Genomic DNA, 144,179 nt, shown 5'->3' on the forward strand with positions numbered 1-144,179 from the left:
GATAGAGGAGCTCAAGTAAAAGAAGAACGTTGATAATGCTAAACCTGCTTTCATTGTGCCGGAAAATGACGACGGGTTTGGAAGAGTTGAAGTTTGTTCAACTGACTCGGAGGATGATGAAGTTCGCAGACCAACACATGGCAATTGCTTCGTTGCGAAAGCTGGTGCTTCGGAGTACGAGGGAAAATGCTTCATGGTCAACAATGATATTTCGGAGCAAAGGGGATATACTTCTGACAGTTGCTTCGATGCGAAACCCGTCACAGAGCAGATCAGCGAATGCGAGAAGATGATAAGCAAGGTAAATTCTATTCTTGAATCCTTAAATATTCCTGTCTCTCGGTATGAAATTGAATTAGAAGACTTAAAATTTATAGTTTCTAGTTTAAGTGTTAGTTTAAAGAGAACCCGTTTAAGTAATACTAACTTAACTGATCAAATCAGCTGGGTAACATCAAAAAGTGAGGAAAGGCGGATGTGGATTGAGAAGTTAGATTTGGAGTTATCTAGGTCTGGAGATGATTTAATTTATTCGCAACGAGACAATCTAGGGCTTTTGAAACAACGAAATATTTTTTGTTTGATTGTTAAACGTTTTTATTCTAATATCACTCAGCTGCATATTGATTGTGAAATAGGGAAGAAAATCCATAAAATGATTTTGCCCTTTCTAGAAATGAAAGAGGACAAAATCGATGCAGAATGTTTCAAATGTGAATCCATCGTATCATCTGACGAAGTCTCTGATGCTTATAAAATTAGACTGGACAAAACTAAATCTTATATATAGTCCAAAGAGCATAAGAACATGCTAAAATAGATTTTGAGCGAAAAAGATAAAGTGCAAATTAAATCTGATACTTTACAGAAATTTGACTCTTTATGCACTAAATTGAGTTCAGATAATACACTTAAGGTTAAAATGTATCTGAATTTGATGATGAAAGTGACATGAGTGAGATCTCTGTGGAGGATGAGGTTGATTGCTCGGAATTTGTTAAAAGCGAACCTAAACCTGTGAAGAATTTAATTTCTGAAAATTCAATTAAGTACTTCGCATGTCTGAAAATGGTACAAAAATTTTAAAGGAAAAAGCAACTGTTTTCCCAAAGGTTCAAACTGTTCCAAACAAGGTCTTTGCAACCTCGGGACATAACAAAAATCAGACCAAAGAACTATCGTCCCTTGTAGAAGAAGACGATGCTAATGGGTGCGATGAATTTTTCTGGTCTGCCCCTATTGACAATGCAGGTGAAACCAAAGGTCTTTCAGAAATGACCTCTTGGAAGGCGAAGGGAAGATATGTGGCAGAACCTTTGAACAAGGTCAATTCTAGCCACGAAACAGGAAGTCCGAGTGGAACCAAAAACGTTCCCACTTATATGTCAACTGAAAAGTCTGAAACGCCTGTTAGAAAGCCAAAACCTAGGGCTAATCTTCACAAGTCTGCTGAGCAATTCGCTGCTCAGAAACGTCAAAGAAATAATAGATATAATAAAAAACTAAAAGAAAGAAAGCATTTCTGGCAATTCAAAAATCCTAACTTTGTTCATCAAGAAAAATCACCAAATCTGAGTGCAAAAGTATCTTCAAATCCGAATCCTAAAAGTGTTTCAAAAACTCAGTCATCTTTTTCTCCGATTTCAAAATCAAAAGTTTCTCAAAAACCCCAGTTTTTCAAAACATGCAAAATATTTTGAGCAAACAAAACCTAAGTTTTCACAATCTGCTAAAATATCGAAAGATACAAAGGGCAAAGGAAAGATTGGTTCGGAGTCAAAAATTCAGTCCAAAAATTTCGAATCAAACTTGAAAAAGGAAAAGATAGTTGAGAAAAGGATTGTCAAACAACAAATTAAAGATAATAAAATAAATACGTCTTTTCAAAAGAATCCTAAAGATGAAAGGATCGTTGTTTTTAAAACCACTAAGAAAGATAATTCCACTCTGATTAAACGATCTTACTTGGTTGATGAAGCAATAACATTTCCTGTGTCTGTGAAATCCTCACGTGGACCCAAACAACTTTGGGTTCCTAAATCTCTTTGATTTTTTTAGGTGATGCGTGACGAGCAGTTTGACTCCGAATGGTACATTGATAATGGCTGCTCGCATCACATGACAGGAAGGAATGAAGAATTAAGAGAGTTCAGACCTTTGGAGGATGGAGGGAGAGTCAAATACGGAAATAACTCTCTTGGGGAAATTAAAGGCTATGGAATGATTACGAATGGAGAATTCTCTATTCGAAAGGTAGCCTATGTGGAAGGCCTACAACACAACCTAATCAGCGTGTCATAATTGGTTGTAGCTACAGGTTTAAAAGTGCCATTCGACGATGAGGGATCTGAGATAATTGAGAAGAAATCCAACACAGTGTTGTTGAAGTCCAAACGCAAAGGCGAGATGTATCCACTTAATCTGAATCCCATCAAAGGAAAGCCAGCCATATGCCTTCTTACAAAAGCACCTTCGGATGATAGTTGGCTTTGGCACCGAAGGCTCTCACATCTCAACTTCAAAGACATCAATAAACTCGTGCTTGATGATCATGTGTGAGGGCTACCATTGCTGAAGTTTGAGAAGGATCATCTTTGTGCGTCCTGCAAACTTGGGAAACAAAGCAGGAAGAGTCATCCAACAATCATAAACACCAAAGTGATCGAGCCACTTGAGCTTTTACATGTTGATCTCTATGGTCCATCTGCCATCGAGAGCATTGATGGTAACAACTACATTTTAGTTATTGTTGACGATTTTTCCAAATTTACGTGGGTGTATTTTCTTAAGCAGAAATCAGAAGCCACTCCTAAGCTCAATGACTTTATAAAGCAGATCGAGCTTCAACTACGAAAGCTGGTTCGTAACATTCGCAGTGATAATGGGTTAGAATTTAAAAATCAAGCGTTTGAAGAGTTCCTGACTGAAAAAGGAGTAGCTCACAACTTTTAAGCTCCTTACACTCCTCAATAGAACGGGGTTGTTGAAAGACGAAACTGGTCTCTATGCGAAGCTGAGAGAACTATGCTATCATTTGCGAATCTGCCACTTTACTTCTTAGTTGATGCTATTGGAACATCTTGCTTTACACAAAACCGATATCTTCTCAATAAGCGATTTTATGTTACTCCCTATGAGGTTTTAAATAATCGTAAACCTAATGTCAAGTTCTTTCATGTATTTGGTTCCAGGTGCTTCATTTTTAATAAGAAAGAGTAAAGGAACAAATTCGATGTGAAGGCTAATGAAGGTATTTTCTTGGGGTATTCTTTGACTTCGAAGGCATATAGGGTTCCAAATAAAAAGTCCTAAAAGATAGAAGAAACCTATTATTTCATGTTCGATGACAATTAGATAAAGAAGTTACAGAAGACTGACAGTCAATCAAAGGAGATATTTCCAAAGCCGAATCCAACAATGATTCCTCTTTCCACTCTCTACAAAGAGTTCATGAATATATTTGACGAGCCAAAGAAAGCAATCTCTTCGGAATCTAAAGCAGCTGATAATAAGGAAGATGAATTAAAGAAAATTATTGATGATGCTGCAAAGGATCTAGAACAAGAACCACTAAGTCCGAAAGATCCACAAGTTGCGAATGTTCCACCGTAGGGGGGAGGGTTTCACTTCAACCTCCTCATCTAATACACCTGTTCAGGGGGAGAATGAAACCCCTGAAATCGGCTTAGAACCACCACTCTAGGGGGAGGATTCAACTCCGAATGAAGAGCCAAATCCATCATTCGAGGAGGAGAATGAGAATACGAATGATGATTAGGATGCTCAATCTGAATTTGAAGAAATAAATGATGAAATGGATCCATATTATGATCCAAACTATCCTCCTCTAACCAAATGGACCAGGGATCATCCCAAAACACAAGTAATAGAAGAAGCCTCTGTCGGAGTTCTTAGGAGAGCACAACAAAAGGCAAATCAGACTGCATTATTATCCAAAATGAAATTTTGCATGTTCAACTCGTTTATCTCCAAAATTGAGCCTAAAAACGTTACGATTACTCTTGATCATTCAGATTGGGTGCAAGTAATGTAGGAGGAGCTCAATGAGTTTGAACGAAACAAGGTTTGTAGGTTAATTGAACTTTGAAGGATGCTTCCGTCGTTTGTCTTTTATGGGTGTTCAGAAATAAGCTCGACAAAGAGGGGAATGTGATTTGAAACAAGGCACAGTTAGTCGTCAAACGGTATTGACAAGAAGAAGGGATTGACTTCGAGGAAACTTTCGCACCTGTAGCAAGGCTGGAGTCAGTTCGCATCTTTCTGGCATATGCAACACATAAGAACTTTGAAGTCTATCAAATGGACGTCAAGTGTGCCTTTCTGAACGAAGAATTAGAAGAAACTGTGTATTTGGAATAACCACCTGGATTCGTAAATGAAAAATATTCGGACCACTGTTACATTCTTGACAAAGCATTCTATGGTCTGAAGCAAGCTCCACGAGCCTGGTATGAAACTCTAACTAGATTTTTAAAACAGTCTAAATTTAAACAAGGCTCGGTCGACCCAACCTTCTTTCGCAAGAAAGATGGTGACCATTTGATGATCGTCCAAATTTATGTTGATGACATCATTTTCGGATCTACTAATCCTAGATTAACTGTTGAGTTCCGAAAGTTGATGGAAACTAAGTTTGAAATGAGCTCAATGGGTCCGATTAACTTTTTCCTTGGTTTGAATATAAGACAGAGTCAGGAAGGAATCTTTATCAACCAGTCTTATACTAAGACCTTACTTGCGAAGTTTGGAATGGTGGGAGATTCAAAGGTGAAGGTTCCAATGGCATTCGGAACAAAGCTAACACCGTCTTTGGACAAACCAGCCGCGGATATAACACTCTATCGTTAAATGATAAGGTCATTGATGTATTTAACTGCTAGTCGTCCAGACATTATGTTTTCAGTCTGCTATTGTGCTAGGTTTCAAGCAAATCCTCGCGAACCCCACATGATCGCTGTAAAGAACATCTTCAGATATCCAAAACAAACAACCTCGCTCGGTATTTGGTACCCATCTAGTTCAAGGTTCTTTGTGCATGCATTCTCTGATGCTGATCTCGAAGGTTGCGGTCTTGATCGCAAAAGTACAACCGGAGGATGTCAATTTATTGACGGCAAACTCGTCAGTTGGCAATCAAAGAAACAGACATGCGTCTCGCTATCGACTACCGAAGCTGAATATATTGTAGCTGCATCCTGTACCTCGCAGGTGATATGGATTCAAAGCCAGTTAAGGGACTATGGCATCAACATGAAAAGAATACCCTTATATTGTGATTCCGAAAGCGCCATTTGCATCTGTCACAACCCAGTGCAGCACTCTAAGACCAAACACATCGCATTGAGGTATCACTTTATTAAAGATTACGTGGAAGATGGAAATGTCGAGATTCATTTTGTTAGAATTGCTGATCAAATGGCCGACATCTTTAATAAAGCCTTACCATAACAAACCTTTAATCGCATTCTTCAAGGCTTAGGAATGATTGAAGCTGAATCAGTTCCAAAACTACCTTCGCTCTAGGAATGTATTGATTGAACTGCGAATCGGTGCGAACGCTCGTAGTAATTCGCAGTCAACTGGTCATCTATGAAAGTTCATAGTGATTCGTAGTTCACTGTTCATCCACGAACGTTCGTAGTGGCTCGCAGTCCACTGTTCATTGGGAGAATACTCAAAAATCCAAAAATATTTTCTCTATTTTATATATATATATATATATATATATATATATATATATATATATATATATATATATATATATATATATATATATATATAATTCAAAAATAATAGATAATTGAGCAGGACTGTCAAAACATATCATGAAACGCTCAAATACGAATGATGGGGCAGGTATTTAATTTCTGATCTTTACACTAGTTAAATATCCCTAGAAGTATGTTGTTGCATGTAGTCTGAAGCCTCTGAGGCTCTATGTTTGAAGCCTTAATGAATTGATAATACCAATCATTTCTTCCCAATCACGCTGATATTCACATAAGTCATTGAGCTACCTTACTCTTCTCAGATTGAGTTAAGAGCTGACTGCTCGGTCACTTTCATATAGCAGAGGTACATTTCTCTTCTCATCATCTCCAATATTTCTCCATCACATTCGTTTTGCACACTAGTAACCCTTGAGACCCTCATACATTACCACTGAGGTTTATGGTTGCACAATTTCTGTGTTTATGATCTTAAATTCGTTATCACCACGAATAGAGTGAAACCCAAAATCCAACACATATTTACGCATTAAAGGTGACCAATTTAAATGTTCTAGACTAATCACCATGGAATTGACAAAACAACACTTTTGTGGTTCGTACCTTGAAATCTCTTTTTATTTTTGTGAGATCTTAATGAAATGTTCTAGACCTAAGACTTTTCTACACATAAGATCCAGTTTTTTATTTTTCTTGATATTTATAAATTATCCAAGCACTCAATATTTTTCCAAAGCATACTTATTCTTATGGCTACACTGGTCAGACAAGTACTTCATACGAACGTTCGGACTTATATTGAGTTTCGGGCTTAGTTGAAGAGGAAGCCACCCTTTTCACCTTATTAAAAGAAGTCTTTCACTGTTTCTCCACAAACAGATGATCGTAATTCAACGGGACACCACACAAGCACTTCAAAGTCTCTCTTTACTGCGTAGGAAGAGATCCTTGCCCAGGATCCATCTGCTTTATGTCTCTATTGACATCACTAGAATCCCTTAGAGAACTTGTTTTATTTCTTTATCTTTGGCACACTCTTGCACGAAGATCCTTGTGATTTTCAAAAATCTAGTTCGTTGTCCTAATGGTTACTTTTAGGTTCGGAGTATAGTGGTGCTCAACTGTGAAAGTAAGAAACTGCGAAAGTTAGCAACTGAAACGACGTTATTAATGGATAAGATTTGAATTTAGGTGCATGAAGTTTGAAACGACGCCTGATGTCACGCCGCCTGACACGCGCCATCTGACATCACAGCTGTCACTCACGTCTTTTTAGGCGACTTTTCAGTGACTTGACATAACCAACCGCCGGATTTCTCTCACTTATCAAACGGTATATAAAGATTTCGACGCTTTATTATTTCTTTACCACTTTCAAAAAGCAATCGAAATTCTCCGTCGATTTCTCTCGAAACTATTTATCTTCTTCTTTACCAAGCAACAATGGCAGCCTCATCTAAAACCTCTTCAGTCGCTGAACAAATGGAACAATCAACACTGCTCAACATCAAGCCTAACCAGAATCTCATTCTGGACCTTGAACCTTCCAAGTACGATGCCTTTCTCCAACCGCTCATTCAATGTCTACGCTATTCTCCACTGGTTATCGCTCTAACCAAGACTGAGAATGTACCCTTGGTTCATCTGTCGAAGCCGTACTCAACTGCAAGCTACCAAGCGGGGGAAGAGATGATTATTTTCGAAATCAATAAATAGAAAATCCACATCACTAAGTCCAGGTTCTGTAGCCTATTGGGGCTTCCTCAAGGCCGTGACTTGGTTGATCCAGAATCCATCTCCAACTCTACAATTCTGGAAATGTTCTACAATATGGGATATTGTGAAAACCTTACCGATGTCTCCAAAATCAAGAAGCCTAACCTACCGCCGGTGTGGAATGGTTTGTTTACCCTTATTTTCAAAAGCTTTTCTGAAAGGGTAACTGGATCCGATTGTTCCAGTAAACTGTTCATGACCATCATGTATGGTATTTACTTTGGATTTAATCTCAACTACGGGACTGTGCTTTGGGCTCAACTTGTCCAGAGTACCCTCTCTACATGAAGGCACAATGAGATCTCCTGTGCAAGTTTCTGGGCAATCATCGTTCAGAGGGCAATTGAACGCCACAATGTTCCAGAGATTGATGGTTCAATAATTGTTGTTATTCCGGTTTTCCACACCACCAACATCATTCTGTAAGATGCTTCCAAATTCAACTTCATTGGATCTATTCCGAAGTCGATGCTTCGCAATGTACTAGCTGCGAGTGAAGTTATTCAAGCTTATCGCACTCTACTGGCTTTTGGCCCACGAACAATGACCTCTGAAGTGCGAAAAGTTCTTGAATAAGCTGATAAGCCAAAGAAGGGAGGTAAAAGAAAGCCAAAGGGCGGACCCTCCGAACCTGTTCAAGCTTCAAAGAAGAAGAAAATCAAGCGAGCCGCTCGCAGGCCAAGGACTCCAACTCCAAGTGTTCGGGAGGATTCGCAGTCCAACACCATCTCAGACATTCGCAGTCCAGGGCGAGTCCAGCACGAACACGACGATACAGCTGCGACTTCGCATCCTATGGTTTCGGAGGCTACAACTATGAATCCTAAGGTAACCTTCACTATGCCAACTTCAGTTCCTATTTCTGATGATTTCTTTCAAGATTTTACTCCACCATCATCCACTACTACAACAACACCAGTCACCATTGCTCCTTGCCCGAATGTCTCTATGGGTGTTTCACAACCACAAGTAACCATTGCACAGTCCACTCCCTGGTTCACTGAATCTACAGCAACCATAACCACAGCTACTAGTGCACCTCCAGTTTCTGTCAATGTATCTAATACGAGGGCAGGTGCTTCAGGTTTCACTCTTGGTCATGACTCTACTCCCATCTCTCCTCTCCGACAAGGTGATCCTAATACTGTTTTTTGGGAATGATGTCGACGAATTCAAGGCTTTTACTTATAGTCCTTTCATTGTACAATATGAAAGTGATGATGATGCTCCGGTCACCAAAGGGCAACTCAAATCTCTGAATGAAAAGATGGAATCCTTGCTTGAGTCCACCAAAGCATCCTCTCACAGTGACTATTATTAGGAGGCCGTCAAGACATTCTTTAAAACACTCACAAAGGAGCATTATGCAAATCTTGACAAAACGAACCAAGTTGTTGATAATACTGGATCTGTCTGCAAGGAAACGACCGAAAAAGTCGCAAAACTAATTTATGATGCTCAAGCCTTTATGGGTACCTTTCAGACATCCTTTGAGTAAAACACAGCGAAAGCGAATAAGGTGATTTCCAGTCTTGGAACTTCTCTTCACATTGAGAAGGATGCTCTTGAGAAGGTTCGCATGGCCATACAATCAGATAATGTAGAGTTTCACACTTCCATCTCTTCAAAAATCGACAAACTTCAGGTTGATCAGGCTCGTGAGAATAAGATCATGGATGAGATTGCTGTAAAAATTGAGCGTGTGTAGGTTCTTTCAGTGTAGTTAACAAATGCCAATAACCAGATTACTGATCTCAAGTCAAAGAATGATGTCATTCGCAGTTGTGTTGCTGAAGCGAATGCTGATTTGCACAATCTGATAGAGACTCGCAACTCTCTCCTTACTGTTTCCGTTCGTCAACATCTCGCAGAGAAATTACAACCTATCTTTTCTATGTTAGACAGGATTCAGGGTGTTTCGGAATCTTCCATTCCAAAACAAGGGGGAGAAGCAACGAAAGAAGCACAAAAAGTAACAACCGAAGGTGTCAAGAAACCAGTTGGTGGGGGTGATGATCATCAAGAAAAAAAGCCCAAAATAAATGAACCGAAAGTTAATGCAGCTTCGAGTTCGAGAGGCAAAGATAAACTTATCGATGACAGTGAAGAGGAAGAACCTGATGAAAATGAATTGAAACGAAGGAAGGTTCGTGAAGCTGAAATTGATGAAAATAATTGTATAGTCAGAGAAGCTGAAGAGAAAGTAAGGATTGCTTGTGAAGTAGAGGAAACATTTAAAGCTAAGAAAACTATCTTTCCTCTGTGGAAACTTGAGCGAATTCTGAAAGAAGCCGTCGAAAATCCGAACCAATACTGGCTAGAGCCTATTGGGTCATTTGACTTGGAAAATTCCTCTGCCCTACAGCTTGATATGCCTATTACTCCAAAGGCTTTTCTCTTTCGTAGATTTGATCTGATTGTGAACGTATCTCCGGCTGATGAAAGTGATGATCAGGCTCTATGTTCGTTTTATCTAACGCACATGAGGCCACAATACGTAACGTGGATCTCAAAGAAGATCACTGTTGTTAAGGTGTTCGGACCAATTGAAACTGAGAGCTTCGTCAATGCTCGTTTCAAGGTTGCTCGTGGGGCAGTGAGTTCAACTCACGAATTTACTCTTGCAGATCTGCCCTGCCTCAACACATTCGATTGGATTTCTTTGTTACTTCTACTGCTGAGGGATCAACATAAATTCGAGCCTATCATTGTACACCTAAAACGAATGTTGGTCTGTTACATCTAAGAGATTGCGAAGATGGATGTGGGGATTGCCACTGTTCTACACAAGAAACCCACTGTTCATCCCAAGGAGCCTCCGAAGGATCTCAATACGATGAAGTTGGGAAAGATACGAAAGAAGGATTGGAGCGTAGCATTTCAGATGAAAGAGAAACCAGATGTGAACTATCACAGAGTCTGTTTCTACTTACCAGACAAGCATCCGTACTCCACCTCCTGTCTCGGATACATCGTGGATTTCGTATGTCAGAACAAAGCGAACAATGTTGCGGACAAGAAGTGTTTTTCGGACATGATCAATTCGTATGTCTTGGTTCGCAAGTCCTTGCTGGGAATAATGCCAAATCTGTTCAAAGTGCAAAAGCTTCAACAACAATAAAGAATTTGCCTTCCTAATTGACACAAAGGGGGAGATTGTTGGGGCTATATTGTGTTGTGTCAATTTTGTATATTATTATTATAGTCCATTAGTAATGGGTTGGGCATGTCCACCCGATTTATTTATTGTCCTAGGGTTAGGGTATTTATAGTGCATGCATGCATCGTGTATTGTGATTGACCTACTTGTAACCCTACTCCGCATTTCCAGTTGCAGTTCTTAATCGAGCTCTTCTAAGGCGGTGCTTATTAATCATTCAGCATAACTTTGATTTCCATTTTATGTTTGATTACTTTACATGTTTAAATCTATCGATCTTATTAAGTTTTATTCTCATCAGGTTGCCTAAGGACCCTATTTATAGCTGATAGGAAAACCTTAGTAACCCTAATTTGAAATAAAATAATATTATCTCAAATCCGGAATTATCTAGTTTCCTAATTATTTATATTATCTATATGAAATATTCTAGAAACCCTAGGGAGCCTCCAATTTTCGGCCAACCCTAGGAATATTCTAGAGTTCCTCTTTTGTTCAACTATTGAACATTTACAACTTTAGTCCTTGCACTTTTAATTAATCCAATTAATCTCAAAATTAATTTCAATTAATTTCTGATTAATTTTTAATTAAATAATAATATTTCTAAATTAATATATTAATCTCATAATATATTAATAGATCATTTATTGCTATTTATAAATCTTATAAAATATCAATAAACCAATCTCTCTCTCCAAAAGTCATTCTAGTTAATTGCTAGGTTTGAGGGCAACCCAAAAGGACTTTACTTTTAATTCAAGTATATGCCAATTTAGTTATTGGCTTAGACACCTAATCCAATAGTCTCCCACTTATATAAGTCTATAACTACAATTTCAAGTATGACTTTTAAATCAAACAGCAAAGTGTGCTTCCTAAAGCAACTCTAGTCTCTACTGTAATCAGACATCAGTTTTAAGATAAGTAATAAAATATTCCTTCATTCTACAAGATATCGTATAGACATGAGACATGAATTAGAATCAATCTCATTGTCCTATATTATGTTTCCTGATTTTTGATTTGTGATGACGCATAAGACTTCTAACTGAACACATCAATTTAGTCCTAGTTGGGCCCAACACTATAAGTCAACACCAAATCACCGAGAGGCCCAAAGATATTGCTCTTCTTGTTGGGGCAAAAGGAATGAAAAAATTTGGACTCATATACTTGTATCCTTTACTGTAAGTCCCTAATCTGCTTGTGTATCAATCAGATCCAATTGATGGTGCGGAATCCCAATCAAACGGATGATGTCAGATCAAATAGAAGAGAATGAAAGAAGAAGATGATGAATCTTGTATGTATTGATATGAATGAAGATCCGGATACAAGATTCACACACACTAACACACACTCTCTTTTCTCTCTCTCTAGAACACCTTCAAATGCACACACTTAAGCTCTTCTAGTCTATGGCAATTATGCACTCCTCACCCTATATATAATAGACATAGGCCGTGAATGGCTTTACGGCCGTAAACACTGACCTGTTTACGGTCCTAGACATAAAAATACATTTTCCTAGAAAAGCAAAGTATAAACCATATTTTTTGACCCAACAATCTCCCCCTTGGTTTATAGCTTTCTTTTCTTAATTGACCCAACAAGCTACCGCTAAAAAGTAGCTGGCTTTTCTTGTTAATCTTCATTGGGAGCTTTGGCTTCAGCTTTACTCTTCGATATCTTCATGACTTCAAGATGAACTAGATGAATCTTCAATGAATGACTTCATCATGAGCAGTTGGGCTTTTCTTCAGAATTTGGCATTGAACGCACATTGGGTGAGGAGGCTTCGTGTACTGATTCTTGAAAGATAGTGCTTTCAGCTTGAGAATCTTCAGAGAGAATATCAGAGAGAACAAATCTTCTGGATCACTTCAGCAGGTTCAAGATAGCAGCAGACTGATTGAGGAGGCTTCAATGCAATCCGTCACATAGTCTTCAAGTCAGCTTCACCTTGCTTCTGGAGTTGAAAGATTGAATGTCAAAAGAATAATCTTCATTTCTTGCTCCTTCGAATGAGAATTCTTCGATGATCACGGATGAAGCCTTGGCTCAGAAATCTTTGACACAAACTCCATGAGTCTCATCTACACCTGAATTCACTTTTCAAGACAAAACAAAACTAAAAGAAAATTTAGCACACAATATTTTTGGGTTTTTCATATTTTCTGAAAAAATAAAACATAAACAAAAATATTTTTGGATTTTTGATTTTTTTTTTAAACAGAAAAATAAAAACAAAAATAACACTATTTTTGGATTTTTAATTTTCTAATTTTTTGTTTGATTTTTTTAATTTTTTTAATTCTCCCCCTAAATTTGTGCATAGAGGAAAACTATGAACAAATTTAACAAAAACAAAAATATTTGGGATCAAAGTTGTCAAGCAATCCAATATCGTTTATCAGCACACGCTTGCATGTCTAGATCTGGTCAATCACCGGTATTGTGGTCCACATAAACACAAAGGATGTTGACAATTTGGACATATTATAGGTGACAAGTCATTGTGATATATATTCCTAAATGGACATTTAGCTGACGACGACCAAGGATATTGTTGTCCACTTAAATTAAGCAGCAAGATCTACAGACAACCTATTAAATGGTTCAATTTTAGATGTACTAGAACATGTTTCCCACTTCCTGATATACCCCGGTAATCAAGAACTTCCAAAGAACTCCTTACTTTAGGTGAGTATTCAATCATTAAGAAAGAAGTCAGATATAGAAGTGCATATGTTGTATCCCAGGTCGGATGTCTTCCAATCACACAGAAGGAACAACATATGACTAACAGAGATAGAGGGATTGAGAGGTAGAATGTTGCATATGTTGTGTCCCAGGTCGGATCTTCCGATCACGCAGAGGGGACAGCATATGGCTAACAGATAGAAAGAATTTCATAGATAAGGAGATGCGTAGAATTAGAGTTGCATATGTTGCAATCCAGGGCGGATATGTTCCAATCACACAAAGGAAGCAACATATGACTGACAGATAGAAAGCAAGAAAATAATTTCCTACAGACCTACTTTATCAGAACCCCCCAGTTGCCCTATCAATACCGGAATTAAGGACATGAGTCCATATATCAAGGAAATGTTGAGCCACGGTTCTAGATAATTAACTTTTAGTGTATCTCGCAGGTTCCCATGTTTATCTCACTGCTCAATCTACCCGAGCGTCGTATAGTCAGTCCAAATGAAACTATCTAAGTCTACATTGTCTAGTACTTTCATGGTCAATCAATGTCTAGTCCATTTGAATCCTTTGTGCCTACCAGCACATTGAATACAGAGTCTAGACAATTCGACTTTAGTGCATTACACGAATTGCATATTGCCCTTTAGCACTAGACTTCATATCACTTCCCAATAATAACTACAAACAAAAAACTATAAGAAAATGAAAAATTGTCTTTGAAACGAATCAGAGTAAGATGAACTCAGGACTATAGAGAACAAAATGCAAACCATAATTCACCGATTGAATTTGCATCCAGAAGGTCTGAGAGCAGCACGCATAATCTCATAACAGATCCGAAAATTCTTCATGTCATTAAGCACTAACCCTATGTGTGATCCCTTCTTTTCTTCCTTTCTCGCAAAAGGACACATACTCTCAAACAAAGATCTGAATGTTGTACAGTTGAGAGATGTCCCCTATCATGTGCCTGGAACAGCCACTACCAACAAACCGAAGTCTGATGATATGCCTCCATAGCTGCTCCGACACAGAGCGGGATCAGTTGGTCTTTGGAACCCAGACCATTTTGAAACTGGGTTGACCTTTTTCATCCTTGCACGGTACTCTCTCCCATGACATATCCTGTTTATCACAAACATAAGATGAAGAAATATTAGAGTCATTAGTTGATTTGGGAGATTGAGCCTTTGGAACCCATTTGTAGTTGGGTTTAACCCATTTCTTTTTCGATCTGATGGGTGGCTCAGTACTTGCTTTTGATCTTGATGTCGGCCGTTCAGATGACTTTGACCTAATCGGTCTTTGTTTCACTGGAGCATCTCTTGGATTGGGCTTCTTGGCCGACATTCCCTTCTTGCCCTTGGGATTCAGATTCTTGGCCTTGTGGGTTTGATTCTTGGCCTTCTGCGCGTTCCAGTCACCATGGTCTGAACGTGACCTTGAGGGGTTTCTTTTGGAGTATCTCCCTCTTGGCGCGTTCTGCCACCCTTGTGCATAGTAGGTAACGTATGCGCGATTAGGACAATTTCTGGCAATGTGTCCAGGTGTTCCACAGTGAAAACATGTCTTTTTCTTCACTGTGAAGTTGTTTCTTCCTGCCACTGGTGGCGTATCCTTGCCTTGTCGCTTGTTGTTTCCACAAGCACACTTGCAACAGGCACTCTGATTTGCTTGTTTTGGTGGCCTGTATTTACCAACAGCAGGTTGTGTGACTGGTGAGGGTGGAGGTGAAGTGGATGTGCTTGAATCGGGAACATCAGAATTGTCAAACAAAAAATCAAACACATCAAAGAAATTTGAGTTATCAGTCTTTGAAACATAATCATCAGAATTTGCAGAACTAGAATTGGTTATGTTCTCCTTATCCTCATCCTTTACTACTTTACCTGCACATGAAGTAGATGTGCTAGAAACAGGAACATCAGTATTTTCAAACAAATCATCAAATATGTCAAAAAAATTTAACTCAACATGATCCGATGCAGAAGCATCACAAGATGTATCATCAATTTTAACATCAGAAACAATAGAGTTTTCATTCGAAACAGAAACATTAGGTTCAGACTCAGTTTTGTTATCAGAAACAGATCCTTCAACTTCGTGCTTTGACTGATCTAAGGATTGCTCTGCAGGGGAAGTAGAAGGGTTAGAACTTTCAACATTAATAAATCCTCCTGAAACAAAACCAGATGGCTTGCCATAAACCATGAATGGTTCGTTGGCAATCTCTTCTTTAGACAAGGGTTGATACTGATATGTATGATTAAAAGGAGGAGGTACATTATCGTATCCTACACCCTTTTGCTGGTTTCGTTTGAACTGCAGGCAATGGTCAATTATGTTGGCAACTACCTCGCTTGATCCATCAAATTTTCTAAAATCAAAATTTGCAGTTTCAAATTGTCTCTTTAATGTATCAAGCTCAGTAATTAACTCATCATTCTGTCTCTTAATATAATCATAAAGTTCACATTTTTCACTGTATTCTGTCTGAATTCTCTTAAAGTTCTTTATTTTTGTCTCTAACTGGGCCTTTAGGGGTTTTTGTCCTTTGCTGAGTTGATATTCTTCATATCTCAGGTCCTCAACTTCTCTTTTTAATAAATCAATTTGTTCCCGAAGAAACTTAATCGTAGTTTTACAAGATGGATTACATGAAACTTCATTGATTGGAACGTTTGAAGAACTAATTTTTTTTTTAAATATGCCCTTTGACTAAAAACTCAAAAGTCAAATTTAAAAAGTCAAACTTAAAAGTCAAACCGAAAAGCTAAATTTGAAAATTTAAAAGTTAAACGAGAAAGTCAAAGTTTAAAGTCAAAGGTCAAGTTTTAAAAGTCAAAGTCAAAATTTTAAGTAAAAAAAATCAAAAATAAAAGTCAAAATTTAAAAACTAAAATTTTTCGTTGAAAAAGGAATTTTAAAATAAAAGAAATTGAATTTTTGGACTAAAAGTGTCAATTTGCGAAATTAGGAACCGAAGGGGAGTCTTTAAGAATTAAAAACGGGAGTTAAGGAACAACACGGATGCTAGAGGAGTTGGTAAGGCGCTGAGTTGATTTGGGAGGAGACCCGGGTTCGATCCCCGGCACCCCCAAATTCCGTTTCCCCTTTTTTAATATGCGAAGCGAAGATGCTGCTGCGAAGCTGCTGCGAGGACGAAGTGCGAGGCGCGAGACCGAGGCTGCTGAACGAGGCGAGGTGCGAACCGTAAATGCTGTTGGACCGCAAACTCCGAGGACCGCAAACTCGGACCGTACACGTGCGAGCCGTAAACTCCGAGGGCCGTAATCTCGGACCGCAAACTCCGAAAACCCTAGCTGCTGGCCGTAAACGCCGCCACCCCCTCGTTGGTTACGACCAAAAACAACGATTTTTGCCCATTTTTGCTCCAAAACTCGATCAAAAACCCGTTTTATGAAGAACGCGAAGAACAAACCCCCCTAATTTTCAGAGATCTATCCAAAAACGTATGAATTTTTCAAAATGAAGATCAAATATGCTCCAGATCTGACAAAATTGACTGATAAAACCAAGCTATGATACCAAGTGTAAGTCCCTAATCTGCTTGTGTATCAATCAGATCCAATTGATGGTGCGGAATCCCAATCAAACAGATGATGTCAGATCAAATAGAAGAGAAGGAGAAGAAGAAGATGATGAATCTTGTATGTATTGATATGAATGAAGATCCAGATACAAGATTCACACACACTAACACACACTCTCTTTTCTCTCTCTCTAGAACACCTTCAAATGCACACACTTAAGCTCTTCTAGTCTATGGCAATTATGCACTCCTCACCCTATATATAGTAGACATGGGCCGTGAATGGGTTTACGGCCGTAAACCTGTTTACGGCCGTAAACACTAACCTGTTTACGGTCCTAGACATAAAAATACATTTTCCTAGAGAAGCAAAGTATAAACCATATTTTTTGACCCAACATTTACTCACCAAATCATGCATGACACGATGTTTTATATCATCAAGGTACTGATGCGTTTAAATAAAACCAATGCACACCCGACTTGTAAATGACAACTCATATATCTCCATTTTAAGAATATAAGATATTATCATCTCATAATTACGCATGATAGAATCCAAGAAGTAGTTCTTTAAGCGTGGGTTTATCCAATACTATAAATCTCCATTCTCTAAGTACTCATGAATATTGTAGCAACCATTGCAATGTCTAATCTCCATAATCAATCTACAATTCAATTCATGACAGTCTTAGTTCACTACTTACTTCCAAAAGTATGAGCGACTGCGAAATTTGAATAATCAAATCATTCAGGAAGTAAAACATGCAAAGGGAAAACAATAATAAACTAATTAACTATGGTCTCAAATCTATTGAATATAAATAATCTATATTATTTAATCACCATAACAATTACGACTTTATTCATTGTATAATGTTTCGAGTAATAAACTAACTACTCGAATTAAACATCAGTCATGCCCTGTTATGAACAAGCATATTATGCCTCTCTATGGTCCTTCTTTATAAATAGATCACCTGGACATTCTTTCAATGATGCTCATTTCATAATTCTAAATTCTTATTACAATCCAAGATGTGATGGAATTTCAACTTAACATGCATTAATCTCTTGTGATATCAATATTTTAAAGTCTTAAAGACTAATCCTTTGATATTACAGAATATCCCAGTGGAACTTTGTTACTAGAAACAATTCCATGGTAATTTCTAATTCAAGGTACACTCCTTGAACACTTTTCTTTGCATTAAAGTTTCCAACTCACATGTAGATTTTTTTTCAAGTATCTTCCATTATGGAAAAATTTCCATATTTCCATATGACCATCAATTCTGATCAAGAACCATCTTAGTCCAGAATCATGTCAGTATGGTCCATCCAAATTAATATCATACTTCAAACTTTCCACAAGCAACTAGTCTTTTGGTATAACCTTAGAATTATATTGATAGTTGTTTAACAAATTTAGTCACACAAAATTCTTGTCTTTTTCCTCATAATTCACTGAGCATTTGAAAAACTAGAATAGGTGAAATTATAGCATATGTAATCGATCATATATTAGAAGCATATATGACTCGATTTATTATGTCTCACATAAGGATTTGATACCTGTTTTGTCTCTTGCTATAATATTTTCATATATCAAATCTCCTATGTTGAACCATTTCAATATGATATCCATATATGTCTATGACTAAGTTCTATTAAACTACATAATCTAAACCTTTAGATTCGAAAAGAGTATGAGTTCCCTCTCCCTTAAGTCTACTATAGTGATACAATTCCCAAACTTTACAATGTGCAAATTGCAAACTATGTTCCCTATGAACAGTATTGTCAATCGTGCAGTACTAATATAACAATTATGCTCCCACTAGCTTTGACATGTACCCAAAAATCAACTGGACTTTTAGAAATCAATACTCTTGACTTTCTTATTGAAGTACAGATTTTTCTTACGTGATGCTTCGATAAGTCTCCAACTATACTTTTTAAGCTTATACACCTTCATTGGATAGCATATATGTGTGTTTAAACCCTTTTAGAGCTTGTAGATATATGTCTTGAAAGTTCAAACAATTCCTTGCTATTCCACACTATTCAAAATATGAAGAGGGGTGTTATAATCATATTATGAAATTGAGAATGCAATTAAGACAACCAATATCCATATTGATCTTTATCAGATCTTTAAAATCTGCCAGCGAAAGTGATTCCTCATAAGTTTGCTGCTTAGATTTTAAGGTGCATACGTTCCTATCCATGTGAATCTATCATTTCCAACCTACAATCATAAAAAGAGGTTTAGGACAAGACAAAATTAAAATTTAGCTTTCCTTCAAGGACTAAACTTCGCTATTTCTAAATTTCTTGCCCTCTGGTAGCACAAGGGTCTACTAATGCTTCCATGTTGTTAGCAACTCATTCATATTGACCAACCTTTTCTATTGTAGTTAAATGAAAACATAGAACTCATAAGCACTTCCAACTCAACTTGAAGTGCACACAAATAAGAATGTGTCAACCAAACTCGATAGGTTATCATCCTTAGGTCACATGCTAGTGATAACTAAAAGGTTTATTATCGATTGACTCTTACAACAATCAAGATCAATATGACTCCCACTGACTTCTTGATATATGACTTTTCTCTCAAGAAACATTCCTTGACGAGCTAAAACAAATATTCAAAAGTTTGTGTTGATTCTCGACAAGAATACACTTCATAGAATATGTCTCAGTTTATCTTTTGTTTCTCGATGAACAAAAAGCATCACAACTCCAAATTTATATCTGCTAGAGTAATAAAACATTTTACTCCACATATTTTGAGGTGTTTTCAACCTTCTTAGTTTGAAATGAATTTCAAGATATAATTTGTAGTTACTAGATCATGGATCTACAACTTGACTTGGAACAAAGTATGACTCATCTATGATCGAACTATTTCCAACAATATCCAATTCCTCTTCTTAGTGATACAATTTCACTAAGATGTTCTTCGAGCATCAATTGTGATATAAATCCACAATCACTAAGATGATCATAAAACATGATACTAAAGTACTCTCTTTTCCTCTCAGATTGGAGAAACTTTTATCTTTCTGCCTAATAAATTCTTCCATTCCTTCTCATACTCAGGAACTTTTCAAAAGTTTTAGAATTATACTTAATGTCATAAGAACAACCATATTTATTGAAGCATCAGTAAATCATGATGCATAGAGTTATCTTCCTTTGTGGTGGATCTAAACAGTCGATAACAACATTTACCAGATCCATCAGTGCTTCACTTGCCTCACATAAACATGTAATCAATGAATTAGTTATAATTTTCCAATGAACAAGATTCTCATATACTATACAATGCGACTTGTACAACACCAAATATCTGTCCAGTTGCTGATGAGATTTCTTTTTACTTGGTCAAGCAATATCATAAGAATGAAATCCACAATTAATATTGCTAATCCTACCCCTGTCCTACATTTATTATCCACTTTTGACTTTTGACGTCTTTATGTTTCAACTTTGACCTTAAATATTTTTGTTTTTGATATATAATACTTGATAAAAAATTTATGATTGGATTATGTTTTAAATGCCTTTTCATTGTTATTAATTTCATCAAGTAATATATAACACAAATAAAAACATTTAATGTCAAAGTTGAAGAATAAAGACTTCAAAAGTCAAAAGTGGACAATAAATATGGGACGTTGGGAGTATTAGAAATGTAACCAACACTTTTATAAATGCCATGGCAAAGAAATATAAAATAAGGCAACCAGATAAACCAAAATTTCACTTTTATTGAAAATAAATGAAAAGTTGGAACTTGTCCTTATAACGCATAAAATGAAAACTATGCTTCTAGACATCTCCAAAGAGTAATATCAATCTAATAAATTATTCCAACTCCTTAGTAGTAGCTCCAAATTCTGATCTTCGAGCCATGTGACCAAAGTCCATTTCTGATGATCAGATTTAGCTCACCTTGCTCAAGCTTGCTTCTTTCTCTTAGCTCCTTTAATACCATCAAAAGGTGATCATCATATTATGTATCAAGAGTCTAAGCATAGGAACTGATGGGGTTAGATAATGGATGTACCCAAAGTAGAGTCATACAAATTGAATTTACCATCTCTGGAATCCTTCAGGTACTTTGAGCAGCTTCGCAAATAATGTCCCTTCAATTGGAAGTAGAAACAAATGGACACTTAGGGTTTAACACATGGAACAATATCAAAGAAAACCTTTCTGTTTAGCATACGATCAAACGGTTTGATCTTGGATGACCCCTTTCCATTGGGAAGAAAAACCTTTTCTGGACCACCAATGTCACCATTGCCAATGTCCATGGAATACTTGGAATTAGACCTTATAAGCATCTCTACTTTAGATATGTTCTTAAGCATTTCTGCCTCTACGACCACCAACATTTAGGTCAGATCTATTAGGGTCATGTCGATATTCCTCGTATAAAAGTTCTCACTGAACTAATCATATGACTTTGGAAGCAAGAGAAGAACCAAGTCAATCGCTTGCTCCCTTGGGAAAATGACATCCAATCTATCCAACTTGTCAATGTACGATTTCATGCGCACACACAAAGTTTCCATCTTGATGTTTACATGTCGATAGGGATTGAGTAGTCTCATATCTTTCAACTTATAGAAAAACATGACGTTGGGAGAGTCATAGGAGGAGAAGGTGGAAGAGTCAAAGAAGATTGGTGTCCAGTTCCACCATTTCCTGAGGAAAGGAAAACAATTTCACCTTGACTTGAAATTGGAAGACCATCACCAGACGATTAAGGAAAACCATTTCCATAGGAATGAGGAAGACCATATCTATCTTCATAAGACATCTAAAATGGGAGAAAATAGAATTCAAGTTAGTTGATTTTAATCCTTAATTATTAACCCAAAATTTAAATTAAGCCTAGGATCCATATTTGCGATTCCAACTTTGAAGAGGGATGTCGTAATCAAATTCAAATCTATTTTAGATAGGTAAGGCTTTTACCAATTCCATTCTTATGAAACTCCTAGATCTTTTGATATTCATTGAATCTTGCATGTTTAACCTCGGATTATGCTCTCACTTTTGTGACTATGATGCCGAGGATCATAAATGAGATGTGAATAACCATGCAAACCCGTTTGACAACCTTGATGTCATTTATCATCTCACATTGATGTGACGGTTAACCACACACGCTCCGTCAACAATGATAATTTTCAAGATGCCTATCATATATCTTTAAAGTCCCTATTAGTGTGCCAGTTAACCACATGCTCCACTAACGACATATTAAAGTATGATGTGTGTTTTCATGGATTAACATACTTTTTACATTTTTCCTAAAGTAACTAGAATGAGATTTTTAAAGAATGTTCTAGTACTTTTATATCATTATACTTATTAATGAGATTATTTCCTATCAAATCCATTCGACTAACGACCCTCCACCATACATGAGAGCGGTGGGTAAGAGTGGACACTCATTCAACGACCATTTTCTAGGCCGCTTCCTTATACCATATTTATAGCATAGCTTCGTGAATGAGGCGTACTAGCAGTTTGACTGACTTTTCTTATACATATAATATATTAAACTTTTAATAGTATATATATAAAGTGTAATTTAAAACTTTTCTAAAATACTAGGGTTTAAAATTAATTTTTAAATTAAACTTTTAATAATTAATTAATTTTAAACATTTAATGATTACCAAATATACTTTAATTTAAATCATTAGGGATTTAAATAATTATTTTCAATTAAACAATTAATAAAATAATTCAAATTAAAATCATTAGGGTTTAAATAATTATCTTCAATTAAACAATTTATAAAATAATTCAAATTTAATCCTAAACCTTATGTATTAAATAATTATCTTCAACTAAACAATAATTCAAATTTAATACTAATACTTAGCGATTAAATAATTATCTTCAGTTAAACAATAATTCAAATGTAATCCTAATCCTTAATCCTCTAATTTATCAAAAATTAGGATTACGTTTACCAGGTTTTAATTATTCAAATTTTAAGGCATTTAAAATAATATTTAAGAAAACAAGATAAACCCTAATGGATCCCCCATTTTCGAAATTAGGGTTAGGCAGGCTAGGGTTTCAAGAAACCATAGGAAAGTCGAAAATCTCATGGGCTAGGGTTTATTTTCGATAAACCCTAATTCTTTGATCTATTCATTTTATACACAATTAACAGAAAACTATGGCTGTGATACCACTGATGGGTTTTATAGGTTACAAAATTCATGTGGCGGAATATAACTTAGCCCTTAAGTTCACATGTAACCTAATTGGATCTATGTTTTCACTATTGAATGTTATAATCTATGAACATTAAAGAACCATATAGAAACACTAGGATTATCGAAAATCATAAAAGGTCAGGGATTACATACCTTCTTGATTATTATTGCAAATAATCAATCGAATCCTTTCTTCAAAAGCTCTTGTATGCAAGCACTAGAAATCTCGTGCCTCTGATGGTTAACACCCAAACCCTAACAACTAAGAAAATTTTGAAGGGAGAGGAGACATGATGGAATTTCATCTATCCTTCTTAGGGTATCAGTGGCTGGAATTTGGTTGCCTAAGGACCCTATTTATAGCTGATAGGAAAACCCTAAAAAGCCTAATATGAAATAAAATAATATTATTTCAAATCTAGAATTATCTAGTTTCCTAGTTATCTATATTATCTATATGGAATATTCCAGACACCCTAGGGAGCCTCCAATTTTTGGCCAACCCTAGGAATATTCTAGAATTCCTCTTTTGTTCAACTATTGAACATTTACAACTTTAGTCCTTTCACTTTTAATTAATCCAATTAATTCCAATTAATTTCTGATTAATTCTTAATTAAATAATACTATTTCTAATTAATATATTAATCTCATAATATATTAACAAATCATTTATTTCTATTTTTTAATCTTATAAAAGATCAATAAACCAACCTCTCTCTCCAAAAGTCATTCTAGCCAATTGTTAGGTTTGAGGGCAACCTAAAAAGACTTTGCTTTTAATTTAAGTATATATATATATATATATATATATATATATATATATATATATATATATACATATACCAATTTAGTTATTGGCTTAGACACCTATCCAACACTATTATGTGACATCTGACTCCAACGAGACTAGTGATGCACATTATCTTACAAGAAAATTATATAATAAGGTTTTGCGTCTTATCGATGAAAAATATCATGTTACTAATGATAGATATGATAGTGCCAACGTGGAAGGTACAAATATGTTTAAAGGTTTTAACTCTACTAGTAATCATCAAAAATGGGTTGTTGACTCAGGAGAAAGTCAACATATGACTTATGTTGAGTCACTTCTCCATGATATTGTTGATGATTTAAAACTTAATCTCCTTGTAAACCATCCTAATGGCTCATTTGCAAAAATTAATTAAATCGGTAACCTACAATTTTCTAAAAACTTGACCCTCTTTGATGTCTTTGGTGTTCCTAATTTGAATGTGAATATTCTTTCTGTACATAAACTTTGCAAATACACTCTTTGATTTCTTTGGTGTTATTGATGATTGAAAACTTAATCTCCTTGTAAACCATCCTAATGACTCATTTACAAAAATTAATTAAATCGGTAACCTACAATTTTCTAAAAACTTGACACTCTTTGATGTCTTTGGTGTTCCTGATTTTAATGTGAATACTCTTTCTATACATAAACTTTGCAAATACACAAAGTGTGAGGTTGTTTTTAATGAACATAATTATAAAATTCAGGCTTTACAATCAAAGGAAAAGGTGGAGAATGGTAGAGAATCTGGGGGATTATATTATCTTGATTCCTTTTCATCATGTATTAATTTTGGAAAATTTATTTTTGCAAAATGTTGTGTCTCTAAACTTACTGGCATAGCAGATGTGGTCATCCTACTAATCAAGATTTGAATTCATTAAAATATAAATTACATTTTGATAATGATTCCCTTCCACCTTTGGAGGAAGAGGTTGATTTGTTAATTTATTATATGATTAATAAATTAATTAGAAGTTGAAATAAATGATTTGTTAATATATTATTAGATTATTATATTAATTAGAAAGAGTATTATTTAATTAATAATTAATTAGAATTAATTTTGGGATTAATTGGATTAATTAAAAGTGTAAGGACTGAAGTTGTAATTCTTCAATAATTGAACAAGAAGGTATTCCAGAACCTTCTAACCCCTTGAACGAAATTAAGAAGGATTTTTAGGGTTTTTGGGATATTCCTTATTGATAATTAGGAAACTAGATAATTCCGGATTTGAAATAATATTATATTATTTCAAATTAGAGTTTCTAGAGTTTTCCTATTAGGGATCAGTGGCTCTGTCAGAGGTGGCACCATAAAACATTCGACCAAGAAGATTGGAAGCACGAACGAAGAAAATTCCTCCTTCCAATACTTAATGTAAGTAGGAAGGTCGTCACAGCTCTATCAAACCATGGTGGAGAGAAAAGGACACCCAAATACCATTAGACATGGTCACATAAAAGTAACGAAATAGGGTAACAGAAGGCACCACATTCAAAGAAGAGCACAACATGACGAAGCAGATGATTTTTCGAAATCCATTAGGAGTGATCTGAGCAATGTGAAGTTGATAATAATATAACACCGTCATCAAAAAGTCGAACGCCAGTAACCGCAAACCTGATTTAAATGGAAAAAAGGTGAAGAGACGGTTATAGAAAATGATAAACACTATAATCCGCCGAACAGTCACATCAAAGATTATTTCAGGTGCCTATCCCTATTACAACGGTTACTTTGCACAACTCTTTAAATTTTGAATAATTACTATTGATAGAAGAGTAATGATCCAAACTGGTTGGACTTAATAGGGTATAGCCTAGCTCGAGGCTACGAGTATACCCTCACCATACGAAACTAAGTATATACCAAGCCAAGTATGTATCGAACCAAGTATATGCTGAACTAGGGATGTACCGAACTATGTGTGAATACCAAACCATAGAAAACAACGATCAATATATGAATTGACGTCAAAATAGTGTTATACTACATTTGAACTCTTAGAAAATATCTTGTATTATGATAAGTGACTGATATATCCTTTGATTAACGAGAAACAACTAACAAGTACACATAATGTACCTTCGAGCGTACGACCATTAATGCAACAAGATGGCAGGCCTGCTCGGTACATTAAGATGCCATCACTTCTTCATCTTGACTCTAAATAAAGAATGAAAGTCATTTTATCAGGTACAAAAACAATACACACTAGTCTATCAACCTTCATTTGAAACCCATTACAGAATTCCTCTCTTAGGGTCTTTACTGACTTTATCATTGGAGCTTTGGTCCGAGACCCCCTCCCAGCCAATCAACTTACGAATTGTTTGTTGTATTCAGGTTAACTTTACAGTCAGGAAGTCGATAATCCCTACGAATAATGGAAGGTGAACCTGGAGGTGCATCAAATACAAAAACCAACAAATTACATGTCTATAGAATATTCTAAAAGAGTATTTAGATTATTATATACAAACCCACCAAGGATAAGTTCTCTTATTCCTCTGAAAGCTAAGTTACCAGAAATCAAGCTTATAATGACAAAGCAAGTGGGAGGCACATGGAACTTGAAGAAGCTCAAGAACCATATCCTGATGTAGCAATTTTTTGCACTAGTTTCAATAAGGAATTTTTGAACTTGAATAATATCTATTTACAAACACAAATTCTTCGCATTATTGGTTGAAATAATCTCTGACTTGAGAAATATGGAATCTCTCATTGATGGGTTCTCTTGATGGTTTCTGGTACATCCATCAAAATACCAAAATGCTATATCATATCTTAAATTTGGTTAATAACTTTGAGCTATGAACATTAAGATGTAATCCATGTATAATAATCAAGTATGGGCTTGATTAATCTTCCTCTCTATAGCAAGGCTAGAATGAGTAACAGATTCTTTTAGAAAGAATACGTACATAGATATCATACACATTTAAGGCTTTCCTGAAAAGGATTTTCTCATACTCATGTTATTACAATGGTCTTTATCATACTTTTGACAATGACTATGATCAAACTTTTTCAGAAGTAGCCTTGATTTGATCAACAAGGATATTATTTATAATAACTACATATTCTTAATATGAGATATGAAAAATAGATTTCAAGAAAAACTATTTTTCTTAATAGACATCTACTAGAAGGTATTTATATAGCTTAGCCTCAAGATTTTCTTAATCCATGTTATCCTAACAAAATGTTTAAAGCTTAATATCCACTTGCAGTTATAAAGCAATCATCCCAAGGCTGGAATAGACATTTTAATACGAAGATAAAAGCTATGCTTATATATCAAAATAAAAATAGCATGTGTGTTTACTAAGAACTAGTGGGGGATAGTGATATTCCTAATATTATACGAATGAGACATAGTTAATCATTCAAAATCATATTCCGACTATGAAAGGTCGTTTCACCTTGAGTCGGAAGGTGTTTCTAAAATGAAAGACTTACGAATGAAAAAATACATTCTTGGAATGTAAAATCTATAATGATAGATAAAGATGAATGTTGAAAATTTTGAATTCTTTTGCATAAATTAACAATATCTTGAAAAAGGTCAAGATACAAGATTCCTTGGAGGATTCTTGGCATTGTCACTTGACACCATTTTGATTTTGTCTCAAAAGGACCTAGCACATAGGTTTGAGCGAGATAAAATTATTTATATTCTATTTGCTTGGAAAATGAATACATCATTTATGTCATATTTTGCACAAGACTGGGTATATGATTATGGTATGAACATATCGTGAGAAACAAAATGGATACATGGTTAAGTCACTGGAAAACTATAAGAACATTCAAAGAGTACTTAAGAAGAGCTAAGAGAATGTACATGAGATAATCATTTTAGAAGAAGATCTTTACGTAAAGAGCTACATAAAAAGCTAACTTCAAAACTGGTATCTGTGATTATGAATTATAGGTGGATTATGACTTCATTAAGGAACGAGGAGTAAGTTTTCTAAGAATGGGGTCCAAGAAAAACATAATGTCACAATCTACGAAGTAAGAATACACTACTACTTTAGAAGTTGAAATAAAATATGATTGGATGAATCAGTTCATTGAAAAACTATGTTGATTTCAGCTATTCAAGGATCACATAGAAATCTTCATGACTTCGAGAGTATACTTAATGAAGCTAAGAGACTCGCTGTCAAGGAAGAACACAAATCATATTCTCCAAGATATTTAACTATACTTAGAGTAAAGTGAAATATGAAGATCATAGTATTCATAGAATTCACACAAATTAAATTTAGTCGGACCTATCTTTCCTTTTAAGCTAAGTATGAGTGATCACACTTCAGTTGTAGGACTTCATTATTCGAGAGTATACTTGTTGTGTTCTATATTAACATGTTTAATCCATGAATACTCTTATTATTCTAAAAGTTCATAGTCGATTGTAATTATGTGAGAAATTATGAAGTAAGACTAATAAAAATTGGATTGGTTGACTCTCACTAGATGAAAGTAGGAAGGTGGTTGTAACCAAGTTTCATAGGTACTTGTCAGAGAACTAGTATTAAACGGACCCGCATCAAGATCAACTCATAGATCGCAGTTATGAGTGATACTTGATTAAAAGGCACTATCTTTGTATCCTTAACACCTGAGATATATAGTGAGACTTAAGTCTTGGGAGTGTTGTGCTTAGATATGGTCAAATGTTGATCCTAAACTGGGCAGTTATAAAAGATATTTTCTGGTATGGTGTGAACTATGCAAGAGGCTTATATAGTTAAGATGAGATTTTTTTTCCTCTTATATGTTGAGATATAGACATCTAACGTCTGTTACCAAAAGTTGAACACCAAATGAGATTGACTGAGATCCAAGTCTCATGTTCAACAGGATGTCTGTAACAAAGGGGTAACTGATAAACTTACCTTATACATCAATTGAAGCTTAGAGCATTTGGGAAATGATTTTGATGAATTACATTCTAGGACATGTGTTATTGGGGGCTGTGAAATGTTTCTAGACGTTCACCACTGCCTATATATATATATATATATATATATATATATATATATATATATATATATATATATATATATATATATATTTTATCATGCCTCAAAAATCAAATTTGTTAGGTTTCTTTCACGCCACGTAGCCTGTTTTCTGAACGATGCAATCGTACCACAAAAACGTTCCTTCAAGCCGCGTAATCTACCGTCTAAACGACGCGATGGACATCATTTCACACCGCCTCCTCAAAGGTCTTGTATCGATTCATCACATAGCGTTTGTAGTTTCAATTCCTCATATACGTTTCATCACACATTCTTCACATATCCTACGTTCCATCTACCAAATTCAACGAAAGAAGTTAGGGCACGCTTTATCGCTATGGTTTCGTCGTCATGATTTTTTGCGATCCAAAGTGGCCACCAATTTAGTGAAAAAACATTCGGTAACACAAACATTCAGTATTCATTTACAATCTCAAACGTTGAATTTGTCCCACTTTTAAGGAAGATTAGAGACGGCGAATTTGATGACAACGCTAATTTCTTTCCTCTTTCTCTCTTTACAAACACATCGTCGATGGAGGTTATCAGTGGTTTTTTGATGGATTTGCAGTTAGATAGATATTTAGGAAAAGGAAACCTAACAATGACTCCAGAAAAATCGTCTGGCATCTTCATCTTAATGTGATTTTTTGGAAATTAGGGATTTTTAATTTGAAGAACAAGGATTTTATTGCAAAAGGTAAACATTTAATTCTTCAGTTCCAATTTCTTCCGTAAGTTATCCTTTGCATTTACGGCAGTAGCAGCGCCATCTACTTCTTCAACCTATGTTATGATTTGTTTATGCAGGATAAACGAAGAGGAATGCCCCATGATAATCAGCCCTATCAAGATTCAGATTCCTGTAAGGATGCTTAAGGCTATTAGTTTTGGGCCATTTATTTATGCTATTGAAGCGTATTAGTATGAGGTTTTGTATTTTTGTTCCACTCAAGATCCCATTCCCCTTTGTACCACCACCAATCCCTATCTTACATCAACTTCTCATGTGGATTAACGGGCATGTATTCACCTGGTTCTAATTTACTCTCCATCATTCCAGACAATAGATCACTGTCTGATGATAAAAAAAATCACTGCTCGAGCTAGACAAAAAATTATTCTTAGTGGTTGTTATAACACTGATGATATTTACGTTAAATTGGAACCCACAGTTCGGAAATAATTAAGGAAAACGATTGATTTTTTTTCCCTTAAGTTCTTGTAGAAATTGGGAATATTTTACTGGCAAGACCTTCCATCTAAAGAAATTTAGTAATGTGGAGAAAAAAGATGTGACCAAGTAATTTCAATTGCCTGGAAAATTACTCAAGTTTCATGATTTTATTTCAGTAAAAAACAAGGTGAATGCTATCTGATCTTGGTGGGTTTCTTTTTGTGTTCAGTGGAAAATTACTCAAGTTTCTTGTTATTGTTTGTCTGCTATGGTTTTGTGCAGTTTTATCTTTAGAAACATTCAGGGTTTGGGATATATTTCTTGCCAATATCCTTCTCTTATGCATTAAAGGATGTTCTCCTAATTGCAAGAACGCTAATTGATTATGTATTTCTTGCCTATTAATTTCATGTGTTTAATGATGTAAGTTAGTGTATGTTTTTTTTTGTACTTAAGATAAAAGGAAATTGGCCCTTATATTTAGTTGCAAAAAAGTTATACATCTTTTGTAATCAGTTGGATGTATCATGGACTTGCCTTGTTTACACTTTATTTAAGTCATGTTTTACTATTGAAGGAGATTGTATCATTGTTTTAATCACTTTTTTTTAACAAAAACAACCCCATCCGTTTAATTATGGCACTTTGCACCCATATGTGCTGGTATTAATAGTTGAAAAACACTTTATGCTCATGTGGTAGCTAAAATTTATGGCAACATCCAAAAGACATTATAAAATATGTAGGAAGTTGTCATTTTAATAGGTTTTAATCAGGGGCGGTTTTACTATGGTCCCCGTAGTGGCACCGGCAACCCCCGACTTTTTCGGACGAAGTGCAAAAATGTTCGAATTTTTTTTCCTCCTAGCATGACACTACTAAAATTTCTCGTGACACCCCTACCATGAAATCCTGCGTCCGCCCTTGGTTCTAATTACATTAAATCTTTCTCTTATGTGTTGTTATGTATTAATTTAATTATACATAACCTATGTATCAGTATCACTTTTGTTTTAATAAAAAGCCATGGATTCTATCATGTCGGTCCCCGCTCTCGAAAATTATCATCTAAAGGCTCGAAGTTAAGTATGCAACTGAATTCTTGTTTTTCCTCTAAATAATGTTTTTGATGCCTAATTTCACAGTGGTTTTGTTTCGTTTTTTTTTTGTAGTTTTTTTTATCATCATTTTTTGTGATTTTCTCTAAATTTAATATATATGCATGGCAGGTGATAAATCCAAGTTGGTTATTTTGAGTGGTTTCCAATTTGAAGAAGATAGGCTTTATTTGTTTGAAACTTATATTAACAAACAAGAACAATTTTATGAAGCAATTGAAGGTTGCATCTCTATTTTCCATGTTGACCCCATTGTTACACACTACTGCCTATAAATTATCACATTCTAGAATTCATGACCAATAACCAAGATTCTCAAAACCCAGAAAAATTAATCTTGTAGTCTGATTATGGTTGTTGGTAATGATAAAATGGTGCATCTTTTTATTACAAAGACAATTTCGTGGCACCATATAGTGCAACAAAGAGTATTTCAGATGTCTGCATATGATCAAGGATGGTGAAGCAGCTCATTTTAAATCTGAATATACAGCTGCACCATTGACAGTTCCACTTCATTTCTTATTCATACATTGTACATAGAAAATCCACCTATTTATACCATTGTACTTTCAATTTATTGGTTATTAGCACAACATATATTTGACAACGGTACAAGAAATACCCAAATTACCCTTTGTGGGCCGTGCTTAGCACGGGCCTTAAACATGCCTAGTATATATATATACATATATATATATATATATATATATATATATATATATATGATGAGTCTTGTGCAAGTGGAAGATTGAAAGATCTTGTATGCCCAAGAGTTATTATAGAATGATATTGTTAATAACATATAATCTTATAGGGTCACACCTTATTGAAAGTTACCACTAATTGATTCTTTATTAGTATAATTTAATTATTAATAAATACATCAACACTTGTATATAATTGGAAAAATGTTACTTTATGAAAATAATAACTTATAAAATATTTCATAAAGTATGATTTTCTTATAAGTAATATATATATATATATATATATATATATATATATATATATATATATAAAAGTCGGATCGGGTGAGGACTCTAATTTCGGTCAGGACTGTGAGGATAAATCATAGTCGTTTATTTTAGAAATTTAATGGTTAAGATTTAATAGGCTAAAAATAAACAAGTTAAAAAAATCGAGAGTGCAATTATGTAATTCTCGAAAAAAAAAGGGACCATTTTGTAATGTCAGAATGGAAATTGCAAAGAGCTCGCGATCGATTAATCCGAGGAAACGCGATGGATGCACCAAAGCCTCCCAGTCAGCTGACACATGTCAATTTCTCAGGAAGTGAGTTTTTTTTGTTTTTTTCATTTAGTTTTTTTTACATAACTTTTTCTTTTGAAAAAAAAAATCTAAAAAAAAACCCAAAAACTTAATTCTTTAGAAAATGAGCACAATCATAAAAGTTTGAAAAAAAAATTGTTTTTATTTCTTCATTTTTTATAAAAAAAAACCGTAGAAAAACAAATTTTCCAAAAATCATAAAAATTTAAGGGATACTCAATATACTAGTGACTTTAAAAAAAATTCAAAAATAAGTTTTTGAAGTATTTAAACATTAAAAAAATCAAACTTACATTTAGTTTAAAAAATTCAAAAAATAAGTTTTTGAATCATTACTGGAACCGGACCCTATATATATATATATATATATATATATATATATATATATATATATATATATATATATATATATATATATATATATAAAGTAATAGACATTTCTCTCTTGTCCTTTTGACCATGATGGTGTTGGGTTAGCTTTTGAATTGTTTAATTGATATCCAATGCTTGTAAGAAATGGACTCTTAGTTTTACCTTTCATCATGGATTTTGATGAATTACACTCCACGTCCTGTCTTATTGGGGGCTGTGAAATGTTTTGTAGACGTTCACCACTGCCTATATATATATATATATATATATATATATATATATATATATATATATATATATATATATATATATATATATATATATATATATAATGAGTCTTGTGCAAGTGGAAGATTAAAAGATCTTGTATGCCCAAGAGTCATTATAGAATGATATTGTTAATAACATATGATTATTTATTAGTATAATTTGATTATTAATAAATACATCAATAGTTATATATAATTGGAAAAATGTTACTTTATAAAAATAATAACTTATAAAATATTTCATAAAGTATGATTTTCTTATAAGTAATATATATATATATATATATATATATATATATATATATATATATATATATATATATATATATATATATATAAGTCGAATCGGGTGAGGACTCTAATTTCGATGAGGACTGTGAGAATAAATCATAGCCGTTTATTTTAGAAATTTAATGGTTGAGATTTAATAGGCTAAAAATAAATAAGTTCAAAAAAATCGAGAGTGCAATTATGTAATTCTCGAAAAAAAATGACCATTTTGTAATGTCAGAATGGAAATTACAAAGAGCTTGCGATCGATTAATCCGAGGAAACGCGATGGACGCACCAAAGCCCCTAGTCAGCTGACACATGTCAATTTATCAGGAAGTGGGTTTTTTAGGTTTTTTTCATTTTGTTTTTTTTTTCCATAACTTTTTCTTTTGTAAAATAATATAAAAAAGAAAACAAAAATGTAATTCTTGAGAAAATGAGCACAATCATAAAAGTTTGAAAAAAAATATTTTTTTATTTCTTTATTTTTTATAAAAAAACCCTAGAAAAGCAAATTTTTCAAAAATTATAAAAATTTAAGGGATACTTCTACTCAATATAATAGCAAATTTAAAAAAGAATTTTTCAAAAATAAGTTTTTGAAGTATTTATTTTTAATTTTAAAAAATATTAGTTTTTAAGAAAAATATTGAAAATAATATGATCCAAAATTTAACGATTCAAAATATTTATGATTCAATTTGTTTATAATCCTTAATTTGTTATGATTTAAAAATATTTAGACTCAAATATTTTATAATCCTTAACTATATATTTTATTATTCAAAATTAAATGATTCAAAATATATAATGATCCATAATTTTTTTTGAAGAAAAACCACATTTAAATGAATATATTATTCATCCAAAATCATATGATTAAAAAAATGATTTCATTCAAAATACTATGATTCAAAATAATTTGATTAAAATTTTTTTATCCAAAAAATAATATGATTCAAAAAAAGTATGAAGGGAAAATATTATGATCCTTAATATTTTTCTTATTTAAAATTTTATAATTGTTAAACATTAAAAAACTCAAACCGATATTTAGTTTAAAAAATCAAAAAATAAAGAAAAACATAGTATTTTCAAGTATGTAGTAAAGATATTAAAAAAAATGAAAAAAAAACAATAATAAAAATAATTTAAAAAAAAACATAAAAAATAAAAAATAAAAAACATAAAAACCGAGAATATATCTGTTTTTTTTTTAAATTGAATTCTTTTTTTTTTATTTTTAAAGAAAAATTTTAAAACTTTAAAAAGTAAAAAAACGTAAAAAAAAACCAAAATAAACGAAAATAAATAATAAAACTCGCTTAAATAGCGTTTCATGCACGTTCGCCGCATGTGATTAAATAATCGAGTCCGTGTGAGTTACCACGGACGTTAGTCGCATGCGAATGCACCACGACCAAGTATTTGGGTTTGATGTTTTTGCTATTGACAAAACGATTGTTGGAGAATTGTCATTGCAATCCTCACCATTTTTTGAATCATCACTGAAACCGTACCCTATATATATATATATATATATATATATATATATATATATATATATATATAAGGTTTAGGTTCTATGGAAAACAAAAAACCCTAAAAATCATAAAAATGCATAAAAAACTACTTAGAGATCACAAAAAAAAAAATTTGAATTTTTTTTATAAAAAAACGCAGCTTTTTATTAAAATTCGCTGAAAAAAAAATAAAAAATCAGTTTTTTTTTTTTTTTTTTTATAAAAAAAAAAAAAATTTCAAATTTTTTTTCAGCGAATTTCTTTAAAAACCTGCGATTTTTTCATAAAAAATGTCAAAAAAAAAGTTTTGTGATATCTAGGTATTTGTTTTATGCATTTTTAAGATTTTTAGGATTTTTTTAGGGTTTTTTTGTTTTCCAAATAACATTTCCCTATATATATATACTAGACGTTTACCCGCGCCAAGCGACAGGTACGAATATTGTTTTTTCAAAAATTAGTTTCTAGAGGCTTAGTGTTTTTGCGCAAATACTCTACATCTAAATAATTATCGATAAGAGTCGTTGTTTTAAAATTTTCCTTAATTTTTATACTTAACTTATTTTTTTAGTTTGTTTAAAATTAAAGTTTTTTAATTTGATAACATCTTTTTTTTAATAATTGTTTTAGGAATCAAACATTTTTGTTTTGGCATATGTTTTTCTAAAAAAAAACCATTTTACAAATTGACATCCTACTTCTTCCCGAAAATTTTGAAAGAAGAGTTCTCTAGAGCAACATAGAGGGTATCTAATTAAATAAGCCACAACTGAAAAAAAAAATGGAGTGAGTTTCTACACATCCACATCTAATTTTTTTTTAAACAAATATCTAACAGGTTTAAAGATTGTTTCCGGTAATAAAATTATGCAATCGATATATGTATTTTAATTATAGTTTTTAAGTTAACATTATCTATTCTTATATATAATTATTTTATTTCTAATTTGTTCATATGTTCTATTTTATTATCTTTTTACTTTTTTATTTTTATAAGTGTAGTTAAAAGAAGTTATGTAACGTCAACTCAATTTTTAAAAAGAATAATTACAAAACAAAGAATGATAGATTTACCTTAAATAATTACAAACCACATTAAAATCAAGTTCAATATAAAAATTCATATGATAAATAGTTACTTATGAATTTGAAATAAAATTATTTTTATAGTGTTAAAATCTTTTAACATGATATCACTTTAATATTTGAGATGTTAAAATATATTTTTAATACGTAATTATAATTCCAACTAAAATCAAGACACAAATAACAAGTATACTACTATACAAAACAAACATCTAGATAATAATTAAATCTAACAGTATGTTATTGATCAAGTTTTACTGGAAAAAAAAAGTAAATGATAACAGTCAACCAAATTTCACAACAATTTGCAAATATGTGATAATACTAAAAACAAAATTTATAACACATATGTTATCACCCATTAGACTGAAACATATATGTAAATTTCAAGATTTTCATTAAAATACACAATGGTTATTTTTATTGTGTCCCATAATATTTGGATGTCATTTATACTGACTGACCTGCAACAATGTATCAGTAATAATGTTTAAATTTCTTCTTTTCTTCATAAGATTTAAAAAAAAAAAATCAAGAGCCTTTTGTTTACAATCTGATCTTTTCACAAGATCACTAATAGACTCTAAATCCTCTACTTGAGCCACCTCAACAATTCACCTACAAATCAAAGGGTAATTTAGAAATTTCATTTATAGTCAAACAACTTAACCATTACCTAATCATTTTTAGCAGAAACCAATCCAAGAGAATCATTGAACTAATTCATCATGTATTTTATTTCACAAGTTCCCAAAGCTCCAAATCATTATAATTTTCATGAAGATACATCTCACTAATCACCTCTTTGTGTATATCCCAAAGAGATGTACACTTTTTATAAAAGAATATCCAATTGTCTCTATTGTATCTATTATCCATGTTTGTAGCCTGCATATAAAATATTTACCACTATAAAAACCAAAATATTATAAAAGCATGATTACAAATCAAATAAAAATTACATATTTCCCTGTGATTCTATTTATGTCCATCTTTTAAAAAATAAGACAAAATGATTTCAAATAGTATATATATTTTACAAACTATAAAAATAAAGTATAATGATAAAGGCAATAAAAGTCTAAAATCTAAATGTTAAAACTATAATACGAAACATTTACAAATAAAAGGCTATAAATAAAAATATTATTATATAACTTTTTATATTCTAATTACCAGTAAGTCGATCAAAGTTTGTTGAAAAAAATTGATAAAAAAAAAAGATGGCATATTTCATCAAAACCCCATCAGAAAAAATAACATCAACATTAAGGGTAAAATCGTCTATATACAGGCCAAAATATCATATTACCCTCTATCCAAACAGATAGAGAAGACATCAAATATGAAGCAAGGGTAGTTTTGTACAAAAACTTGAAATCATCATCAAATAGCATAAAAATCAACTACAAGGGCAAATCCGTCTAGCTTGATAAATGAGCAAACTTAAATTTAAACCTTGTGAAGAAAAAGAATACCCCCACGGTGAAATTGTAAAATTGTGCATTTTGCATTGACAAAAAAGATCACCAAGAAAAGAGAAAAAAACCAAAGCCAATATACTGCGATCAGTCAAAACATGCAAGGTGAAGGGTATAAAAGGAATTGTTTTTAAATATAATTATATAGATCCATATGAAAAACGGCACCCATAATTTGATATCACAGAAAAGAAATATGATAACATAAAGGAAAGATAAAAGATGGAAGTGAAGATGTAGTAACTTTGTTGTGATTGTGTATAATAATCACTACCAGATCAAGACGGTTAGTGGAACCGAGGACAACATGTACATTGGGTTGAGCTTCACCATCCCAAATTAGAACCTGGTTTGAATATTGATTAATTAAAAAATACATCAAAATGATAAAACTGAGAAATAAAGAAACTGGTAAATTTGTGACCTATGTGCCTTTTGTGCCCTTTGAGTTATTACACGATCAGGTAATCTAGGAACATAAGGAACAACAAAAATTATAAAAAAAATCATTCACAATATTAAATAAACACTTAATATGAAACAACAGAACCTGAAATGAACCACTTAATATATAGTTGGGTACCTGAACTGCAATCAAACATCCAAACCTGAAATGGAGATGTACACAAAACTTGATCCAAGCCTTATCTGTTCAAAGCATTACATAATATCCAAAGAATTGAAAGCTTAAAAATAATATGAAAACAAAACTTGATCCAAACATAATCTAGTCCAAGCATTACCTAATTTCCAAGTAATTCCAAGCATGAACTAAAGCATAACATGTTCAAAATAAAATATTTAAGAAATCAAAAGATTCTTACCACTCAGAATTATGGCACGACGTTAGTCTTCACCTTCAAGTGAGAAATCGATTTAACTACCAAATATGTAATGCTTGTAACAAAAAACAAACTCAGCTTCATACTAAGCTTTGGGGCGGAATGGGATTGTTGAAGATGAAGCTATGAGAGTGAGAGAGCATGAATTCGATTCGTCTGTACCTTGAACTGAGAAATCGATTTTGAATTCTTAACCTGATCAGACTGAGAAGCGAGAAATAATATACCAATCTTTTTTTAATTAAACCGATTACTTTGTACAAATGAGAGAAATCGGCATGGATAAACTGATCGAACACTTTGCCAATTTTAGAACAAAGTGAAATCGATTGGCCCATTGTCCAGATTATGAAGGCGGGTGAGGGTAGAAATACCAGGGTTCAACATAAATCGATCGGTGATAAAAGGGTAGCGGGTGCGTTTTAAACTGATTGGGCGGATAAATGGAAAAAGGCTATGTCAACAGAGGTATACTGGGTGGGCTTCAATCTAACCTCAAATCGAAACCATTTCCATATTGATTGCAAGAATTTAAGGAGACGGCTTCAAGTTTGAATCTAACTAAAACTCCTTAAATTATGGGATGAATCGGTCAAGTACAATTGAATACTCCTTATTCTTACTTTGACTTTTTCATTTGACCGGATAAGTTTTTCACTACTGCATAAAGTTGTTGTATATAATGTTTTAAAGGTTATACCTCTTAAAATTTAGCATTTGAGGCTAAATGCTTATTAAGGTATATATATATATATATATATATATATATATATATATATATATATATATATAAAGTAATGGACATTTCTCTTTTGTCCTTTTGACCATGATGGTATTGGGTTAACTTTTGAATTGTTGTCCTTTTGACCATGATGGTGTTGGGTTAACTTTTGAATTGTTTAATTGATATCCAATGCTTGTAAGAAATTGACTCTTACTTTTACCTTTCATCATGGATGTAAGAGAAGACAATGCTTTACTTTATGACTAGCTTTTGACTTTATTTTATACATACTTGCATGTATAAAAGAGATCTTTTAGACAAGATTGTTGGCTAGTTTTTCCTTGCAAAATTTCTGTTTTTTTTTTTCTTTCTACAATTGTCGAGAATGAGAAAGGCTCTTCCATTTTCATCTTTTTCCTTTTTGGTGCAAGTTCTTGGTAGATTAAGGTGTTTCTCTTTAAGCACTTATTTTGTATAAGTCTTAAAGCTTAAGAACAACTTAATACAAGTGAAGACTAGCACGTTTTAGTGATTCTACTATTGGTTTGGTGGATACTTCTAGAGAGCTTCTTCTTGGAGCTTAAATTCATCTTCATCAACTTCTTAATTGTCAAAAGAAACCAAACTCTTCAATGTTTGTAATTATTTCATTCTATGGTTGTTTTAATCTTTTGAAGTCTTGAAAAATGATCTTTTGGTGGGAATAAAACTTGTTTTATTTTGTTCCAATCTAAATCTTCCATTTCTATTTTTATGTTTTTGAAATAATTTTTGAATAAAAGTCCAACAATTGGTATCAAAGCTATTTTTGCAAAATTAGTTAGATTATTTGTTAAGTTGATGAAATCTTTGTTTTTTGGAAAACATTGATGATTTTCTATTTGCAAGAAAAATTCATACATATTTTGTTGAACAACTTTATAATTGTTATTATATTGTGATAAAATTTTACATGTATATTTTGTCACAAAAATTGTTTTAGAAAAACAAAGAATTGTCTTATATAATTTTGAGTGTGTATATATATATATATATATATATATATATATATATATATATATATATATATATATATATATATAGGGAAGGGTTATTTGGAAAACAAAAAAACCCTAAAAAAACCCCAAAAATCATAAAAATGCATAAAAAAAATACCTAGAGATCACAAAACTTTTTTTTGACATTTGTGTGTGTATATATATATATATATATATATATATATATATATATATATATATATATATATAGATGTGCATAAACTAGTCATGAACATTTGTGTTGTTTGTGTTGATTTAATAAGAGTACTACGAAGTTTGTTTATATTGTTTTGGCTAAAAATCAACCAATTTTTTATTTGATTTTTATGGCGCTTATATGTGTATCGTGTCGGACTCGAAACTTCGACAAATCATAACTTCTTTAGACGAAGTCAGATTTAGGCGTTCTTTATATCGACGCTTTCTTATTGACGAGTACTGCGACTTTTATTTAGATCATTTATTCTTATTACACTTTTATATTTAATTGATATTTTTAGCTTTTGGTTACGTTTTTAACCGTATTTTTATAAAAATATTATATCATTACAATATTTATCCATATAACATAGATACAACATTATATACAAATAACACTTCGTAAGCACATAACGTGTAGGAAAATTTCTCATGTATTTTTTACATTTATAATACAATTTACATTAATTCGATAACGTAAAAGATGGTCTATCTACGATATGCCTAACGAAAAAATGTGAGCATTACATGCGGAGTATTTGAAAGAAAATTGTATGTAATCTTTTACGCATATGCTAAACTTCCAAATAGATTGAGATGATATCCAATCACAATCAGATGTGTCCTCATATGAATGCCGAGAAAATTTCATGCATAGGTGTAACACCCAATAATTCAAACCAATTTAAACTTTTTTAAAAACATTTCAAACCATTAAAAATCATTACAACTTTGTTTTCAAAATGTATAATATCAGAGTTTTCCCAGAAACATAGACAAAACATGAGGACCTACACGATCACGCCTTCGCCTTGCCGCGATCCCCTGATGTACCTGAAACAATAAACTGAAACTGTAAGCCCGAGAGCTTAGTGAGTTCCCCCAAAATACCCATACCCGCAACAATACACATAGAATTATAACAGCACACTATGGGTCCAATCAACTATCGGGTTGGAATACCCCAGGCCCACAACCAACAGGTTGGATTGCCAACACACTATGGGTCCAATCAACCATCAGGTTGGAATACCCCAGGCCCACAACCAACAAGTTGGATTGTCCACATACTCTGATTCCAATCATCCTCGGGATGGAATACTCACGGCCCACAACCTACAGGTTGGAATGTCTAGGTCTATTGGCCTTCGCACCGAGCAGATAAGCCTCAACCGCCAAACAAACACGTGCACATATAATAGATAATCACATAACAGTCTATAGACAATACTTGATCTAACGGATCTTACCACATAGCACATAACACCATCCTATCTACCAGGATGCCAATCTAACAGATCATACCACATATCATATAATATTATCCTACCCTCTAGGATACCGATCTAACAGATTATACTAGCATAACATGACCATATAATAATCCAAAGGGCCGGCCTTGGTGCCTTAGACCCTTGAGTATAGTGAGGAAAACTCACATCGCAACTGTCGTCTGAAACTAGAAGCTCAACTCCCGGATCACCAACACGAACTCCACCACCTATTGTTACCATAAAACCATTTTTCGTAAATCTCCAAATTACCATAATACTCTCAGAAGTTAATCTGGTCAACTCTTGGTCAAAGTCAAAGTCCACAGTCAAATTCAACAGTTCATGTTGACTCGACTCGTCGAGTGCAGTTCACCGACTCGTCGAGTCCTTCCTAAACTCGAGAAGTCGTGAAATCCTTGATTGGATCGTCGAGTTCCCCTTTAACTCGCCGAGTTCATATGTGTCCAAGAATTGGGAGAAACCCTAGCCGACTCGCCGAGTCTTCGAACGACTCGCCGAGTTCAAGGCAATCTTCAACGGACTCGCCGAGTTTGTTCATCAACTCGACGAGTTCACAACCATCTTCATATGACTCGCCGAGTTGACTATGAAACTCGCCGAGTCCTTGCAGACCGTCATCCATGCAAACACTTTTTAAGCCATGCCAAGGTTCCAGATTACAGATCCAAGCTTCTAAGGCATGTTTAACACGTAAAGTTGCAAACTTTACACACATGCAAGGCCCTAAAGGCTCTAAATGACCAATCTAAGCTTCTAATGGAGCTTTACACCTTGGGAAAGTCTCATCCTTGCAAGAGCTGGAAACTTTATGGACTTAGGACTCAAAAGAGGTTCAGATCTGAAGTTTCAACTTCAGATCTAACTCCCACACCAAAATCCCTTCATGAATAACTAAAGAAAGCCCCAGTTTTCACATATGAATGATTCTTAGAAGAAAAGAGGTTAAGGTAACAACTGGTTACCTCCAAAACGTAAACTGAAGTAGACTCTAGATCCACACGGAAATCTTGATGCTAGCCTCCTGGTCTACAAGTTTCCTTCACAAAAGTCACTCCCCAAAGCTCCAAAACACTCTCCAAGTTCTCACTCACAGCAATTAGGATTTCTGGGTCTCAAGAGGGTGATAGAGGGCAGTGGGAGGCGCTAATGGTCCAATATATAGGGTGCAAAAACCCTGAAAATTAGGGTTTCCACTGCCAGCTCCTACTCGTCGAGTCTCATGCCGACTCGACGAGTCACTCATTAATTGACGTGTCCTGGCCCGCTGCTACTCGATGAGTCATAGCGCCAACTCGTCGAGTAGACCTTAAACATGAAGTCAAAAAGGAAAAATATTAATAATACCTAACGGTTGGGATGTTACAATTCTCCTCCACTTGACTTAGACTTCGTCCTCGAAGTCAGCTGTAGCGAATAACTCCGGGTAATGCTCCCGCATCTCAGCCTCCGACTCCCATGTCCACTCGGATCCCCTCCGATGCTCCCATTGTTTCTTTACCAACGGAACCTCCTTGTTGCGCAGGACTTTCACTTTCCTTTCCAAAACGACAATCGACCTCTCAATATAATTCAGGCGCTCATCAATCTGAATGTCATCCAGTGGCACCACCGCCTCCGGGTCCACAATGCACTTTCGCAACTGCGAAACGTGGAAAGTACTGTGGATCCGACTAAGCTCCTCCGATAGCTCTAGTATGTAAGCCACCTTGCCAACCCTGACAATGATTCTGAACGGCCAAATATATCGGGGACCCAATTTTTCCCTCTTCCTGAAGCGGATCACACCCTCCCAGGGCGAGACCTTTAGGAGTACCATGTCACCGACCTGAAACTCTAACTCGGATCGGCATCGGTCAGCGTAACTCTTCTGCTGACTCTGAGCGGTCTGCAGCCGCTGTCTAACCTGTTGAATCTTCTCGGTAGTCTGCAAGACCACCTCCGTCCGACCCATCACCATGTGACCAACCTCACCCCAAAAAACCGGGGTGCGACATCTCCGCCCATACAACAACTCGAATGGCGGGGCGCCAATGCTGGAATGATAGTTGTTGTTGTAGGCAAACTCTGCAAGCGGTAGGTGGGAACCCCAGCTCCCACCGAAATCGATGATACACGCCCTCAACATATCCTCGAGGGTCTGAATGGTCCGCTCGCTCTGACCATCAGTCTGCGGATGGAAGGCTGTGCTGAAGTGCAACCGTGTGCCCAGCTCCTCGTGAAACTTCTGCCAGAAATGGGAGGTAAACCTGACATCCTGATCAGAGACAGTGGAAATGGGAACCCCATGGCGAGACACGATCTTGCGAACGTACATGTCGGCCAATTTCTCGGCCGATGAGCTCTCCCGTATGGCCAAGAAATGGGCACTCTTGGTCAATCGATCCACGATGACCCATATAGCATCAAACCCCCTCGCCGTCCTCGGCAACTTGGTAATAAAATCCATCGTGATCTGTTCCCATTTCCACATGGGAATCTCCTGGGGCTGCAGCTTGCCATGCGGCTTCTGATGCTCGGCCTTGACCATCCTACAGGTCAAGCACCTCTCGACGTACCAAGCGATTTCTCGCTTCATGCACGGCCACCAATAACTCAAACTCAAATCTCGGTACATCTTGGTGGCCCCCGGGTGAATAGAGAAATGAGACTTATGAGCCTCCTCCATAACCATCTGCCTAACCCCGCCAGACATCGGAACCCAAACCCGACCGCATCAGGTCAATAATCCCCGACTATCCTGCTCAAACCGTGTATTCTCACCCTTGATCCTCTCCAGCTTCCAATTCTCTGGTCGCATGCCCTCAACCTGGGCATCTCTGATCAGACTCACAAGCGGGGAGTTCACTGCTATCCTCATACATACCGCTGGGGTGGAAGACCCAGCTAACTTGCGGCTCAAAGCATCCGCAACCACGTTCGCTTTACCAGGTTGGTAAAGGATCTCGCAATCGTAGTCCTTGACTACATCCAGCCACCTGCGCTGCCTCATGTTCAGGTTCGGCTGATCCATGATATGTCTCAAGCTCTTGTGATCCGTGTAAATGGTACAACGGACCCCATAAAGGTAATGTCTCCATATCTTGAGGGCGAATACCACCGCCCCCAACTCCAAGTCATGCGTAGGGTATCTTGTGTCATGCGGCTTCAATTGCCGTGACGCATAAGCTATCACTCGTCCTTTCTGCATGAGGACCGCCCCTAACCCTATGATGGATGCATCGCAAAACACCACAAAATCCTCAACTCCCTCCGGGAGTGTCAAGACTGGGGCCTCGCACAACCGCTGTCGGAGAGTCTCAAACGCCCTCTGCTGCTCAGGGCCCCACCGGAAATCCACCCCCTTCCTCGTCAGACGAGTGAGGGGTACCACAATCTTGGAGAAGTTCTGTATGAATCTCCGGTAGTACCCTGCCAATCCCAAAAAGCTCCTGATGTCTGAGGGAGATTTCAAAACCTCCCACTGCATAACCGCCTCGATTTTGGCTGGATCGACCAAAATCCCCTCTTGGTTAACGTGATGTCCGAGGAATTGGACCTCTCGTAGCCAAAACTCACACTTCGAGAACTTGGCGTACAGCCGTTCTCGTCTTAGAACTCCCAACAACTCCCGCAGATGCTCCTCATGCTGCTCTCGGGTCTTGGAATACACCAAGATATCATCTATAAACACTATGACCGAGCGATCGAGCATCAGTCTACAGACCCGATTCATCAGGTCCATGAACACCGCTGGCGCATTGGTGAGCCCAAACGGCATCACCACGAACTCGTAATGTCCATAACGAGTTCGGAACGCGGTCTTCTCCACGTCCTCCTCTCTGACCCTGACCTGATGATACCCAGACCTTAAGTCTATCTTGGAAAACCAAGATGCACCCTGTAACTGATCGAAGAGATCGTCTATCCTCGGGAGTGGGTAACGGTTCTTCACCGTTAACTTATTCAACTCCCGGTAGTCAATGCACATCCGGTGTGAACCGTCCTTCTTCCGGACAAAAGGAATCGGTGCTCCCCATGGAGAACTGCTCGGACGAATGAACTGCTTGCCTAGCAGTTCCTATAGCTGTGACGACAGCTCCTGCATCTCTGGCGGTGCCAATCGGTACGATGCCTTAGCGATAGGGGCCACACTTGGCACCAGGTCGATCCTGAACTCGACCTGCCTCTCCGGAGGTATCCCCGACAACTCCTCCGGAAACACATCTGCAAACTCCCTGACCACCGGTACATCGGAAACCGAAATCTGATCCCTGACCCGCGTATCTACCACATATGCTAGATAACCTGCACACCCGTGTTGAATGTACTGTCGAGCCCTGGCAACTGAACAAAACCCTGATCCCACTCTGGTGCCCTCACCATATACAGTCAGTTCTCCCCCACTTGGGGTTCGAACTACCACTCGCCGGCCCTCGCAATCAATCATAGCACAGAACCGACTGAGCCAATCCATGCCTACAATCACGCACACCTCCCCCATGGGAATCGGAATCAAATCTATCGGGAAGGACACCCCGAAAATCTCCAAATCACACCCTCGATAAACCGAAGAAGCAGAAACCCAGTGTTCGTTGGCGATAGACACTCGCAACGGACACTCCAACTCGCCCACTGGCACACTGAACTCCCTACTAAATGACTGAGATACGAAAGACCGACTCGCCCCCGAGTCAAATAAAACCAAAGCAGGCAAAGAGTTCACTAAAAACGTAACTAATCACAGGTACAACAGATAAGCATAACACAATTATAATAAATGAGATAGAGGGGAGAAACATACCGGCAACCACATCTGGCGCTACCCTGGCCTCCTCTGCAGTCAACTGGAAAGCATGACCCTGAGCCTTCGGAGGCTCTACCCTGACTGGTCTCTCATCCGTGATCCTCAAGGTAGTCGGCGCTGGAGCCTGCGCCTGCTTGGCGGCTAGTAGAGGATACTTGGCCTTCATATGGCCCACCTGCTCACAATGATAGCAAAGCCTGACTCCGGAAGTCGGAGTCGGCTGCCTGCAATCCCTGGCCAAATGGCCCTGCTTGCCACATCGGTGGCACCCACTCCCTGTCCGACACATCCCTGAATGAGCCTTCCCGCACTTCCCACAAGTGCGGCCTGGCTGTCCCCCAGTCCTTGTATCAGCGGTCTTGGACCGCTTTGGCGCCGGCTGTGACTGTGTCGGGGCCTGCCGCTGCTCCCTCAACTGAAGCTCAATCTCCAACTCACGCCGTCTAGCGGCCTCCTGCAACTCCAGAAGTGTATCACATCGCTGGGTAGACACAAACTGACGGATGTCAGTCTTGAGCATGCTCATATAACGGGTCATCTGAGCCTGCTCGGAAGCAAACTCCGGGCAAAACATCGTCCTCTCAGTGAACATACGGGTGATCTCCGTCACCGACTTCCCATCATGTCTCAAACTCAGAAAATCATGTGCTAAACGCTCCCGCTCGACCCGCAGAATGTAACGGGCGCGGAACATGTCTCTGAACTGCTCCCAAGTAACAGCAGCTCTCTGGTCATCAGTGTACGACCCAGTCGCAAGTCTCCACCAGTCCTTGGCCCCAGACCTTAGCAGGTTCAGAGCACACCTGACCTTCTGGTCAGTAGGACACGAGCAGGTGAAGAAACACCCCTCCACATCCGAGATCCACCTCATAGCTTTGATGGGATCCTGCGTCCCATCAAAGGTAGGGGGCTTCGTTTTATCGAAGTCCCTGTACTGAAAAACTCGCCCCGCTCCCCCTCCCGCCGCTGTTACAGCCGCGGTGGCTGCATCGGCAGCTGTCTCAGCGAGGGCTGCATATCTGTCGTCGAAATACTTGATCATAGCGGACTTAATAGTCCCGAACAACTCCGGAATCTGACCCCGGACAATCTCGACCACCTCCTCGCGGATGATCTCCCTTACCCGATCCTCTGTCAACATTGGCCCCTCCTGGCCGATAGCCTCAGGTGCCACTGGGGCCTCCTGATCACCCTGTCCTGATCCTGATCCGGACCCCGACGTGAAGCGCCTCGTAACTGCCATTCTGAAACATAACAGGAAGATATCAGACAATCCGCATAAGTAACTGGGAACCAACTCCCGACTAATCCCTAGGGGTTGTGACTTCCTTGCTACGCGTATGGGTCCTGTGCTTTCAGTAGTACGGGCCCATACTACCTTCCACACCTACCCATATTTGTCTCAAGTATCACCACAACACCCTAACAACATACATATCATAGAGAACACTCAATCCTCACTCCTAGAGGAAGGCTAACCGTCTCACAAATGACCTACCGGTCCCCTACAACTCACCCATCCATGAAACCTCCACCAACCCCTGCAGCCCTAGTGTATGCCAGTCATACATAACGCTAGACCCTATAGACTTTCGAATATCCAATCCTACCCTAAGCTCCCAATCAAACAAGAACAGAACATAAGGCTAAATCAAACATTCTTAGGCTATAAGATCTTAATTATGTACGGTCGTGATGCATACACTAAGCAACTACAGTAATGATGTCAATTTCATATAAGGGAAACCCTAGGCTATCAGGCATCATACAATCAGGAAATTCTATCATGCAATTCCTGAAGACCCCTAGCCTAGCACTAGCATGCTGTTCTAACATATCAAATAACTGTATGGTATTTTGGGGCTACTTACTGGCTCCGGCTGATCGTACATCCTGCATCCTCCTTTACTTATTTTGAAAACCTTTTTAAAGAAATCATTTTAAAAATCCTTTCCTTGATTTGAGACTAGAGTTACACGCATGTTCCTCCAATTCATTCAAACCAAGGCTCTGATACCAACTTGTAACACCCAAAAATTCAAACCAATTTAAACTTTTTTAAAAACATTTCAAACCATTAAAAATCATTACAACTTTGTTTTCAAAATGTATATATCAGAGTTTTCCCAGAAACATAGACAAAACATGAGGACCTGCACGATCACGCCTTCGCCTTGCCGCGATCCCCTGATGTACCTGAAACAATAAACTGAAACTGTAAGCCCGAGAGCTTAGTGAATTCCCCCAAAATACCCATACCCGCAACAATACAAATAGAATCATAACAGCACACTATGGGTCCAATCAACCATCGGGTTGGAATACCCCAGGCCCACAACCAACAGGTTGGCTTGCCAACACACTATGGGTCCAATCAACCATCAGGTTGGAATACCCCAGGTCCACAACCAACAGGTTGGATTGCCCACATACTCTGAATCCAATCATCCTCGGGATGGAATACTCACGGCCCACAACCTACAGGTTGGAATGCCCAGGTCTATTGCCCTTCGCACCGAGCAGATAAGCCTCAACCGCCAAACAAACACGTGCACATATAATAGATAATCACATAATAGTCTATAGACAATACTTGATCTAACGGATCTTACCACATAGCACATAACACCATCCTATATACCAGGATGCCAATCTAACAGATCATACCACATATCATATAATATTATCCTACCCTCTAGGATACCGATCTAACAGATTATACTAGCATAACATGACCATATAATAATCCAAAGGGCCGGCCTTGGTGCCTTAGACCCTTGAGTATAGTGAGGAAAACTCACCTCGCAACTGTCGTCTGAAACTAGAAGCTCAACTCCCAGATCACCAACACGAACTCCACCACCTATTGTTACCATAAAACCATTTTTCGTAAATCTCCAAATTACCAGAATACTCTCAGAAGTCAATCTGGTCAACTCTTGGTCAAAGTCAAAGTCCACAGTCAAAGTCAACAGTCCATGTTGACTCGACTCGTTGAGTGCAGTTCACCGACTCGTCGAGTCCTTCCTAAACTCGAGAAGTCGTGAAATCCTTGATTGGCTCGTCGAGTTCCCCTTTAACTCGTCGAGTTCATACGTGTCCAAGAATTGGGAGAAACCCTAGCCGACTCGCCGAGTCTTCGAACGACTCGCCGAGTTCAAGGCAATCTTCAACGGACTCGCCGAGTTTGTTCATCAACTCGATGAGTTCACGACCATCTTCATATGACTCGCCGAGTTGACTATGAAACTCGCCGAGTCCTTGCAGACCTTCATCCATGCAGACACTTTTTAAGCCATGCCAAGGTTCCAGATTACAGATCCAAGCTTCTAAGGCATGTTTAGCACGTAAAGTTGCAAACTTTACACACATGCAAGGCCCTAAAGGCTCTAAATGACCAATCTAAGCTTCTAATGGAGCTTTACACCTTGGGAAAGTCTCATCCTTGCAAGAGCTGGAAACTTTATGGACTTAGGACTCAAAAGAGGTTCAGATCTGAAGTTTCAACTTCAGATCTAGCTCCCATACCAAAATCCCTTCATGAATAACTAAAGAAAGCTCTAGTTTTCACATATGAATGATTCTTAGAAGAAAAGAGGTTAAGGCAACAACTTGTTACCTCCAAAACGTGCCCAAACTGAAGTAGACTCTGGATCCACACGGAAATCTTGATGCTAGCCTCCTGATCTACAAGTTTCCTTCACAAAACTCACTCCCCAAAGCTCCAAAACACTCTCCAAGCTCTCACTCACAGCAATTAGGGTTTCTGGGTCTCAAGAGGGTGATAGAGGGCAGTGGGAGGCGCTAATGGTCCAATATATAGGGTGCAAAAACCCTGAAAATTAGGGTTTCCACTGCCAGCTCCTACTCGTCGAGTCCCATGCCGACTCGACGAGTCACTCATTAATTGACGTGTCCTGGCCCGCTGCTACTCGACGAGTCATAGCACCAACTCGTCGAGTAGACCTTAAACGTGAAATCGAAAAGGAAAAATATTAATAATACCTGACGGTTGGGATGTTACAATAGGAGTTCCATGTAGATTTTAAATTGCAGCTACATTATAGAGTGAGAATACATTGTTGTTCGGGGAACCACATATGAGGATACTTAAATGATTAGTTCATTTATAACATTATAGAGTGAGAATACATTGTTGTTCTGGCTCTTGTGCTGAATTTGGTTCTTCCTGCTTGTAGAGTAGAAGCATATGTTAAACAACCAAAGCTTCTCATATGAGAATATGCATATTTTTTTCCCATATAATCTGTAAAAAAGGGTTTCATTTTGAAGGATTTTGGATGGAAAATGATTAATGATGAAGGCTGCAGTCAAAATGCACTCACTCCAAAGACCAGTAGGAAGATCCGACTGAAAACATAGTGCTCCAGCAACATTAAGCAAGTGCTAATGTTTCCTCTCAACAACAGAGTTTTCCTGAGGCCTAGCAACACATAAGTTTTGATGAATAACCCCATTAGCTGCAAAAAATATTTAAATTCAAGTTCCTTTTCATTTTTCAGATCTAAAAATATTAATTTTCTTTTCAAATTGAGTGACAATCATTTTATAAAAGGAAGGAATGATTTGAATTATATCAGACTTGTTTTTTAGCAAATATACCCATGTGTATCTACTATGATCATCAACAATAGTAGCAAAATATCTAAAACCTTGAGAAGAAGGAATATTGTAGGGTCCCCATATATCACAATGTATGAGGGCAAAACAGTCGTTTTGGAAATGATTCATGGATACAAAGGGTAATTGTTTCTGTCTGGCAAGAGGACAAACATTACAATGAGAAAACAATTCGTGTTTAATTGTCTTAACAAATAAGTAATCTCTTATTGGAAACAAAGACTACATAGAAGGGTGCCTTAATCAATTGTTCCATACTTCTAGAGGTACATTGTTGACATTTCTAACTCTATCATGCTTCTTGAATTTGCTATTATCCAACACATATGACTCTTGACACAAATTAGATTTGACAATCATCTCCATTTCCCTCATATCCTGGATTAGAGCATAATGACATGTAAGCTGAACCATTAAACTTTGATTCTTGGTCAAAGAGCTAACAGAATTGAGATTATGGTCAAAAGAAGGAACATAGAGAACATCTTAAAGAACAAAAAGATTATCTATGTTAATATCCCCAACAAAGTTAACTGGAAGAGTAATTTTATTTGGCAAGGTAACAGTATGATGATAAACTCTTTGTGTATTTAAAAACATAGTTATTTCCTGACAAACATGTTGAGTAGCATTTGAATCCAAGATCCATTTGTGTGATATTTGTCCAGAATTTAGAGATAATGAGTAACATTTACATGTAGTAGTTTCTTCATGAGGATTAACAATACTCACGTGATTAGATAAAGCCAACATCAATTGTTGACATTATTCTTGAGAAAATCCTTTGGACATATTGGAAAGATCATTGTTAATGGAAGAAATCTGATCTGAAGGATCATCATGCGCATGAACAACAACTACTCTATTTTTGGATTTGTAGCCAGGAGGATATCTATGAATTTTGTAACACTTATCCAAAGTATGTCCCGGAAGTTTTCAATGAGTGCAGTATGGCATATCTCTGTTATTGGATCTAAAATTTGCGAGCTTGAGAAGATGTAGGTAACGTTTTGGCAGAAAACGCCATGGATTGTTGAACATTCATGTAACGACTGTGAGATTTCTGCTTCTCTTCTTGAACGATTAAGGAGAAAACATGGTTAATCAATGGAAGAGGATCCATGAGAAGAATTTGGCCTCTGGTTTGAGAAAACGATTTATTTAAGCCCATTAAAATAAAATTCTTAACATGTTCATTATGAAATATTTGTTGATTTTCTGAACACCACCATAATCACACTTATTACAGGTGTAGTGTGGCCTGGAATTGATGAGTTCATCGGTAAGATTTTTTAGTTTAGTGAAGTAAAGACCAATAGCGTTGTGATTTTGATTGTGATTCGAAAGCTTTCTTCGAATTTGAAAGATGTGTGCACCATTGCTTTGTTGAAATCCCTCGTTCAAATCACTTCAGATCTCATAAGCAGTATCAATGAACATAACACTAGTAGAAATTTCTTTAGAAACTGAATTTAAGATCCAGGATATTACCAATTTGTTGTTCCACATCCAAGTGTTTAGGAAGGGAACCGTCAATCAATCCAGTCTTATTCTTGGCAGAAATGATCGGAAAAGACGATTGAAGAAGACGATCGGAAGAAAATCAGATTATTAACAAAACGGAAAGCGGTTATTCACACGCTCTAATACCATATCACACGAACAATAGAGAGGAAAAGATGAATTGAATTAACGAACAATGAGCAAAGCTCTTACAATACTTATACCTCTATACAATTAGTAACGAACTCTAACGGATAAATAAGTAAAGTTACAATATCAACCCTGAACTATTTACAAATATACAATAGTAGTCCTAATACTTTTCCTCTTCTTCATAACCAAGACTAGTTGCATACGTGGATTTAAACTGGCCGTATAAAATGTGCGATTAAAACAAACACGATGATATCCAATTATGTAAATGATATTTTTCTTAAAATTTATCTTGTAAAGAAACATTTTAAATATGTTATTATAGTAAAAAAAATCTTTGTGAAACATGCCAAATTAAACATTCCCTATTTAAAACATAACAAGTACAAAGATAAAGTACGGTGCATATCAAGCTTATCTTAGTTTGACGTGGCATGACAATGATATGTTATTCTTTATCTTTGTTTAACCAATTAGTTCATTACAACATATTATCATACATGTCATCAAATAATAAGTTTGATATAATTCATATAAACCATATTTAATAATTGTTGAGTTTAATGACAAATAAAAGTATATACTCTTGCTATATAAGCATAGAAAAGTTCCGCATGGGATTTCTGTAGCCAAACATTTTGACCCCACCAAAAAGGAACCAATGAGAGATGTTATTGCATGTGGCAAAAACTTATAGGTTGAAAGTTGCCTTTACATGTTCAACGTATTCATGTCAAACTTATGTCCTTTTTTTCATTTAAAGATGGAAAGACCTAGGAAAGAGCTATCAAACAAAATCAAAGATAGTGAAAGGGTGTCAATATATAGCTAGGTCCAATAATTTGGGCTTGATGTCAATATATATGTTTTAAGTGCCATAATTGAAGTCAAGTTTGACTTCTATAAGTGAAATGAATAAGCTTGTATCTAAAGAAACGATAAGAACCATGTTATTAAACGATAAGAAACGATAAGAACCATGCATGAAGAAACTTTAACTACATTCATATATGGAAATACGTTTACAGTAGAGTATAGTTTAAGCTAAAGACTATTGGTGTGTATCTAGATTTTAAAATTTTAAAGTAAAGAACTATGTTATTAAACTAAAATGGGTAATATATTATTTTCTTTCACAAACCGATGAACTTTATGATTAATAGACTAAAATGTAAACTTTATTATTCACTATGTATTACATGAGTTTATTTAAAAGAAAAAACTAAATATAAAATTCTAAACATTTGAGAAGTTTGAATTTATAAGAAAAATGAGAAAAATATTGAATTATAAAAATTAAAGTGTTTTTTCTCTAAATTTAAACAAATAATTTAGATAAATAAATAAAAGAAATTAATGAAGCTTTAATATAATAATTTTGAAATTAAAAGGAAAATTCATTAAAGAAATTAATATGCATTTATTATTGCATTTAAATACTATATGAAATTAATAAAATAGAAAAACCATAAAATGACATGTGAAATAAAAATTAATTTAAAATAACCACAAAATGACATTTGACAAATTGAGTGAGAGTGTGACAAGTAACAAAAAAAAAACTTTCATTTATTAGAGTAGAAGATTACTCTAATCTTTATCCTCTACGTAGGTGAATGGTTAAAAAATGTCACAAAAATCGCCCTAAAACCATACGGTATTCTTTTCTTCAAAAAATCGTGTATTCCCAAATTTACAAAATATACATTGCCTTGTATTCCAACTAGCAAACATGGCAAAAATCGTATATTCCCGAATATACGAAATATACATTTTTTGGTCCTTAACTATGAGATGCTGGTATGTATCATTAAATGGATATCACTACTTTAATCTTTACGACCTAAGTCCCTAGTGCACAAAGTATTTCTTGACAACACCCAAGACAATTTGCAAAAGAGATAACTCCGTAAATGTTTTTCCATACATTTCTTGGTACATTCACGCTTTCATTATATCACCTTTTCATATATTAAATCAAATTGAGTGATATATGTTCAGCTTGGGAATAAGGAAAATCGGTGAAATGCAAACATAAAGAGGGGTTGTTTCTTTATGTTTTCCCATGAAGTTATTTATTGGTGGTTAATGAAATATGTTCATGGGCAAAGAAGGAAAAAAAGAATGTTTTACTCTTCAAAGTCGACTTTAACAAAGCCTTTGATTCGATTAATTGGGAATTTCTAGATTCAAACATGAAAGCCATGGGATTTGGAGATAAATGGAGATGTTGGATCAACGGTTGCTTGGCCTCTTCAAAATCATCGGTTCTTGTCAATGGGAACCCCACTGACGAATTCCCCATCTCGAGAGGAGTCAAACAAGGTGATCCACTCTCCCCATTCCTTTTTAACATCGCAATGGAGGGTTTAAGTATGGCTATGAGGGCTGCTTGTGATAGGGGAGTATTCCACGGCCTTAAAATACCACATGATGGCCCCTCAATCTCTCACTTATTGTATACCGATGATGCCCTGTTCCTAGGTGAATGGTCGGAACAAAACATAAAAAATTTGGCCAGAATTCTACATTGTTTTCATGTATCCTCCGGACTCAAGGTCAATTTCAACAAATCTCGGGTGTTTGGGATAGGGGTAAACACGCAGGAGGTGTCGAGATTTGCTAGACTGCTGGGATGCGAGCCGGCCACATTACCTTTCACTTATCTCGGGGTCCCAGTCGGGGCAAATATGAAATTAAAAAAAAACTGGAAACTAGTGATTGACTGATTCCATGTAAAGCTGTCAAAATGGAAGTCTAAAACTCTATCGTTCGGGGGGAGACTAACTCTTGTGCAATCCGTCCTTGGAAATCTTCCGACCTACTATCTCTCACTTTTTGTGGCACCGCAAGGTGTGATAGATAAACTAGAAAAAATCCGAAGACAAGTTTTGTGGGGAAGCTCCGAAGGTAACCGAAAGATACATTGTGCATCATGGGACAAGGTTACAGCGTCCAAAGATGCTGGTGGACTGGGTGTAGGTACAATCAAATCTCTAAATGTTTCTTTAATCATGAAATGGTGGTGGAGATTACAATCAGGGCCCACAAGTATTTGGGCAGAAGCAATAATTGGAATGCATAATTTAAGATCGAAACCCGATAACTGCTATGCGAGTAATACTCTACCTGGCGTATGGAATAACATTGCGGGCATTAGAAAAGATTTGGTAAAGAAGAATATTCCAGTTGAACAGGTCCTAACCAAAAAGCAAGACCCAATTAGAGACTACTGGCACTATAGTCTCACCTCGGATGGATCTTTCATTGTCAAGGCTCTAAGGAAACTTTGGGATTTCAGTCCGCCGATTGCTAATGGTAAGTTTACTTGGCTAAAAGAAATTCAAATTAAGGTGATGTGCTTTATTTGGCGAGCAAGAATGGGTAAAATCCCTTCAGCCACTGCTTTATCATCCAGAGGGGTAGTTTTGGAAACTAATTTATGCAGTCACTGTGGGACCATGGAGGAAAGTGCCGATCATGCATTAGTTGGATGTGAGTATGCCCGTTTGGTACTAGATTGCATTCTGAAATGGTGCGGGGTTCCAATATCTAATTTCCAAACGGTATACGATATCATAGATTATGCCAACAACTGGTTTGACTACCCTCAAAAAAAGAAATTGCTTTTGGGAATATGTTACGCTTCACTTTGGTGCATTTGGAAGGCCCGAAATGATAGAATCGTCAACATGAAGCGGCTGCTTCCCTCCAACTGTGCAGATATCATCCAATCCACTACGTTTCTTTGGATTAAAAATAGGAGAAATAGAACCAATATGGTGTGGGCTAAATGGTGTGAATGTCCCTTCTTTTGTTTGTTATCTTTTTCTGCTGTTTGTAACTTTTATTGTTCTTCTAGTCACTTGCTAGAAGTTGCTTTCTATTTATATATCTATTTGCCGGTTCCAAAAAAAAATAAGATTAAAGACAAAATTTCATAATTGGCCCATGTGGTTTGAAAATATTGTATTTTGAGGATTTCTATGAAAGACGTCACGCCGTTAATTCTTATTGTTTTGAAAGTGCATGAATGATCATTCTGATGTTAACTTTAACTTTTGAATAGTTACTTTTTTCTAAATGACCAATATGCCTTTGGATCAAATTGAAAATTTTGTATACCTCAATAATCAATTATGAAAATTTGAAATTATATATATATATATATATATATATATATATATATATATATATATATATATATATATATATAGGTTCAGGTTCATTTGAGACCATGCTAATTTTGTGAAACCGTGAGACCAAATCTAAAAATAATTTTAAAATGCAAAATAAAAGGAAAAATCCAAAAATTCTTTTTTTAATTATTATTTTCGGAACTTTAGTTACCTTAAAAAAAATAAAAAATAAATAAAAAAAAATTAAAAAAAAATTACCGTTTTTTTTTAAAAATACGTGAAATATTCTAATAGAATATTACACTGTACATATTCTAATGTGATTTTTAGAATGTTAGAATATTCTACTAGATTTGTCAGATATGTAGAATATTCTAATAGTCTACTAGAATATATAAAAAAATATATTTTATTTTATTTTATTTTATTTTTTTGGTATTTTTTTTATTTTCTTTTGGAAAATATATATTTCGAAAATAATATTGGAAAATTTTTTTTTTCGAAAATTTTCAATTATTTTGCATTTTAAAAATGTTTTTGTTTTATCTACTAAATGAGTGGCTATGATTGCGTCTCACGATCTCACAAAATTAGGCCGTCACATGAACCTAACCCTATATATATATATATATATATATATATATATATATATATATATATATATATATGCCTTATTTTATTTTATTTTTCAACAATTTAATAGTTTTTATACCATTTTGACATTTTGTTTTCTATTATTTTATAAATTTAATTATTTATGGTTTTTTTAATGTTTTAATTTATTTAGATTCAAATAACTGAATTTCACAATAATCCTAATTTTTATAATACTATTCAATAAAAGTGATGAGTTGAGAGGAGAAAAAAAGAAAGAAAAATATGTGAAGTGTTAGTATCTTAATAAATTAAATTTGTTTTTTTTATGTACTAATTCATCAGGTCATTTTGTCCAGATTAAGTTGAAACAACCATTTATAAGTTATTTCATCCACATTAAATTAAGACGAAACAAGCATGTATAAGTCATTTTGGACGGAGTAATTGTTTAACTCTTTAATCTCATAAGTATAATAAATAAATAAATAAATAAATAACCTAAATAATAGCTTCAACTATAAGTGATTTGATAAAAAAGAAAACAACACAAAATATAATGAACCATGATTTTTAAAGTAGAACATGTGATTAACATTTTTTTTATGTGTAATTAGTCTTTTTAATGACTAACGCACAAACATTTTAATCTACTTCTAAACTACCTTCAATTAATTGGTTGAGTGACAGATTTTCAACAACTAGTGATATACACCATTAAGCTACAACCTATTTGGTATGTAATTTAAACATACAATTCTTAGGAATAAGATGATACAAACACACCAAGTTAAATTAAGATTTAAATAAAAAACACAAGAATTGAGAAAATTTTATTTTCCTTATTGAAGTTATTTTGTAGTTTCGAAGGAGTAGAGAACGGCCAAAACTCCTATTTGGGTTGAACTAACAACACGGTGATTGAAAATGACTAGCAGTAGTGGATTGGTAACTTGAAATATGTATAAAATGACATTTCTAAAAGTGGAAAACATAACCCTAATATCAAACTAGTTGAAAATATTATGATATCGGTTTATGTGTCAAAATTTCCAAATACGATTGATTCGAAAGGATCCTGGAAGGTATGCAGGAGTATGGTATTATTTCAAATGTCTACATTGTGAGGAAATTATCCAAACTTGGTAAACATTTTGGTTTTGGTGAGATTTATGTGTGTGGGGCACCAAAACTTTTTTGATTAACAATTTATGCACAATATGGATCTGAAATCATCACTTGTTTGCATTAGTGGATATATTTTCAAAAGAAGCAACAAAATGATAGCAATTAACAAAACATCAAGAACGATCAACCTCAGAATCAATCGAATATTTATGCAAAAAGGAAAGAACACACATAAGTTCGCTTATGTTATGATGGGAGGGAAGTGGGTGCAAGAAAAGTGATGGAGAAGATGCCTATAATAAAATCATTATTTAACAATGTGAATTATTAATTGTACCATATACTACATACATGGTGTTGAGAAGTATATGTGAGATGAATCTCATTGTGAATCTTTACAAAGTATGTAGTAAAAAGGCTTCTCAGATTTAGAGAAATTACAATAGAGGATCGTGGGTATGGTAATAATTCAAGTCAAGAAGCGCATATGCTAAACTTAAACAACACAAAGGAGATGAAGTGGCATTTTAATGAGATAAAACTGAATGACAAAAGATTTTCATATGGATGAAAGAATGATGTGGACCGAAATACATAGTCTTCCTTCTTATGCTAGGACACCTAATGTTTTCAAGAAAGTTGCAAGTGCATAGGGTGTGGTGATGATTTGGGATGATGATCAAGATGAGAACATATGAACGAGTAGAGTTTTCATTAAGACTCCTATATGATCTTACATTTCTAAAAATGCATTTGTGACCATTAGAGATGAACTATGAGATTCGAGTTAAGAAAACTTCATTGGATACCGACTATCGTCAAAGAAGAAAGTCAAAATAAAAATGGGGGTCAGGATGAAAACATGACGAAAAATAAGGATGGAGTGGATAAGGGAAATTTCAGAGATCAAGGTGATTGCAAGAAAGATAAGTTCCAATCGATAGGGATCATGATGAAAAACAAGTAATTGTGAAAAATAAAATTGAAGAGGAAATAGATAAAAACTTCGTAGAAGTTACCAATTAGGATGAAGTGGATATGGTAAAATACAAAACGATGGTGTGATTATTTACTATTTGCAAACGGTGTGTTAGAACAAATACAAGTGGAAGAATTTGTTGAAAAAACAAATATGGTGAGTCTTCTTTGTCAAAACCATTTGGGTTTAATGGTTTAAATTTTTAATTATCTTCTTTGCTCTTTTGCGAAACTTGTCATTTCCGGAAAACAGACTGTTAAGAATGTTGGAAATTATAATAGGATAAGCAAGTTGGCTAGTATCCAATTACCCTATATTGGTGGGGGAATAAACATTTAGTGAGTTTATACTAATTTTCTATTAATAGGTCTTCAAAGGCTTTAAGTGGATCAAGAGATGGATCAATCCCACAGACATGCATCTAGTGTAGACGATGACACGAGTGCATCCTAATCCACACAACTTCTACTATGCATTGGTAGCTGGGAGTTGAGGGGCTTTTTTGTGAGTTTGGGTTGATTCGGTTGGACCAACTCGGTCAATGTTGACTTTCGTTGACTTCATGGTTAATCATACCAGATCTGGAAGCCTCCAGAAAGACTGGATAAACTCCAGTTCAAATCGGATGAGCTACTAGATAACAATGTCATCAGATTCGAAAATTTGAATTTGTGAATGGTTGGACGTTGTTATTAGATCTGCTTTTTTGAGGATTCTGATTTTGGTATTATGTATAAATAGGACCACACAGGTCTTTATTCTACACGAAACTCTGATCTCTCTCTCTCTCTCTCTCTCTCTCTCTCTTTCTCTCTCTCTGACTTCTGCTATTTTTGCAAACTGCAAAATCAAGTTTCTTTTGTATCTGAGTATTCACTTTGTGTTTATATCTTTTTAGATAGCTGTTGGAATGAAGGATATTTGCATCAAATCATGGGTATTTACATTGAAGCTTATAGCCTTAGAATGACGTAAAAAGCTTTAAGGACATATGCTTCTCCGTGTAGTCTACACAAGTCGACATTGTAAAAAAGTAAAGAAACAGATATTCCCAACATCAACGATTCTTATATCATTAGAGGAAAAAGAATCAAAAGGTTTTCAATGTACTTACAAAAACAAAACTCACTACAAAAAAACTATTCTACTCTCATAACAGCACAATTAATCCTAATCTATATCTTAAAAACAAGAACAACGAAGTAACTCTAACAATGGAGAAACCCTAACGGTAGAAAGGAGAGAACACGAGAGAACACTCAGTATGTGTGTGATATATTTCGACTGAATGAGTGAAATGAGTCATCAACAAGCATTAAGTACCCCGGGTAAACGGATCCGTGCAACCCGCGTGCTAACACGAACAATAATCAATAGATCTGAGGCGCAACCCCACAACTTTTCTGTAATTGACACAAATAACCCAAAGACGAAATAATAATAAAAAATTAATAAATACTTTACCTTTAGACCAGGAAAAACAAAGAATCTTAAGTTTGTAACATTTATTTTATATTTTTCAACACCCCTCCTTAAACTTAACATTCAAAAAATCAATATTTGTTAAAGGATTAACCAAAACAATTTCATTTAATAAAAATTTAGGTTGAGAAGTATTTAAAAAGTTAGTTAAAATATTAGCTCTTTGTTTGAAAGAACTAAGTTTTTCAATTTTCAAAATTCCATTAGCAATTTTTTCTCTTAGAAAATGCAGATCAACTTCAAAGTGTTTCGTTTTTTCATGAAAAATAGGATTCATGCAAGTTTTATAGCAGATTCATTATCACACAAAACTTTTACAGGAGTTAGATCTTTAATAACCAAATCAAACAAAAGTTTTAAAATCCAAATAATTTCATAGGTTGTAGATCCTAATGCCCCGTATTCAGATTCAATGGAAGATCTAGAAACAATTTCTCATTTCTTACTCTTCCAAGATACTAATGAACTTCCAACTAAATTTTGAAATTCAATGAAATTTTCAAGTAAAGGATCACTGCTATCATAATCTCTTTTTGGAACAAAATTTGCTTTTAAAGGAGTGAAAACAAGTTTACAGCTTAACATCCCAAACTCATGAAGAAGTTCAAGACAGTACTTCCTCTTATTCAAACAAATTCCTTTATCTATATTAAGAATCTCAATTCCAAGAAAATAACTCAAATTTCCCAAAATTTTATCAAAAATTTTGAATTTAAAAAAGATTTTACATTTTGAAGTTCAACTTCATTGTTATTTGTTAGAATTATATCATCCACATAAACTAGAAGAATGATGTGTGCATAATTAACTACATAATTAATGCATATTTATAATACTTTTAGCTACAGTTATGCTTAATATGGAACAAAAGATACTTATTGTGTTTAAATTATGTTTTTTAGCGGCGAAGACTTGCTCAGGACAAAAAGGGAACATACGAGGAGATGGAAGCAGGAAATAAGAGCAAAAACAAAAGAAAAAGAAAAGTTATCTGAAGACCATGTCGTGGTGACATAACCACGGCGTGGAAAGTGGAAGAATCGCGACCCATATGCTGATTTGGCAGACACGGGAAAAACATGAGGACCACGTTGTGGTGGCAGTCAACCACGACATGGTGGTCAGATTTCCACAATTATAAAATCCCGGTCATTAGGTCGATTCAAGAGGATGCATTCGGTTTTCTGTGGTTAATTGCGATTAATAACCCTTAGAAACCCAGAAGAAAGTCGAAATTCAAGTGGAGCTCAAGGATTAAAGAAGATTTAGATGATATTCATTATTGATATACTTGGTTTGCTTGTTAAACTCATGTGTAGGTTTTTTAAGCTCACATCTATTGTGTTTTTCTGTTATAATGAGAGGCTAAACACCTTTTACTTTTGTTTGGTGAAGATGAACTTGATACTTATGAGTTTATTTCAATTACTGGATGATTATATTTGATTTTACTTGTGTTTGATATATATAAACCCGAGCATGTTTTATTTCTAGTTTATATTGCTTATAAATTAGATTTTATGTGTTAATTGATCATACTAATTGCATGAATCTATCCCATAATTGTTTATGATCATTAGATAATTAGAGTTAGGATTAATCACATCTTAGTTTAAGTAATTAAAGCTAGTGAATTTAACTGTGTTAGAGACCATAATTATTATTAATTTGTTCTTAGTTGCTTAAATTGATCATAGGAGAGTAACTCATATCATTCATAGTCCAGTTGTGCTATTATCAATTTGGTGTTTAACTGTGCATGATCATTGCTTTTTCATTCATAAATTTATAGGCCTAGATATTTTATCCTAATAGCTAGATAATTGGTAATCAATATAATCTATCCATAAGAAACCAACCATAGGAGAAAGTGAAATCGGATCCAGGCAGAAGTATTCTTTTAATTCTTGAAGTTACTTTGTTTTCGTTGCTTGCTTACTTGCTAGGTGATATTAATTTGTTCTGGTCTTGAAAAATCGGTAACCCCCACCCATAATAGTTTGTTTAATAGTTTTATTAGAAGTAGTTAATTTAATTAATTGAATTCCGTTCCTGTGATCGACACCCGACTTACCTGAGCTACACTATAATCTGACTAGGTACATTTCCTATAGGTGCATAGTTAGTAAGAGTTTGTTAGGTTATAAATTTAAAACTAATAGGTACTTTTGTGCACATCAAGGAACAACAACTATGTTATCATTTTTCCTGTCAAATAAAGAATAGTCATTAATACTTTAACAAAATCCATAACTACAAAGTGCAGAACATAACATTTCATTCCACTTTCTAGGGCTTGTTTTATCCATATAAAGACTTTTCTAGTTTACAAATATAGTACCTCCCTCTGTATGATATCCCTGAGGAAGATTCATAAAAACATCCTCAGACAAATCTCCATAAAGAAAAGCATTATTGATTTCAAGCTGATATAAAGGCCAAGATTTATTAACAGACAAAGAAATAACAACACGAACAATAACAATTTTTGCTACTAGAGAAAAGGTTTCTTGGTAATCTATTCCTTCTCTCTGGTTATAACCTTAAGCTACAAGACGAGCTTTATATCTTTCAACTTCTCCATTACGTTTATATTTAATTATGTACACCAATTTACAACCTCTTGGTTTTCTATTTTTAGGTAATTCAATAATATCCCATGTATGATTAAGATATAAAGCCTCCATTTCATTACTCACAGCCTCTATCTAGTTTGGGTCAGAATAGGCTTCATTAAAATTCTTTGGTTCGACAGTTTTCTTAAGATTAGAAACAAAACACTTATTTTCACTACTAAGAATAGAATAGTCAAGAGTACGTTCAATACCATATCTATGGTTTCCTTCAACAACATAATCACTAAATTTGACAGGCATACGAGACTCTCTCCTAGACCTAGAGGCCACTATTGACTGTCCTAAAGAAGGTAAGGTACTAAACTGACTACCTTCCTTACTTAAATCTGAAGGATTTAGCATAGTCCTACTAGATGAAGCCGTATGTGCCTCGCTAGTCTGGTTGTTAACTTGTGTAGTATCAAGGACAGTCTCATCCATTGTCTTAGCTGCACTAGAACCATCCATTTGGTGGTTAACACTAAAGTCATTCAGATCTATGTTATCATTTATATAATCTGAATTATTTAAGTCATCATAGGAAAAAGGATCTACTGGACCAACAAAATTAAAAAAATTATCAACGGTTGTTGACTTCATTTTAAAAGGGAAACAAACTCATAAAACTTCACATCCCTGGAAACAAATATAGAATTTGTATCAAGACTCAACAATTTATAAGCTTTCTTTTTCTAAAGAATAACCCAACAAAATACATTTTTAAGCCCTTTTAGAAAATTTATCTTTATTGTTAAGTTTTGTAGCAAACCATAAACTACCAAATACTCATAAGTGTTCAAAAACATGAATTTTCTTAAAACAAGTTCATATGGTGATAGGTCTTTTAAAACAAATGTTAGCATTCTATTTATCAGAAAAACAGAAGTAAGAACAACCTCTCCCGAATACTTAATACGAAGTCCAGATTGAAACAACAAAAACCTAACAACATTGAGAATATGTTTATGTTTTCTTTCCACCACCCCATTTTGTTGTGGTGTATAAACACAAGAAGTTTGATGAAAAATACCATTAAGTTCAAAAAAAGATTTCATTTTAAAATTCATGAACTCAGTTCCATTATCTGAATGAACAATTTTAATTTTAGAATCAAATTGATTTGAAAAAATGTAAAAAAAAAGGTAAAACAACTATAAACCTATTCTTTACTTTTTAAAAGATAGACCCAAGTAGCCCTTGTAAAGTCATCCATAATAATCAAGGAAACCTATAGCCTTCTCTAGTAGTCACTCTATAGTGTCCCCAAACATCCAGATGAATTAATTCTCCACGTTTAGAAGAACTATGAATACTAAGAGGAAAATACTCATGAGTTTGTTTAGCCTTATGACAGACATCACAAGGTGGAATGGAAGAATTATAAAAATGTAATTTATCTTTTAGTGAATTTAAAGCTTGTTCAGAAGGATGACCCAACCTACTATGCCATGTAAGTTTAGAACATAGCACTTAGCAATGTTAATTTACAAGAATTAATACCCAAGGGAAAATAATCAAGGTAGTACAATCACTTAGACTCTGTACTATTCTCCACCATCTTCTTTGATTTTAAAGTCTGAATTTTACAATTATGTTTATTAAAAACAACTTCACATTTTGTGTATTTGTACAATTTTTTTTACAGAAAGTAAGTTCGCATTAAAATCAGGAACGGAAAAGACATCAAAAAGTGTTAAGTTTTCTAAAAACTGTAAATTCCCAATTTTTATCAATTTTAGCAGAAGACCCATTAGGGTGTCTTACACGAAGATTTAGCTTAGATACATCTATAGTATCATGGAGAAGTGACTCAGATGAAGTCATATGTTGATTTACACATGAGTCAACTGTAACAACCTGTAATTTCAAATCAATGTAAGTTGAAACCTATTCGAATAAAAGCCTAAGCTACAATCGTATGCAAGTAAATCCATATCATAGCATTAATACCATATGAACTCGAATACCTTAAGGACATGTTTATATAAGTTATTTTATATACATACCTTGTAAATCATATTTATTTACAAGTTATGAACACTTATATTGAAACTATACATTTATAACTCAATATACAAGTCAAGATAAGTTAAGGAGTTAAAGTTTAAAGCACAAAATGACACACCACATTGAGTTCACGGTCCAAGAACATCTAGAATACTAATTTACGATCCAATGTTTAAAACCAAAAGGTGTTCACGGTTGGAAATCAAACCGTGAACCCTCTTAAAGGGTGCAAACCGTGAACTCAATTGGAGCAAAGGTCAAACCGTGAACTCATTAAGAAATGAAGGTCAAACCGTGAACTCATTAAAGAATAGAACTCAAACCGTGAACACCTAATTAGAATGAAATCAAACCGTAAACCCTTCACCAGTTGATGTTTCTAGACCGTAAACACTTCATTTTTAAAGTTTATAACCGTAAACCCTCTTCAAATATCTTCAAATCTTATCCAATTTAACTTCCCAATACGATAAGATACAGTTACCAACGAACATATCACATCACCACGTCATGAGTTTTCTTTCATATTTAAGGTGCAAATGAATTCATTTGTACATTCAACAACGTAAACATCTTCATTCCCTCTCAAATTTGCAATCCTTATTCATTTCATATGCTCTCAAGTATCAAAGTATTCACCCAGTAAACCTTCAAACTTCGTAAGAAAACTCAAGTCATTTCCCAGGAAATTCTTCATTATTAGATACGTTTGTTAGCACGTGTTCTAACCCGGAAATCGTCACTACCACATCGTTATCACCCAAGAACACACATACAAGGTGAGTTCATACCCTTGCGTTTTTACTATTTTTCACTGTTTAGGGGGGGGGGGGGGGGAATACAAGTCTAACACAAGAATATTGTGTTTACAATCAAATGATTTCTAAATATTTCTAAAACGACTTTAAATTACTAAAATTATTTTAAGAACAAATTACACGGATGGTCCTTTAGCTTTATAGTTTTTCCCTGATATGGTCCCTACGAAACGTTTTTCCCTGAGATGGTCGCTACGGAGTAAACTTTGCGTACAAAAAGTCCTTATGACTAACTTTGTTAAAAGATCCTGTTAAGTATATGTGAAAAGACGAAAATGCCCTTTGTTTTTATTTTTTTATATATTTTTTAATATGTTGTTAAATTGAAATAAAAAATGGGGCCTTCTCTCTCTCTCTCTCTCTCTCTCTCGTTATATCACTCCTTCTCTCTTTACCCTCACCTGTCTCCCCTTCCCGTTTTTATTCACCACCGGCCAAGGAAAAGGCTGCTAACCACCGAAACTACCCCTTCCTTCCTCTTTTTGTCGCAATCCAACTCCACAAACACTCCCTACAGCTGTTGTTATCCCCCTCGATCTCCGAAGCCCTGCCAGAAGGCTTGGTCGCCGGAAAAATGAACCAGAAGAAAGGAGTCGGTTGCCTCAGATCTGGCCCCCTCCACCTCCTTCTCCAGTCGAGTAGCATCGCCCCAAACACCTTATGTTTCTATTTTGCTCGATCCCCGCCTCCCCTTCTCCTTGCGTTCTATTGTCTGACAAAGAAAGAAGAACTGATGAGGGAGCTGCCGGAGCAGCCCCTTGCTAGCACCGTCATCGATGCGAAAACCACTAGTTGCCACCTTTCCCTCTGCCTACTCTGATTGACAAAACCACCGGCGACCATTCCTTCCATTTTCTCGACGGCTCCTTGACCGTTCGATCCAGCTGCTTTCTTTTCTCCTCGATTGGTGGTCGCCGGCGACAAGAAAAAAACCACAAAGGGTCGTTGGAGGTCTGCTGCTCCTCCTCGCGATTTGCTTGACCACCGGAGCTTCCCAATCGTCGCTTTCCATTCGTTTTTCTTTTTCTATGTCTCCGATCAGACTAAACGAGGAGCATTTCCCCAAAATTTGTGTTGCCGGATCTCTAGTGGATCTACAATCGATGCCTGAGCTAAGGATGAAGAAGACCGGAGAGAGAGAGAGAGAGAGAGAGAGAGAGAGAGAGAGAGAGAGAGAGAGAGAGAGAGAGAGAGAGAGAGAGAAAGAGAGAGAGAGACCATTCGTGTACAAAAAACAAAGGGTATTTTCGTCATTTACAATTATTTAACAGAATCCGTTAACACAGTTAGTCATAAGGGCCTTTTACGTGCAAGGTTTGTTCCGGAAGGACCATCTCAGGGAAAAAAGTTTCGTAGGGACCATATCAGGGAAAAACTATAAAGCTAAAGGACCATCCGTGTAATTTGTTCTTCTTTTAAATATGGTCAAACTCTTTTTAATGTTTTAAAAACTCTTTTAAACTTATATTTTTGCCAAAATCATATATATATATATATATATATATATATATATATATATATATATATATATATATATATATATATATATATATATATATATACTAGCCGTTTACCAGCGCTAAGCGCCAGACGGCAAAAAGTTTCTTTCGGAAGATAGTTTTAATGTGATGATTAGTTTCCTTTAGACGTGAGCTATTCATTGCGGCCATTTGGTAGACTATTTTGTGTCGAATAGTTCATTCCAACGCATAGTTTCTTGCTAGGTGCATGGTCATACAATACGACAGAAGTTGAGTCTACATTTGGAATTTCATCTAATAGTTCATACTTGATTTTACAATATATAAATAACAACAATCTGCAATCATGTAGTTTTGTACATTTATTAACATGTCCAATATATAAACTACACCAATCTGCAATCATGTTGCTTCATCTGCTAGCGCTACATTAAACATCAAATGAGCATCTAAGATACATATTTGAAGAAATTGTAAAATAATAAGTTGTTGATTGTACCTTGTTAATCACATAAAACTTCTTTGTACAAAACGTTTGATGTGTAGATTCCATCATTATCAAACGTTTTTTCAAGCGTTACTAATACCTTGGTATTGACACGTGATATTCCTCTGGACAACGCCACATAAAGTTGGCCATGTGAGAATACCGATTCTGGCAGATAAGCACCTACATTTGGAATTGTTTGTCCTTGAGCTTTATTGATTGTCATAGAGAAACTAAGCTGAATTGGAAATTGCTTTCTCTTTAGTTTGAATGGGAACATCTCATCGTCAGACGGGCATAGAGGAATTCTTGGTAAAAACACTCTTTTTCCAGCATATTGACCAACAACTATCTCTGCATCATCGAAATTTTGTTGGAAAGCTCGACATATCAATCTGGTGCCATTACATAACCCATTTGAAGGATCGATATTTCGCAAAAGTATTACAACCCAGTTTTTAACCGAAGATAATGAGGGGGTACACCACTAACATTTAGCGAGTTCAAATATTCCATCGGATATAAGTTATTTTTGTCATCTTCCGCTTCATCAAAACTGTAGTAAACTTTTTGCTCGCCATAAAATCGTTCGATCAACTTATTATTAATCTCATCAAGACTTTCATTTTTAGTTGACAATATCACCCTCGAAATGATAAATTTTGAATCGGCGCCGTTGGATTGCAAAGAAGGAAATATTGCATCAATCAGAGCGTCCACTGAATTAGGTTTATTAGTGTATGGAATAGACATGTTATCAGGTATACGAATAAAGGAATCGTCCAATGTTTCCTCATTTCCATCACCGACTCGTAATAAAAATCAGAAAACCATGGGTCATTTACCGCTCTCATGTTGATATTTAATCGAAGCCTTTTAACTGAAGCCCATAGAGGTGACATTCGTAAGCTAGAGTCCACAATTTGTGCTCGAGTGCCACGTCTCACGACCGACAACACTTGTCTAAAGTCACCTCCCATAGCCATTATCTTTCCACCGAAAGGGAGCTTCTCGTCTGTGATTTCTTGCATTGTCCGATCAACTGCTTCTACCGCCTGCCTCTTAGCCATTGCTGCTTCATCCCATATGATTACCTTTGCCCCGCGAAGTAGCTGAGCCTTCCCGCTTTGTTTAGTGATCTTGCACATCGAGTTATTATCAAGATTGCGGGGAATTCCAAATCGTGAATGAGCTGTTCTCCCTCCTGGCATGTTGTTAGCCGCAACACCTGACGTGGCAGTTGCAAGTGCAATAAGACCACGGGCACGAATATTAGCCAACAAAGCTTTGTACAAAAATGTCTTTCCAGTTCCATCGGGACCATCTATGAAGAACACACTCGGAATATTTTCATCCACATGCCTCATTATCTCATCATATGCAAACTTCTGTCTGGATTGAGAGAGTCCCGCGCAAGTAAGTCTTCATTTTCCACATTTATAGAGTATTCTTCTTGCACCTCACGATAACCTCTTGATTGTAAATCGATGTGTTCACTGACATTTGGAAGGTCGTAATCACTAAGCTTTTTACTCATAGATTCTAGGAAGACTCTAATGTCGATGAGGACCATATTTTGCACTCGTTCGGCACATCCATATTGTTTCCTATAATCTTCTGAAAGAGAATCATAGTGGTCGTCCCATAACTTGCGAACATTTCCTGGTTCACAAAAAATCAGCATCGTCGCAAATAACCTTCTAAGTGCGCTGGGAAATTGAAATAAGGAAGCCTCTACAAGACATTGTGATAAATTATCATCGGTCTCTATTAAACCTCTTTCAAGAGCTGCTTTTCGAAATGTAGGGTGTAATACACCATTGGCTGTGTATAAATCTTCAAAGCAGGTAGGCCCAATAATATGACATAAAAGCAGGCGTATGTATTATCTCTCTCCTTCAGCTGGATTAGCATAAACAAGTCGACCAATCATTGATTTATGTTCCCTGGTCCTCCAACAATGGTTGCTCCGACTCCATGTAAAATGTTTGGGAAAATCCTTATACAAATATTTTCTCGCATTGGAATCTTCTTTATTCTTCTTGAAATATGCCGTCAACATTGAATTTTTTCCTTTCTCCCTATTAACAATGTCTTCCATTCTGTCACCGTCTTTGAACCTAACCAACTGTTGATTCGGGAGATGTATTTGCAAGGCCATCACACAAGGGTGGAATTTTGAAAGAGGAAAGCTAAAAACTCGCCATAATGCCTCAGGAGGGGATACATAATGTGCGTCTTGAAACTTTCGTATCTCATTAATAAAAATATTTTCTTGGTCTTTATCAATATGGATAACTTGTTTGTCATGGCCCTTATAAACATATTTGAAGAGGTACTTCACAGACTTTATACTCGAACAAACCTCAACGTTGATATGACAATTAAACATCATTAACAACTTTGGGTTGTATGGAGCCACCCATCTGTTATCCAATGTTGTAAATCTTACATCACCTCAATTCCATTATTTCTCCTTCTATATAATGGATATGAGTCCGCTCCTTGTGATGTCTTTTCATTGAATTGCCTAGGATATCTGAAACGACATATTTTTGGCACACCCTGCATCCATGGACTTTTTTCTCATAAGCTACCACAAGGACCGTGCATCATGTGACTTTTGACAAGATCATGCATTTCAGGAAACCTTATTGGGTCGGGAATTTCCGCACACACAAGTTTGTCATAATCGTCTGGATTATTCATCTTATATCCAGGTGTCATTATTAAGAGGAAATGTGCATGTGGCAATCCACACTTTTGAAACTCTATCACATACACATATGACCCCACCACACCGATTATATGTCTATGGAATAACTGTACCTTGAGATCCTCTAACTTAGCATGAAAAACTCTTGCAGCAAGGTCCGGTCGATCTTGAGCTGACTGTCCATGCAATAACTCATCATCGATTTCTTTCCATTTCGGGTTGCACGTCATTGTAAGAAATATATCAGGCCTCCCATCATCTTGAACTAAAGCCAAGGCATCCAGAAATCTTCGTCGCATGTGACGTGGACCTCCAATGAAACTTGCAGGTAACACAACTCTTTGTCCAACCCTACTTGGTTGAGCCTCACCGACATTGAAGCAATCAACAACGCCCTGGTATAAATCGGATCTAATTTTGGTTTGGTTCTTTTCAACAAAAACCAAACGTGTAGTCTCAATCTTTATATAGGTATCTACTGCAAACTGCTGGAACAATCTCCCTCCCATCAAAATCACATTATCATTCGACCGTATCTGGAACTTGTAACAATAGTACTCTCGCATATTTACAGTATTTCTGCCTTTTTTTGAAGTAGATTCCGTGATACCATAATTTATGTTAAATATATAAATTAAATATCCATATATTTAAGGCAATATCTGTTACATGTTTTAAATATGTAAAAGAATGTTAAAGGCGTACCTTCTGAACCTTCATCATTGTCTTCATTGTCACTATGAATTTCATCCATGGCGACCCCATATCTTGGTATTTTAGGATGCCATCCAGACTCACCATTGGGAAAGAATAAAGGATACGACAAAGGATCATAACAACCAAAGTGAGGTTGAATTTCAGTTTTATAGTTAGACCTCCCATAGACAATAATACTTCTTTTATATGCAGTGATGTTGTCATTTCCTTCAACCCAAATACCAGCAACTTATGCAAAGGTGTAGTTCAATAGGGTGATTAATATGATATGTATAATAATGAATATGACACATTTAATTTTAAAATGAATAAAGATAAATGTTAATATTCACACCTCAGATGTGGTCGGCTTATTGTACACCCTTTGGTCAAGTTCCACCGATGCATTCAAAGTCACTCTATAATTATCAAGCGGTCCTAGATCAGAAAGACGTTTAAATGTTCTAACGTACGGATTCCAAGCAAGAATACGTGTTAGTTTTTGAATTATTCTTCTATCAACATTCTTCCAGGAGGATCTCTGTGATATTTCAACTTCACCATCATAGAAATACAACTGTAAATACCTCGATTTCTCATCCCTTGAAATTAACTGATCGATATTATGATAGAGTGTTCCGTGCGCACAAAAAGTGTAAACTCCAGAAGTCATATTGGCCAATTCTTCATCCACCTTTACACCCATTGATGCGAAAGAAAAGTTTGAGTTATACGCCCTTATATTGTACCTGAAGCTTTCTTCTAGCTGCTCTTGCCTTGTGAAGAGTTGGTGCAATTCTGTGGGAATAGGGGAGTATGCCAGTTTTGTCTTCCCACTGATGCAACAAAAGGTAGGGAATTCATATTGTAGTCGCTTTGCTCCACAATAAACACAAGGGTTTTGAGCCTTTAATATACGATGTTCCATACGGATGTTTTCGTAAACAAAATCATATGGATCCTCCTGAAAGGCGTATACTCTTCTTTTTGTCATCATAGTTCGTTCCTTTCTTCGTTGATAATATTCTTTATTATAAGTACTCGTCCTCTGAGCTGCACTTATAACACTCACAGAGGAATCTTCGTTGATATGTGTTTCGTTTCTCTCCATTGTAGTGCAACTTGTGAGTGTTGTAGGTTGACTACATCCTTCACCGTTAGCTATCCTTCTCATTTTGTTTTTCTCCTTTTTTCGTGCATAATAGTTTCTATTGTATCTTTTTCGATTTTCTATAAATATGTTATTTTTATAAATAGTCATATATTATAAATGCAAATATATACTCATATAAACGACATACCTTTTTCTATATCTATCGGGTTTCGGGAATCATCACAATTTTCGTTTCCCTTATCTATGGTACTCATTGCACACTAAAATGGAAATGTTAAGAATAAGCACATATTATATCATCAAGAATGTAACATTTTGTAATGTAGACCATGTGATTTAGTAGTCATGTATGTGTGTGTTTCACACGAATAAAAGTGCAATAAATAATATACTCTAAAAAATACAAGAAACAATTGTACGATACCAAAAACTTAAAGCCTTGTGTGATGTGATGGGATGAACGTTAACAATTTTAAAAGTCTTAACTTTTCATATATCCGATCTGAACATTAACAACTGTATACATGCTCATTAATTCAACAAAAGATTCTCACATGAAACTAATTTGTTGTTAGAAAAATCATGAAAAATTATTTTAACATTAATTTTTTTAGTTTTTCAGAAAGCAACACAACCATTAATAAATAACCAACTATACTAAAAACTTGTAATCCGAAAACACAATAGAAGAAACTAATACATACTTAAAAGAAAATTTCCATAGATATCCAAAAATTATTATATATCAATTCATAATCCAACACAAGAAAAATAAACCACACATAAAAAAAATTCAGCACAATATGTCTAACATTAATGTAGATCAACTATAAAAGCAACGCACTCGTAAAAGTTGTCAAAACTTCAAAAAAAAAAACACCACCAAATGTCTCACACGGAATTAAAAATTCTTCTAGGCATATTTATGATGTTAAATGCTTCCGGCATCCTCGGTTGGAACTCTACGTTGCTTAATTTGGTTGATATCAAAATGTTCACTGAAAATCAGATTAAAACTATTAAAACGTATTGATTTAGTTATTTTAATATCACTACAAGTATTATAATTTTCTAGAAAAAACTTACTTGAATCCAAATGAACCAATTTCACCCGAGAAACAAATATTATATACTTTCTCTTTATCGCATAGACAGTCTTCACAATCTGATGGCGTGTTCGGTCGGTTATATATAGTTTCATCTTTATTATACTCCCCCTATTTATAATCAAATATTTCCAAAGTCACCTAATTTTTTTTTAGTGTAATAATAATAATAATAATAATAATAATAATAATAATAATAATAATAATAATAAACACTTACGGCCCATCTTGGAGATATAAAGTGAACGAAGTTAACGTCATTAAACCATAGTAACGGGAATAGTTTCGCTTGCCTTTGATGATTTTTCCAACAATATCTAAAAATAGCGATAATTAAAAGGACAACTTGTTATTATTTTATAAACTTTAGAATGCTAAAAATATATATAAGTTATTAAATTTACCGATCATCATTTTTCTTTCTGTCCGATCCTCTACTAAACTTTTTATTGAGGGAACCAACGGAAAAACCGGAAACCATGATATGATAGCATCGGCCAAACGATTAAACCGTGTGTTATTGCTGATCTTAATCATCAAATCGCCACGTAATAAACTGTATTCTTGATACCTCGGATACTCAGCATAGGTTGGTTCGATTTGGAAATGGTTTAAAGAGAACACACCACCCAATAGATTTCCTCCATAAATAAAACGCATCATTTGTTGTGGAACAACTGCTAACAATTTCTCTCTCTAATAGAAAATGTAATATTTTTATAAACAGAATACTTATGATAAAGTATGAAAATGAAAATAAGATATAAATACTTTTTTAAACATACATTTTGATCAATGAGAACCATGAAGAGTTTGTTTGCTCTTGAGTCCCTCCAAATGAAATCCACACGAACGGGTGTCAAAATATACCACAAATGGTAGTTTAGTAACAATGAAAATGCATCAACGTAAATGTGACCATTCATGATTCTACAAAACGAAAGTCAGATGTGATTGATGTAGAATTGATTTACATCATTATTTATATAAAAAACTATGTCGATTTAAGATGCCTAAAGTATAATAACATATGTATTGTAAATTTGAAATATCCAAGCAGTAAGAGCTTTTATTACATGATTTATTCATTAAATATTACAGAAAACCCAAAGCATATATATATACAACAACAAAAAAGAAAATATGGTCGTATAATGGACCTAATATGAATCAATTATTATCTCGATCCAATTGAATATATCAATATTACAGAAAACCCAAAGCATATATATACAACAACAAAAAAGAAAATATGGTCGTATAATGGACCTAATATGAATCAATTATTATCTCGATCCAATTGAATATATAAATATTATGTTGAAATATGCGATCTTTACTATTAGTTCTCTTTAGTTTTAGTATTCTTTAATTAATACTTTACAATATTTTTATTATCTTCTTGTATTTTCCTTTACAAATAGCTAGGTAGAGATAAGACTGTATCCACCAGATTATGATTTTATGGGATCTGTGTATTGTTCATTTTATGTGTTGAAATTTATACAGTGCAATATATTCTATATTTATGTAGTTAATTGTACCAAAATGGCTCCAAATTCTAGAACTGGGCTAAGGTAAAATTATATGTATATATAAGTTATGATAAGGAAATAACATATAATAATTTAAAAAATACGTTGTGAGGACATTGACGAATCAAAACATATAAAATATTTGAGATCTCTTTTCACATATTAATAATTGGAAACTTGGATTAAAGTTTGACCACAAACCATTATGAGTCATTCACATGGATCAGAACACCATATTTTTTTTACCATTACATATGATTATTATTATTATTATTTTGTTTTGTTTTGAAGGATGTGGAAAATATATGGTTAACATAAATAACACCAATAATTCATAAAGCCTAAGATGATTATACTATTACATTCTGTGTATGTCTTATAAAGATCTAACAAATACATCTAATTGATTACCATGCCATAAACTTTATTTTGATCCTTAAAATGTAAGAGATAACTTTGTTTATTCTAATAGAATAAAATGTGTGCAAGAATCAATTAACTTAATTCTTGCTGAATTGAACGGTTGATGTGCATAAATAAAAAACAGGGACATAAACGAAAGAAAGATAACAGGGAAGAAGAACCGTGGGCTGTTGATTATAACTACTTCGCCAAGGTATATGTGAGATAATCAAACTAAAATCACAACAGGAACAATACTTTAGACCATTCATGAACAACAATATATTGAATTGATAATCAAACAAACAAGCATGATGCAAACAACAAAATCTAAACCTCATCCTGGATGCAAATTTTAAAAAACAATATTCACATGGTTACACCAAATTCGATCTAGTAAAGTAGAAAATCAAGAATTGTATTTGAGACATAAGAATTTTATCATTTCAAACAGAATAAATTTATCACTTTAGACAGAAGACAGAAGAAGATTCATCAAACAGATAGAAGAAGTAAAGAGAACCTGAATTCGTCTCACGAAATGTAATGCAATGCAATGAAGTAATCTTCTAGTTCCCGATCCCTTGTTGGTGAATTGTGCTGTGAAAGTAAAAAATAAGAACATAATATATTAGATTTATAGACGGAATAATGTATCATATGATGTATTTTCGGATATTACTAACTGTCAAAAGTCATACCAAAAATATTTTAAATCATACCATAAATACTAAATGTCAAAAATCATACCAAAAATATTTTAAATCATACCATAAATACTAACTGTCAAAAGTCATACCAAAAATACTTTAAATCATACCATAAATACTAACTGTCAAAAATCATACCAAAATTAATCATATTATTATCATATTTTTATTAAAATAAAAATAATTCCTTCTAGTTATTTTTAGAAAAGAAACTTATCATTTAATTAAATATCATGAAATTCTAAAAAAAAAACTTAAATAAAAAAGGGTTATATTACAATTTTCATTCCAATCCAGGACGAAATGAAAATTGACAAAATGGAAGGAATCAGAATTCAAATGCCTTTGGGAATGCTCAATTCCATTCCATTCTTCCGATTCCATCATACCAAACAAAACAAAATAATTCTTAATGCAAAAAAATAACTCGATAATAACTGAAATAAAAATAAAGATATTACCAGGACTTCAAATTTGACCACATTAGGGGAAGTCAACGCACCATCATTTTCAACAATAGTCAACTCATCTCCAAAATAATTATGACTACTTTGCATAGAATCATTCACCATGCCTTTGGCACACCCGGGACCCACATACATTTCATATTGTAATGACCTATTTTTTCCAACACACGTTCAACTCTTGCAAAGCTTTCAGAACCACTGTCATTATCTCATGAGGATGTGCTCGAGACTGTAAAAAGAAAAATAAAAAACCATAAGAAAAAAATGTTTAATTTATTTAATTATTTCAAGAAACTTAACCTGAAGTCCAAGAGCCCATTTTCTTTCGGCTTGGTTTCTGATATTCATTCCTTGATAATCCATGTAAGCAGATGGGCGTTGTTCCATAATTGGAGAAGTAGGAGCTTCGTTTGAAGTCATGCGGTTGAATCTATCCTGTATTTTTTTTCAGCCAAGGGCAAATCGGTAAATTGACAAACTTTGGATATATCATATCATATATGTAATATTTATACGTGTATAGACCATAGATATATGAGTTGCAGTGAGTGAGTGATGACTTAATATCAAATGTTAGGTTAGAGGAAATAGTTGCAGCAAGGATTTTACAATTTAGATGATTTCACTCTATAATTCCATCACAAAAGAGCTGTTTGCCAGGCTTGTTCACTAACCTGTTCAAGCCATTGTTAATCGATAGTTTGTATCAAGTAAAAGCAAATTACAATGGTTATATATTTCATAATCAAGAACATTTTGAAATATAAAAGAAAGTATAACCTCTCCATTAGCCTTCCATGGTTTCTTTGACTGAAAATAATCAAAGAAAGCAGGAAAAAATACATGTATGAACAAATATTAGTCTTAAGGATATTGCACATTTTTTCCTGAAAATAATCAAAGAAAGCAGGAAAAAATACATGTAAGAACAAATATTAGGTAAAGTTGGAAACCTTACCACAATCAACCCCTGGAAAATCATTATTTGTTACTACAGCTTGTTAAGTACAAAAAAAAATAGTTTGAATTCAAGAATTATGAGGGTAGTGATGCACAAAATCCTCATTACAAGAATCTTCGATCACTCCATCTTAACTAACGAAAAAATCCAACTAATCTTCTCTCTCACTTTCTATCTCTTTCTCAAAATACTCATGTAAACAAGAAATTTTGTGTTTTAGGTCAAAAAAGAAATGGTATACAGTTTCTCCATTAATGTTTGTAAATATGCTTCATGATTGAGTATTTTGGGAAAACTGTAGGAAGATACTTCAAGAATAAATAAGAGTGGTTAATTAACATCAACAAACACTCGATAAATTTAAATTTTGGCAAAAAACAGGGTTGATTTCATTGGGGTAAACAATAGCTTTGGGGATGTGGGGTAAGAAAAATCGGAGGTGAATCCTCGCACAACTCCGTCGTATTCATCATCTCCGACTCCAATTTTCCTCTCCAAGCTCTAACTTTCTACCTCTGTCATTTTGATTTCCCTCTCCAACCTTCGATTTTTTCTATAATCCTCGATGTCTACCTCGACTTATAATCTCTAACTCTGTCACTTCCCGCTTGTCATACTCTCCACAAAATCACATAAGATTGCAGAAGCAATTTGGACCAATTTTAAGTTTGTAGGTTTTAATACCTTCTAAAACTCAGATATGACCATCATCCGAACCAATAGATTTAATACATGAAAAGTTGATTTGGGTATAACAGTTTTCTACAAACATTTTCCTATTTGTAATACCTATGTGATCGATTTTTGTGTACCTAAATGGTTCGTAGTCGCTGCCGACAGAGATTCCAACGGAGTTACAGACTGGAGCGGAGATTCCGACGGAGTCGCTACCGACGACATAGGCGGAAGCTTGGCAGGTGACGTGGATCAGGTATTTGCGCAAAGGAGGTAGTGGTCGACGCTCGCCACCATATGCTCGGTCGATTAGGGTTTTTTGATGCACACCCAAATCCATACACGAATTCGATCCGGTTTGAGCAATGAAGAACTTTTGAGGTGATTGAAATGGCTTGAAATGTCTTCTGGTTGATGAGTTGTAGATGATTATGTCACGCGTGCCATCGATTAAACATACTAATCCATTGCAAGAACCCAGAATCTTGATTGAAGTTTGAGGGTCCGTCTCAGGTGGCTTTGATTTGATGAGTAGTGTTGTGTGTAGGAAGGAGATGGAAAGAATAGGGTTTCTATTTTGTGATGGCGGCTGTTGCGTGTAGAAAGAAGATTAGGGTACCATCTAATACCTAATACCGTGTATAGCTATACTATGTGATTATAAGCTTAATATTATTGTACATGAGGTAATAGGTATTGTACCTCTTAATTTTCAAGAAATGGACAATATCCTTAATAATATAGTAAAGATATATATATATATATATATATATATATATATATATATATATATATATATATATATATATATATATATACACATATATATATATATATATATATATATATATATATATATATATATATATATATTTGTATAAATAATATTTAAAGGGCTTAGGACTAATATTTCGCTTTATTTCCTTTTCCTTGTTTGGATGTGGGCTTAGGGTAGAGTTATTTGTCCGAATGTCATTTAAAATTTAATTATATATATATATATATATATATATATATATATATATATATATATATATATATAAGTTATTTCAATCAGATTCATATTCCCTTTGTAACATGTCGAGCAAAGGGGGTACTTTCATGAATATTAACATATCAAACAGAACACACGTATAAATTATAATAGGTATAATTTATGGAACTCTCATACTATTTTCACTAATCAGTTATACTAAGTTTAACGGTATACTCTCGTACAAATACAACAATATACAAAGTTTAACAGTATACTCTCGTACAAATACAACAATATACAAAGTTTAACTAAATACTCTCGTACCGGGTTTGCATTAACCAGGTACAAATACAATGTATCGGGGTTGCACGAACGGGGTACAAATACATCATACCGGGTTTGCACTAACGGGGTACAAATACAATGTATCGGGTTTACACTCACGGGGTAAAAATACATCATACCGGGTTTGCACTAACGGGGTACAAATATAAAGTACCAGGTTTGCACTCACGGGGTAAAAATACAACATACCGGTTTAAAACAAAGAAAAACATAACATTATTGAAAACAATCCTTTTATAGTTTTATTGTGAACTAAAACTATGTACACTATTACATAGTACAACAACAACACTTGTACAGTTTGGTTTTATGGTATTAAAACTACTTTTCAGTTATATTAGAAAATATTGGATTTTCTGGAACATTAAACATACTCAATACTTCAAGAAACAAATAACAACTTCTAAACATAAATACTTATGAACTCACCAACTTAAATGTTGATACTCACTTTTTTTCAAAATACTTGTATTCTCAGGGAACCAGTAGACAGGTACATTCTCAGGATTTTGAGAAGACGGAGCAGTTTAGAGTCACGTCTTTCAGTTTTTGCTACATTTTGGTGTCATTATACAATGTTTGAACAATTATGTAAAACTTATACATTATTAATGCAATGGTTGTTGTACTTTGATTACTATGATGCATGTGTTGTGATACTTAACATGAAGTCATCCACCCCCAGATGTTTCCGCCGCTCCGGTTTGGATGTGTGACAGATTGGTATCAGAGCATTGTTTATAGTGTACTCAGTATATTAATTCATAAAAGATATACAACTATAAATACATTGGGGCTAAAGAGCTCTGACTACAAGTATACTTTTAAATTATAAGTTTTTTATAAGAAGTATAATAACATTCATACATACAAGAACAACATCACAGTCATAACAACATAAAAGTATTTGGATGTTGGACACTGCGGTTAAACCTAGACAGTTATATAATCATATATGGGATAAATATAGCCTGATCAACTATATTTATTTGAGATACGACCAACATGTGTTTGGGAGTGATGGTAGTGTTACGACAAGTCTAAACTTACCAACTATATACAAAGGAACTCTAGAACATAACATAAAGTTAAGATACTATAGGAGTATTTTATGCACTATAATACTAAGAACAAACCATATAAAAACAAAGGACCCTTGCTGGTAGATCTATAATTACTAAGTGCATACATAAGAGTTATATATAAACAAGATTTTATAGACTTAGAATTTGTGATTTAGCTTTATTTCCTGTTCCTTGTTTGGTTGTGGATCTAGAGTAGAGTCACTTATTCGAAGGTCTATTTAGTTTTGATTATATATAATTTGTATACACTATGTGATTATAGGGGGACTCAGTATGGGTCATACCATACATAATACATTAACAGTTTAACTATAAGTTTCGTAGATTGAAACTTGACATTGTTCACTTACAATAGTAGACTACTATTCATAAATAGGACTTAGCATAAATTTAAGTACTAAAGGAGTATTTATAACACGATACCACGCCGTTACTAGATCTATTAAATGTTTCTTATACCCCTATTCTCGCATAGATAACATGACTGGATTTCATCTACCGGGAGATCCGTACTTTCCCAATCTAGGGAATGGAGGATGACTCGATGAAGAACCGGAGGACAACCCTAATGTTCCAATAGAAGAAGAATTCGAGGAAGTTTTCATGGAAGAAGAAGTTCCAGAAGACTCTGAATCAGAATCAGAAGTCTATAACCCACCTCAAATTGCCCAAAATCCCAGTCCTCGACAGGATTTTCACGGCCCAACTCCTCAGTGGGCAGTGAACTTAGAAAGGTGGAGTCATGAACAGGGTCAGCACCTTCCTTACAATGAAGACCGAAGCTTCTACAACCTTGACGAAGGAGGCCCAGCAGACAAAGCCCTACCAGTGTTAGTTCGTCGAGGTACGCGTAACGATGAACAAGTGAGAGCCGCCATCGACCGAGTCATGCAGGTTGATGCTACCACTAGAGTCAACACGGTTCGTCTTCACCATCTGATTGAAAACCATGGAACAACCAGAAATCACACCGAAGCCTTGCGAAGGGAACTGGCTGCAACCCGAATTGAAGTTAGAGAACTTCGAGAATGCCAAGTGACACTAGAAAGGCGTATGTTTGAAATAGAACGCAAGTTGGCTAAATCCAGGGCTGAAACTAGTAGGAAGCCGAACAACACTTCTCGCGAGTAGAGCATACTCTACTCACTCTTTTGGATATAGATTAAGTCTACGTATATAAACTAGCGTTATTGTTCATGTTTTACAGTTCGACTTCGAAATTTCACTTTTTGATAGGTCGGTAAGCTGTCAATGTTTTTCCCGTTAAGTTGGTATATTGTAGACCTACTTCAAGGTCAAATTTTCCGAACTTTATGCATATAATATACCAATGGAATCGACATGCATCTTATTACCTTTGAAAAATGACTATCCAAATTTCATATTATCACTTTACAAGTTATTACTCATGGCAGACTTCTATTATAAACGTTTTGCAGAATACCTGCTAAACTTGTGTAATTAGTTCAAAGATACCCGATTTAAAAGCACTATAGACGTCTTACCATCATTTCATCTTTTATAAACTTATTGGTTAAAAGATGTTGCCTCGAACTTAAACACTTTTACAAATACCTATTTCTACTCAATACCATAAAAACATCACATGGATGTTGGCCGAAACATTAAGAACCGTACAGAAAAATGAGAAATTTATATGTTTATATAAATAGATAATGTACAACTATCAACTATATTGGTTATTTACGAACTCGTTTCCCTTCATGCATCAGAATCATGTCTTCACATGGAAATAACCGGCCAACCGACAAAACCCCGGTTCTACATGTAGACTCCACAACATTTCAAGCTGCCGTAACAGTTGCGGTGACAACTGTCAATGTGCAATTCAATGCTAACAACACAATCGAAAATGGAAACAGTGTCGACAATTCAAACCGTAGTGACAACCAAGGAAAACAACGAGTGACCATCTACAATTACACTCCAAAACACAAACCTAATAACAAGAAACGAGAGTTATGGGTTAAGAAAGGGAGGAGTTCGACCCAAGGGTCTACCAAGAAGCAACAGATAATGACAGTTTCTGCTACTACTATTCCTGCCGCTGTTCCTGCTACCCCTACACCAGCAAATCAATATGCTGGAAACCTACCAAATTGCAAAAAATGCAATTTCCATCACACAGGAAATTGCCGCAAAATGCATTGTAAGAACTGCAACAGAAAGGGACACACCACTTGTTTCTACAGATCATTGGCACAACCAACCATTCAAGTTCCCGACGTTGGAGTAAGCCAGGCTTGTTATGGGTGCGGCGAATCTGGACATTTCAAAAGAGATTGTCCAAAGATGAGGAATGAGGAAGAAGCTCGTTTCTGTAGGACTCCGACCCAACACATCACTTCAACCACCGATGCAAGTACAATCCAAGTATGTCATGCATGTGGTGAAACGAGACATTTCAAGAGAGATTGTCCAACAGAGAGGAATGATGGAGGAGAGGGAGGAGTTTAACGACAAGACATAAAGGAGCAACGAGGAACCTACTGGGAATTTTGGTACGTTTTCCAAATAACAATAATTAAGCATTGTTTTTTCTTAAAAGTTTTTGACAATTAAAAATCTAAAATCATAAATTGCCTTCTCATTCTTATAAGAACTAAGGATCCTTACAGGTGAGCTGTGATGACTTAGTGTAACATTAGAGTCATACATAGTTAAGATTTTGCAGGCTTAGAGTGAGTGACTCCGCCTTATTTCCTGTTTCTTTTTTGATTGTGGATTTAGGGCAGAGTGGCTCAGTCGACTTTCTTCTCAATCTTAACTATATATGATTTGTATACACTAAACGATTATAGAGGGACTTTATAGGGATCATATTACGTGATTTCATCAGTAATTATCGAAGTACTCTTACTGTCTACATTCACTAAATGCAGTGCTAACATTTGCAGTAGTAATAACAAGGATAAAACTAAAAAAACTAAAAACATAATCATAGAATGTACTATCGTTTTAACAAACCCTCCTTCCTAATTGAATTAACACCCGTTACGAAAAGAAGTTCCGAAGTTGTCATTTGAAATGAATTGACTTGGTCCTCACCATACCAATTTCCTATGCTATGTAAAGACCCTTCGCCTTAAACGACCGTCTAACGAAATCATTTCAATCTATAACCACAAACCCAAAACAAACTTCCGTATCGTCTCTCGCTTCAAAACTCAGAAGTACCCATGCGAGGGGTATCACGCCTTCCTAGTTTACTCCGCAGACAAGAAACTTAAAGTGAAACACACCGAGGATGTTCCACAAGTACGCAATCTTCCCGAAGTATCCTCAGCAGACTTCATAGGAATACCACTCATACAACAAGTCAAGTTCGAGAATAGAGACTAAGAACCCATGCGGCTAACCTATCACTGCTAAGTGTATACGCAAGGGTGGTATATAATTAAGATTCAACAGATTTAGGATGTATGATTCCGCCCTACCTCATGTTCCTTGTCTGGTTGTGGACTTGGGGCAGAGCCACCCATCCGAACATCTTTTCAATCTTAATTATATACGACTTGTATACACGAGGTGATGATAGATGATCCAAGTATGAGTTCTACCATGAACTTCAAGACAAAGCTGCTCAAAACTACAAATTAACATGCTACCATTCGAGTGAACGTAGACAAGTAAACCAAACCCACACTATCTCCCATCTTAAGTACAATTTACAATCCCAGCGCAGACAATCAGATTAAACAAAACAAGGTCACATACTAATAATAAAGGGGTGGAACGACAAGTGAGAACCTGAATTCACTAAGGAATAGAAAAGTCTAATGAAACAAAAATATCCACATCTTTTCCCTAGTTCATGAGTACCACTTTAGAAACAATTTCGGGACGAAATTCCCTCTAGTGAGGGGATAATGTAACAACCCGTAATTTCAAATCAATGTAAGTTGAAACTTATTCGAATAAAAGCCTAAGTTACAATCGTATGCAAGTAAATCCATATCATAGCATTAATACCATATGAACTTGAATACCTTAAGGACATGTTTATATAAGTTATTTTATATACATACCTTGTAAATCATATTTATTTACAAGTTATGAACACTTATATTGAAACTATACATTTATTACTCAATATACAAGTCAAGATAAGTTAAGGAGTTAAAGTTTAAAGCACAAAATGACACACCACATTGAGTTCACGGTCCAAGAACATCTAGAATACTAGTTCACGGTCCAATGTTTAAAACCAAAAGGTGTTCACGGTTGGAAATCAAACCGTGAACCCTCTTAATGGGTGCAAACCGTGAATTCAATTGGAGCAAAGGTCAAACCGTGAACTCATTAAGAAATGAAGGTCAAAACCGTGAACTCATTAAGGAATAGAATTCAAACCGTGAACACCTAATTAGAATGAAATCAAACCGTAAACCTTTCACCATTTCATGTTTCTAGACCGTAAACACTTCATTTTGGAAGTGTATAACCGTAAACCCTCTTCAAATATCTTCAAATATTATCCAATTTAACTTCCCAATACGATAAGATACAGTTACCAACGAACATATCACATCACCACGTCATGAGATTTCTTTCATATTTAAGGTGCAAATGAATTCATTTGTACATTCAGCAACGTAAACACCTTCATTCTCTCTCAAATTTGCAAGCCTTATTCATTTCATATCCTCTCAAGTATCAAAGTATTCACCCAGTAAACCTTCAAACTTCGTACGAAAACTCAAGTCATTTCCCAGGAAATTCTTCACTGTTAGATACGTTTGTTAACACGTGTTCTAACCCGGAAATCGTCACTACCACATCGTTATCACCCAAGAAAACACATACAAGGTGAGTTCATACCCCTGCGTTTTTACTATTTTTCACTGTTTTAGGGGGGGGGGGGGAATACAAGTCTAACATAAGAATATTGTGTTTACAATCAAATGATTTCCAAATATTTCTAAAACGACTTTAAATTACTGAAACTCTTTTAAATATGGTCAAACTCTTTTTAATGTTTTAAAAACTCTTTTAAACATATATTTTTTCCAAAATCATATATATATATATATATATATATATATATATATATATATCTCTCTCTCTCTCTCTCTATATATATATATATATATATATATATATATATATATATATATATATATATATATATAGATTTAAAGGGCTTAGGACAAATATTTCGCTTTATTTCCTTTTCCTTATTTGGATGTGGGCTTAGGGTAGAGTTATTTGTCAGAATGTCGTTTAAATTTTAATTATATTATATTATATTATATTATATATATATATATATATATATATATATATATATATATATATATATATGAATATAAAAGTTATGTCAATCAGATTCATATTCCCTTTGTAACATGTCGAGCAAAGGGGGTACTTTCATGAATATTAACATATCAACCAGTACACACGTATAAATTATAATAGGTATAATTTATGGAACTCTCATACTATTTTCACTAATCAGTTATACTAAGTTTAACGGTATACTCTCGTACAAATACAACAATATACAAAGTTTAACGGTATACTCTCGTACAAATACAACAATATATAAAGTTTAACTAAATACTCTCGTACCGGGTTTGCATTAACGGGGTACAAATACAACGTACCGGGTTTGCATGAATGGGGTACAAATCCATCATACTGGGTTTGCACTAACGAGGTACAAATACAACATATCGGGTTTGCAATCACAGGGTAAAAATACATCATACCGGGTTTGCACTCACGGGGTAAAAATACATCATACCGGGTTTGCACTAATGGGGTACAAATACAACGTACCGGGTTTGCATTCACGGGGTAAAAATACAACATACCAGTTTAAAACAAAGAAAAACATAACATTATTGAAAACAATCCTTTTATAGTTTTATTGTGATATCGGAGAAATTGGAGCACCGTTGCAAGATGTTGAAGAAGATCGTAGCCCTAATGCTCGGGTACCATGTGAAATAGTAAAGAAACAGATATTCCCAACATCAATGATTTTTATATCATTAGATGACAAAGAATCAAAAGGTTTTCAACGTACATACAATAACAAAACTCACTACAAAATACATACTCTACTCTCATAACAAAACACTCAATCCTAATCTATATTTGTCAACCAAGAACAACGAAGTAATGTTGAATTAAAGGCATAACCCGAGATCAATTTTATGCATAAAAATGAAGAACCCTAAATCGATTATAGAACACTTACTTGGAAGGAGTGATAACTTCAATTGGTGTTGAACATGATGCCATAGTTCGATTCCCTTTCTTCCCGTAATGGTGTCATTCTGATTTTCTGATGGATAGATCGACTACCTTTTGCACTCACGATAATGGTGTTTATAGAGAGTGTTTGAACGTAAGGAAGAATGTGTTAAGTCTCCATTTGATCGTTCGTTCATAAGGTATTAATTCATTAGTTACAACTTAGGGGAAAGAAATTGAAACCACACAAGATTAGTCCCTCAAGTTATAGAACAATGTCATATCCATCATACTACACAATTTAATGTATAGGGACCTGATATGTCACTATGGAAAACATTATGGTACAAAATATAATTGTACCTAACATGTAATTAGCGTTACAAAATAGTCCTAAGGCCACACTAATGGGTTATTTTCCAACATTCTCCCACTTGGCCGAGTGACTATTTGTATACATGTTTTATTGTCTTGGCCAAGTAACTTTCATCTTGTTTCATATTAACACAAAAAGGAGAAAAGTACAGCCTAACATGCCGTTTTAGACATGGGACCCCCACCCATCATACTTTAGTGCTTCGTAAGAAACTTACGATTAATTTAAGCCAAAATGACATAAGATTTAAGTGGTATTGCAATACATTTGTCTATATAGAAAATAAGTGTGCAAAAGTAATTAATATAGACAAATTGCATATTATGGAGGAATAATAATCAAGTACTTGAATAATTAAAATTAAAAGTTCCATTAAAGCACTATGCTAGAATTACATAATATTAGGCATACTCTTAAACCCATATTGACGGCATATTCAAATAATTGGGTGGTAGACCTTTCGTTTTCGGATCCGCTAGCATATTATTAGCATTAATGTGTTCGATACAAATATTATTTCCCCCACTTTTTCTTAAGAGAAAAAGTATTTTGTATCGAGGTTAGTCCTCATTCCACTATAATTATTGCTAGTGAAGAAACATACAGATGAAGAATTAGAGCAATAAGTTTTATTTGAATGTCCTTGAAATGGAATTTAAAAATATGAGTCTTGTGATTAAATTTCACAACAAAATTATATGGCAAGTTGCATTGTATATGACAACATATTTCGCCACCATAGTTGATGTAGTCGTCAAAATTGGATTATGACTCTTCCATAATATTGGCCAACTAATAGCATAAATATGTATCCCAATAATGACATCCCATATTTGTTTTTTTTTTCAATTTTAGATTTTGAATATCACATTACTTCCACGTTAACACTCATTTATTGAACAAGTTTGTAATTATTAGTCCCTTCTAAATATCACAAAATTTTATGGCAATTTTCTGGTGATCTAGACCATGAATTGATTGATAACATATCTACCGTATAAGTGGTATTGGGACAAGTACAAACTCGATAATACATTAGGCCTCCTAGTACCGAAACATAGATGATAAAATTTATTTGATCTCTCTCTCTCTCTCTCTCTCTCTCTCTCTCTCTCCCTCTATTTTCAGGCCTTGAAATGATCTAAAATATTTTCCTTTAACAACTAGAGCGATTTGAGGGGGGGCATTGTTGCATGTTATATCAACTTACTATACACTCAATATATCCTTTTTAGGATAATCCTAAAGTACTCTATTTTTAATCTCGATGTATTTATATGCCTATAACATACAAGGCTTCAACGAGATATGTCATATCAAGGTGATATGATAGCAAGTGTTTTGATTCAAACAACATATCAATGTGATTACTCGCCAAGAGAATGTCATCTATATATTATACGAGTATGATAAAGTTCCTGTCACACCCCAAAACCGGAACGGAGGAAACGTTCTGGGGAGGAGGACGTCATGTACAATATCACAACACAGAAATATAGTAAACAAGCAAACAACATCATCCATTGCTTAATAATATATTTTAATACAAGTGTGTTCTGTATAGTTTATAAGACACCAAAAATATGAATCAAAATAAAAGATGAGTCTTGAAAAGTGCTCCATCTTCTCAAAAGCTGGCCTCGGTACCTGTCTACTGACGACCTGAGAATAAAAGTTATTTTGAAAGAGTTTATCAGCATTAAAGCTGGTGAGTTCATAAGCACTTTAGTGTCATTGTTTGTATGAAAATGTTTGTACGCGTTTGATGTGTAAGTTTGTAAAAATGTTTGTAGTAATTGTTTGTAACTCCTTGAAAATCCTATATTTTCTATTTAAAAGTAGTCTTCTACCAAGACATCAAGTACTGCATGCTTGTTCATTGTAAAAGTGAGTATTTCTCCCAAATGTGACTATCATTTGATAAAATATAGTTCTTGTATTACTGTTTATGTGAGAAGATCACAAAGTAGATGTAATGGGAAAATAACAAAGTACTGTAGTATTATACTATAGTGACTACTACTGTACTAACTACCTTAAACCAATTGTTAATTAAGGTATAATGTGATATAATTGTAACCATACTTGATCGACCTTAGTAAAACACGACGCTCGAAGACGTCGAGATGGTATGACATTCATCACCCGAAGACCTGCAGGTCCCACTGTAGCTAGCAGCAAGGTGTAGGACGGCAGTCCAGTATAGATCTATACACGAATTCACGCTCTTCTTTCAGAAGACTCTGGTTATAAGTCGAGCCATGACAGAGATGCCATGCCCCGAAGTAGTGCCTCACATTTAGGTTATAGTGTGTATGTATTGTTTGTACTAGTGTAGTGTATGTTCTCCCTGATTCTCATCATAGTATGTTCTTTAGTATAGTATTTAGTGTGTATGAATAGTATGTATTAGTGTATGTTCTCTTTTTCTAGTGTGTAGTATGTTCAGTTATATAGTGTAGTGTATGTATTGTTTACAGTATGCATTGACTTATGTATGAACTGACTCTTTGTATGTTTCATAGTATTAGAAATAGTGAGTAGTATACTCCTAAACTATACCTATTATAGTTTACTAGTAATGTTATATAAGTGACTTAGCATATACACCTTTGCTACCCAAAGGGTTGGAACTGAAGTAAAAGCTTTATATCTACACATATATACATGATATATAACTAAGGATCAAACGACAGTCGGACAAACAACAGGGTACTCTAAGTCCACAACCAAACAAGGAACAGGAAATAAAGTGAGTTATCAGTCCTAAGTCCTTCAAACCTTACTTATATAACTATATATGCATTAGACATGATTTGGCAATATATAAGTTTAAAGAGTTGAAAGTAAAGATTTGATAATCAAGAATAAGTTTTATAAACAGTTTAACATGTAAAAGAGTTTGATAACCATTTTGAAGTAGTTTTGTTGACAAAGCAGTTAAAAGTATAGAGAATCCATTTGTTTGCAAGTTATAAATCACATGTGATTGATATTATAACTAGTTTGATTCAACTTGTATTCCCCCCCCCCCCCCCATAAAAGCATTTAAAAACATTTAAAAGGTTGATTAAGGGGTATGAACTCACCTGTAGTGAGTGGTTTGGATGGAAGTGTTGGACAAGGTGCTAGGTGTCAAGTGAAGGCTTGAACACACACAATGATCCTATTTAGCATATAAAGATATATATATATATATATATATATATATATATATATATATATATATATATATATATATATATATATAATTAGTGATTATAACACCAATTAAGCAAGTATAAACACCCTAAAACATGGAAAACACCTTGGTCTAAGTGTTAGAGGGTCATAGGGTTGCATCAAAGGAGTGTAAGGCCTTGCATTAGAGTTTACGGCCCATGGACCTAACCCCATGGAGTTTACGGCCTAGGGTTTACGGCAGTAAACCCATGGTAATTCCCACCATTTTGTAGTTTAAGGTCATAAGCTCAAGTAGGAAGGGTTCTAGTCCAATATCCAAGCTCTAGGAGGTAATGGTGGCACATATGCACCACCTTATGGTGTTTACGACCCAAGGAGATTGCCTTGGCCGTAAACCCATGTGTTCTTGGGTATTCTTGATGTTTTTCAAGGGCTTAACAAGTATTCTAAGTAAATGACTAGTTAGGAGGAGTGTACTTACTTATAGGGAGCTTGTAAGAGTGTTTAAGGTCCAAGAACACTAGTGTGTGTTCTTGGTGTTTTGAAGAACACTTGAAAATCTATGAAAAAGAGAAGATTTCATGGATGAAATCATGTATAACTACTAGATGAAGTGTTATAACAACAAATCAAGAGAAGAAATACTTACATTTTTGGAAGATTGGAAGAAATATGTTATGATACTTGAGAGAGAAAATGTGGGTGTTCTTGAGCTTGGAAGTGAGGAGTGAGGGAATGAGGAGTAAACTCATGCCTTAAGCATGAGTTCACGGCCAAGAGGAGTTTACGGCCCAAACTCCCAAAGTTTGGCCGTAAACACCTTGTTATGGTGTGAAATGTTTATTTGTTACCCATTACTCCTAGAAGATACTTCCTTTTATTTGTTCATTTGACGAATTTATATTAAAAACACCCAACCGGACTTTAAACCGGCTGAAAATTAGCAGAAATGAACTTGACTATTATTTGTAGGGCTTGACTGTAGGGTTTGTACAAATAGAAATTCCGGGTTGTCACATCATCCTCCCGTTAGAGGGAATTTCGTCCCGAAATTAGAGTTTAAGCAATAAAGTAGTTACAAACAACTAAGCGAAAAGATGAGTATATTTCAATTTCATTTGATCCTCGCGCTCCCAAGTGAATTCCGGTCCTCGCTTGGCGTTCCAGCAAACCTTCACTATCGGGATGTGGCTTTGCTTCGTTCGCTTGACCTCGCGGTCCATGATCTCTACAGGTTCTTCCACGAAGTTGTGGCTCTCGTTGCTCTCGATCTCGTCGAGTGGGATTACAAGAGTCTCGTCGGACAGACACTTTTTCAAGTTTGAGACGTGGAATGTAGAATGTATGTTACTGAGTTCGCGCGGTAGATTGAGTTTGTAAGCTGTTGGATTAATGTCTAAGTCCATAACTATAATTGGTAAGACTTGACCCGACCCGACATGGTCCATTTGGGTTGCATGGCATCATGCATTTGGATAGACTATAATGAGAGAAATAACACTTAAGGTTGGTTAATATATTATAAGTTCTAATATATTAATAAGGTTATTTAATTAGTATTGATCAAGAATTAATTTGGAATTAATTATGTGATCAAAAGGAGACTAATTAAATATATGGGTTGATTGTGTAAATCATTCATTCTTATATATATGTGGGCTTGTGATCCAAGATTCCTTATGTTGGACTAAGTCCATGGGGTGACCCATGGATACTCCATGGAGGTTAAAATCCATGGAGCATAAGGAATGGGTAAAGTTATGAGTTACATGGTGTAACCCTAATAGCCACCATATAAAAGAATCCCATGGCTCAAGAAATCGTGCACTAATGTGTGAATATGAGGGCTAGACGATTTCAAGGAGTGTTCCATTTCTCTCAAGTCATTCCATGTGCATTTGGTGTTGTGTGAACCATTTGAGGTGTCACACTTGGGGCACTAGGCACTCAAGCTTCATGGAGACAAGCTACATCAAACAAAGGTATGTATTCTATCCATTTGATTACCCAAGTATCAAGTATTGTATGCTAGATAGGGTAATACCTTGGAAAGTTCATAATTGCATGTATAATAGAGAAAACATAGATCCAAGGTATTTAGGGTTGCATGTACACTTAGGAGTGTTAGAATGCTCAAAACCCAACAGTGGTATCAGAGCCAAGGCTTGTTTTCTTGTTATACTTGCAAAATTAGCTGAAAAATCGAATTGTATTAGGTTAAAAGTTATGCTAATTACTTGAAAAAAAAATTTGATGTGAATTATCTTTGTTCATATGAGTTTATTAGATTAATAGAAAAGTTAATTGATTATGTGTTTTCAATCCATTTTAATCTAAGAGTTGATTCTAAAGTGTGTTTTTGTAACTTGTCCTCAAGTTATATGAAAAGTCACATTTAAGTTTCATAAAACTCATAAAAAGTTGGCAATGGTTACAAAAATGAAGAGTCTTGTCCTCATTAAATGGTTTTATGACTCCATAACTTGTCCTCAAGTTATGGAGGTTCAAGAGTCACTTCATTAAATGATAAAATGTGTAACCTTAATTAGTTCCATAAGTTACAAAAATAAAGAAAAGTTACATTCTTTTATTAGTTTAAAGTCTTCCATAACTTGTCCTCAAGTTATGGAACTTGAAGAGTTTTTTTTAATTAAAACTACTTTAAACACATAAGTTATGGAATTAATTAGTTTTGAATATTTTCAAAACTTGCCCTCAAGTTTTGGAATTTGTAAAGTGTTCCCCATGAATACTTTAATTCCAAGTTAGCCCTTAGAATTTTAAAACTTAAAATTCAACCCTTATACTTTATAGTATTATAAGTTAATAATAAATATATGTATAAGAGCAAGTCAGTCTTACCGTTAGTAGGTCTCATTCACGAAGCCGGTCTATAAGGGGGGTATAAGGTTACTGCCTATAAAATGGCAGTTTAATGGTGTCCACTCTCACCCACCGCTTCCTTGACTGGTGGAGGGTCGTTAGCCGAACGGGTAGGACAAGGACTATAATTCTCCCTTCATTAAAAGTATTAATGAGAAATACTAAGTAACTAAACATTTATAAATTCCCAATCTTAGTTACTTAGGAAAATGTGAATAAGGTGCTAATCCATGAAATTACACTTTGCACTTTGTTTAAACCGTTAGTGGAGCGTATGTGGTTAACCGGCACACTAACATGGATTTAACAAAGTAGGCAAAGGGTAACTTAATATTTATCATAGTATCGGTGGAGCTCGTGTGGTTAACCGGCACATCGATTGAGGGGTAAATATTAAGGGTACCAAGTATATTTGCATGGTTACTTCACACCTTGTTTTGTGATCCTCGGTATCCCAGTCACAAAACCTGAAGGGCACACTCGAGATTAAAACATGCCATTGAAAAGTTCAATGAATCTCAAAAGATCTAGGAGTTTCAAATCCAATTAAAAACCTAATTACATTATTTCGTTTTTCATGGTGGAAATTGGTAAATCGTCATTTACCTACCTTCAACTATTTTATAACTCAGATTACGGCATCCCTCTTCCAGTTATAAATAGGTTGTTGGATCCTAGCCTTAATATTTCATATTGGGTGTTATATTAAGGACTTTAGATCAATTATCTTGAATATCTCCCAAAAGATGTCTAGTTCAGACATCTATGATCTTCCCAAATCTCTTGGAAGTTTACTTCCTCCACCTCCTCCAATTATTCTCCCTAACCCACAATTTCAAGGTCACTCAAGCCCTAATGGCAAGCAAGGTCTATGTGTGATCACATCTTAGAGATGAAGTCACATATTGACAAGCTGGGAGAGTTGGGTGTCAAAGTCTTGAGAAAGTTGGATGTTCAATCACTTTCTAAGTCACATAGTGAGTTCCTTTGGGACTACTATGAAACAGACTATGACATGAACCTTAATGATCATATCTATTTGCTTGGTGCTGCTGAATCAGCAATGATTTGGAACGATAGTAAAGCAAATTTGATTAGAAGATCAACTTCCCAAAAACTTTATGGACAGTGACAATGGTGACACTGGAAATCCAGAAAAAGCATTCTCTTCCCAATGGAAAGGGATTGGCCATAGTCAACCCGGTTGACCAAATGGTAAAGAGAAAGGCTAAGTCTGAGATAGTCCCATTACCAAAGGGTCCATATGTTTATTTTGCCAAAGGAAGGGGCGTTGATTGCAAAGCTGCCAAGTTTACCTAAGGATGTTAAAGTCAATAAGTCTGACTCTACTTCAGGTAGAGCCCATTGTCTAACTCTGTTAAGTTTCTATTCTAAGATCCTCATTACATGATGTGACTGGGTCACATGTTGATGTTTTAAGAATTAAAGAATAGAGAGAAAGCTTAAGGGAAGTATATGCTGATCCTGATCGCGTAGGTGGATTTCGATCGCATCAGAATTTTGAAGCTGTTACTTAGGAGTTATGATATATTGCTTAGGAATAGATAACAACAAGTTTTTCCGTATGCATTTGCACTAGAAGGATAAGTTTTTTCCGCAAAGTTTTGAAATAAAATAAAAGTTTTTAATTTTATATTTATTTTAAATATCCTTACAAGTGGCATTTGTGAAAAATGGTTGTTTATATGATTCCATTGATAGCAATATTTGAAAAAAAATGGACTTGATTCTTTCGTTTGTGGTAGTGTCATAAGTTACCAAATAAGGAAAGATTCTCATTCCCAAGGCTTCAGTTGGATAGAAACTTGGAATCATGCAAGTTGAATAGTATGATGAATGAGAACTTTCAAGCATTGGAAAATTAAGACTTGTTCACATGGATGTGTGAGTCAAGTTAAGGACTAAAGGGATCGAGTACACATTCTTGTGCACTGGTCAAGTCCACCACAAAGCTCGTTAAAACTATTCGTCATGATTTACTAAATTTTAGTAAATATGGTTATACTTACAAGTTTAAGTATAATTCTGAAACATTGGAAAAGTCTTAATGTATGGCAGAACGAATGGGAAGAATCAAATTAGGCAGACATATAAAAGTTTCTCAAATCTGAAAAGATGGGAGAGTACTTTAGTATCATGTTTTGTGATCATCTTAATGATTAAAGAACCACATCACAATTGGTCTTCTAAGGACATCTTAGTGCATTCTTATGACTAAGAAGAGGAGTCATGAATTGTTGAAATGGTTAAATCAAGAAGATGAGTCATACTTCGTTTCAAAACAAGTCTTAGAGTCATACTCCAAGACTATAAGTTGAGTGACATATCTTAAAGAAAGGTTTATAACACTTGTCAAATGTAAGAGTAAAAGTGTCCTACTCTTGTACATTTGAAGTTGGTAAGTTGTGATGTTTTGGATTAAACAAAGACCAACTAAGGCCAATTGTGTGAAGTGTTTGTCTTGATAAAGAATCCGCACTATCTCTTGAATATTTGGCTAGATAGTCTTATATGTCAAGAGGACAGTGGGAGTCTTAAAGATCCTAAAAAGAATTTCAAGAACTAATCAAGAATAAAACCTGAGGTTCTTCACTAGCACACGACTTGAGGTTCATAACCTATCATGTTGACATATTCTGTGCCCATTCCAGTTAAAGTTGGCTTTGCATAGGAGTTCTGAAAGTTCTCAATTGGTTGCATAACAACTTGGAAGCAATGGCAGGCCCTGTACTGCCAAGTGGCAAGAAGTTAAGATTGCATAAGTTCAGTCCATATGAGTTTGGATTTGTCATTATCCTTGTCTTGTGACTATGGTTTTGACGATTCACATGGATAAGAACACATACACATTAAAATCTAAGGGTCATAAGGTTTCTCTCCGATTCATGAAAATGATGGTGAGGAAACACTTCCACCAAGTAGATTTGAAGCAGATGGCAAAAGGTCTAAACAATTGAGACTATGATTACGACATCCCTTTTCATAGTTCTGAAATTGTTTAGACACACATGCATGCTATCTAAGGAAAGGTGTATGATTTTGATAAAGTTTTATCAAAGCATCTCGTATCAGAAATCTGAACTTTGGTAAGGAAGTCAATAAAGTATTGATTTCTAGAAGTCCAGCTGATTTCTGAGTACATGTCAAAGCTAGTGGGAGCATAAGTGTTATGCTAATAATCATCATGTTAGTGGGAGCATGATAATTATTGTTAGTGTTGCAAGTTAGCAATGTTAATTATAGAAAACAAAAGTTTCAATTCGTGAGGGTGCAAGATTGAAAAAGTTGTTTTGCTATAATTAAGGGAGAGGATATACTTCATTTCAGTTCTAAAGGCTTAGATTGAGACCTTAATCATCTTTAGTCAAGAATGTATATATGAATTTCATGTTGGATTGGTTCAACTTAAGGAAATTCTATATATTGCCTTCTTAAAATTCGATTATGATTACGGCATCCCTCTTCATAGTCAAATTTTGAAAAACATGGCAAATAAAAATATTGTAGCAAAAGACTGGTCTAGAATCATGTCTTTATGTGAGACATCATGAATCGTGTACCATTTTCTTTGGGTACAGGATCGATTGCATGTGGTATAATATTTGTCATTTCTAAATTTTTCCAAATGCCCAGAGGCATTAAGAAAGGAAAAGGTCTAGAATTGGATATCACTAAAATGATTAAGCAATTGTCGAGGAAAATCTGAGTTTTACCAAAGATTGGTTGCTCAGGGACAGTTGGAAGTATAGTGCTAATTTTGGAAGAACCATATTGACATATTCTGAAAAGAGGCATCTCTTATTCAGAAGTGATAGTCAAAATGAGAATATGGAGTTGTCTCCATAGGTGGAAGTTATCTGTGTAAGATTAGAAAACTTAATGCAAGAAGCATGTCCAAAACAATGTACTTTGAATATGAGACTTAGTTTCCATGGAGTTGATCTCCATTGGAATACCTTATAATGACTGTTGACAAGTCTTTGTGACTTTGTACATATTCATTACAGGAGGGTCAGTGCATATAAGTTTAAAATCTAAACAGATTTCGATAAATGATAGGAATTTGAAATTCTCACATTTTTCGATAAGGATTTGGGAGTGTGAAATTAGAATCATTGAAATTATGTTCAATTGGTTTATTTCACAAAGTAAGGATCATAGACAAACATAGAGTGCATACTTGGTGTATGGCAAAGCTATTGTTTAAGAAAAACATAGTGTACATGCTTGGAGCATGGGACAACTAGTGTTTTTAATTCAAGTATAAAGTTGATAAAACCGAAACAATGAATAATGAGTAATCAGTATGGTGATAAATAAAAGTGTTTATTTATATTCATAGGGTTTGATACCATATTTGATTCATTTATTCTTGTGTTTCACTTTGCATGTTTTGACTTCCAGAATAACTAAGTCGCTCTTCCTGAATGATTAAGTTATTCAAACCATCCACAGTTGGTCATATGTTGGAAGTAGATATGAATCAAGACTGTCATGGGTTGGTTTGTAGAGGTCCAAGTTGGTGGACAAAGTGGTGCTACAACACTCATGAGTGCTCATAAGTTCTGAGTATTGGATTCAACCCGCGCTCATTTGAATCACTTCATGGATTTTATCACGAGTGATCATGAGACGATAATATCTTATATTCTTCAAACCTAGAGATATGAGTTGTTACTATGAGTTGGTTGTACATTGATTGCACGAAAACGCATTCGGTAACTCGATGTTATAAAACGTGCCTTTGTGTATGATTCAACAAGTAGTAGAACAAGCCATATGAGTCGAAGTTTATCCATTCCTTTTACCTTCGGGATAAAAGCGATATCTGTGGGCCCTTCGATGATTTAAAGATGATACATGTGAGTGCTTGGCCAAGCCAGGACTGATTTGATTTGTTCAGTCCGTCAGTCATCATGAATCGGAAATCGGGAAACAACAAATGGACAGAGAGAATGATTGATAATCCATGTCTCAGTCCATATGATATCTAGAATGGAGGAATATATGATCCCTTATCTAATGGACAAGTCATTGACAAAGGTCAGAGTTCATCGACAAGGTCAGAGTTCGACAGAAGCTTTTGAGAGCTACGATTGCTGATCGGTTCCTGAAGTTATACGCAATAATAGTTTTAGACTTATCCAAGTGGGAGACTGTTGGATTAATGTCTAAGTCCATAACTATAATTGGTAAGACTTGACCCGACCCGACATGGTCCATTTGGGTTGCATGGCACCATGCATTTGGATAGACTATAATGAGAGAAATAACACTTAAGGTTGGTTAATATATTATAAGTTCTAATATATTAATAAGGTTATTTAATTAGTATTGATCAAGAATTAATTTGGAATTAATTAAGTGATCAAAAGGAGACTAATTAAATATATGGGTTGATTGTGTAAATCATTCATTCTTATATATATGTGGGCTTGTGATCCAAGATTCCTTATGTTGGACTAAGTCCATGGGGTGACCCATGGATACTCCATGGAGGTTAAAATCCATGGAGCATAAGGAATGGGTAAAGTTATGAGTTACATGGTGTAACCGTAATAGCCACCATATAAAAGAATCCCATGGCTCAAGAAATCGTGCACTAATGTGTGAATATGAGGGCTAGACGATTTCAAGGAGTGTTCCATTTCTCTCAAGTCATTCCATGTGCATTTGGTGTTGTGTGAACCATTTGAGGTGTCACACTTGGGGCACTAGGCACTCAAGCTTCATGGAGACAAGCTACATCAAACAAAGGTATGTATTCTATCCATTTGATTACCCAAGTATCAAGTATTGTATGCTAGATAGGGTAATACCTTGGAAAGTTCATAATTGCATGTATAATAGAGAAAACATAGATCCAAGGTATTTAGGGTTGCATGTACACTTAGGAGTGTTAGAATGCTCAAAACCCAACATAAGCTACAGGGCCGATTCAGGCAAGAATCTCGAAAGGCCCTATGTATCTTGGATTTAGCTTTCCACGCTTTCCGAAGCGTATCAAGCCCTTCCAGGGTGAGACTTTCAAAAGAACGTGGTCTCCCACCTGGAATTCCAAAGGTTTCCTTCGCTTGTCTGCGTAGCTTTTCTGTCGGTCTCTAGAGGGTTTCAATCGTTCCCGAATTTGAACAATTTTCTCTGTCGTTTCCCGAATGATCTCCGGACCTGTGAGAGCGCTGTCAGGAACTCGCCCTTTAGCTAACTGTGTGTCACCCACCTCAGCCAAGCACATAGGGGATCTGCATTTTCGGCCATAGAGGGCTTCAAATGGAGCAACCTTTATGCTCGTGTGATAACTATTGTTATAGGAGAACTCGACAAGGGGCAAATGGGTATCCCATGCTTTCCCAAAGTCGATCACATAGGCTCGCAACATATCCTCTAGTGTTTGGATAGTTCTCTCACTTTGTCCGTCGGTCTGTGGGTGGTAGGCTGTACTCATGTCCATCCTCGTCCCTAGGGAACTTTGTAGCAACTGCCAGAACCTTGAAGTGAACCTACTATCTCTATCGGAGATAATGGATATAGGGACACCATGCAGTCGTACGATTTCCCTAATGTAAGTTTTTGTAAGCTTCTCCATCTTTTCAGTCTCTTTGATTGGTAAGAAATACGCGGATTTGGTCAATCTATCGACGATAACCCAAATGGTATCAAGTCCACCCGTTGTCTTGGGCAACTTGGTTATGAAGTCCATAGTAATCCGCTCCCATTTCCACTCCGGTATCTCCGATTGTTGAAATAAACCTGATGGTTTCTGGTATTCAACCTTAACCTTTGCGCAAGTAAGGCATTTACTCACGAAGGTAGCAATCTCTGCTTTCATGTTAGGCCACCAGTACAGCTTTTTAAGATCCATATACATCTTATCTGAACCTGGGTGGACAGAATATCTAGTGTTGTGCGCCTCGGTCATGAGCAAGTCTCTGAAACCACCGTGTTACGGTGTCAGATCCGGTCCATGAGAAATAAGGCTCCGCCACCCTTGACTTCCAGATTCTTCTCCATCCCTCGCAGGGATTCACCCGCTACATTTTCAGGTTTCAAAGCTTCGAGCTGAGCTTCCTTAATTTGTGTGGACAGATGTGAATGGATAGTCATAGTCAGTGATTTGACTCTTCGACCAGAATATTCTTTCCGACTTAGGACGTTTGCTACTACATTGGCTTTACCCGGATGATAACGAATTTCGCATTCGTAGTCATTGAGTAGCTCGACCCACCGTCGTTGCCTCATATTGAGTTCCTTCTGGTTGAAGATGTGTTGTAGGCTTTTGTGGTATGTAAAGATCATGCTTTTTGTACCATACAGGTAGTGTCTTCAGATCTTCAGAGCAAACACAACTGCTCCTAGCTCAAGATCGTGTGTGGTGTAGTTTACTTCATGTGTCTTTAGCTGCCTTGAGGCATAGGCGATGACCTTACCTCGTTGCATCAGAACACACCCGAGCCCTTGATTTGACGCATCGCAGTAGACTACGAAGTCTTCTATTCCTTCGGGGAGGGATAGTATCGGCGCGGTGCAAAAGGCTCGTTTTAGCGTTTGGAATGCCTTCTCTTGTTTCTCTTCCCAGTCAAAGGCCACGCCCATCTGGGTCAATGTTGTAAGAGGTTTCACAATTTGGGAGAAGTTCTGTATAAATCTGCGGTAGTAGCCAGCGAGGCCTAGAAATTAACGAATTTCCGTAGGCGTCTTCGGTGTTGCCCAATTCTCAATGGCTTTAATTTTGGAAGGGTCCACGTGGATTCCTTCTTCACTAACCACGTGTCCTAAGAATTCGACCCTTCGGATCCAAAAATCGCACTTAGAGAACTTGGCGTAGAGCTTCTCTGTTCGCAGGGTTCCTAGGACTTGCCGTAGATGATCACTATGGTCCTCCTTACTTCGAGAGTAGATAAGCATGTCATCGATGAAGACGATGACGAACTGATCCAAGTGAGGACGGCATACCCGATTCATTAAGTCCATAAACACTGCGGGCGCATTTATCAATCCGAATGGCATCACCACGAACTCGTAGTGTCCGTAACGAGTTCGGAAAGCTATCTTAGGAACATCCTCCTCTAACACTCGCAACTGGTGATACCCGGACCTCAGATCAATCTTTGAAAAGTACAACGCCCCTTGCAGTTGGTCAAACAAATCGTCTATGCGAGGCAGAGGGTAACGATTTTTAACCGTTAGCTTGTTGAGCTCCCTGTAGTCGATGCACATACGAAACAATCCGTCTTTCTTTTTGACAAACAAGACCGGTGCTCCCCAGGGTGAGAAGCTTGGTCTAATAAAGCCCTTGCTGAGCAGTTCGTTAAGTTGACCGGATAGTTCCTGCATCTCAGCTGGTGCTAGTCGATAGGGCGATTTGGCTACTGGGGTAGCTCCTGGAACTAAGTCGATTCGGAACTCGACTTGTCGCTGTGGAGGTAACCCAGGTAGTTCTTCTGGAAAGATGTCGGGAAAGTCGCATACTACGGGGATGTTTTTCAGGTCTTTGGTTTCTTGGCTCGTATCAACAACGTGCACAAGGAATGCACGATATTCCTTACGTAGGTACTTCTGAGCTTGAATACTTGAAATAATGCTAAGGCTAGTGCCGGGTTTGTCGCCGTAGATAATAAGAGTTTCGTTAGACGGAAGATTAAGGCGAACAGCCTTTTCATAGCACATGATGTCGGCACAGTGCAGACTCAACCAATCCATGCCGATAATGACATCGAAACTTTTAATTGAGACCGACATGAGGTCGATTGGAAATGAATGGCTATCTAGAGTTAGAGTACATCCTATGTATATACTACTAGTGCTCTCAGTCTTTCCATTAGCCATTTCTACAGTGAATGGTTCTTTAAGTGTGCGGGGTTGTTGTTTAAGTAAGCGTGCAAATTTCTGGTTCACAAAACTTCTCTCCGCTCCACTATCAAATAGTATGCATGCATAAGTGTTTTCAAGGAGAAACGTACCAGTCACCACCGTAGGGTCAGCAACTGCTTCCTTGTGGCCTATAGCCAAAACTCTTCCTGCTCCACCAGCATTTCCTGCCTTGGGGCAGTCCCTTTTGTAGTGGCCCACTTCGCCACATCCATAACAAGACTGGGTCACACCAGACCCTGGAACCTGGTTGATTGGCCTTGCCGGGGCTCTGCAGAAGCGGACAGTGTGTCCCTTTTTGTTGCAGTTGGAACACTGCAACTCCCGGCAGGGTCCATTGTGGTGGAAGCTGTATTTGTTGCACTTTGGCAAGTTCCCAGCGTACTGCTTTATCGGAGCAGCAGCGACCGGTGCTATCGCGGCATGAACCGCCACAACCTGCTGCTTTTTGGCAGCTTTTTGTTTCTTCTTGTAATCCCAGAACTTCCGCTTGTTGTCAGCGGGTTTGGAAGGTTCGGAGATGGCTAGGGTTGTTGTTGATGACGGGGTACGGACCCCATGGTCAATGAGGCGTTGTGCTAATCGCTTGGCACTATCGAAGGTAGTGGGGTTAGAGGCTAAAACATTCCCCTGAACCGGAGGCAACAACCCCCAGATATACCTCTCTATCTTCTTTCCCTCCGTGGGAACCATGTTGGGACAGAGGGCCACCAGCTCGCTGAATATGGCAGTATAAGAAACTATGTCAGAGCCCTTCATGGTTAGGCTCCACAGCTCCTGTTCCAACTTCTGGATTTCGCCCCGCGGGCAGTATTCCTCGATCATGAGGTCTTTCAAAGTTTCCCAGCCCATGTCGTTAGCCACTACAAGAGTTAGTGACTTGACATGGCTATTCCACCATGTCAGGGCTTTTTCTTCGAAGGTGCAAGCAGCAAACTTGACCTTGCTCGTTGCAGGGCAGGAGCAGATCTCGAAGATCGACTCCGTCTTTTCGAACCATTGCGAGAGGGTAATGACTCCTCCAGTCCCTTTGAAGGGCTTTGGTTTACAGTTAGTGAAGTCCTTGTAGGAGCACTCTCTCGAGCGCACAAGGAGTTCACCTTGAGTAGAATTAACAGGGGTTCCACCTCCGCTGGCACCAGTAGAGTGATATTGAGCCATGGCTGTTGCCACAGTCGCAGCTACAGTAGCATTTAGAGCCGCCGTATCGATTACTGGAGGAGGTGGTGGTATTGGAGTTGGAGTAATCGGAGGATTACGACTTGTTGATTTTCGAGGAGGCATCCTTCAACTATAAGTTTAAAAAGATGAACGTGATAGTAAGAATCAACTGTAAGCATAGTGAGAGTGATCCATGGGCTAAATCGCCATAGTCTAACAGTTGAATGAGTGTATGTTTTGAAATAGAAGTACAGTAGAAGAGTAGAGAAACATAAGAGTAAAGATTTTTCCAACATATTAGATAACTGTCAATATTACTGGTATTATTGATGTAATAAGTTCGGGGAAAAATGACCTAACAGTTGGTCTTACATTATACCATAAGGGTAAAAGGTTGACAGTTTTTAGAATTATAGTCAAAGTACTGGGAAGGTAGGAATATTTTACAGTCAAATGCTTCATAGAGCATAGTTAAGAAAGGCTATTCCTTAAGTCAAAAGAAAAGATGTACTAAACATCTTCTACCGGCGATGGGAAATCCTCGGGTGAACCCTCAGATCTGCCAGTTGACGAACCACTTCTTGAAGGTGTCGCTCATGAGCCCTCTGGAGAACTCGAAGTTCTATGACTTCAGCTCGGGAGGCAGCTAGCTGTTGCTGCAGAGTCTCATTGATTCTCCTGTTCCTTTCCATAGTCTCTTCGAGATGGCGAATGCGGACCGTGTTGACACCTAAGTTGGCATCAATTTCCATGATTCAGTCGATGGCTGCTCGACCTTGCTCGACATTCCGAGCAATCCTACGGACCATGACGGGCAGGACTCGGTCAGCTGAGCCACCCTCGCTTATGTAGTAAAAGTTTCGGTCCCCATTGCAGGGTAAAGGTTGACCCTGTTCATCACTCTAGCGATTCAAGTTTGTTGCCCACAAGGGTGTGGGACCTTGAAACGCGGGTCGGGGGTTGAGATTTGGGGCTTGACCCTCTTAGGGTAGGTTGTTGACTTCAGGATCGGAGTCGGAACCATCAGAAAAGCCCTCTGTGAGGTGATCATCCAAAGGGATTGGATGGTCATCTTCCGACTCATAGTCAAGCCATCCATCATTGCCTTGATTTGGGAAGTACGGGTCGCCAGGAAGATGGAATCCAGCCATGATATCTATGCGAGAAAAGGGGTATAAGAATCTTATATATATAGACGTACTACTTAAGATAATAATAATATGATCTTTATCAGTTACTTAAATACATGCATAGTGCATACTAGCTATATGTATTCAAAACAGGATAGACCTTCGAATAAGTGACCCTAACTCTAAACCCACAACCAAACAAGGAACAGGGAGTAAAGCAAAGGTCACAGATACTAAGTCTATGACATCCTAGATACATATAGCCTTAGCGTATCCACTTAGCAACTATTGACCTACTGATAAAGACCTTTTTAGTTTGCACATAAGTAAATTACATTAACACAAAATACTCCTATAGTATTTTAATTTTAAGTTCTGTTCTAATGTTTTGATTGTAGTATTGTTGGTAAGTTTTTAGACTTGTTGCAACCTCACAACCATCCTTAGGCACATGCTAGTCACTCCTCGGATAATATAGTTGATCAGGCTATATCTTCCCAGGGTTGACCATATGTCTCTAAGTCTGATTGTGTTGCCCAACAATCGTAATACTTTTGTTCTATCCTAGTGACACTGATTTTAGTATGAATGCAGGTATGTATACTTGGTTAAATATTTTATGATTTAAAATTATAAACTCTTGGTCAGATTATTTTAATCCCGTTGTGTTTATAGTTTGTATATCTTTTATGGGTTGATATACTCGATTCAATATAAACAATGCTCTGATACCAATCTGTCACACCCCAAAACCGGAACGGCGGAAACGTTCTGGGGAGGAGGACGTCATGTACAATATCACAACACAGAAATATAGTAAACAAGCAAACAACATCATCCATTGCTTAATAATATATTTTAATACAAGTGTGTTCTGTACAGTTTATAAGACACCAAAAATATGAATCAAAATAAAAGATGAGTCTTGAAAAGTGCTCCATCTTCTCAAAAGCTGGCCTCGGTACTTGTCTACTGACGACCTGAGAATAAAAGTTATTTTGAAAGAGTTTATCAGCATTAAAGCTGGTGAGTTCATAAGCACTTTAGTGTCATTGTTTGTATGAAAATGTTTGTACGTGTTTGATGTGTAAGTTTGTAAAAATGTTTGTAGTAATTGTTTGTAACTCCTTGAAAATCCTATATTTTCTATTTAAAAGTAGTCTTCTACCAAGACATCAAGTACTGCATGCTTGTTCATTGTAAAAGTGAGTATTTCTCCCAAATGTGACTATCATTTGATAAAATATAGTTCTTGTATTACTGTTTATGTGAGAAGATCACAAAGTAGATGTAATGGGAAAATAACAAAGTACTGTAGTATTATACTATAGTGACTACTACTGTACTAACTACCTTAAACCAATTGTTAATTAAGGTATAATGTGATATAATTGTAACCATACTTGATCGACCTTAGTAAAACACGACGCTCGAAGACGTCGAGATGGTATGACATTCATCACCCGAAGACCTGCAGGTCCCACTGTAGCTAGCAGCAAGGTGTAGGACGGTCAGTCCAGTATAGATCTATACACGAATTCACGCTCTTCTTTCAGAAGACTCTGGTTATAAGTCGAGCCATGACAGAGATGCCATGCCCCGAAGTAGTGCCTCACATTTAGGTTATAGTGTGTATGTATTGTTTGTACTAGTGTAGTGTATGTTCTCCCTGATTCTCATCATAGTATGTTCTTTAGTATAGTATTTAGTGTGTATGAATAGTATGTATTAGTGTATGTTCTCTCTTTCTAGTGTGTAGTATGTTCAGTTATATAGTGTAGTGTATGTATTGTTTACAGTATGCATTGACTTATGTATGAACTGACTCTTTGTATGTTTCATAGTATTAGAAATAGTGAGTAGTATACTCCTAAACTATACCTATTATAGTTTACTAGTAATGTTATATAAGTGACTTAGCATATACACCTTTGCTACCCAAAGGGTTGGAACTGAAGTAAAAGCTTTATATCTACACATATATACATGATATATAACTAAGGATCAAACGACAGTCGGACAAACAACAGGGTACTCTAAGTCCACAACCAAACAAGGAACATGAAATAAAGTGAGTTATCAGTCCTAAGTCCTTCAAACCTTACTTATATAACTATATATGCATTAGACATGATTTGGCAATATATAAGTTTAAAGAGTTGAAAGTAAAGATTTGATAATCAAGAATAAGTTTTATAAACAGTTTAACATGTAAAAGAGTTTGATAACCATTTTGAAGTAGTTTTGTTGCCAAAACAGTTAAAAGTATAGAAAATCCATTTGTTTGCAAGTTATAAATCACATGTGGTTGATATTATAACTAGTTTGATTCAACTTGTATTCCCCCCCATAAAAGCATTTAAAAACATTTAAAAGGTTGATTAAGGGGTATGAACTCACCTGTAGTGAGTGGTTTGGATGAAAGTGTTGGACAAGGTGCTAGGTGTCAAGTGAAGGCTTGAACACACACAATGATCCTATTTAGCATATAAAGATATATATGTATCTAATTAGTGATTATAACACCAATTAAGCAAGTATAAACACCCTAAAACATGGAAAACACCTTGGTCTAAGTGTTAGAGGGTCATAGGGTTGCATCAAAGGAGTGTAAGGCCTTGCATTAGAGTTTACGGCCTATGGACCAAACTCCATGGACTTTACGGCCTAGGGTTTACGACCCTAGTGGGTTTACAGCCGTAAACCCATGGTAATTCCCACCATTTTGTAGTTTTAGGTCATAAGTTTAAGTAGGAAGGGTTCTAGTCCAATATCCAAGCTCTAGGAGGTAATGGTGGCACATATGCACCACCTTATGGTGTTTACGGCCCAAGGAGATTGCCTTGGCCGTAAACCCATGTGTTCTTGGGTATTCTTGATGTTTTTCAAGGTCTTAACAAGTATTCTAAGTAAATGACTAGTTAGGAGGAGTGTACTTACTTATAGGGAGCTTGTAAGAGTGTTTAAGGTCCAAGAACACTAGTGTGTGTTCTTGGTGTTTTGAAGAACACTTGAAAATCTATGAAAAAGAGAAGATTTCATGGATGAAATCATGTATAACTACTAAATGAAGTGTTATAACAACAAATCAAGAGAAGAAATACTTACATTTTTGGAAGATTGGAAGAAATATGTTATGATACTTGAGAGAGAAAATGTGGGTGTTCTTGAGCTTGGAAGTGAGGAGTGAGGGAATGAGGAGTAAACTCATGCCTTAAGCATGAGTTCACGGCCAAGAGGAGTTTACGGCCCAAACTCCCAAAGTTTGGTCGTAAACACCTTGTTGTGGTGTGAAATGTTTATTTGTTACCCATTACTCCTAGAAGATACGTCCTTTTATTTGTTCGTTTGACGAATTTATATTAAAAACACCCAAACGGACTTTAAACCGGCTAAAAATTAGCAAAAATGAACTTGACTATTATTTGTAGTGCTTGACTGTAGGGTTTGTACAAATAGAAATTTCGGGTTGTCACAGTTCCTCCCACTGATTTCGAGGTATATACGTTGATCTACTTGGTTCTAATTACTCATCGCTTCGTCGAACCTTAGGTACCATTGATATGAAGCCTGATTAGCCTATATATTTATATTCCAGTTACAAAAAAAAATGTTCGACATCTATTTGATGTAGCTCTAAAAACAAAACAAGCTACAAAGGCCATTATGATATTAAGGAAGACTTAAACAATAACCACTTTCAAACGAAATTATGGAAGTGAGAAAAACATTATATGTTTAGTATTCATCATTCCCAACTTTAATTGTACTTTTATCTCAATTTGTCTTGTAACTTTTATGGAATCCCTGTAATAAAAGAGACATGTACTATCAGGTGGAAATCAATCCACTATGTATAGGGGAGTTAAGATTAATGGACTCATAAATACTATTAAATTACATTACTTTGCATGTTATTCTGGCTTGTTGTGTATGCCATTATTTTATTATTATTATTATTATTATTATTATTATTATTATTATTATTATTATTATTTTGAAAAACTTTTTAAAGGGATTTCCTTGAGGCTTACTTGCTCCTCTTATATTTGTATCTGTATTTTGGACCTTAATAGATCAACCCTCATAACTTACTTAAGCCTTACCTTTTAAGTGATATGGAAGTGATTTCATGGGATAACAAAATAAAGCATATTAGTGTACCTATTAATAACACAAAAATAATAGGTCATATGGACACCTTACTCAATTATCAGTTTTGCTTTGGCTAGACCAATAATTGAATATAATGGTGTCCTAAAATTATACTACGCTACACAAATATCGCAATCACATTTGGGCTGAAATACAATATTTATGTATATTATGCTGAAAATTCATTGTACGAATCACTATCCAATTAGCCTTTGGGTTCATTGAACAATAATTCAAACAATTGCTTAATGTGGTGCTTAATAAACTTCAATATCAACACTTAAGCAACCTTTCTTCGGTCCAGTCACTTAAGCATAACATCAAAATTACCACTTATATTTGAATTATAAGTATATAAATCATTGGCCAGTTAGATAAAATAAAACATAATTAATGGCCAAATAAATATTAATATTTATCATATTAGAAAATCATAGGCCACTAGAGTGGTAAACTAGAATTTAAATAAAACAATAAAATCATCACACATTTCCTCGTGAAACATCCCAAGAATGTGGAAGATTATAAGTACTAAACTATTTATTATGCATTTTATATGTAAATAATGCACAAAAATAAAATATTTGGAATTCTAATTTTCCAGATCGCAATAGTGAACATTTTAAGAAAATAATATATATTTCACTTTCATTATAGCCAAAATAGCAAACCAAGAAAATACACAACTCAAGCTCTTCATGTTTGCAAACTTAAATCTTGTAGATATTAATTCTTAATTTTGGTTATTAAATTATTCACTACACTTTTCTATAAACCATAATCTTAAAAAAAACTTTTTATTATATAAATAATTTTATTAAACAATTGAGGAATATATTGACCTTAAAGGTATCAATTATTATCCATTGCATACTTGTTTAGTACTTTTTTTTTCCTGGATTTGATTTCATCCATCCACTGTTGGTTTTCAAAACCTTCACACAATTTACAGAAAACTTATAAACCTTGCAAATATATTGATTGTATTAAGAGTAGTGGAAACATTGAATTCAAGACTATTATGTTAAATATATAAACCCATGTTGCATCTGTTCAAGGAATTAAAGACAACAGTGATTAGAGAATGACATGCCATTTCTAATTGCAACACATAATAGTCTTTTAAGGTGCGTAAAAATTATAATAAACTAACCGCGCCATGAATGGAATGAAATGCCAAAATCACAAACAAGATAATAAGATTTTAACCATTGGTGGGGATAAATTACCAATAAACATCAACGACCACATCAGTTTGGATTGTTGTATTTTTCTATTACATTGCACTTATATTGTGAAGGTAATACCATTACAATTAAAAGGGCAGAACCAAAACATACAACAATTTACGATTACATATCTCGTTGAAAGTTATAAATATAAATATTACATAATATGCAAAACCAAACTTAATCATATTCTAGTTTGATGGTATCTTCAGTAAACAATTAACAAAAACTATAATAGTTTAATATTCGCCAATCACATTGAATTTAAAGAACTTTTTGACAGGGATGAGATGTCAAAATACGATGAGTTAATTACATAAGTGGTGGGGAAGATGTGATTCTTTTTCTCCCAAAAAAAAACTCAGTTGGGCTCCACTTAGTAATTTCACAAACCGTCATATCTAATAGTTTTTGGATTGGTTTTATAAAGAGGTCATTAAACATAACAAACCATACAATCGACACATCAATTTTGGAATTATAAATTCCTAAGGCTGTGATCCCCGAACAATATGATTTGAAATTCTAGTTCAAAGAAAACACAAAATCAATGATTTCAATTAAGTCGTGATAATCTTAAATTAAACCATGCTCTGATACCACATGTTGAATTAAAGGCATAACTCAAGATCAATTTTATGCATAAAAATGAAGAACCCTAAATCAATTATAGAATACTTACTTGGAAGGAGTGATAACTTCAATTGGTGTTGAACATGATGCCATAGTTCGATTCCCTTTCTTCCCGTAATGGTGTCATTCTGATTTTCTGATGGATAGATGGACTACCTTTTGCACTCACGATAATGGTGCTTATAGAAAGTGTTTGAACGTAAGGAAGAATGTGTTAAGTCTCCATTTGATCGTTCGTTCATAAGGTATTAATTCATCAGTTATACCTTAGGGGAAAGAAATTGAAACCACACAAGATTAGTCCCTCAAGTTATAGAACAATGTCATATCCATCATACTTGTGACAACCCAAAACTTTTATATTGTACAATCGATCTTTATATCAATATTAAACTCGATTCCGTTACCTTTTAACGCCGTTTAAGAGTTAGTTTAAGTGTTCTAAGCTTGAGTACAGTTGGGGATGAGACTAGGAATGAGTCAACATGTCGTTAGAAGCAAAATCGGGCCATACACCCTCATGAGAGGTGTGTACGGCCGCACACACGGGTGTGCGGCCATACACCCACCCTCCAGCCGCACTCACCCTTATATATATATATATATATATATATATATATATATATATATATATATATATAGGGGAACCCCTTCACTCATTCCTTTCCTTTGGCTGCACTCTACTACTTTCTCTCTCTAAGAACTTCACTCAAGAACACTCTAAAGGCCTCAAAAACGTGAACCACTTCATCGTTCAACTTGTTATCTTGGTAAGACACCTGAATCTAAGCCTAAGACTCATTGTGTTCTTCGTGTTCTTCATCCTTTGAAGGTGTACGTCCGCACACCTTCATAAGGTGGCCGCACACACCTTAAAGACTCTCCAAAGTGAAGAGTTTGGCCTCCATATACTAGTAGGACTTGGTATTAGCACAAGAACACCTCAAGAACACCTCAAAATCGACATTTCGGACACAAATGAGAAGTGTACGACCGCACACTCCTGTGTACGGCCGCACACACCCTCTGTACGGCCGCACACTCCTGTGTGCAACCACACACACAGCTTGGCCGCACACCCTGGCCGCACACCCACTCAAATGGCCGTATACCTCCCTTATTCGATCATATAGGGTCCCGACAAGCGTTTCCAAGTCTTTAGGATGGTTTCCCGTCATGTATATTCATGAAACACCCAAATTCTAACACACATATGTGTTATCATATGTTAATCGGATCCACTTGCGCACGAAACATCGGTTGACGTTCAACACTCGTAACAAATTGTGCTTTTGGATCCTACGATAAACTGTGAGTTCATACCCTACGTTTTTTCCGAGTTTTTCATGTTTTCAGGGGGGGAATACAAGAAAAAGTACAAGGAAACTTGTGCTCAAATTATCTTATTTTGCATAGAATGACTTTATGTTTAGTATGCTTTTAACTCAGAGAACCGTTTTACCAATCGATTAAGAAATCAACTCGTAGAAACATTTTTCAAATCTAAAGCAAGATACTTGTGAATCATGTATAATATGTATTATCTTATAAAGGATTCATGCAAATCATAAACAGGATTTTCGATATTGTTACTTGTAAATTTGTTAGGCTAAGTTTGAGACTTGTCCTCGGTAACACTCCGTCGGATTCCTGAGTGGAGGACTACGACTTATAACCAGAATCTCTTGGAGGGAGAGCGTGACTATTGTGTATAGATCTATATGAGACTGACTATCCCACACCCTCGCTGCTAGCTACAACGGAACTGTTAGGTTCAGGGGTGATAAAGTCATAAAAGATACTGGCTCCCGTTTCGTGCCTTATCCAGTCTAAGTACGGTTATGGCACTCACAACTTAGGTAACGAGAATTTACTTTTGTAATAATGAAACGAGTGAACTAACCTCAAATTAATATCCGATTTGATTACTATAGGGCATCTGTAACGCCCTTAGGATCTAGTTCACCACCTATTTTATTAGTTTTATTTATGTAATAAGGCTAATACATCTCACAGCGAGTAACCAGGGCTTTTCAAGGAAACTATGTCTATCGATACAAGTATGGTAGATACTTGTACACCTCGTATCAGAATCGAACAACAACTATCAACTTTTAAGGAAAATATAGGATTTTCCTGGGATAACTTAACTTTTCATAAACAGGCTGTTCAACGTATAATTAATGGATAATCAAACCTCTTTCATAAAAAAATATAGGATTTTCTTGGGAAACAACTTTTCAAAGAATTCAAAGAAACATTTCTTTCACCAGAATTAAACGCTTATGGACTCACCAACTTTATGCTGATATTTTTAAAACTGCTTGTATTCTCAGGGCATCAATAGACATGTACTTACGCTCATTTTTGGAGAAGACGGAACATTCTGAAGTCACGTCTTTTACTTTTGCTATATACTGTTATGTATAAATCATGTTTTTGAACGATGTAAAAATTCGTATTATAATGTAATGGTTGTGTTTACTTCGCTTACTATGCTACAACTGTTGTGATACTACGCATGACATCCTCCGCCCCGGAGCGTTTCCGTCAGCGGTTTCAGGGTGTGACAGATTGGTATCAAAGCTATTATTTATAGTGAACTAAGTATACCGAACCTTACATGGTATACAACTATAAACACTAAGGGGCTGAAGTGATCTGAACTAAAAGTATACTTTTAAAAATATAAGTATTTTTACAAAGAATATACAAGTATACCCGAGTACCAGAATCCGTGTCACGAGTATAACAAAACAAAAGTATTTTCGGATGTTGAACACTGCAGTTAAACCTGGGCAGTTATGTAATCATGTCTAGGGTCAATATAGCCTGATCAACTATATTCATTCGAGACATGACGAACATGTGCTTGGGAGTGAATTTGGTGTTGCAACAGGCTTAAAACTTACCCGGTATCCATACAACTTAAAATACTATAGGAGTATTTTAGTCAGAGCCGAATTCATTGTAGAAATTCATTCCTAGTGTTGCTACCTATTCGTTTCTTAGTGATGACCTACTGGTATTAGTAACTTTCCTTTACTTATCGCTTGGTAGAACACTTTATTATCAAATTGAGATATATTCTTGCTTCATATCTCTTGGTTCGATTCAGAGGACTTACCACCCTCTTCTTCCTGATTCTTTTAGAACAAGATGCCTCCCCGAAAAAGACCTATCAGAAGGAACAACGACACTCCACCACCACCACCGCCCCCTCAGTTCGATCCCGTTATGTTCCAAGCAGCTGTTACTGCTGTTGTGACTTCCGCGATGGCACAAGTTAATTCTGGCGGATCTAGTGGGCAAGGAAGTGGTACTCATCCCCAAAATCAGGAAGATGGTCAAGGACACCAGAAGGAGTGCTCCTATAAAGACTTCATGAACGCAAAACCCACATCTTTCGATGGCAAAGGAGGAGTTATTGCCCTAACTCAATGGTTCGAAAAGATCGAGTCCATTTTCGAAATCTGTTCTTGTTCTGAGGTCAACAAAGTAAAATTTGCCACTTGCACCTTCGCCAACAGGGCACTGACCTGGTGGAATGGTCGGGTCAAATCCCTAACCCTACCAGTAGCAAATGCTATGGGTTGGGAGAGCTTGAAGGAGTTCATGCTTGCTGAGTACTGCCCACGGGGCGAAATGCAGAAACTGGAGCACGAACTTTGGAACCTAAAGATGAAAGGTTCCGACATTGCCGCCTACACATCTAGGTTTGAAGACCTAGCGCTTCTCTGCCCGGTGATGGTCACCCCGAAAAGCAAAAAGATTGAAAGATACATTTGGGGACTGACCCAGCCGACCAAAGGAAATGTTTTGGCTGCTCGGCTAACTACATTTGATAGCGCCAAGTGCCTGGCGCAAACTCTGATCGATCATGGAGTCGATCTCGATGAGGTGACATCCACTCTTGAACCGGCTAAAGGGAGTGGTGAGAAGAGAAAATTCTGGAAGCAGAAAAAGGGTCAATCTTCGCAGGAGCCCTCAAAGAAGCAACACACGGTAGCAGTTCACGCTGCTACTACCCATGTCGCTGCTCCTGCTACTCAAGCACCTACCAGTAGGTATATTGGTACCCTCCCTTGGTGCAATAAGTGCAGTTATCATCACCACATCCCTGGTCCATGTCGTGAGATGCTCTGCAACAATTGTGGTAAAAAGGGCCACCTGGCTCGAGGCTGCAAAAACCCAGTCCAAACAACCGATCCGGCCTCTGGGGCAGGTGTTGGGCAAGCCTGTTACGGCTGCGGGGAAGTCGGGCATTACAAGAGGAACTGCCCCAAAGCAGCAACACCTGGCAACACCGGGAGAGTACTAACTATGGGGCAAGAGGAGGCCGTGGCTGACCCTACCGTTGTGACGAGTACGTTCCTCCTCGATAACTCTTATGCATGCATTCTTTTTGATTCTGGTGCTGAAAGAAGTTTTGTTAGTCATGCATTCAAGCATTTTCTTAAACATAAATCCCAACCATTAACCGAAACGTTTACCATCGAAATGGATAACGGTGAGAAAGAGAGCACTAATGACATATTCGTGGGTTGTATCCTCACTCTGAACGACCATTCATTTCCAATCGATCTTATGCCAGTCCCTATAAAAAGCTTTGATGTCATCATCGGCATGGATTGGTTGAGCCCCAATCGTGCTGATATTCTTTGTTACGAAAAAGCTATCCGTCTCAACCTTTCCCCGGATGAAACTCTTGTAATCTACGACGATAAACTCAGTTCAAACCTTCGCATCATTTCGTGCATCAAAGCCCAGAAACTCCTGCGGAAGGAGTGTTATGCATTCCTAGCCCACGTCATTAACGAGAAGCAGGAAGTTAAAGACCTCGAGAGCATCCCCAAAGTCTGCAACTTTCCCGATGTTTTTCCCGAAGATCTTCCTGGAATCCCTCCTGAACGCCAAGTCGAGTTTCGCATCGACTTAGTCCCCGGAGCTACTCCCCTAGCTAAATCTCCATATCGCCTAGCACCAGCAGAAATGCAGGAGCTATCTAGTCAGCTCAATGAGCTGCTCAGCAAAGGATCCATCAGACCGAGTTCCTCACCCTGGGGAGCCCCGATCTTGTTCGTGAAAAAGAAGGATGGATCCTTTCAGATGTGTATCGATTATCGGGAGTTCAACAAGCTCACAGTCAAAAACCGTTACCCTCTTCCTCGAATCGACAACCTTTTCGATCAACTTTAGGGAGCCAGCTACTTCTCGAAAATAGATCTAAGATCAGGGTACCATCAGCTAGGAGTCCATGAGGGTGATGTTCCTAAAACAACTTTTCGGACTCGATATGGTCACTATGAGTTCGTAGTAATGCCCTTCGGTCTGACCAACGCACCAGAAATGTTCATGGACCTGATGAATCGGGTGTGCTGTCCTTTCTTGGACAAGTTCGTCATCGTGTTCATCGACGATATACTTGTCTATTCCAGAGTGAGGAAGGTCATCGACAACACTTGAGATCGGTGTTGGAAACGTTAAGGACGGAGAAGCTATACGCAAAATTCTCCAAGTGCGAATTCTGGATTCGAAAAGTAACCTTCCTAGGTCACGTGGTAAGCGAAGAAGGCATACACGTGGACCCCTCCAAAATCAAAGCGATAGAGAACTGGTCAGCACCGAAGACACCCACAGAAATCCGTCAATTCTTAGGTCTCGCTGGCTACTATCGCAGGTTTATCCAGAATTTCTCCAGAATTGCCAAACCCTTAACCACTCTAACTCAGAAAGGCGTACCCTTTTGTTGGAGTGAAAAGCAAGACACTGCGTTCCAAACGTTGAAGCGGGCCCTATGCAACGCACCTATCTTGTCTCTGCCCGAAGGGACGGAGGACTTCGTTGTCTACTGTGATGCATCCAATCAGGGCCTAGGCTGTGTGCTCATGCAACGGGGAAAAGTTATTGCTTACGCCTCGAGACACCTAAAGGTACACGAAGTTAACTATACAACGCACAACCTAGAGTTGGGAGCAGTGGTCTTCACATTGAAGATATGGAGACATTATCTCTACGGAACCAAGTGCACTATCTTCACTGACCATAAAAGTCTGCAGCATATCTTCGACCAGAAGGAGCTGAACATGAGACAACGGCGATGGGTTGAGCTACTAAGCGATTACGAGTGCGAAATCCGCTACGATCCCGGCAAGGCCAATGTGGTGGCAGATGCCCTCAGCCGGAAGGAGTACTCAGGTCGTAAAGTGAAGGCACTGACCATGACTATCCATTCCCATTTATCCGCGCAAATCAAGGAGGCTCAATTGGGAGCCTTAAGACCAGAGAACATGTCAGGTGAAACCTTGAGAGGAATGGAAAAGAACCTAGAGATCAAGGGAGATGGAGTCTATTATTTCATGAACCGGATCTGGACCCCAAAGTTCGGTGGTTACAGAGAGGTTGTAATGAACGAAGCTCACAAGACCAGATACTCCATTCATCCAGGTTCAGATAAGATGTACCTCGATCTCAAGAAACTATATTGGTGGCCAAACATGAAAGCGGAGATCGCTACATTTGTGGGCAAGTGTCTGACTTGCGCCAAAGTGAAAATCGAATATCAGAAGCCCTCAGGTCTGCTCCAACAGCCGGAAATTCCCGAATGGAAGTGGGAGATGATTACTATGGATTTCATCACCAAATTACCCAAATCTCTAAGTGGGCACGACGCCATCTGGGTGATAGTCAATCGACTGACTAAATCCGCTCACTTCCTGCCTATCAAGGAAACCTTCAAAATGGAGAGACTTACACGAATCTACATCCAAGAGATAGTCCGACTGCACGGTGTACCTATATCAATTATCTCTGATCGAGATAGCAGGTTCACTTCGAGATTTTGGCAATCACTGCAGAAGGCTCTTGGAACTAAGCTGGATATGAGCACAGCTTACCATCCTAAAATAGATGGACAAAGTGAGAGAACCATCCAAACCTTGGAAGACATGTTGAGAGCCTGCGTCATCGATTTCGGCGCGTCATGGGACACTCATCTTCCTTTGGTTGAATTTTCCTACAACAACAGTTACCATACCAGCATCAAGGCTGCGCCTTTCGAAGCTCTCTATGGCCGCAAGTGCAGATCCCCTCTGTGCTGGGCTGAGGTGGGCGACACACAGCTAGCCAAGGGGCAAGCCCCTGACAATACTCTCACTGGTCCAGAAATCATCCGCGAAACCACAGAAAAGATCGTACAAATCCGAGAACGACTTAAGGCCTCTCGTGATAGAGAAAAGAGCTACGCCAATAAACGACGAAAACCCTTGGAGTTCCAGGTTGGAGACCGTGTCGTACTAAAAGTCTCACCCTGGAAAGGCATGATACGCTTCGGAAAGCGTGGAAAGCTAAACCCGAGGTACATAGGACCGTTCGAGATCCTCGCCAAGATCGGTCCTGTTGCCAACAAACTCCGATTACCTCAAGAGCTTAGTAACATTCATCCCGTCTTCCACGTCTCGAACCTGAAGAAGTGCTTATCCGACGAGACTCTTGCTATCCCTCTCGATGAGATTGAAATCAACGAGAATCTAAACATTGTGGAAGAACCAATCGAAATCATGGATAGGGAGATCAAACGAACGAAACAAATTCGCATCCCGTTAGTAAAGGTTCGCTGGAATGCCAAGCGGGGACTTGAATTCACTTGGGAACGCGAAGATCAGATGAAACAGAAGTATCTGCATCTCTTTTCTAATCCATGATTTGTATTCTATATTCGAATTTCGGGACGAAATTCCCTCTAACAGGGGGATGATGTGACAACCTGAAACTTTTATCCTGTACAATCGATCTTTATATCAATATTAAACTCGATTTCGTTACCTTTTAACGCCGTTTAAGAGTTAGTTTAAGTGTTCTAAGCTTGAGTACAGTTAGGAATGAGACTAGGAATGAGTCAACATGTCGTTAGAAGCAAAATCGGGCCATACACCCTCATGAGAGGTGTGTACGGCCGCACACACGGGTGTGCGGCCGCACACCCACCCTCCAGCCGCACTCACCCTTATATATATATATATATATATATATATATATATATATATATATATATATATATATATATATATATATATATATATATATATATATATATATATATATATATATATATATATATATATATATATATATATATATATATATAGGGGAACCCCTTCACTCATTCCTTTCCTTTGGCTGCACTCTACTACTTTCTCTCTCTAAGAACTTCACCCAAGAACACTCTAAAGGCCTCAAAAATGTGAACCACTTCATCATTCAACTTGTTATCTTGTTAAGACACCTGAATCTAAGCCTAAAACTCATTGTGTTCTTCGTGTTCTTCATCCTTTGAAGGTGTACGTCCGCACACCTTCATAAGGTGGCCGCACACACCTTAAAGACTCTCCAAAGTGAAGAGTTTGGCCTCCATATACTAGTAGGACTTGGTATTAGCACAAGAACACCTCAAGAACACCTCAAAATGGACATTTCGGACACAAATGAGGAGTGTACGGCCGCACACTCCTGTGTCCGGCCGCACACACCCTCTGTATGGCCGCGCACTCCTGTTTGCAACCGCACACACATCCTGGCCGCACACCCTGGCCGCACACCCACTCAAATGGCCGTACACCTCCTTTATTCGATCATATAGGGTCCCGACAAGCGTTTCCAAGTCTTTAGGATGGTTTCCCGTCATGTATATTCATGAAACACCCAAATTCTAACACACATATGTGTTATCATATGTTAATAGGATCCACTTGCGTACGAAACATCGGTTGATGTTCAACACTCGTAACAAATTGTGCTTTTGGATCCTACGATAAACTGTGAGTTCATACCCCTACGCTTTTTCCGAGTTTTTCATGTTTTAAGGGGGGGGGGGGGAATACAAGCAAAAGTACAAGGAAACTTGTGCTCAAATTATCTTATATTGCATAGAATGCTTTATGTTCTGTATGCTTTTAACTCAGAAAACCGTTTTACCAATCGATTAAGAAATCAACTCGTAGAAATAGTCTTCAAATCTAAAGCAAGATACTTGTGAATCATGTATAATATGTATTATCTTATAAAGGATTCATGCAAATCATAAAAAGGATTTTCGATATTGTTACTTGTAAATTTGTTAGGCTAAGTTTAAGACTTGTCCTCGGTAACACTCCCTCGGATTCGTGAGTAGAGGACTACGACTTATAACCAGAATCTCTTGGAGGGAGAGCGTGACTATTGTGTATAGATCTATATGGGACTGACTATCCCGCACCCTCGCTGCTAGCTACAGCGGAACCGTTAGGTTCAGGGGTGACAAAGTCATAAAAGATACTGGCCCCCGTTTCGTGCCTTATCCAGTCTAAGTACGGTTATGGCACTCACAACTTAGGTAACGAGAATTTACTTTTGTAATAATGAAACGAGTGAACTAACCTCAAAGTAATATCCGATTTGATTACTATAGGGCATCTGTAACACCCTTAGGATCTAGTTCACCACCTATTTTATTAGTTTTATTTATGTAATAAGGCTAATACATCTCACAGCGAGTAACCAGGGCTTTTCAAGGAAACTATGTCTATCGATACAAGTATGGTAGATACTTGTACACCTCGTATCAGAATCGAACATCAACTATCAACTTTTAAGGAAAATATAGGATTTTCCTGGGATAACTTAACTTTTCATAAACAGGCTGTTCATCGTATAATTAATGGATAATCAAACCTCTTTCATAAAAAAAATATAGGATTTTCTTGGGAAACAACTTTTCAAAGAATTCAAAGAAACATTTCTTTCACCAGAATTAAACGCTTATGGACTCACCAGCTTTATGCTGATATTTTTAAAACTGCTTGTATTCTCAGGGCATCAATAGACAGATACTTACGCTCATTTTTGGAGAAGACGGAACATTCTGAAGTCACGTCTTTTACTTTTGCTATATACTGTTATGTATAAATCATGTTTTTGAACGATGTAAAAATTCGTATTATAATGTAATGGTTGTGTTTACTTCGCTTACTATGATACAACTGTTGTGATACTACGCATGACGTCCTCCGCCCCGGAACGTTTCCGCCAGCGGTTTCAGGGTGTGACAATACTACACAGTTTAATGTATAGGGACCTGATATGTCACTATGGCAAACATTATGGTACAAAATACAATTGTACCTAACATGTAATTAGCATTACAAAATAGTCCTAAGGCCACACTAATGGGTTATTTTCCAACAAGTAACTCTAATAATGGAGTAACCCTAACAATAAAAAGGAGAGAACGAGAGATAACACTCAGTATGTGTGTGAGATATTTTGACTAAATGAGTGAAATGAGTCATCAACAAGAATTAAGTACCCCGTGTAAACAGAGCCATGCAACTCGCGTGTTAAACCTAACAATAACCAACAGATGTGAGGCGCAGCCCCACAACTTTTTTGTAATTGACACAAATAACCCAAAGTCGAAATCATAAACAAAATAATTAATAAATACTTTACCTTTAAACCATGGAAAACCAAGAATGTTAAGTTTGTAACATTTATTTTATATTTTTAACAGACATCTGCAACTACGAGGTTGGTTTTACTTTACTGTTATTTCATTTAATTTCTTCCGATATGGGGCACTCTGCTTCTATCTTTCTTATACTTAGATCTGATCGCAAATTGGTTTCTGGACGAAACTTGGTAACTATTAATAATTATTGGATTTATTATTCACAACTAATCGACATATAGTTCTTAGAATTATTAGTCGGTTTTATTGCGTGTCTATATCATCTGATATTCAACAGAGAGCCCTTCTACAACTATTATGATTTGAGAAAGGGCTGTTGGAGGTTACCAAGCCTCTTCATTTTCAACCATATCGAGTTACACGAATATAGGTAAGTTAAAAGTGAATAAAAGTAATAAGAAAAAAGTGAATGAGGTGATGATAATTAATTACTTGGCGCAGTTTATAGATGTAGTAGGAGTTTTGGGATATGATATGAATGGAAGTACCTTGAATCTTACAAATTTAATAAATAAAATTGGTGTGGAAATGGTAGATAAATTAATATAATGTCCTTAAACACGTATGGGTTGGGAAACAAATTGAAAATACGATTGACTATGAAATTTTGTTCGGGGCACACGATTAACTGTTTGGGATTACAAGAAGCTCGGTTGATTAGAATGGATATGTTTACTATCAAAGGTGTTTGGCGAAATTATCAATTCGACGTGATGGGAGATCGGTTTTAAGATTTGTCAAAATTTCTGTTAGCTGTATAATTATTTGTGCATTGTAAATTATATTTGTATTTTTGGTATTTGTGTGGCCCTTCTATATTTTGCCCACAATCATAGCCCTTACCATATTTTGTATTATATATTGGTGGAATGCAATATTGTATGTCACGGGAAAAAAATGATTAAGATGGTATCAGGCCATTAAACAACCCTAGCCGTCTTCTTTTCCTCTCGACCCCTTCTGACTTTCTGTCGACATATTCCAGTCGACATTCCCACCTATCTTGCCTATTTTTCTTCTCCTTTTAAGTCAATACAATGGCTTCTCACCATTATAAGATGTATGGAATCACCAACATCAAGTCATATGTTCCTTTGATCCTTGATCTTGATAGACTAAACTACGATGCATGGTGTGAGTTTTTCAAGAATCATTATATTGCATATAAAGTTTTCGGGCACCTCGATGGCACCAACCATAAACCAACCGATCAACACTGGTGTACTGCTGATTCAATCGTGAAAAAATGGCTATTTGGCACTCTCTCTCAACCTCTCATCCAAACCATATTAATACCTGATGCAACACTAGCTCAATTGTCGAAAGCCATTGAAGACGTTTTTCGTGACAACAAAGAAGCAAACACAATAGAACTCGAGAATCAACTCAGAAACATTGTTATAGGTGACTTTACTATCATGGAATACTACACACGCATCAAAACCATCTCTGATCTCTTAGCCAAAATCGGTTCCAAAGTTCCCGAACGTACCCTCGTTACATATGCTCTTAATGGTTTGTCATCAAAATTCGATCACATCGCCACTACGATTCGTCACAAAAATCCATTCCCTACACTCCTTGAGATGCGATCTATGATCTCCGTTGAAGAACAAACTCTTCAAAACCAACAAAATCGTATTCCTCAAGCCTCTCATACAAATTCTTTATCATCTCACCACATTTTAAACACAAATCATCAAACCCAATCTTCTAATTCTAGCAACTTCCGAGGCAATATCGTGGTGGAGGTCGAAATAGGGGTGGTGGCAAGAGAAGAAATGGTGGTAAAGGAAGACATGGCCACCGAAAAAATGGAGGCGCGGTCTTGTTTCCGTCGGTAACTTCTAATCCTAACGGACGCTGGGTTTTCATCCCAGCCGACCAACAATCTGGGCTCTTTCCCTCGCCTAATCAGATTGCTCGCTGTCCTAATCCTTCACAAACCCAATCAAGATAGCAGCCACTGTGGGCCAATCAACACACAACCCAACAAGCTTTTCTTGCTGGACCACAACCACTTCAGCCTTTTAACTGGCAGGAGGCCCCGGATTTTGCGGATCAGCCCAGAACACTACCTCAAGCTTTCACTACTACGGACCTTCAGAACCTTGGAACGACAGATTGGTACATGGATACCGGGGCGACTGCTCATCTTCATGCCGACTCAGGTATACTCAATTCCATTAAAAATAATTGTAACAATTTTTCAGTCATAGTTGGTGATGGATCTCCCATTCCGGTTACCCATTTCGGCAACTATTATATTTATCAACATCATTTTTATCCTCTAACTCTTAAAAATTCCTGATTACACCTCAAATTATTAAAAATCTTATTTATGTTCGAAAATTCAATCTTGACAATAAATGTTCTGTTGACGAATTTGGTTTTCCTGTGAAGGACTTGTTGGATTAGGTGTCTAAGCCCATAACTATTTTGGTATGTACTTGACCCGATTATTGTCACACCCCCGAACCAGACGGCGGAAACGCCCGAGGGCTCGTGTGACTTAAATTGAAATATCATCACAATGAATATACATGAACCATAACATAGACATCACCATGAATTAATACATTACAACCGTCATTGTTCACATCAAGTACATTGTTTACATTACATAAACCAAAACATAAATTGTTTATCGATTGACATCACACAAAAGACGTTTCAGAAACACGCTTGATAATTCTTCATTGTAACGGTTACCTGAGAACACAAGTTATTTTGAAAACGGTCAACATATATAATGTTGGTGAGTTCATAAGCAGGTTTGATGTGAAAATGTTTTGTAATGTTTGTAAAACCTAGAAAATCCGATATTTTCTGTAACAAAAATTGTTTACGAAAAAAAAGTGTGATGATCCATAAGTATACGTGTATATGATTTCAAAACATGTAAAAGTGAAATGCATTTCATAATAGTTCCTTGTATTATAGTTGTTGTAAGTAGAAGTGAATAATGTTATTCCCTGGAAAACCCGATGTTTTCCGATATAAATAGTATGATAGTTTTGTATTATTGTGTAATCACTTTGCATTGTCGCAGCGTATGAATATGATTTCCTATGATTACTTAGATGGTAATGGATCTCTATGTGAGTCGTTATAACCATGCATAATAATGACTGATTCGCCTGTCTTGGTATTTTATCTAATGCCGGTTTTGAATTAAGATTTTGTCACCCTAGACTGGCCGAGTCTAACTGTAGCGAACAGCTCAGGTGTGGGCGAGTCACCCGCGTATAGATCTATACACAAACTCTCGCTCTCCCTGCAGGAGACTCTGATTATAACTACAGGCTACGGCCGACACTTATTAATGTCGCCCGTTATTTCTCACTAAATCCCAATGAAATTGAATAACCTTGTTTTACAACCCGAATGATGTTTACGTGAATGTGAAGTAAGCCTAACAGACACTAAAGATGACAACGATGGTCTACTAATTATGTATGTTATTATAGACTGTCGAGTATGCTACGGACACGTTATAGCCCATTAAGTATATTATGAATGTTTAGGGTCTTATTAGCAATGCAAATGGACCACTAAGGCCCAATAGCATGTTAAAGCTGATAAAGTCCCATTGGATATGTAATTGGGTCACCGAAAGCCCAATAAACATGTGTGAATATATTGGGCCCAATAATCATGATATTGGGCCACAAAGACCTAATAGCACGAACAGAAGATTTTTGAGCCCAATCATTGAATCATTTATAGTTTATCGATTTTAAGTTCGTAGTGTAGGTATTTGTTGTAAGCTAAATGTTTATTCGAAGTGTTACAATACTTTGACGTTTGATTTATAACGAAGCTTGGTTATATATATATATATATATATATATATATATATATATATATATATATATATATATATATATATATATATATATATATATATAAACATTTTTAAAAACCATGCGTTATAAACTTGATATTTTTAACCCAATAATTTAATATTTGTCTATTCGGCCCAAAAACATTTAGTTTGACCATTGCAGCCAATTTATCTACAAAAATGGCACTTTTAGTCACTTTTTATGAAAATTGACATTTTTGCTCATTAAACCATTTTTCTTGACATTTTCGACCCAAACTTTATTTAAATAATAAATTCAGCCCAAAACTATTGTATTTTCCATTTCCAGCCCTTATTTGTAAAAAGTTTACACTTTTGGCTCAAATTCCGTAAGTTTTACAATTTTTGACCCCAAAATCAAAAACTTTGCATTTTTAGTCAAATTTTTGCATCAAAGTCATTTTCAGCCCCTAAAATAGTTTATTCACGTTTTAGACTCATATTTTGATAAATTTACCACTTCAGCCCCCAAAACTCTTCATTTTTCACAACTTTGGGCCCAAAAATCCGTGAGGCCCAAATGTAAGCCCAATAAGTTATAATTTATGTTTTTGATCCCTAGAAAAGTGTTATTTCCATAAAAGTCAGATTTATACGTAAATATTACTATTTTATCCTTATAAAATCGAAAATATCATATTTTACCTAAATCTTTGTTATTTTTGCAAAAATGACACTTATAAGGTTTTTTGACTTTGTTTTCACTTCTTAAGCCTAAAGACTCTTAGATCTTTGAAGTATGTTGTTTATTATGTTATTTGTTTATGTATCCTTCACACTTTAGCCATAGATTTCAAGATATAGCAAATAATATCATATTTTCACAACACAAACCAAAGAAATCACATATAACAAGCATACACACATAGATCAACACATAGCACTTGTATTCTCTCCCCAAAAACAAGTAAAAACCGAAAATAAGGGGGTATGAACTCACCTTGGGTTTGTTGTTTCGGTTTTGAAGCAAAGATGAAGGAGGTTTGTATGGTTTTTTCGGCCTTAGCAAGCTCCTTGAAGAGACCTTCGAATTTGAAAAGTTCTAGGGAGTATGATCAAGAATTTAAGGTGGTAAGAAGAGTGATTAAGTGTAGAAAGAAAGTATGTTTGCAAGATCTTACCACTAGTATGTAACTTGAAGTGATTTTTGGATGAAAACCTTTTTGAAGCTCTTATGATACTCGAAAAATTGGAGGAAGGAAGGAGATGTTCTTGAGAGAGTTTGAAGAGAAATTTTGAAGATGGTGGTGTGGTTGTGATCCTCGGCCGAGAAGAAGAAGAAGAGAGGAGAGAAGGAGTGAAATGACATGCATGGAAATCCACCATGTAATAAGGAGGTGGCTAACCCACCTTAATTCTCCTAATTTCCTTTTAATTCTTTTTATTCTTCCCTTTTTTTACTTGGGCCGAAATGGGCCTAGTGAAAGAAGGTATGGATTAATTTTGGCCCACTTCTAGCCTATGTTCGAAACTATGAGGTTCATGGAGAAGGTTTTCGGCCCATTGGGCTCCTTTGGATGGTTCACGACCCAATTAGCATAAGAGAATGGGTTTTATGGCCCATTAAAGCTAATTAAGTTAGTTATGGCCCATTAAGGCTTATTGGAGTAGTTTATTCCCTTTTAGGCCCAATATGGCCCAAAATGTCAAATCTTATGAAGGTGGGTTGAATTAGAGCCCTATTAAGGGTTCTAAGTGCAAATTAGTCAAATTGGAGGCTTATTGGTCCATTAGGCCCAATAAGAAAATCCTAGTCCATATTGGACTTAAAACCGAGATTTTTAGGGTTTCCAATCCTTTGTTGACTATTTGAAGTCTTTGTATAGAGTGTTTGATGGAATTTTGTTGTCATTGAATAAACATCATGCATGCTTTCAAGTTTTAGTTACAAATGTTATCCTTGTTAATGTTTACAAAAGCATTAGAATTTCCTGGTTGTGACAATTATGAGCATGGTCCGTTTGGGTTGCCTTCACCATAGCAACTGATAGGATGAATTATGGAGAAAGAGGATTAATTGTGATTTATTAATATATTATGTGAATAATATATTAAAAGAGAAATCATACTTTTTAATTAATATTGATCAAGAATTAATTTAGAATTAATTTTGTGATCAAAAGAGATTAATTAAATCAAGGGGACTCATACTCTAATTATAAGATAATTGCAATTGGGCTGATGGATCACCTTGGAATATAGGTTGGACGAATTCTATGGGAAGCTCATAAGGAATTAGTCCAAGGGACATTCTAGAAGGATTCCATGGGCTGCTTAAGGATTAAGCAGTTATATTAGTGTTTCCACCTAAAAACCCTAGCAACCACAAGCATAAATAGACCCCCTAACATAAGGATTTCGCCCCCTATGCTTCTTGATGTTGCCCTAGCCGATTTCCTCCCCTCTCCTAAGTCATCTTGTTGCTAGTGGTATTTGTGACTCCATTAGAGGTGCAACACTTGGGGCACTAAGCTTTCAGAAGTCAAGATCAAGAAGGATTGTGATTGTTATTGCTACATAACAATCAAGGTAATGTTTCTAACCCTAATCATATGTCAATTTCGAATTATATGCTAGTTTTAGGGTTTATTGCTTTAGTATTCAATGTTGTATGTTGAAATTAGAAAAACCTAGATCAAAGCAATTAGGGTTGCATGAACACGATAGATCAGAGACTAGGTCGTTTTTCTAGTGAATAGATGCAAAAGTGAATTGCAAAAGTTCAAGAATATCGAATTTTTGCCTTCTGACTGGCTGACTCGCCGAGTCCATGTATGGACTCGAAGAGTATGTCCTACTCAACGAGTTCCATAGTGGACTCAACGAGTCCAAGGGTCTGATGCCGGGAATTTCAATTTTCTTACCAGATTTTGTTGAGGATTACTTCCAAAACTCGTTTTTCTTGCCTAAAATCAATTTTTTATGTTTGGAATGGTTATCCTTATCAAAATTGATGGATTTGGTTAAATATGGATAATATAGGATTATTATAAGTCAAATATTTGACCTAGTAATTTAGAAAAGTTTCAAATTACACCCTTTAGGTTTTATAGTTTAAATTTGAACTTAAAAGTTTTAGTTTTTGAAATTTAAATAGTTAAACCCTAATGTTTTGAAAGGTTTCAAAACTTGTCCTCAAGTTTTGGAATTTAAAATTTTATTAAAAGGTATTAAACCACATAGTATTTTAAAAGTGTAAAATACACACTTATACTATATAGAATTAAAAGTTTAAATTTATATATGTATAAGTAAATGTCAGTCTTACCGTTAGTAGGCCTCATTCACGAAGCTGGTTTATAAGGGGTGTTTAAGGAAATTGCCTATAAAATGGCGATTGAATGGGTATCCACTTTTACCCACCACACTCTTAACTAGTGGAGGGTCGTTAGCCGCATGGGTTTGATAGGACACACCCTTCCATTATAAGTATAATGAAATAGAAAGTAACTAAACATTTGTATAAATTCCCAAATCTTAGTTACTTTAGGAAAAATGTGGAGTTGGTGCTAATCCATGAAATTGCACATTGCACCTTGTTGGTCGTTAGTGGATCGTGCATGGTTAACCGACACACTAATATGGGACCAATGAAGGATGACAATGGGTAGCTCGTAGATTATCATAGATCAATGGAGCGTGTGTGGTTAACTGGCACATTGATTAGGTGATGGACATCTTCGAGAGTACCAAGCTAATTTGCATGGTTATCCACACCTTGTTTGTGATCCTCGGCATCCCAGTCACAAACTTGAAGGGCATAATCGAGATTAAACATGCCATTGAAAAGTTCAATGAATCTCAAAAGATCTAGGAGTTTCAATTAATTTAAAACCTAATTTTCATTTTCGTTTTTCATGGTGGAAACTGATAAATCGTCATTTACCTACCTTTTGCAGCTGGATTACGACATCCCTCTTCCGTGTTGTAGAATATTGTGTTGGATCCTAGCCTTGATATTTCATTTGGGTGCTATATCAAGGATTCTTATCAACTAACTTGAATTTTTCTCTCGTTTTGTAGACGTCAAAATCTAACAACTATGGTCTTCCCAAATCCTTTGGAAAGAGTTATCCATATGAAGATGATGTTCCACGATTGGATTGTGGAAAGGGAAATCATGCTTCACTTCCTCCACCTCCTCTTATTATTCTCCCCGGCCCACGTGTTCGAAGGGTTGAAAAGTTCAAGATCACTCAAGCCCTATTGGCAAAAAGACATGAAGATGGGAAGTCTGTCTGTGCACACGTCTTGGAGATGAAGTCACACATTGATAAGTTGGAAATGATGGGTGTTATTTTCCCGAGGAAGTTGGCTATTGACTGGGTTCTTCAATCACTTCCCGACTCATATAGTGAGTTCATTATAGAGTACTATATGATGGATCACGACGTGACCCTCATTAAATTGACTTACTTGCTTATTTCTGCTGAATCAGTAATGATTTGGCGCACTGGTCTAGCAAATGTATCTTGTAAGTCAACCTCCCAAACTTCTATGGACATTGATGATGGCAACATTGGAAGTCCAGAAAAGTTTTCTCTACGCAAGAGAAAGGCTAAGTCTGAGATTGTCCCATGTGCTATTCCAAAGAAGTCCACTTGTTTCTACTGCCAAGAGAAGGGGCATTGGTTGCGAAGCTGCCATACCTACCTGAAGGATCAAGAGGATGGGAGAGTCAAGATGTGTGACTCTACTTCAGGTAAAATCCAATATCTAACTCTAGTAAGTTTCTTTTTGTAGATTCTTAATACATGATGTGAAAAGATTGCATTTTGATGTTTTGTAGGATCAAAGAAAGGAAAGGAAACTTAAAGGAAGAAGTGAGTTGAGTCTGATAACGAAGAAATGGATTTCGATCGCATGGTTCGAAGATCGGATTTTTGAGCTACTACTTTAGAGTTGGGATAGATTGCTTAGGAATATGTAATAGCATAGTTTTCATTTGAATTTGCATTGTAAGGACAAGTTTTTCCGCACCTTTTATAAATAAAATAAATTTTGATTTTGTCTTATTTATATCTCCTTGCAATGTTATTTGTGAAAATTGATGTTTGTATGTTTCTATTATAAGCAATTATAGTGGATGTGATTCTTAGTCATGTTATTTGTGGTAGTGTCATAATTTTCTAAGTAAGGAAAGATTGCCATCGCCCAAGTTTCAATTGGATAGAAGCCTGGAATCATATGATTTGAGTCGTGTGATGTATGGAAATCTTGGTACTTTGGAAAATTAAGACTAATTCCTTGTTGTCACAAGCATGAGAGTCAAGTGAAGAACTAAAGGATCTAGTACACAATGTTGTGCACTGGTCAGATCCACCACAAAGAACGATAAGACTATTCGTCATGATTTGCTAAAAGTTTAGTAAATCTGGTTATGCTTAAAAGATTAAGTATGATTCTGAATCATTGGAAAAGTTTCAATGAATAGCAGAAAGAATAAGAAGAATCAATTAGGCAGAAAGATAAAAGTTTCTCCAATCTGAAAAAATGGGAGAGTACTTAAGTATCGTGTTTTTATGATTAACTTAGTGATTATGAAACCGTGTCACAATTGATCCTCTAAGGACACCTTAGTGCACTAGTATGGCTAAGAAGAGGAATCATAAATTGTTGAAATGGTTTAATCAAAAAGTGAATCATACTTTGTTCCAAAATCAAGTCTTAGAGTCGTACTCCAAGATTGTGACTTTAGTGACATAATCTTAAGAAAAGGTTAAAGAACACTCATCAAATGTGGAGTAGAAAAGTTTCTTACTCTTGTACATTTGAAATTGGTAAGTTGTGATGTCTTGGATAAGACAAAGACCAACCAGGACCAATTGTGTGAGGTGTTTTATCTTGATAAGAAACCGCACTAACTCTTGAATATTTGTTTGACAAGAAATGTTTCTTGACAAAAGAATCTTATATGTGAAGAGGTCAGTGGGAGTCTTAAAGATCTTGAAAAGTTTCAAGAACTAATCAAGAGTAAACCTATTGTTAATCACTAGTTGAAACAATTTTGTTTCTATGCCATTCCAGTAAAGTTACTTATGCATATGAGTTCTACGAGTTCTCAATTGACTGCATAAAGGAAAACACATTTTTTAATGAAATTGCATTGACTAGTATAGGTGAGCTGCTAAATAACTTGGAAGCAATGGTGGGACCCTTGATGGAAAGAAATTAAGAATGAACAAGTTTTGTCCATAAGAGTTTGGATTTGTCATAAACATTATCTTATGATTATGGTTATGACAAATTCACATGGATAGGAGCGCAAACACCATAAAATCTAAGTGTCATAAGGTTTCTCTCCTTCATGAAAATGATTGTGAGGAAATGCTTTCACTAGGAAGATTTTAAGGAGATATCAATTGTGATAATTGCATTCTCAAATCCGATCATGATTACGGCATCCCTCTTCATGGTTGGAATTGTGAGATTGGGCAATTAGTCTAAACATTTAGGACTTATTGCTATAAGTTCTGAATTAGTTTAGACATACATATGAGCTATCTAAGGAAAGGTGTATGAGTTTGAGAAGCTTAGATAGAGGCTTATCGAAGCATATCGTATTAGAAATATGAACTTTGGAAGTCAATAAGCATTGATTTCTAGAAGTCCAACTGCTTTCTGGATACGTGTCAAAGCTAGTGGGAGCATAAATGTTATGCAGGTATGAATATAATTATCATGTTATTGGGAGCATAATTATTATGCTTAGCAATATTAATTATAGAAAACAAAAGTTTCAATTTGCAAAGTTGCAGAGGTTGAAATGTTGTTTTGCTATAATTAAGGGAGAGAATATTACACTTCATTTCAAATCTAAAAGCTTAGATCGAGAAATTTTAATGAAATTTAGTTAAAGGACATATATAAATGTTATGTTGAAAAGATTCAACATAAGAGAATTCTATATATGGCAATATTATGGCAAGAGACTGGTAAAGTATCATGTTTTCATTACGTATCGTATCCCATACGCTTCGGGTATAGGATCGATTGCATATGCTGTAATATTCGACCGTTCTGATTTTCCAAATGCCTAGGGCATTAAGAGGGAAAAAGGACCAGAACCGGACATGACTGAAATTAATTAAACAACCGTCAAGGACAATTTAAGGTTCGCAAGGATTGGTCACTTGTGGGCAATTGGAAGTATAGTAATGAATGGACCATAATGACATTATTATGATTAGATATGATTCTATTAATAATGAGTTGTCGTAAGTAAAATATGGAAATGTTTCCATATTGGGAGTTGGATATCAAGAATCTATGTCTAGATTAGAAACTTTTATGCAAGAAGGATGTTCAAAGGAATGTACTTTGAATGTGAGACTTCATCTCTATGGAATATCCTTGTAACAATCTCCAATAGAGCACTTTGTAATATCATTGACAAAGTCTTGGTGGCTTTGGTTCTGTGACATTACAAAAGGATCATTGTATAAAATATTAGAATCTAACATATTCTAATAGTGGGAAGAATTTGGTATTGTTACACTAGTGATAAGGATTATGAGTTGTGAAATGAGTATCGTTGGAAATGTGTTCAATTGATCTATTTCACAAAGTAAGGACCATAGGTAAACATAGTGTGCATGCTTGGAGCATGGGACAACTGTTGTTATAATTCAAGTAATATTTTGACTATCCGAAACATTATACAATGAATAATGTGTAATCAATATGGTGACTAAATAAAAGGTGTTTTATTTATACTCAAAAGTTTGGGGCCATATTGGATTCAATTATTCTTGTGTTTCACTTTGCATGTTTTGACTTCCCAAATAATAAGATTATTCAAACCATCCACAGTCGATAAATACTTTGGAAGTAGGTATTGAAGCTAGACTGTCACGAATATGACTGTAGATTGTCTAAAGCGTTTAGACATAGCAAAAGTCTGCTGCAGTGTTCATGAGTACTCCTGAAATATGATTTGAGTATTGGATTAAACCCACGCTCACTTGGATCGATTCATGGATTTTTTCACGAGTGATTGGTGTGACTAAAATATCTTCTATTCTTCAAACGGAGACGTGTGAGTTGTAGTTTGCAAATCGGTTGCACATTGACATATGTAAACGCACCAGTAACTTGGTGTTATAAAACATATTGTTGTGTGTGATTTGATGAGTAAATACAAGCAAGCATTTGAGTCGAAGTTTATCCGTTCCTTTTACCCAAAGTAGGATAAAAGCGATATCTGTAGGCCCCTCGATGATTTAGTGATGACACCCTAAAGTGCTTTGCCAAACTTGGACTAAGTTGATGTGTTCAATTGTAGTCTGTTGTCAGTCGTCATAAATCGGAAATCGGGAAACAACACATAGACGGAGAGAATGATTATAATCCATCTCTCATGTCTATACAATATCTAGAATGGAGGAATATATGATCCCTTATCTAAAGGACGTGTTACTGATAAGATCAGAGTTGACAGCGGCTTTTAAATGCTACGATTGTTGATTAGGTTCTGAAGTCGTAATTGCAAAATAGTTATTAGACTTATCCAAGTGGGAGACTATTGGATTAGGTGTCCAAGCCCATAACTATTTTGGTATGTACTTGACCCGATTATGAGCATGGGCCTTTTGGGTTGCCTTCACCATAGCAACTGATAGGATGAATTATGGAGAAAGAGGATTAATTGTGATTTATTAATATATTATGTGAATAATATATTAAAAGAGAAATCATATTGTTTAATTAATATTGATCAAGAATTAATTTAGAATTAATTTTGTGATCAAAAGAGATTAATTAAATCAAGGGGACTGATACTGTAATTATAAGATAATTGCAATTGGGCTGATGGATCACCTTGGAATATAGGTTGGACGAATTCTATGGGAAGCCCATAAGGAATTCGTCCAAGGGACATTCTAGAAGGAGTCCATGGGCTGCTTAAGGCTTAAGCAGTCATATTAGGGTTTCCACCTAAAAACCCTAGCAGCCACAAGTATAAATAGACCCCCTAACATAAGGATTTCGGCCCCTATGCTTCTTGATGTTGCGCTAGCCGATTTCCTCCCCTCTCCTAAGTCATCTTGTTGCTAGTGGTGTTTGTGACTCCATTAGAGGTGCAAGACTTGGGGCACTATGCTTTCAGAAGTCAAGATCAAGAAGGATTCTGATTGTTATTGCTACATAACAATCAAGGTAATGTTTCTAACCCTAATCATATGTCAATTTCAAATTATATGCTAGTTTTAGGGTTTATTGCTTTGGTATTCAATGTTGTATGTTCAAATTAGAAAAACCTAGCTCAAAGCAATTAGGGTTGCATGAACACCATAGGAATGATGTTATGCTTATAACCCACATGACTACCTCACCAAACAAACCCTCATTTGATGTGACAGCACAGGCGACCTATATCCCTTCTCAACACAACTTTCTCAAGTGTTTATTAGTGTTAGTTCTTCCACGTGGCATCAACGACTTGGTCATCCAGGCACTAAAGTCTTCAACCATTTACTATCCAAAAAGTTTATCTCGTGTAACAAAAAAGATCCAAGTATCTTATGTCATGCTTGTCAACTTGGCAAGCATGTCCGTTTGTCGTTTAATTTATCTCAAACTGATGCTAACTTTCCTTTTCATGTCATTCATTCCGATGTTTGGACTTACCCTTTAATAAGTCATAGTGGAATAAAATATTATGTCATTTTTCTTGATCAATATTGTCATTTTTTGTGGGTGTATCCATTACGAAACAAATCTGATGTTTTCTCTAAATTTCTCCATTTTCGAGCATACGTTAATAATCAATTCAAAACCGATATTCAAATATTTAAATGTGATAACGACAAATAATTTGATAACAAACACTTTCACCACCTTTGTGCCAGTAATGGCATTCACATGCATTTCTCTTGCCCCTACACATCCCAACAAAAAATGGTAAATCCGAACGTATGCTTCACACTCTCAACAACACCATTAGAACCATGTTGTTCCAAGCCCATCTTCCACCCACTTATTGGGTGGAAGCTCTTCATATGGAAGCCAATCTCTTAAATATTCTACCCTCTACCACTCTCAAACATGACACTCCATTCCACAAACTCTTCCAAAAACACCCTTCATACACTCACCTTCGTGTTTTCGAATGTCTATGATACCCCCATCTCAACAACACTAGAAAACTCCGACACCGATCCGCTCCATGCATCTTCCTTGATTATCCGTCCAATCATAAAGGATATTGGTGTCTTAATCTTCATACCAAAGAAATCATCATTTCCCGTCATGTTATTTTTGATGAATTAGTGTTTCCTTTCGGATCAATGACCCCTCATCAGTCTCCTAATTATGATTTCCTTAATATTGAAGATCAACGGAACTATTTTAACGATCCAACCATTCCCTCTCAACCTTCCCTTCATCATCCCGAACCAAGCACAACTATCGTCGACATCGCCACCCAACACCTTGAAAGCGACGTCGACACCTCCCCTTCTTTGTCCACTTTTGTGTCTTCTCCTTCTCCTTCAAATCAACCATTCTCGCTCACAATAATCCCCCACCAAACTCTCCACCCCTTATTCCCACCTCCTCTCGCACTCATCATATGCAAACCCGTGCTCGTCATGGAATCTTCAAGCCTATCGATAAATTAAATCTTCACACCCAACCGTCCCAATCTCCTCTTCCCAAAACTACTCTTAAGCATTTCAAGATCAAAAAGGGCACAATGCTATGACTGGAGAATTTAATGCACTTATTTCTAATGGGACTTGGGTACTTGTGCCTCGGCCCCCCACTATAAATGTTGTTAACTGTATTTGGCTTTTTAAGAAGAAACATAATGCAAATGGCTCTCTAGCTCGGTATAATGCATGACTGGTTGCCAATGGTTGCAGTTAATGATCTGGAATTGATTGCGATGAGACTTTCAGCCTGGTTGTGAAACCAACTACTATCTAAACTGTCCTTAGCCTGTATATTTCACACCACTGGCCGGTTCACCAGTTGGATGTGAAAAATGCATTTCTCCATGGTCACTTACAGGAGACCGTTTACATGCATCATCCCCCAGGATTTCGTGATAGATCTCTTCCGGATCATGTTTGCTTACTTCAGAAGTCCTTATATGGACTCAAGCAATCACCGCGAGCATGGTATCATCAATTTGCTCAATTTATTACATGGTTCGGGTTTACTAACATCAAATATGATTCTTCTTTGTTCATCTACAGACAGGGTGCTCATACTACGTATTTATTACTTTATGTTGATGATATCGTTTTGACTGCATCATCTTCCATTCTCTTACATCAGGTCATCACCACTCTTCGTTCAGAGTTTGCCATGACTGAATCTAGGCACTCTAAACTATTTTCTAGGTATTGCAGTTACTAGAGACAAACATGGCATGTTCTTATCATAGCAGATGTATGCCACCGAGATCCTTGAGCGGGCTAAGATGCTCAATTGCAAACCAGCTCGCACTCTTGCCGACACATCAGCTAAGTTTGATGGCACAAGTCCTCCTGTCACTGATCCAACTCTCTACAGGAGCCTTGTAGGAGCTCTCCAGTACCTCACCTTCACGAGACCCGACATCACCTATGAAGTTTAGCAGGTTTGCATTTACATGCATGATCCTCGAGAGCCTCACTTCACCGCTCTCAAGCGCATTTTGAGATATATTTGAAATACTCTTGATCATGATTTACAACTGCATGTATCTTCGTCTCATGGTCTTATTGCCTACTCTGATGTCGATTGGGTTGGTTGCCCCAGCACACATCGCTCGACTTCCGGCTACTGTGTTTTTATGGGTCAAAACCTCCTCTCTTGGTCATCCAAGAAACAAGGTACCATTTCGAGATCCAGTGTTGAGGTTGAGTATCGGGGACTTGCGAATGCAGTTGCTGAGACCTGTTGGTTGTGTAACTTGCTTCGCGAGCTTTACTACCCTCCTCTTTCTTCTACACTTGTGTATTGTGATAACGTCAGTGCCGTTTATTTGTCCACCAATCCAGTTCATCATCAACACACAAAACATATAGAGATAGATATTAACTTTGTGCGAGACAAAGTCACTATGGGTCATATTCGTGTTCTTCATGTCCTGTCTTTATCTCAGTATGCTGATATCTTCACCAAAGGGCTACCTTCCACTTTGTTCCTTGACTTCAGATCCAGTCTGACTTCCGTTCAAGACCTCCCGTTCTAACTACGGGGGGATGTTAGTTGTATAATTATTTGTGCATTGTAAATTATCTTTGTATTTTCGGTATTTGTGTCGCCCTTCTATATTTTGCCCACAATCATAGCCCTTAACATAGTTTGTATTATATTGGTGGAATGCAATATTTTATGCCACGGGAAAAACCAATGTTTAAAAAACCAGTTTGAACCGGCCGGTCGAACCGGTTGGACCGGGAACCGGGGGAGGGAGCGGTTCAACTATCATCAGTTTTAGGTTGATTTCTGAACCGGCCAGTTTTTTATAAAAAACCTGGTTGCACCGGTCAAAATAAACCGGTTGAACCGGTTAAACCGAATAAAAACACATGGAAAAGAACCATTTGCATAATAAATTTTGGTGATTTTTTTCAAATCTATTTAGTTTTCTCTAATAGAAACATATGATAAATGTTATAAATTCTTTTAAATTGTGTGTATTCATGTAAAACTATATTTTGTTTTGGTATTATATTTTATTTTCTTTTAGACGTATATAGATTGATATAAAACACTAAAGTTTATGGTTACGTGTTATTTTAATGTATTTGGATTGATCTACAACTTATTTTTATGTGTGATTTTTTAATGTTTGAACTTGTAAACGTCAAATTCATGATTTATATATGTATGTATGTGTAGAAAAAAAAAGATGAAAATTATAGAAACGGGTTGACCCGACGGTGGAGCCGGTTAAACCGGTTGAATCGGGAACCGGTCAACATACCGGTTCAACCAAAAAACCGGTTTTTAAAATGTTGGAAAAACATTGATTAACAATTTCCATGACAAAAAATGTTGGCTTTCGGATATATCATCATCACGACTTGGTGGGTTTCTTGGAATGTTTTGGAGATAAAAAGTTTAGAAAAAATGTTCAATTGGTTTGATAGCAGCAATCGAAAAGTTGTAGTTGGATTGGTTTGATTCAAATCCTTTAAACGATTTACCTATGTAATTTTTTTTGCTAGATTGATGCGAAATATTCATCAAATCAATCATCAAGAGGCTTTCTATCTTATACCATTAAACGTTAAGTAAACAAAGTGGGCCAACTGAGATTAGATACCTTAACCACCATCCAATCTTAATGTTGACATCTTAATGATAAGATAAGCTCCATTTGGATTGATATTTGATTCATGAGATAATTGAAGGTAGATTTGACGGTTCCCTTTGTTTTTTTCTCATATTGAAGTAGACATTTTTGTTTTTGTGATTGTTAACATCTACATCTAACCATTAAAATTTCATACGCAAAGAATCTTATGGCTTATCATGTTTTAACAAAATAAATGGTTATCGAACTTATAAATAAATTGAAATAGCGTTTATCTCTCTATCTTCAAGAGTTTGTATTGGAGCAGGATGCATGGATTTAAGGTGGTACCACCTTGAGCTAAAGCCCATGCACAAACATAATAAATGCAATGCAAATCTTATTATTTTCTTTCGCATTCGATTTCTTCGTATGGTATTTCTCAATCTTCAAGTTACGTTTAAATTTTTTAATTACTGTAGTTAAGTCTAAAATAATTAATTTATAGTAAATCGATTCCTTTTTTTATTTGATTTAAATCAACTCATTTCGATGGGGAATTCCGGCCTTCTTTTTAATCCGGTGTTATTATATACTAGGTGTAAAACCCGTGTATTACACGGGTTGATTAAAAAAATAAAATATTAAAATATAAATAATAAGTATTTTATTAAATTAAAATTTTGAAATAAGGAATGAAATTTTAAAATAAGAAACATATTAATTGCAATTTGGTATAATATTTATTATATTTGATAGTTACATATATAAATATTACTATTATGTGACTTTTAATTTTAAAAATTAAAAGAAAAACCATAAATTGACATATGGATATTATTTATTTAAAAAATATCACAAAATGACAAGTATCAAAACTAATTAGAGTTTGACATGTTACAAAATAATCTTCAATTATTATAATACAAGTTTACATATATAAGTATAAGTATAAGTATTATGTGGCTTTTTAATTTTAAAAATTAAAAAAAAAACATAAATTGACATGTAAATATTATTTATTTAAAAAATAACACAAAATGACAAGTCTCAAAACACATTAGAGTTTGACATGTGGAAAAATTATCTTCAACTATTATAATAGATATCTTTTTGATTTGACTTAAATCTGAATTTTTTTTTATCTAATTTAAATCAACCCATTTTGATTTGATTTTTTTTATTACTTTTTGTTTTTTGGTTTAATTTTTTTTGTCTTTTGTTTTATTATTAATAGACAAAACTGTAAAAATGGTCATGTGGTATGCATTTTTTCGGATTTGGTCGAAACCTCAATTTTTTGGATTGGTGATCATTTTGAGCTTGATTAGTTGCGTATTTGGTTCCTTCGAAAATTGAAATGACTGTAATACTCTTGGTGTATGTATTTTCCATTTTTCTTTCATTTTTAAAAATTTAATACTTATTTATTTATATTAATATATACAAATAAGAGATGCCCCCCCCTCCTCTCTCTCTCTCTCATCACACACACACATACATACACATACACACACATACACCTGATTGTCTTCTTCGTTAGGAAAATCAACATAATTATTTGTCTTTTTAAAATTTAAACATAGACACATTTCATAAATACACACGGTAATTAAAACACATTTACACATACTAAATGTTATGCTTGAAACCTGCCATGTATTCTTCCTCAAGAAAACCCACACAATTATCTCCAAGACACATGTCCATTGATGTTGCTCTCAGTTTTTTTTCTGGAACACACATCAAGTCCAAACATGGTTTCTTGTTCTTGGTTCTAGGGACGAAATAGATTTCGAATCTGTTAATATTCAACCACCGTCGATTTGTCAAGAACCAACCTGCAACAACAACAATAAAATCTTCTGAAAAGTTCCCACTTGAAGTGTTTCAATGGCGACATTGATTTAGTCTCTGTTGGTTCCAGGTAAAAGGGAAGTGGATATAAGGAATTGGAGGTGGGTGTTGGTTTCTATTTCAATTTCAGAGAGAGGCATAGTACATATGTGATATTGATTCCTTAATTTTTTTGCTCTGATTCATCAGACCCAAATTGTAGGTGGGTAAGCCAAAAAAGATGGACCAAATGATGACGAAAAAGGGAAGAGGGACGATCATAAATCACCATGGCCGTCTGTTGTCTCTTTGCATGAAAACTTCATTTTTATTTTTAAATCATCCCCATCTAATTGTTCTTGGTGAAAGCTAGAGGTACAACTCTTTTATACATATATCATCACAAATGTACAATCTTAATTAAGTTAACTCCATAGATTGCATCAGAACACTGATATGTCAAAGTTATCATCTTTTATGAGCAAAGAAACAGGAACATGGCATCAAAGTTCTATTACTCTTAATTAAACTAGAAATAAGTAATTGAACATTGTTTTATGGAAGGCGCCCAAGATATTGGAATGAAGAAAGAGGAAGCAATCCCATTGCTAATTAGATCCATTGATGCTAACGAAATTGTTGGATATTGTGTTCTTATGCACTCATGAGATAGAAAGAGAGGGGCCCATTTATTTTTAATATTTATTAAATATTAAAAAACTATTAAGAAAGGAAGAAGGGTATAATAGTCTTTTCAATTTGGGGTAGACCTTTTCCACATACAAACGTAGTCAAAAGGACAATCAATCCACAAAAGTTGTGGTTTAGACCAAATCTGTAACGTCCCAAATTACAACAAATTTTTTTCCTTAAAAAATAGAATAACCAATTAAAACCTTTTATGTGAAAATAGTAGGTAACATCCACTTGTTTGAGAAGCATAAGATTAACGGAGTTGAATTACAAAACAACATAAACCAATAATGTGACATCCCCAATTTCACGGCCAGAAAAGACCGATTTCGTTTATGCTTTTTAAAATAAAATCAGAGAAATCTTTTTAAAAGATGTTGCGGAATTGGTCCCCAAAACAAAACATGATAAAAGTTTGTCAAAACCTTTCTTTAAGAAATATATAATTTCCTTTTATATCAAAACCTCGGGATGTCATGTTCGGATACAGATCAAAAGCATAAACAAGACATTATAAGCCTTACAAGAGTTATTTATAACTACTGGCCTATAATCCAAAAATCACTCATTGTCATCATACGACTATGCTCGGGGTCCACTACCTGTAATATAAAAAGTTGAGTGGGTCAGGCTTGGAAGCCTGGTGAGCATATAGGGTTTTCAACCCACAATAAATAATAAACTCTTTAAGTTTATCAATCAACAAATAATTTATTAATTTCATCAACCAAAAACAACCCTAATTACTCATTCCCATTATCCTCACCTTACGTCCCTAAAACAACTATCACAAGGGACCTAGCCTAAGGATTTTCATTAGGGGTGACAACATTGCTTCGGGGGTTCCTCAGCAATTTATGTCAAATAAGGCAACCAATGGGGTGACAACTTTGCTTTCCTCAGCAAATTATGTCAATCAAGACAACCTAACATAAAACAACCAATAAGGTGACAACATTGCTTTCCTCAGCAATTTATGTCAAATAAGACAACCAATAGGGTGACAACATTGCTTTCCTCTGCAATTTATCTCAAATAAAACAAACACCTGGGTGACAACATTGCTTTCCCTCAGCAATTTATGTCAAATAAAACAAACACCGGGGTGACAACATTGCTTTCCCTCAACAATTTATGTCAAATAGGCACGAAGTCACATCGTCGCCAAGGTTTATACAACAGGCACTATGTCACATAGTCGCCAGGGTTTATACAATAGGCACTACGTCTCATAGTCGCCAGGGTTTATACATTCGGCACTACGTCTCATAGTCGCTAGGGTTTATCTAATAGGCACGAAGTCACATCATCGCCAGGGTTTATACAATAGGCACTACGTCTCATAGTCGCCAGGGTTTATACAATAGGCACTACGTCTCATAGTCGCCAGGGTTTATCTAATAGGCACGAAGTCACATCGTCGCGAGGGTTTATACAATAGGCACTAAGTCCATAGCTGCCAACGTACTAAATACAAAGCTACCAACGTACATCTATACTGTACTAAATTCATAGGCACGAAGTCACATCGTCGCCAATGCTTATCTAATAGGCACTAAGTCCATAGCTGCCAACGTACTAAATACATAGCTACCAATGTACATCTATACTGTACTAAATTCATAGCTACCAACGTATATCTATACTGTACTTTTATCCCTCATTCTTTATCTACCCATGTTTTACCCAGCATATTTGAAGATAAAATATTTATACATTTTAAATCATTTTAAACATGTATAAAACATTCATTGAACATCTATCTCAAATAAACAAACAACATATACACACATAGCACATATTTTATATAAAATACTTCATATCTATGTGTAAGATGAAAGTGACTACACACTCACTTGATTTAATGAAAATCGGGCAGCAATTTGTTTCTTAAAACGATCGTTTTTAATAAAACGAGGAGTTTTATTGAGAAACCGGACTCTGCGAAGGTCGGGCTTCGAAACCGAAAAAATAAATTTTCTGGGCTTCTCGGGCACTTCGTGGCGTTTTCCGGGGCTTATAATTGATACCGGGGCTTTGGGGGAAGTTAGAATGAAAGAAATATGGGTTTAGGGGCTAAAATTGACAAGTTTTCAAAATACCCCCGGGAGGTCTCGCACCCTCCTATTTATAGGGGCCGAAGCTCCTGATCTGACGGCTGAGAAGCCTCCAGGTGGCGAAGATCCGAGGCTCGTAGGGGAGGGCTCGCACGTGGGCTGCGCGTGCGATGGCTTGCTGGCAGCTTCTTACTGGACCGAGGTCTAGGTCCGAAGTAGGGGGTGTCCGTGGCAGTCTGCGAGGGTTCAGACACGAGGGAAGAGGGTACGTGTCGCCTTCTCAGTGGACCACTTCGGATCAGCTCAGGAGCTCGGATGACTCAGCAGCTCGGACACGTGGCTCGCATGACTCACCAATTTCGGACACGTGGCACGTTCTAAGCGAGGGTGACGTGGCAAAAGCGTGACTATGCGAATTTTCTCGATTTTTGTGCAAAAACTTCTAAAATCCATAACTTTCGCATACGAGCTCCGTTTTTGACGTTCTTTATATGCACGCATAGGTAAAATTACGCTCTACAACTTCCGTTTAGACTTCGTCGGCTAATTTTGAATTTAATTTTTATATTATTATTTTTAACAGACTGGGACAGGAAATCCGTTAAAAATTCATAACTTCTTCATCCGACGTCCGTTTTCGTCATACTTTTTACCGTTGTGCTACTATTTACGAGACCTTCAATTCTCGTTTAGGTTGTGTCGGCTAAAAATCACTCGATCTAAAATTCGAGTTTTTAGCTGTCTACTGCTAAGCTGAA

At 35.8% G+C, this 144,179-nt stretch overlaps 4 protein-coding genes and 1 long non-coding RNA gene across 5 annotated transcripts; 3 read left to right on the plus strand and 2 right to left on the minus strand.

The window, feature by feature from the left end:
* The first annotated feature begins 29,164 nt into the window (after window positions 1-29,164).
* On the plus strand, window positions 29,165-30,686 carry LOC145122790 (uncharacterized). Its single transcript, XR_013714733.1, has 2 exons — window positions 29,165-29,782; window positions 29,893-30,686. It is a non-coding gene; the product is annotated as an uncharacterized LOC145122790 (long non-coding RNA).
* Window positions 30,687-55,045: 24,359 nt separating this feature from the next.
* On the plus strand, window positions 55,046-62,167 carry LOC145119773 (uncharacterized). The gene is made up of 4 exons (XM_079055502.1): window positions 55,046-55,255; window positions 55,592-56,686; window positions 60,589-60,627; window positions 62,075-62,167. The coding sequence occupies exons 1-4, from the start codon at window positions 55,046-55,048 to the stop codon at window positions 62,165-62,167; spliced, it is 1,437 nt and encodes a 478-aa protein (XP_078911628.1).
* A 1,196-nt stretch (window positions 62,168-63,363) lies between these two features.
* Window positions 63,364-69,947, minus strand: LOC145119774 (uncharacterized). The gene is made up of 6 exons (XM_079055503.1): window positions 69,426-69,947; window positions 68,681-69,067; window positions 65,552-65,644; window positions 65,431-65,496; window positions 63,514-63,598; window positions 63,364-63,380 (listed from the first exon to the last, which is right to left on the minus strand). The coding sequence occupies exons 1-6, from the start codon at window positions 69,945-69,947 to the stop codon at window positions 63,364-63,366; spliced, it is 1,170 nt and encodes a 389-aa protein (XP_078911629.1).
* A 518-nt stretch (window positions 69,948-70,465) lies between these two features.
* On the minus strand, window positions 70,466-71,862 carry LOC145119776 (uncharacterized). Its single transcript, XM_079055507.1, has 2 exons — window positions 71,231-71,862; window positions 70,466-71,006 (listed from the first exon to the last, which is right to left on the minus strand). Exons 1-2 carry the CDS (start codon window positions 71,860-71,862, stop codon window positions 70,466-70,468), a joined length of 1,173 nt encoding a protein of 390 aa, XP_078911633.1.
* Window positions 71,863-122,770: 50,908 nt separating this feature from the next.
* Window positions 122,771-123,577, plus strand: LOC145119777 (uncharacterized). The gene has a single exon (XM_079055508.1). It carries the CDS (start codon window positions 122,771-122,773, stop codon window positions 123,575-123,577), a length of 807 nt encoding a protein of 268 aa, XP_078911634.1.
* Window positions 123,578-144,179: the final 20,602 nt, after the last annotated feature.

Source organism: Lactuca virosa, chromosome 6 (genome assembly GCF_052849685.1).
Source record: "Lactuca virosa cultivar CGN04683 chromosome 6, Lactuca_virosa_CGN04683_v6, whole genome shotgun sequence".
Taxonomy (NCBI): Eukaryota; Viridiplantae; Streptophyta; class Magnoliopsida; order Asterales; family Asteraceae; genus Lactuca; species Lactuca virosa.

Coding starts and splice junctions, on each gene's coding strand:
- LOC145119773 (XM_079055502.1), top strand. CDS start 55,046: ATGAAAGCCATGGGATTTGGAGATAAATGGAGATGTTGGATCAACGGT. Junction 55,256..55,591: donor GGGCTGCTTGTGATAGGGGA/GTATTCCACGGC, acceptor TTCCATGTAAAG/CTGTCAAAATGGAAGTCTAA. Junction 56,687..60,588: donor GTTTGTTATCTTTTTCTGCT/GTTTGTAACTTT, acceptor ATATCTTTTTAG/ATAGCTGTTGGAATGAAGGA.
- LOC145119774 (XM_079055503.1), bottom strand. CDS start 69,947: ATGAGGCATGTGGATGAAAATATTCCGAGTGTGTTCTTCATAGATGGT. Junction 65,497..65,551: donor TATCTAAGCTAAATCTTCGT/GTAAGACACCCT, acceptor GGGAATTTACAG/TTTTTAGAAAACTTAACACT. Junction 63,599..65,430: donor TTAATGCGAACTTACTTTCT/GTAAAAAAAATT, acceptor CCTTTATATCAG/CTTGAAATCAATAATGCTTT.
- LOC145119776 (XM_079055507.1), bottom strand. CDS start 71,862: ATGCGAGAGTACTATTGTTACAAGTTCCAGATACGGTCGAATGATAAT. Junction 71,007..71,230: donor GAAATTCCCGACCCAATAAG/GTTTCCTGAAAT, acceptor ATTGGATAACAG/ATGGGTGGCTCCATACAACC.
- LOC145119777 (XM_079055508.1), top strand. CDS start 122,771: ATGGCTTCTCACCATTATAAGATGTATGGAATCACCAACATCAAGTCA.